The sequence below is a fragment of the Bubalus kerabau genome, chromosome 13, assembly GCF_029407905.1.
Source record: "Bubalus kerabau isolate K-KA32 ecotype Philippines breed swamp buffalo chromosome 13, PCC_UOA_SB_1v2, whole genome shotgun sequence".
NCBI lineage: Eukaryota > Metazoa > Chordata > Mammalia > Artiodactyla > Bovidae > Bubalus > Bubalus kerabau.
The window spans coordinates 58,654,661-58,798,123 of NC_073636.1; the positions used below are offsets into that span (position 1 = coordinate 58,654,661).

Below are 143,463 nucleotides of genomic sequence, written 5' to 3' on the forward strand. Positions count from 1 at the left end.
GCCTCATCAAAGATTGAAGATCCCAAGAGCTGCAACTAAGACCCAGCAAATAAATAATTAATTAATAAAGTATTTAAAAAAAAGACATCTTAGCCCAGTGCCTGGCATAGAGTATTCCATTCAGTGATTATTACTGTTATTATTTTAGCTGTCATCATTACTACTAGGCATTCATGTAAGATTTTCTGTTCCTGTGTTAAGGGTTGCTACTGTGTGGTAGGCGGGATTGTTCCTGTTTTATAAATGATGAAACAGAATCAGAGAGGTTAAGTGACTTATTCAGTAAGGCATAGGTCATAAATGATAGAACTAGCAAAACTAGCAATCAGACTAGTTTGACTAGTTCTGACTCTTCCTCTTTTTATTCCATCACAGAGATCAATCTCACAAATATTCTTAAGCTAATGGTAGGGCACAGTTTGTTGGTTTGGGTGGGTTCTGCATCTGTTGTCCTCCTTGGACTTTTTTTTGGTCTAAATGACGGGATAGCCATTTCATCTAGGCTCTAAGTCTCCTTGGCCAGGGACACTGGTCATCCTTTTTATAACCTAATGTCCTCCCTCCATGATCTAGGTGTTCAGTTAATGTCGTTACTGGTAACCAAGATGGATTACGAGGCTTGTCTGATTTACTTTGTGATTTCTTGATTAAATTGGCTCACTTCAAAAAGAAGCCATCAGGAAAGGTTGCCGTGTTTTTTTCAAAATCATTCAGTCTCTGGGCCATCAGAGCACAAAAAAAACAATTTTAGTGAATTAGCCTGCTGAAGCAACCTAAATTCCTTCTCTTGAGAGCAAAAAGTGTGTGAGATGGCCAGACACAGTGGTCCTGGTGGTAGATAGCACATGGAAGGTGGAGCTGGATGCATCTCTGCCTCAAGGGCTTATAGGCTTGTCAGCGTCTGGGTTGATTAAAGCATGTGGGGGCTAAAGAGGTGTGACTCCTGGTAAGGCTTGCTTGACCAATTAGAATTTAAATGTGTACTAGTGGTGGGTGGAAAAAAGTGAGGGGACTCTGTTGCAGATATAAAGAGACCTATCAACAAAGTATAATATATGGTCATATTTGGATCCTTAGTTGAACAAATGAGCTATAAAAAGACATTGAGACAGTGGGGAAAATTAAACTTGACCCAGGTATTAGGTTATATGAAGAATTATTATTAGTCTTGTCAGATGTGATAGTGGTGTCACAGTTTTGTTTGAAGGAGAAGGACCTTATTTAACAGAAGCAAATAGGCATTTGTGGGTGAAACAATATGATCTGTGAGGTCTGCTTTTAAAATACTGCAGCAAACAGTAAATAATCAACAGGTTGGAAAGAAAGATGAGTGGGAAAAGTTGGCAGACTATTTATACTTGTTGAAACTGGCTGGTTAAGGGTGTGGGGGTTTATTATAGTATTATATTTTTGCATATGTTTGAAAATTTCCTTAATAAAAAGTTTTAAAAAATGAGATGAAAGTTTCATATATGATCAAACATCTATTTAAAGGGTTTAATGCTGGATTTCAGTTCTGAATTCAGCTGCCATGTTATTGTAAGATATATTTAGCTTCAAAAGACAGACTTGGAAAATGTATTAGTATTTGCGGGACAGTGTATTTCTTTCCAAATGTTCAGGTTTTAAGAGGTAGCTATGAAAGAAGTTGGAAGAAGGTTTACTCCTATTGATGAAGAAAACTAGGTGCCATCAAATGATGTGTGTTTCTTTGTTAGAAATAGGATTAGCTAAGTTTAAGGACTACAGATAGACTCTTGGAATAGAAGGAGTGGAGTATGTTCAAGCTTGAATAAAAGACACCCTCCAGAGCAGGAAGCATTCTGTTTCACCTGCCCACTTTGGTCAGGTTTGTAACAATGTTCTGCTCAAGGACCACAACCAGGCGGAGAAACTATATTAATTTGATCCCCAAACCAAACCACTGAACTTTTTCTCTGAACTATTACATAAACTTGAATCAAAGATTGTCAAAAAAATTTTTAAGTAAAAACCTCCCTGTTGAGTGAACTAGTTTGAACAGGAACTTGAGTGTATTAACAGTTGGGAAATAGAATGAAATCCAGCCATTAGATTGTTCTCTAAATCAGAGATGGGCAATTTTTTTTTTCCCCATAAAGGATCAGACAGCAAACATTTTAGACTTTGCTGGCCCGAAGTCCTAATGCAAGCACTCAAGTCTGCCATTGTAGTCTAGTAGCACCCGCTGCTGCTGCTGCTGCTAAGTTGCTTCAGTCGTGTCTGACTCTGTGGGACCCCATAGATGGCAGCCCACCAGGCTCCTCTGTCCCTGGGATTCTCCGGGCAAGAATACGGGAGTGGGTTGGCATTTCCTTCTCCAATGCATGCATGCATGCTAAGTCGTTTCAGACGTGTCTGACTCTGTGCGACCCCATAGATGGCAGCCCACCAGGCTCCTCTGTCCACGGAATTCTCTAGGCAAGAATACTGGAGTGGGTTGCCATTTCCTTCTCCAAGTAGCACTCACAGATATACATAAATGAATGGACATAGTTGTTTGCTAATAAAGTTTTATTTACAAACACAGGCAGCAGGCTGGATTTGGCCTTCTGTTCTAAATCAAACTTGATTCTATTTTTACCCCCCTTTTTTGAGGGGGTGGTTTAATTGAAGTGTAATTTACAACATTGTGTTAGGTTCAGGTGTACAGCAAAGTGATTCAGTTATATATGTATTATGTATGTATATAAATCTTTTAAATTATATATTTATTTTATATATATTCTTTTTCAGATTCTTTCCCATTATAGGCTATTGCAAGATATTGAGTATAGTTCTCTGTGCTATACAATAGATCCTTGTTGGTTGGTTACCTATTTTGTATATAGTAGTGTGTATGTGTTAATCCCAAGCTCCTAATTTATCTTTCCCCACTTCCCCTTTGATAACCATAAGTTTGTTTTCTAGTCTGTGAGTCTGTTTTATAAATAAGTTCGTTTGTGTCATTTTTTAAAGATTCCATCTGTAAGCTATATCATATGATATTTGTCTTTCTCTGAAACTTGATTTTGTCCCATCAGAGCCCCAAAGTCCATCAATTAGCTGAGCCAGCCCAGAGTCTGCCTTTCCCATGGGGCTCAGTCCGAAGAGCTGACTTCTGCTGGCACAAGCCCTGCCCTGTTGGGTAGCCCTCGAAAAGCCGCTCAGACTTCACGTCTCACTTTTCCTGTTGGTGTTTGGGGATTAGAAGCATGTACCTATCTCCTTCCAACAGGATGACGGTGGCAAGGAACAGAAGAGTCAGTGTGGTGGGAGCCGAGTCAGCCTTGCTTCCTGTCTGATAATCGTAATGCGTTTTACTCTAGTTATTCTGTATTTTCCATTTCCTGTGAAATAAACAGATGAACACCAGAGATTCCCTGGAATCGTCTCTGTTTAAAAAAAGAGTTTTATATGGCTTTCTACACCACAAATTAAGATTTTTTTTTTAAGCAGAAATTTCTGCAACAAAGTCTAGCTAATGAAAGAGGAAGCAATTCTGAGCTTCAGAACATCACTTAGCCTTAACCTGATTGGAGAAAAAAAAATTAGAGATGAGAGCAGGTGCTCACTTTCCCTGTGTGGAAAATCATCTGAGTAGTAGATGTTCTTCTGGTGCCTCCCAGGCACCAGCCTATGGGAGGTGCTGGGGGAAGAAGAATGAAGAATCCCTGGGCTCCATCCCAGAGCTGCTCCCACCTAGAGGACAGGCGAGAGTAGCGATGGCACAGATGGGAAGTGCTGGTTGATGGAAGCCCAGGAGGGCCATGGGCGAATGACCTCAGTGAGAACTTCTCCTATGAAGCCAAGGAGCAGAAGCCAGGCCAGAATGAGTTGGGAAGGCTGCAAGGGTTGAGGCAGTGTTGCCTGCAGTCCTGTAGCTCAGTGGTCATGCATTGAGCACCCACTGTATTCCAGATGCTGGCTGGCCTTTGGGCATTTTAAGGAATGGTCACTGCTTTGGGGCGGAGAAGGCAATGGCACCCCACTCCAGTACTCTTGCCTGGGAAATCCCATGGTTGGAGGAGCCTGGTAGGCTACAGTCCATGGGGCCGCTAAGAGTCGGACACGACTGAGCGACTTCACTTTCACTTCTCACATTCAAGCATTGGAGAAGGAAATGGCAACCCACTCCAGAGTTCTTGCCTGGAGAATCCCGGAGACAGAGGAGCCTGATGGGCTTCTGTCTATGGGATCTCATAGAGTTGGACACGACTGACTGGACTTAGCAGCACTGCTTTGGGGAGCTCCCAGTCTAGCAGGGAAAACAGACCCTTTCCAGAAGAAGCAGCTTATAAGGTTGGAGGGGTTGAAATCACTTGCTTTTCTTCTTAGATAGAAGAGCCCAGAACAGCTTTGCGTTATTTGTATCTACTTTGAGAACCTTAAAAAAAAAAAAAAAAAAAGATGGACTCAACAGTTCCATGCCTGGTTATTTGCCCAACAAAATGTGAACACATGTTTTCAAAAAGTCATGGTCAGAACTTCCCTGATGGTCCAATGGCTAAGACTCCGCTCTCCCGATGCAGGGGGTCCCTGTTCAATCCCTAATCAGGGAACTAGATCCCACATGCCACAACTAAGAGTTCACATGCTGAAGCAAGATTCTACGTGCCAGAATGACCCAGCACAGCCAACAAAGGAAAGAAGACAGGGTCATAGTTGAAAACTATGTTCTTAATAGTTCTTAACTATTCCTAATAATTGAAAACTAGAACCCACGCACATGTCCTCATTGAGTACAATGGATTATAAAGTGTAGTTATGTTTACACGATGGAAAACAATGCAGTTCTAAGAGTGAGTGATCTCCAGCTCCACTCAGTAATACAGATGAACATCACATAGTGGTCAGTGAAGGAAGCCATATACAAAAGGTAGAGACTGCGTGACTATTTACACAGAGCGCAGAAATGGCATGGCAATCTCCGTGATCTGATGAAGAAGGCAGGAGAGTGTGCCCCGACCCCCCCCCCAACACATGTAAGGCAGAAAGTGGGAGGGAGAATGGGATGGGGGGGCGGGTTTGGAGAAGCTGGAAAGATTCTTTCTTGAGCTGAGTATATTCAGTTTAAAAGTTTGTCATGTGGATCACTTACTATCCTATACACTTTTCTGAAAAGCATTGCTTTTTAAGATGGAGGCACAAGGGAGAGCATAGCCATGGGTTGGGGGGACGGGGTCAGTGCAAGAGGAAGATGGTGGAGAGCAAGCGGGGCAGGTGAGGGCAGGGTGGGACGTGTGAGCCGGGCATGGAACTCATGCATCCAAACGCGTGTCCAAACTAGCACATCCTCAGAGGAGTGTGCTGCTTTCCACAAGGAGAAAGGTGACCCTCCTGGCAACTTGGCCAAGGTGATTGTTAGAAAAGTGGTGTAACGTCGGCCTGCATTGCTTGATTGCCTCAAGTATGTTGAGCAGCAAGAAAATAGAGCCAAGACTCCGCCTGCCAGTGCAGGAGACATAAGAGACTTGGATTGGATCCCTGGATCAGAAAAATCCCCTGGGGGAGGGCGTGGTGACCCGCTCTGGTATTCTTCCCTAGAGAATCCCATGGACAGAGGAGCCTGGTGGGCTGCAGTTCAGAGTCACAAATATTTGGACACAACTGAAGTGACTCGGCACACACATGCACCCACACATAACGCTCACCCCAGCGGCTCTTGGTTTTCTTTTCCAACCTTTTTTCCTTTTCGAATCTGCCTCATGTCTGGGGGGGGAAATCACTGCATTTTCTAGCAGAACTCTTGTACTCATTAACGCTGTGTAGACTCTGGCCCCCTCACCCCCGCCTCCTCCAGTTCTATCCCCAGCCAGGTGGGTCGGCAGGAAAATTGAGATGTGTAATATCACCGTGGAGCCCATGGCAGCTGGGAGCTAAAGAGGGCTTGCCTGTCAGGTAACCCGAGTCAGTGTGCCCCCTTGACCGTCAGTATAAAAGTCAGACTCATAAATAATGACCAAGTTTTGGAAGCTGTGATTAAAGCCACAAATCAAAGAGGAATTTACATGTATGCAAGGTGTAGAAAGGCCAGAGTCTTGTAAGTTGAGTCGGTCTGTTCAGCCAACCCATAGTGCTAGTAGTAACAACCATCAGTAGCCCCCAAGATTTGTGATAGAGAATATTATGCATCAGACGGATCCGCTCATACAGGAGCTAATAAATCTGTGTGGGTCTTGTTAGAGAATGGCATTTATACAGAGAAGGTTTGCCTGAGCAACTTGCTATTGAAATTTAGTTAAGTCAACAAGGACCTGCAGCGTTCAGGGGTCGGTCCTTCTCCCCTCTCCCCCAAAGCCAGTGAAGAATCAAGAATGCTCTTTCTTTTTCAGATGGGTTGGGTTTGTCTGGTCTAGCTTTTAGAAATAGTCCCAATTTAAGAATTCGCATTAGTATTTATAAGCCTGTTAGCAAGAAGGATGAAGCCACTTTAAATAATACATTAATGGATGGTTTACTCTCATCTCCCCCCAAATCATTTAAGGCCTTGCAGAGACTTAGTTATTGTTCATTGAAGAGTGGCTAATGAGAAGCGCAAGAATTATCAATTATGTAAGTTCTACATTAATACAGTTTTCTCACTCTCTCCCCCTTTTTTTTTAAGTGCACATTTTGCAAATAAGGCTAGACTCCTTGTCGGCTGTCATCAACCAGTCTTCTCACATTTTGAAACGGACACAGATGGGTGCCCATCTGTCATCTTCTCTCAACCAGCGTCCCTGAGTGCTGTGTTAAAGAGTGGAAAATTGAGATTGGGTGGCTAATTGGGCTGGCCCAGGGTGGCCTGTCTTACTGAGTAATAGTGACAAGATGGCACTTGGAGAACCCTAAATTCCGGGCATGTCTGGAGAAGGAACGCTTAATGAAAACACTTACTGGGGTAGTCATGCTCTAATATCCTGCCTCCATTTCTACCCCTGTTCATGTCTGGGCCAATAAACGTATCTCTCTGGGCATGTTTTACTGTGTTTATTTTTTCTCACCTTTCTGCTTCCAACCAGTTCTGGGGTGGATGCTCAGCCAGGGCTTGGTGGCTTCGTGGGAAGTCTCTGGCTTCCCGAGCCACTCCGAGGCAGCAACAGCCTTTCTTTTTCCCCTGCTGTGCTCTTCCCTTCATCCAGAATGGTCTCTTTCCCTTTCCCAGATCCCCTCTCTCTTCCTCTGTAGTGGACTCCTACTCAATCTTCAAAGTCCAACTCAAATACCCTTCTGTCCTAGGGAAACACCTCCTTTCACCTCCTTCTGTAAGCAGAACCAGTCTCCTCCCTGCTTTGTTTATACCTGAACTCCATGGCTCTTGTCACAGGGGGATTGTGTGTTGTTATGTGTGGGAAGGTCTTTGTTCCCTGGGGGGCCTCGAGTCTGGGGACCATGCCTTTGTCATCTCTGAATCTCCAGTACTCTGTTGAATTATGGTTTACTGTCATCTTCTGAAGTCAACCACGGTGGATAGAACAGAGGGTGGTTGCAATGAGTGTGCTGTGAACACACCTGTTTTTTTGTACTAGATCCTCTAATCCTTTTCTTGATGGAAAATGATGTGTAACATTTCTTTTCTTTCCCTCTTTTTGTTAGCTTGTATCTAACGTACTTTGAACCTATACATCACATCCACCTAACATTATATTTGACGTGTTAGTTCATACTCAGCCTGTTTTAAGACAGATTGGTGTCTTATGAGAATCCCTGACGTGCACGCAGATGTCCACTGTGTGTTTTGGCCAGAGCAGCCTCATCCAGTGTATTCTTTGCCCCAGCCTGTTTTAAAAGATGAGTATACTGACAGGGTGCATTATTTTTGGTAGTAACCCTTGAGTAACCAGTTAGTATAGAAGAGGCTATAAACCCCTTTTCCCACCCCACCCCCCAGGTTTATAACTTCCAGAAATATAGTTAATGAGAATAGAGTTTGTTTGTTATTTCTACTTAGTCACCTAGCATCAGGGTCAAAGGGTAATAGTGCTATTATAATTTGTAAACTGACCAGGACCTCACTGAAGAGGAGCCAACCTCATCTTTGGTTGTGTGAGCTTAAGACTACTGCTTCATAACCACTTTGGCTTTGGTTGCATGAGCATTATATCTCTTGGTTGGTCAGCTGGGTTTTTAAACTTGGACCATTCCACTGGAGGGCAGGTAGCCACCACCGCTACTGGCTGATATGCACCAGAGTCATGGGAACATGGACCCTATAGTTCAGGAACTATGTGGACATGGAGATGTGCAGTGGTGGACAGGGTGCTGAGCAGAAGGTGTGGTGGGAGGGGGCCCTCACCCCTACAAGGCAAAGAGCACTTCTTAGCTCTTCAGCCTTTGTCATTATTCGTCATTTTTGGTAAGAAATCAGTGAAGGTGTTAGCCGCTCAGTCGTGTCCAACTCCGTGTAACCCCCCCATGGAGTGTAGCCCACCAGGCTCCTCTGTCCATGGGATTCTGCAGTCAGGAATACTGGAGTGGGTTGCCATTCCCTCCAGAGGATCTTCCTGACCCAGGGATTGAACCTGCGTCTCCTGCACTGCAGGCAGACTCTTTTCCGTCTGAGCCACCAGGAATCAGAGCCCAAGGAGTCAATGTGGTCCTGTGTAGACTTGCCAATGAATCTAACCCGTGGCACAAACTTAGCAGCTGCTGCTTGAAAGTCATTGCATAGATTGCAAATGAAGCCAGTCATGATCAGTATTGTTTTTTAAATGTTTTACATGGGACCAAGAAGCCCTGAAGGTATTAGAGACTATTTTCTTAAGAAGTCTTTGCTTTTCCATACTATTTTAAGCTTTCATGAATGGGGTAGGTAACTTTTTTTTTTTTTTCAAATGTGAGAAAGTATAATGAAAAAATTTGAACAAATTCATACCCGACTTCATATTTCATTTCTAGCTTGAATGCTTGAGATTCCCGATGTTTCTGGGTGACCTGGACTTGTGGGGCTTCAGAATAATCAGCTGCTCCTGGTGTCACCGTGTCCATTAGACCTTTACTCCTTATTCCTGTGAACAGTTGCCAGACAGTTTGCTCCATGGGCAGTGGCTAGAAATGTACATCCTAGAAAATTCTTTCTGAGAGCAGGAGCCATTTTGTGTGTTACTGGCACTGTCAGGAAGGCACAGCAGGCTAGCTCGACAGTTCTTTACCATGTATGCATTCGTTCATTCAGCAGCTTCTACTGATTGCCAGCTGTGTGCCAGGCATATGGAAGAGTCAGTGACAGATTTTTGCCCTGGGTGCAGCGATGGGGGTGCGGGGGTGGACCCACCATAAGCAGTAGATGCAGGAGGGGAATGTTCTCCGTGTCAGAAGGTGATCCAGTCCCTGAAAAAAGAGAGAAGTGGATCAGGGTAGGGTGGAGCATAGGCGGGAGGCATGCCGTTTCAAAATCAGGTGGTCAGGGTGGACCTCAGTGAGAAGATAAGGAAGCAGAGATTTAACTGAGAAGAAGGACGTTATCAAAGAGGATACCTTGGGAAGCAGACCTCTGGGCAGAGGGAAGCCCCGGGTCGTGTAATGACCGCCCCACACCAGGGAAGTGACCAGAGTCCTGGGGGAACAGTGAGGAGCTGCGTGGTTGGAGGACAGGGTGGGTGGGGGGTGGGGGCAGGAGTAGTGGGAGGTGAGGTCTGAGAGGCCAAGGAGGGCCAAGGGGGCATTCCTGCTGACCTGAGGCCCCTTCCCTTATGGGACCATCCACTCAACCAGGGGCTGCCCAGGTAACGACACCTGCCACGTCTTTCTTTTTCACAGTGGTTCTCGACTAGGGACCCGTGGCAATGTCTGGAGACGTTCTTATTTTCAGAGTGGGGACAGGGTGCTCCTGGCCACCTGTGAGTTGAGGCCAGGAAAGCTGCGAGGTGTCCTGTGACATACGGATCAGCCCCACAACCAAGACTGACCACGCCACTCCTGCCGGGGCTAAGAAACCCTGCTGTTATTACATAGTTCATCAGCTGTTGATTGATTTTGTTTGTCTTTGAAGACTTAATTAAAAAAAAAAATTAAAATGTCATAGTGACTTGGGTCGCAAAGAGTCGCACACGACTGAGTGACCTCACTTTCACTTTTCACTTTTATGCATTGGAGAAGGAAATGGCAACCCACTCCAGTGTTCTTGCCTGGAGAATCCCAGGGGCGGGGGAGCCTGGTGGGCTGCTGTCTATGGGGTCGCACAGAGTAGGACATGACTGGGGTGACTTAGCAGCAGCAGCAGCACTGTAGCCCACCAGGCTCCTCTGTCCATGGAATTCCCCAGGCCAGAATACCGGAGTGGGTAGCCATTCCCTTCTCCAGGGCATCTTCCCAACCCAGGGATCAAACCCAGGTTTCCTGCATTGTAGGCAGATTCTTTACCCTCTGAGCCACCAGGGAAGCCCTAAAATGTCATAGGAAGAAGTTATTAATCCCAGTGTCTGGTCAGAATGCCATCAGAGTTGACCCTGAACCTGCTGGCTATTTTCATTCCCTTTATGGGAAGTTGTTCCACATCGGCCTTGCATGTTCTTTTCAGTAAACTCTGCTGCTTTTATGGAGTAGTTAAACAATTGTAATACATTATTTACAAGTAAATAGTAATACTCTCATTGATCTGGTTTCAAGTAGGATTTTGGAAAGGGCCAGGACGTTGATCCAGACAAAGGAAAATGTTCACCTACATTTGGAATTTGGAATAAAAGACACTATTGTTTGCATATGAATGTGATCCTATTAGTGGGAATATTTTCCCTGGATTACACAAATCCAGTAATTTTCAGGAGTCGGTCATTTATGTACCACTTTTCTTATTTCTGCTTTATCTGTATACCACCTGTAATTGTCTTTATATCAACTAATTTCTTTTGTTTAAAAACATATTGAGAAACTTGTGTGAGTCCTACACTTTGTGACCCCATGGACTGTAGCCTGCCAGTCCTCTGTCCATGGGATTTTCCAGGCAAGAATACTGGAGTGGGTTGCTTTTTCCTTCTCCAGGGGATCTTTCCTACCCAGAGATCAACCCTGCATCTCCTGCACTGTGGGTAGATTCTATACCAACTGAACCATCAGGGAATAAGACAGAAGTAAAATGACATGATAAAATTCTAGATAGACACAGTTGTCTGGTAAAGATCTGAGTGTGAGATCTGGTCTGTATTCGAAAGGAAGATGAGCCAGTTCAAGACATACCAGTGTGAAAGGAAGCTTTCTTTCTTTCTTTTTTTTTTTTAAATTGGTTTTTGCCATATCGTGGGACATGTGGGATCCTAGTTTCCTGACCAGGGATTGAACCTGCACCCCCTGCATTAAGGCACAGTCTTTTTTTTTTTTTTTGGCCTGATAATCTCTTTATTTCTCTTTCTTTTTTTAAAAAAAGCTTTTTGTTTTATATTGGAGTATAGCCGACTAACAGTGTTGTGATAGTTTCAACTGGACAGCAAAGGGACTCCGCCATACATATGCATATATCCATTCTCTCGCAAACTCCTCTCCCATCCAGGCTGCCATATAACATTAAGCAGAGTTCCCTGTGCTGTACAATAGGGCCTTCTTGGTTATCCATTTAAAAGATAGCATTGTGTAAATTGTAAATTCTATGATACCAAGTTATAATGTTTGGTTTGTATTGCTTTTAAACCATCATGTATATTTTGAAGAAATTAGGCAGAAGAATAGTTTTTAAAACTTCTACCCATATATATACCATTTCCAGCGCTCTAGATTCCTTCTGAAGGTAAAGTTTCCAGGTGATCCCGTTCTTTTTCAGCCTACAGAACTTCATCAAGTGTTTCTTGTAGTCTGCGTTAGCTGGCAATGTTTAAGAGGATGTATTAAATAAATTCTTAGTGTGTGTGCTTTTTTCTGTTTCTTGTCTGATGGTGTCTTTGTTTCATCTTCCTCCCTGAAGGATGTGTCACTGGATGTTGAATTCTGGATTGATGTTTTCTCTTTTGGTGCCTCAACGGTTTACTTCCATGGTCTTCTCCCTCCACTGTTTCTGGTTGAGGAGTCAGGAGACACCCCGACCATTACTCCTTGTATGCCATTTTTTGTTTTTTCTTGGCTGCTTTCTAGATTCTCTTTGGTTATCAGCATTTTGACTGTGATGTGTCTAGTTGTAGTTTTCTGAGTACAATTGACCCTCGAAGAACTTGGATTGGAACTATGCAGGTGCACTTATAGGTAGGTTTTTCTCAGTAGTAAATACTTCAGGGCTCCGTGGTCTGTGGCTGGTTGAATCTGTGGATGCAGAGGAACCTCCCATTTGGAGGACAGACTCTTACGTTCTATTCGGATTAACCCCGACGTGTTCAGGGGCCAAGTGTATTTATCTTCTTGATGTTGCTGAGATCCTTGAATTTATGTCCTTATTTATTTCATTGAATTTGGGGAATTCTTGGACGTTATTTAGTCATCTTTATCCTGTTAGGTCTGCTCAGTAAATTTTTGAATTTGAGATACTGTTTCAATTTTAGACTTTTATTTGGTGTCTTTTTATAGTAGACATTTCTTTGCTGAGATTTATTGCTTTTTCAGTCATTATGGGCATATTTTCTTCTCATTTTTTAAAAAATTGTGTTTATTTGGCTGCTTCAGGTGTTAGTGGTTGGACGAGGGCTCATTCTTTAGTTGTGGCATGTGAAATCTAGCTCCCTGACCAGGGATTGAACCTGGTTCTGCTGCATTGGAAGCCCGAATCTTGACCACTGGACCACCAGTTACATCCTTAAAGGCATATTTTCTTTTACATCCATAAGCATTTTATAATAGTTGTTTTAAAATCTTTGTCTGTAATTCCAACATTTGGATCCTTTCAATCTGCTTTGACTTTTTTCTCTTTTAGCTAGTTTATGTTTTCTTTGTTTATCGAGTAACTTTGGATTGTACCCTGGGTATAGTGAATAGCCTATACTGTGAAAAAGTCCCTGGATTCTGCTGTATGCCTCCAAAGAGTGTTGATTTCTTTGTTTTGTTTTATTTCATTAGGCATTCAGATCGACGGGTCCACCTGTTCCCATTGTCTCTCCAGTAATGGAGAGTACCCCCAATCTCAGTGTGATTCCCTTAGTCTTAGCTGTGCTGAAGCTTTCCACACAAATGCATGGTTTAGGGGCCAAGCCAGAGTTTAATGCGAGGGCTTCCCCTTTACGATGTTTTCCTTTCTGGTTCTCCCCACCCCCAACTCCCACCACACACACATACTTTCTGGTGGCTGTGGTTGCCCTAAACTGTAGAGGTAGAAGCATAAACAATATCAGTAATATAGTGTGTGCAGTAATTTAGTAATAATAGTAGCAGCTGACATTTTCAAAGTGTGTGTGTGTGTCGTATGCTCTGTAACTGGGGCTCTCCACTACCGTCTTTTAATCTGCACTGCAACAGTCATCGCTGGTAGGCATCCATTTTATTAGAGTGAGAAACTGTGCATCAGACAGGGGAGCTGTTTGTTTGGAGTATGGACCTTCTAAGAGGCAGAGCTGGGTTTCAGATCAGGTATTTTGACTCATTCTCCTATTGAGCATACGTTATGCCTCTGATGTCTATTAAGTGAGAGGCCCAGGATTTAATCTTTAATTTTTTCCTCTGTTTTCTTTGGATGGCTTTCTTGGCCATTGGTGTTCTACATGGCTTCTAAGTAAGGATTTGTTATTAATCATTCAGTTCAGGATCTATAGTTCTTCTAATTGAATATTCCCTTTACCCACCCTCCCCGACCCCCTCCCCCCCCCCAATTCTGGAATGTTGTTAGCCATTATCTCTTTGACTGTTCCTCTCCCTGTTTTCACTAATCCTTCCTGGAATTCCTCTTGGGCTTATCTCAGACCTGAGCATTCCATTCTTCATGTGCCCTAATTGCTGTCCCAGATTTCCAAGTCTTTAGTTCTCTGTGCAGAGTTCTGGGTGATTTGTCAGCTCAATCTTCCAGCTCACTAACTCTCTCTTGAGCTGTGTCTAAACTGCTATTTAAGCCAGCTACTGAATTTTTAATTAAATTGTCTCTATTTTTCATCTCCACTTGGTTCTTTTTCAAACGTGCCTGCTCCTCCCACCCCTCGCTCTCCTCTTTTTTCATTATGATATCTACTTTAAAATCCTGTTCATTCTATGCATAATTATTTTGATAGTCTATTTCAGATTTTTTTTTCCTCATATTTCTCATCTTGGGGTGCAAGTTCTCATTCGTTGTATCTGCTCTCTCTTCCTCTGGGTGGTAGTTTGAAGATTTTTTTTTTTTTATTGCATATTTACCTTCAGCAAGAATCGTGTGATGAAGGCACATGCTTACTGGATTGTGAAAGTCTCTTTAGAACAGCTTGGGTGCTTCTGCAGACATGCTTGGAGTTGGAATAATTCTGGACAGTGAGCCTCCCAATTGCTCAGTGAGAGAGGCTCCTATGCTCTTTAGGCCAGGTCGGTCTGGTCTCTGCTCCCATGGGTCATGCGAGGCTGTGGTTTTGATTTCTCAGGAGTGACTGTCCTTTACCTTGCTCCCACCTTAACTGTATCCTCTTTCCACAGCTGTCTTCAGGGGGCTTGGCTTCAAATTCACCACCCATCTCTTTTATCCCCAGAAGTCTACTGCCTTAGACCTACCTATGTGTAGGTCTTAAATGTTGACTGTAGGGTGTCAGCTTCTGCTGAGCAGTTGTTTCCTAGCAACGCACAAATAGTTATCGTCCAGGGGGCCTCTGCGGCTTCCTCCCTTCCCCTGCCTCCTCGCACTTCCTGCTGGGTGGCTGGGAACCCTCTAAGCGGTCAGCCGCTGCCCCCCTGGGCACAAACAAGGAGAGAGAGATCTTCTCTGAGGTATCCTGGAACTGGGCTGCTTGTTGTCCAGCACCTGAAAATTTTGCTTTCATTGATTCCCCCCACCCCCTGCTTTCTGCTCATGTTAACCTGGCAGGTCTTTTTACCTTCCTGCTGGAAGCAGTCTTTTCTTTCCTTGCTTCAGTCGCCTCAGAAGCCGTGACCCTTCTCTTTGGCTTTGTTGTTCTGTCAGCCTTCATCTCTGTAGGTTTTTCTGCTCATCTCTTGAAATAACACTGGGCTGGAATGCAAAACATTTAGGTTCTAAGAATCCCAGTTTTTGCTGCTGGCAATGGGGGCCCTGAATCTTAAATGAGGGAATTTATCAAGGCATGTTCTAAGGTCCCTTCGTGCTTCTTTATGATTCCATATTATAACGTTCTTTTTTCTTTTTTTTAATATTTGTTTTCATTCAAGTTTCTTTTGGTGTTTCTTCATGTCAGTACTTTTTATTCAGCGCCTGTTAGTTGTCAGGTCCCACACTGGGTGCTGGGGTGACAGCCCCTTCATGGAGCGGGCGGAGCACCTGGAGGATGAACACACGCAGTCACAGAACCTGGTGCCAGCAGCTTTCTTGGGATGAGGGGTCAGAACAGGAGAGCTGCAGCTCCAGGAGGGGCTGCTGCAGGAGATTGGCCTTCCCCTAGAGGCTGAGGTACCCTTGCTTGGAAAATCCCATGGACGGAGGAGCCTGGTAGGCTGCAGTCCATGGGGTCGCTGAGGGTCGGACACGACTGAGCGACTTCACTTTCACTTTTTAGTTTCATGCATTGGAGAAGGAAATGGCAACCCACTCCAGTGTTCTTGCCTGGAGAATCCCAGGGACGGGGAAGCCCGGTGGGCTGCCGTCTACGGGGTCGCACAGAGTCGGACACGACTGAAGCGACTTAGCAGCAGCAGCAGCAGCAGCCCAGTCTTGGGTAGGGTGTAGGGATTAAGAAGCAATAGTTCCTCAGGCGGTGGGACAAAATCATTGAGATGAAGCCTTTGGTGCATTTGAAGAACTAAGGGAAGGCCTCAGTGGCTGAATCCCAAATAGGGAGGAGGGGGGGGTCTTCTTTGAAAATTAAAATTAAAATTTTGGTTTCCTCTCTGGTAGTACAACACAGTGCAGTGTCTAGGGTCTGACTGAGTTCAAATTCTGACTCTGTCACTCTCTACCTGTGTGACCTTTGGCAACTTTTTTAGCCTTGCCGAGCTTCAGTTCCCTTAACAAAACTAATATAGTATTGTCAGTGTTCAGTGAACTCCTGCTGTACAGAAAGCTCTTAGCACAGTTCCTGGCTTACAGGAAGTAACCAATAAAATTTAGTTATTATCTGATATTTTGTGGCTTATGGCTTTTACTGCTGCATATAATTTGTGTAGTTTTATATAGTTAGTATAGTAGAATCATTAATATTCTCTAATAACTATTCTTTTGTGGAACTAATTGCTAGGTTCTCTAGTTCTCTGATAAATAGAGTTTTCTGAAGAAAGCCTAGATATTGTCTGTTACTTTTAAAACAGGAGTTCTTAACCCATTAAGTACACAATTTGGCCTTAGAGAATCTTTTGAAACCTAATCCTTATGAAAAGTTGTGTTTGAAAAGAGTGAGTGTGTCTGTGAACATCATCCGATCCCAAAGCTTTCTGCTTTAAACTCAGTGTCTTGAATCCCACAGCAGGCCGAGTCCGCAGTGCTCTGTAAACGCCTGTGGGACACAGGCTGGCATGTTTCTCCTGGTCCCTGAAATGCACTGAAAAAAGCTCATGCAAAGCACCTGTGTTTGGGGGGCTGGTCCTCCCCATCAGGGATCCTGCAGAGAAATGACATAGTTGGTGGTGTCACACACATTATTTCTGCAAACCTGTAATTCTTTAATAGAGTGCTCAGGGTCACTGTTACACAGTGTGAATTTTTAATAGGCTCTAACTACTAGCCTTGGAGAAGGCAATGGCACCCCACTCCAGTACTCTTGCCTAGAAAATCCCACGGACGAAGGAGCCTGGAAGGCTGCAGTCCATGGGGTCGCTGAGGGTCGGACATGTCTGAGCGACTTCACTTTCACTTTTCAGTTTCATGCATTGGAGAAGGAAATGGCAACCCACTCCAGTGTTCTTGCCTGGAGAATCCCGGGGATGGGGGAGCCTGATGGGCTGCCGTCTATGGGGTTGCACAGAGTCAGACACGACTGAAGTGACTTAGCAACTACTAGCCTAAAAGATTTAGTTCAGAAAAAAATGTGATTAATGTTTCAAAGAGGGACTTCCCTGGTGGTCCAGTGGTTAGCACTTGGCCTGCCTATGCAGGTTGTGTGAGTTTGGTTCCCGGTCAAGGGAGCTAAGATCCCCTGTACCTCCCCGTCAAAAAAGATCAGATCAGATCAGATAAGATCAGTTGCTCAGTTGTGTCCGACTCTTTGTGACCCCATAAATCGCAGCATGCCAGGCCTCCCTGTCTATCACCAACTCCCGGAGTTCACTGAGACTCACGTCCATCGAGTCAGTGATGCCATCCAGCCATCTCACCCTCTGTCGTCACCTTCTCCTCTTGCCCCCAATCCCTCCCAGCATCAGAGTCTTTTCCAATGAGTCAACTCTTCACATGAGGTGGCCAAAGTACTGGAGTTTCAGCTTTAGCATCATTCCTTCCAAAGAAATCCCAGGGCTGATCTCCTTCAGAATGGACTGGTTGGATCTCCTTGCAGTCCAAGGGGCTCTCAAGAGTCTTCTCCAACACCACAGTTCAAAAGCATCAATTCTTCGGCGCTCAGCCTTCTTCACAGTCCAACTCTCACATCCATACATGACCACAGGAAAAACCATAGCCTTGACTAGACGGACCTTTGTTGGCAAAGTAATGTCTCTGCTTTTTAATATGCTATCTAGGTTGGTCATAACTTTCCTTCCAAGGAGTAAGCGTCTTTTAATTTCATGGCTGCAGTCACCATCTGCAGTGATTTTGGAGCCCCCAAAAATAAAGTCTGACACTGTTTCCACTGTTTCCCTGTCTATTTCCCATGAAGTGATGGGACCAGATGCCATGATCTTCATTTTCTGAATGTTGAGCTTTAAGCCAACTTTTTCACTCTCCACTTTCACTTTCATCAAGAGGCTTTTGAGTTCCTCTTCACTTTCTGCCATAAGGGTGTGTCATCTGCATATCTGAGGTTATTGATATTTCTCCCGGCAATCTTGATTCCAGCTTGTGTTTCTTCCAGTCCAGCATTTCTCATGATGTACTCTGCATATAAGTTAAATAAACAGGGTGACAATATACAGCCTTGACGTACTCCTTTTCCTATTTGGAACCAGTCTGTTGTTCCATGTCCAGTTCTAACTGTTGCTTCCTGACCTGCATACAAATTTCTCAAGAGGCAGATCAGGTGGTCTGGTATTCCCATCTCTTTCAGAATTTTCCACAGTTGATTGTGATCCACACAGTCAAAGGCTTTGGCATAGTCAATAAAGCAGAAATAGATGTTTTTCTGGAACTCTCTTGCTTTTTCAATGATCCAGCTGATGTTGGCAATTTGATCTCTGTTTCCTCTGCCTTTTCTAAAACCGGCTTGAACATCAGGAAGTTCACGGGTCACATATTGCTGAAGCCTGGCTTGGAGAATATTGAGCATTACTTTACTAGCGTGTGAGATGAGTGCAATTGTGCGGTAGTTTGAGCATTCTTTGGCATTGCCTTTCTTTGGGATTGGAATGAGAACTGACCTTTTCCAGTCCTGCGGCCACTGCTGTGTTTTCCAAATTTGCTGGCATATTGAGTGCAGCACTTGCACAGCATCATCTTTCAGGATTTGAAATAGCTCAACTGGAATTCCATCACCTCCACTAGCTTTGTTCGTAATGATGCTTTCTAAGGCCCACTTGACTTCACATTCCAGGATGTCTGGCTCTAGGTCAGTGATCACACCATCGTGATTATCTGGGTCATGAAGATCTTTTTTGTACAGTTCTTCTGTGTATTCTTGCCATCTCTTCTTAATATCTTCTGCTTCTGTTAGGTCCATACCATTTCTGTCCTTTATTGAGCCCATCTTTGCATGAAATGTTCCTTTGGTATCTCTGATTTTCTTGAAGAGATCCTAGTCTTTCCCATTCTGTTGTTTTCCTCTATTTCTTTGCATTGATTGCTGAAGAAGGCTTTCTTTTCTCTTCTTGTTATTCTTTGGAACTCTGCATTCAGATGTTTATATCTTTCCTTTTCTCCTTTGCTTTTCAATTCTCTTCTTTTCACAGCTATTTGTAAGGCCTCCCCAGACAGCCATTTTGCTTTTTTGCATTTCTTTTCTATGGGGATGGTGTTGATCCCTGTCTCCTGTACAATGTCACGAACCTCATTCCATAGTTCATCAGGCACTCTATCAGATCTAGTCCCTTAAATCTATTTCTCACTTCCACTGTATAATCATAAGGGATTTGATTTAGGTCATACCTTAATGGTCTAGTGGTTTTCCCTACTTTCTTTAATTTCAGTCTGAATTTGGCAATAAGGAGTTCATGGTGTGAGCCACAGTCAGCTCCTGGTCTTGTTTTTGCTGACTGTATAGAGCTTCTCCATCTTTGGCTGCAAAGAATATAATCAATCTGATTTTGATGTTGACCATCTGGTGATGTCCATGTATAGAGTCTTCTCTTGTGTTGTTGGAAGAGGGTGTTTGTTATGACCAGTGCATTTTCTTGGCAACACTCTATTAGTCTTTGCCCTGCTTCATTCTGTATTCCAAGGCTAAATTTGCCTGTTACTCCAGGTGTTTCTTGACTTCCTACTTTTGCATTCCAGTCCCCTATAATGAAACGGACATCTTTTTTGGGTGTTAGTTCTAAAAGGTCTTATAGGTCTTCATAGAACCGTTCAACTTCAGCTTCTTCAGCGTTACTGGTTGGGGCATAGACTTGGATTACTGTGATATTGAATGGTTTGCCTTGGAAATGAACAGAGATCATTCTGTCGTTTTTGAGATTGCATCCAAGTACTGCATTTCGGACTCTTTTGTTGACCATGATGGCCACTCCATTTCTTCTGAGGGATTCCTGCCCACAGTAGTAGATATAATGGTCATCTGAGTTAAATTCACCCATTCCAGTGCATTTTAGTTCGCTGATTCCTAGAATGTCGACTTTCACTCTTGCCATCTCTTGTTTGACCACTTCCAATTTGCCTTGATTCATGGACCTGACATTCCAGGTTCCTATGCAATATTGCTCTTTACAACATCAGACCTTGCTTCTATCACCAGTCACATCTACCGCTGGGTATTCTATTTGCTTTGGCTCCATCCCTTCATTCTTTCTGGAGTTATTTCTCCACTGATCTCCAGTAGCATATTGGGCACCTACTGACCTGGGGAGTTTCTCTTTCAGTATACTATCATTTTGCCTTTTCATACTGTTCATGGGATTCTCAAGGCAAGAATCCTGAAGTGGTTTGCCATTCCCTTCTCCAGTGGACCACATTCTGTCAGATCTCTCCACCATGACCGGCCCATCTTGGGTTGCCCCACAGGCATGGCTTAGTTTCATTGAGTTAGACAAGGCTGTGGTCCTAGTGTGATTAGATTGACTACAGAAATAGTATTATAACAAATTAAAGACTTTGGAAATGGTCCACATATAAAAATCTTTAAGAAAAAAAAAATATTTCAAAGAACAGTAAGCACCTAGGCACAAACTTGTCATCTCTTGTTCACAAGTCTGATCAGTTATTGCCTAAATTAACCATGGTTTCTCTGTCTTCTGGGTAGGAACCCCCTACTTTTCTGCTCCAATCATGCTTCTTACTCAGCTGCTGCTGTGCTGGGGAAGGAAAGGAAGCCTTTCCACCCTGGAAGCGTGGGTTTGTAGAGGTTGGTGGCCAGGCTCAACGCTGGACCCTGAGGGACCAGGTCTCACCGTCTTGACACACATGAACTCACTTGTTCCAGCATCCGGACAGGGCCAGGGTAGGGTGTAACACCCACCCTGCATAGTAGAACATGGCAATGTAGACAGGCTGTCACTCTGGTCACACTGCCGATGCATAGTAGTTGGTGGATTCGTTCTGTTCCAGGGACGTTTGGTTCAAGAGCACCTGGGCTCAGCCACCCCGCTGCATTGGAGGGAAGGGGTACCTGCCCTCAGCTGGGGGGACAAGGGGGAGTAGGCTTGAAGAGGAAAAGTCAGCGTGACAGTGGGCTTCTCCTGGAGGAGGGCATGGCAACCCACTTCAGTATTCTTGCCTGGAGAATCCCCATGGACAGAGGAACCTGTCAGGCTACAGTCTATGGGGTCGCAAAGAGTCAGACACAACTGAGTGACTGAGCATGCATGCATAGGCTCCTTTTTGACCAGGGTGAGCTGGAGGCACCGTTGACATCCATGTAAAGGGGGTTGGTTGGGGGCTGCCAGGCCAGGGCTTGCTTGATGGGGATCGATGTCACGGGGTGGGAGAAGCTGCGTGGTGGGACATTCAGACCGAGAGAAGATATGGTGCTGTGGACTTGCTGTCAGATTCTTGCTTAGGTGTCAGACTTCTTTCTCCTTTGACTGTTTTAAACCATCATGTTTGTGTAGAGCTCCATGGCCAGTTTTCACAGGGGCGAGTACTTTGTGAATGAACATCCTCTGCATCCCAGATGGCAGGGAGGGTCCCCTCCACGGTGGTGACAGGCGACTTGACATCAGACCCGCAGCCCAGAGGGTGGCGTCCAGCCCTGTGCCAGGGCTCTGGTCTCACCACCTTCTTCTGGGTTAGACACCTGCCCATGTCATCCCCCACGAATTGTCAGTGGCTTCAGCTGGAAAGACCCGCGAGAGCAGAAGGCATGCGAGTGGCCACGTCTTACCCAGGTGCGACCCGTCCAGTCATGCGAACTTACAGTGCAGTCCCCTTCTCCTCCTCCAGATGGATTTGAGGACTATGGCCCTCAAAAACTGCAATGACATGAGGGTGACAGCCTTCTTGGACATTCCAGGCCAGGACAACCTGCCTCCCCTCGCTCGTCTGCAAAAGTATGCTTTTTCAGCAGTCACATCTTCAACTGGTAAGCTGTGCCCAGCCTCCGCATGGTTAGGTGGCCACAGGCGGCACGTGTCTGTGACAGCCTCACGGGAGCATGTGGAGGAAGAGGGCTATAGGCTGTTTCCTGGATGCTGGGACTCTTGTTATTAGGCTTTCCCATTATTCTTGTCTCTGTCTCACTGACCACCTGGTAAGCCAGGAAAGGAGATAGTGATGAAATGTAATGGGATTTAAACAACCAGGAAGGGGGAAGCATCGGTGGGCATGCTGCTCACCTGCCTCGTGTCCTGACGGCACCAGGCTTCTGGGACCCTTGTGCTGCTTGTCCTGCACGCTCCACTGTCCCTCCTCACGGTGCTGGCAGGACCCTCCCCCGGGCTCAGCCCATGCCTCTTCCCTTCAGCAGCTGACCCTGACTGTTGTATCAGAAAGCTGAGACATGGCTTGTCAGTTCACCGTCCGCCCAAACCTGCATCTGCCAGCACTGCCCCCACCTCAGAGAGGAGGGTGTGCTCAGGTTCCTGGCATCAGCTCTGTCCCCCGGCTCCTGTGTCCTCCTTCTCACCCTCCTACCAGCCCTTTCCTTCCACTTCTCTCACTCGGAACAGTCCTCTGGGTCCACCTGGGCCTCCTGTATCTTCCCTGAAGGACAGGTTCTGTCAAGACTGGTTCCTACTTAGTTCACTGAGTGTCTTTTCTTACTTCCGCTACTCTTTAAAAAATTATATTCTCTGCTTTTACATCTATTAAATGATAGAAGGCTCGCAGCAATTGCCACAATTATTATCCCAATTTTACAGATGAGAAAATGAGGGTAGTCTGAGCTGTGTCTTTGATGAGCCGCTCTTCACTGAAATGTGGTCCATGATTCAACAGCTTTTTCTTTTAGCGTTGCTGCTCTTCACATCCCGTGTAAGGCACTAGCGTATTTTCTCACCCTGTCTTCCTGAAATTTTATCGTTTCCCTTTCACCACCGGATCCACTGTCCACCTTTAGTTGCTCTTCTTGTTCCTGTCTGATGTGAGGAGGGAGCCAAGTTTCATTTCCCTCTAGAGTCTCCGGTTAATCCACTGCCCTTTATTGAAAGTGCTTTGCTCACTGAGCCCTGCTGCTTGCCCCCTTTGCCTTCCGTCAGGTGTCCCTTTCTGGACTCCCTCGTCAGTTGCATTGGGCCGTTTATCTGTGCTCACACCAGGAGCACGCTGTCTTCATCACTGCAGCTTTGTCATCCCAGCCTTGGTATCAGGTAGAGGAAGTCCTTCATGGAAGGACAAGATTGTCCTGACTGCTCTGGGCCCTTTGCATTTCCAAATGTATCTTAGTACCAGTTTGTCAATTTTAGAAAACAAAACAAAAAATGTGCTGCAATTTTCATCTCATGGCATTGCATCTGTAAATCAATATGTAGAGAATTAACATCTTTACCATACTTAGTTTTCTATTTCTTCCATTTTTTAAGATTTTCTTTAATTTCTCTTTGTGTATATACATACATGTATATACACATATGTATAATACATACACATAAGTAACTATAAAACTATAATATATAGTTTTCTGTTGTAGAGATCTTTCATATCTTGTTCAATTCAGTTCTAGGTGTTTGATCTTTTATGCTAATGTAAATTGTATCATTTCTTAGAAGTTATAGTTCTTGCTGACCTATGAAAATGGAGTTGATTTTTATATTTTGATTTTGTCTCCACTGATTATGCTAAGTTCACTTATTAACTTTGAGAACTTCCCTGTGGATTCTCTGGGTTTTTTACATATTACAGTGATGTTTGTGAAAAATGATGGTTTTATTTCTTCCTTTCCTATCTTGTTTTATTTCTTTATTAGCTGCCTTTCATCAGCATAAGAAAATTTGTATTTCTGATTTGTGTCTCTTTATATTCCTGTTTTGCCAGGAGATTATTTTTAAAGTTTTAAAGATAACCTCACACTTTTAGGAAAGTTTCACGAACAGTAGAAAGAATTCTTGTGTAACTTTTACCCAGATTTGTCATCTGTTAACACTTGGCCACATTTGATTCATATCTCTGTCTTTCCTTTCTGTCTCTCAGCTGTGTAAGAATAAGTTGTACACTTTGTGTTGCTTCTCCTTTAAATCCTTCAGTCTGCATTTTTCCAACAAGGACATTCATCACTCACTTACATAATCCCAGTACAGTTATCAAAATTAGAAAATTTAAGTTTGATATAGTACTGTCGTCTAGTGAGTGGACAAAGGAGTTTTTCGTGTGTTCTGGATTTCAGCCCTCTCTCAGTCGTGTACGGCAGACATCCTCTCGCATACTGTGACTTCCATTATGGTGTTCTTTTGGTGACCAGAAGTTATTCCTTTTAATGTAGTTAAATTTATTGTTTTCTTTTATCCTTAATGCACTTTGACGTGTCCTTAAAATGTCTTCCTTTACCCGAAGATCATAAGCATGTTCTTTCATATTGCTTAAAAGTCTCTAGTTTTTTTTTTTTTTTTCCTTTCACATTTAGGTCTAAAAATGTGAAAGAGTCTCATTTTCCTAATTGTCACAATTTATTGTTGTTCAGTCGCTGAGTTGTGTCTGACTCTTTTTTGACCCCATGGACTATAGCTCTCCAGGCTTCCCTGTCCTTCACTGTCTCCCAGAGTTTGCTCAAACTCATGTGCTTTGAGTTGGTGATGCCATACAACCATCTCAGCCTCTGTCGTCCCCTTCTTGTAAATCTTTCCCAGCATCAGGGTCTTTTCCAATGAGTTGGCTCTTTGCATCAGGTGGCCAAAGTATCGGAGCTTCAGCTTCAGCATCAGTCCTTCCAGTGAATACTCAGGGTTGATTTCCTTTAGGATTGATTGATTTGATTTCCTTGCAGTCCAAGGGACCCTCAAGAGTCTTCTCCAGCACCAGAATTTGAAAGCAACAATTGTTCTGTGACTTCTTTTCAGTCCACCTCTCATATCTGTACATGACTACTGGAAAAACCATAGCTTTGACTATACACTTTTGTCAGCAAAGTGATATCTCTGCTTTTTAATACACTTTTAAGGTTTGTTATAGCTTTCCTTCCAATGAGTAGCATCTTTTAATTTTATGGCAGCAGTCACCGTCTGTGGTGATTCTGGAGCCCGAGAAAATAAAGTCTGTCACTGTTTATACTTTTCCCCCTTCTGTTTGCCATGAAGTGATGGCACCAGATGCCATGATCTTTAGTTTTTGAAAGTTGAGTATTAAGCCAGCTTTTTCACTCTCCTCAAGAAGCTCTTTGGTTCGTCTTAACTTGTCACAGTACCACTTTATACTTCCTGTCCCCGCTGCCACCTGTTATTTTCCAGTGTCTGTTCATGACTGTCTGACTGTCTCCTTTCCCAGTGGTCCATTTGTCTCCCCTGCGACCAGAACCACACCGTCTTGACTACCATAGATTTGTAGTAAGTCTTTATATTTGATAGAAAAAGAATTCTCACCTTGTCTTTCTTCTTTGACATAACTTGTTAATCTTGGTCCTTTGCATTTCCATATAAATTCCAAAATCAGCTCATCGGTTTCTAATAGAGCAAAACAAAAATAACACCTATTAGACTTTTGATTGGGTTCACATTGAATCTTTATGTCGATTTGGGGAGAATTGCCCTCAATACAGTACAATATTTAGACTTCCAATCCATAAACATGTTATAGCTTTCCATTTACTTAGGTTTCCTGTAAAAATTTGATCATTTTTGTGTAGAACTTTTATGTTCTTTTGCTAGTGGTTTAGTCACTATGCAGTGTCTGACTCTTGGGATTCCATGTATGGTGGCCCACCAGGCTCCTGTGTCCTTGGAATTTTTCAGTGTATTTTAAAGCAAATCTAAGATATTATATAATTTTATCCAATTAAAGACATAAATTTAACTTCAATATCATTATCGCAGTCCACAAAATTAACAATAATGCATCCCAATTTCCCCTGACTGTCTCAAAACGCCTTTTAATGGTTGGTTGATTTGAATCCTGATCCAAATAAAGTCCACACATTTCATTACATAGATGTTGTCTCTCCAGTCTTTTTTTTTTAGTTTTTTTTTCTTTTGATATTAAATCTCTTTTACCCTCTCATTGATTCTCCCTCTCATCTTCCCCCTACATCACTTATTTGTTGAAGGGATTATTAGTCTTGCAGAATTTTTCACATTCTGGATTTGTGATCATTATTCTCATGGTGTAATTTAACGTGTTCCTTTGTTTTCTGTATTTTCTGTAAACTGAAAATTAAACCTGGAGACTTGATTAGATTCTGCTTCAATTTTTTTTTTTTTTAAAAAAAACAATACTTCGTATGTTTTTTTGTGTACTTCTTATTAGAAAACATCTTGAGACGGGGTCCCACTCTCAGAGCTGTTAATATTGAGCAGTGGGCGCAGGTGTCTGATTCTTTCATTACAAAATTCCCTACCAACCTTTCTTCTAATGATTTTAGTGGTCACAAATAATCATTGCTTAGATCTGTTATTTCATTGTCTGTTGGAAATTGGTAATTTTCTTTCTATTGTCTACGAAATCTGTAGTATAGCCCCATTTTCCATCCTGTTGTTGGCTCTTGTTGCCTTTTCTCTTTGCTTCTCCCAGATAATTCTTTCCAGAGGATTATCCATTTTATTAGTTGTTTTTAAGAATCAACTTTTGCCTTTGAATTTCTCTGTTGTATGTTTATTTTCTAGTTTTCTAATTTTTGCTCTAATCTGTATTATTTTCTTCCTTGGAGTTTGTTTGTTTTTTTTGATGGGGATTTAATTGCCATTCTTTTTCTTACTTCGTCTGAGGGATGCTTAACATTTTGCTTTTATGGTCTTTCTTTTATAGCATTTGCATTTTACATTAGGTACTGTATTAAGTATTATGAATACTTAAGTATTGTATTAATTGTGTCCTCAAGTTCTTATAATATTTTCATTTCCTTTCAGTATAAAGTATTTTTAACATCCATAATGATTTCTCCTTTGACCAATGAATTATTTAGAAGTATGTTGATTAATTTTGAAATATTTGAGAATTTTTCAGGCATCTCTCTGTTACTTGATTCTGAGTGTAAGTCTTTTGTGGTCAGAGAACAAACTTTGTGTGATTTCTCTTCTTTAAAACTGTTGAGACTTGTTTTATGGTTCAGTGCCTACTCTTACTTGTTGAATCCTTCACATGTGCTTGAAAAGAATGTGCAGTATTTTGAGGTAGAGTTATCCTATCAACGTCGACTGGGAAAGTTTGTTGAAAAGATTATTCAGGTCTTATATATCCTTATCCATTTGTGTTTTCTTGTCCTGTCAGTTACTGAGAGGGATCTTGGGATCTGTGACTTCCTGAGGTTTCCTAAATGAGCGTATGTGTATGTGAGTGTTTTTGTGTACATGTGTTGTAGTCTGGTGAATCCCATGGACAGAGGAGCCTGGTAGGCTACATTCCATGGGATCACAAAGAGCTGGACAAGACTGAGGGACTAACACACACACACACACACACACACACATTGCACATTGATGTATAAACATTTTTTTGTTAATAAATGGGTTCATACTATATGTTATGAAAATAATATAGTTCATACTATATTATTTTTCTTGTTTTTTCTTTTTATATATCATGGGCAGCTTTCTAACTCAGTGCATTTCTATAGGTACCTTTAATAATGATTGTATAGTATGCCAGTGTATAGCCACATCCTAATTTATTTTAGCTTCCCTCTTCTGATAGGCACTTTGATTGCAATTCTTTGCTATATAATACTGATTGATGGCTGACTTGCTAGAGGGCTCAGCGAAAGCCAAATGCCAGACTGAACTTCATGGACACAGTCTCAAGATTTCATTTAAGCTTCCTCACACTTTTCTGAGGCACACAATTGTCCTGTGTTCTTTCAGGTCATCAGCACAACAAGCAGTGAGAAGTCTTGAGGTTTATGCTCATCCACTGTGACCTTGCTAGGTCATTCCAATATCAAGCAGCCAGGTTCTCCAAAGTGCTGATGCCAGAGCACCAGTCTGTTTGTGTCTTTACTCACTCACATTCTGTATTCACCGCAAGGTCTGTGTCTCTGCTCCAGGGCCCTCTCTTACTGCTTTCCTGGCTCCCCTTAAGAGGGCAGGGCCCCTGGGACCACTTGAGGCTGGAGGCACTGCTGTATATCCATTCGGTGGCCCTACAAGCAGATTGGCGATCTTAGCTGCTTAATTTCCCAGGGGAGGCTGCCATCAATGTGGTCCAGTGGAATGTAATCAGGGGCTTGACTGTTTCGGCTTCCCCAAAAGCCCCAGCTGCCAGATCTTGGCCTTGCATCCTGGGGGCGGGGGATTGTGGGGGTGTTGTACACCTCTCCCTGGACAGGCCTATTCAGGTGAAATTTCCTCCCGGACTGCCTCTTTGCATTCCACATTTCCATCATCTTTTTCTGAATATTCTGGTGGGTTTTTGACTTCCACTGTTCTCCAGTGCATGGCTGGAAATGAAGCAGAGACAAGTATTATTTATAGGCTGTCAGGGACCCAGAGAAGCAGGCAGAGACTCCTTTCCATTTGCTCAAAGACACCTCACAGGGAGTCCAGGCCCTCCTCTCAGGCATCCCATGGCCTCTGGGCCACCGTTAGCCACTGCTGATTGCATTGACGTCTCTCATCAGTGTCTTTGTTTAAAATGCCTTTATGAAGGCATACTTTTCATGCAATAGAACCCACTCACTTAAAGCGTCCCCTGCAGTGAGTTTGGGGTAAATGTGTGCACTCACGTCGTGTGCACCCATGGTCAAGGGTGAATGTTTCCATCCTCCCTGTGTCCTTGTTTGTTCCCGCTATCCATCTCCCCTCTCTCACTACCGCTGACCCAAGCAACCACTGATCTGATTTTTGATGCTAAGGTTTTGCCAGATTTTGCCTTTTTAAGAATTTCCTGTAAATGGAATCACGTGGTATGTAGTCTTCTCTGTCTGGCTTCTTTCACTTAGCAGAATGCATTTGAGATTCTTTCTTGTTGTCCCCAGTAGCTCTCTCCTTTTTTTTGCTGAGTTGTGTTCCAGCGAATGGATACTCTGTGTTTTGACGAACATGGAGATTTTTTCATTCTGTGACTATTGTGAATGCTGCTAATGTGAACATTGGCATACAAGTCTTTGTGTGGACATATGTTTTCATTTCATTTGGGTAAATACCTAAGAGGGAATCTCTGTGTTGAATGATAAGTGTGTATTTAACTTTTTGAGAAACTGCCAGATTGTTTTCTGAATAACCTGTGCTATTTTGTATTCCCACAAAATCTGTTTCTATGGTCCCTATCTTTGCCCAGCACTAGGTATTATTATTATAATTTTAGTTCTTCTCGAGGGAGTATTGTTACCTCATTGCGGCTTTTTTGGTCTTTGTGTTTTGTCTTTAAACCTTCTTATGAAGTAAGTTTAGATTCATAGGATTGTTGTCAACGTCATAGAGAGCCAGCATCCTTTAACACGGTGGTTCTCAAACCAGGGTGGGATTTTGCCCCCGATAGGCATTTGACAATATCTAGATGCTGATGCTGGGAAAGATTGAGGGCAGGAGGGAGAAGGGGACAGCAGAGGATGAGATGGTTGGATGGCATCACCAAGTCAATGGGCATGAGTTTGAGCAAACTCTGGGAGAAGGTGAAGGACAGGGGGGCCTCATGTGCTGCAGTTCATGGGGTTGCAGAGTCAGACATGACTGAGAGAGTGAACAACAGCAACAATAGCCATTTTTGATTGTCACATCCTGGGGAGGGGCAGCCAGGGGGCAGTACTGATACTCGGGGGAGGCCATTTGAGATTGAGGTGGCCATTAGATGTCCCTTTGGACCTTTTCCTTCTGCATGTGCTGGTCACCTAATTCCCTCCCACTGTCATGGGACCTCTTTTCCAAGTCTATCTAGGCCTGAAGAATCTGTCGGAGAAGGAGAAAAAGGTTTTCTTTTGTGCACGTGGACAGTTTTGACCTCCAGAGACTGCCAGCCGGGAGGATATGGGTCCCCTTGCTAGAGGATGTGGACCCATACTGAATGACCGCCTTCAGACATCCCTTGATGGGGTTTTCTCCCTCTGGATGTAGGTGCACCCTGATTGCATTACCTGCTCGGAGCACATGCCAGAGTGAGCACATGTAACTGTGTGGACCCTTTCTCATCTCCACTGTCAGGTTATGGCCCAAGGGCTCCTTGATATCTTCATGGACTTCAGTAACAATGAAGAAGACTTCCTAACAGTAATGGGGATCATGGTCAGATTGTCAGAAGACACAGGTTTGTACAGGGACTGGAGACGTCTACTTTTACCATGTGCTTTTCCAAGAAATTGTGTATGAGCTTTGGCAGCTAATTTAAAGTAAAACCTGTTTATTAATTGGAAAACTATACACAATGTCTAACCATGAATAGATTTTTGTCACAAAGAATGGCCTCTTAGTTGGCATCAGATTATCCTTATTTTTAGAAAATTAGAATGACTAAGGACATGGAACAACAGACTGGTTCCAAATCAGGAAAGGAGTATGTCAAGGCTGTATATTGTCACCCTGCTTATTTAACTTATATGCCGAGTACATCACGCAAAATGCCAGGCTGGATGAAGCACAAGCTGGAATAAAGATTGCTGGGAGAAATATCAGTAACCTCAGACTTGCAGATGACACCACCCTTATGGTAGAAAGCAAAGAAGAACTTAAGAGCCTCTTGATGAAAGTGAAAGATGAGAGTGAAAAAGTTGGCTTAAAACTCAACATTCAGAAAACTAAGATCATGGCATCCAGTCCCATCACTTCATGGTAAATAGATGGAGAAACAATGGAAAGAGTGGCAGACTTTATTTTTGGGGGCTCCAAAATCACTGCAGATGGTGACTGCAGCCATGAAATTAAAAGACGCTTGCTCCTTGGAAAAAAAGCTATGACCAACCTAGACAGCATATTAAAAAGCAGAGACATTAGTTTGCCAACAAAGGTCTGTCTAGTCAAAGATATGGTTTTTCCAGTGGTCGTGTATGGATGTGAGAGTTGGACTATAAAGAAAGCTGAGCACTGAAGAATTGATGCTTTTGAACTATGGTGTTGGAGAAGACTCTTGAGAGTCCCTTGGACTGCAAGGAGATCCAACCAGTCCATCCTAAAGGAGATCAGTCCTGAATATTCATTGGAAGGACTGATGCTGAAGCTGAAACTCCAGTACTTTGGCCGCCTGATGGGAAGAACTAGCTCATTTGAAAAGACTCCGACACTGGGAAAGATTGAAGGCAGGAGAAGAAGGGGACGACAGAGGATGAGATGGTTGGATGGCATCACTGACTCAATGGACATGAGTTTGAGCAAGCTCTGGGAGTTGGTGATGGACAGGGAAGCCTGGGGTGTTGCAGTCCATGGGGTCGCAAAGAGTCGGACACGACTGAGCGACTGAACTGAACTGAAGGACTCTGAATGCTGTTGATCTTGGCAGTTAGGACTTTTTGTATTTTGCGAGTTTTGCCAGACTACCGGTTGCTAAGAAATACCAAGTCAAAAGAAGTCCTTTGGATTAGAACAATCCCAATCATTAGTTTCCCTCACGAACTTTGTAGGCTAATCCTAATTTTTCTTTCTCTTTGTACCTCTCCATAATTGCTATCTTGGAAGAAAAGCACACTGCTTCATGGTAGATACTAAGACGTTGTCCATCTACCCCGCCCCGCACCCCAGCGCCTCAAACACACAGAGTTGCGATTAGTAAGATGAGGGACTAGCGGAGTAGCAGTCGCTCATCTTCCTGCCAGTACTGACGGCTGTTCTGTACCCCCACTTGTCCTCTGAATGGATAATGACCGGTGAACAGCTTCAGAAAGTTTCCAAAATCTTAGGCTTGCTCTGGATTTTGATCCTTTTACTAGAAAATAGAAAAATAAGCCTTTCATATAGCTCTCGTATTAGTTTAAAATATTCATATATTTTAATGTGATACAATGCTTTTAAAAAGGCCCAAGTGGATGTTTCGAGTCCTTAAATGGATTCTCTTTGTAAATGAGTCACCATTTACAGTGCTGAAGCAATTACACATTTGTGTTAAATTTAATGTGTTATATTGGAGCTAGAGCCGCTCTTTTGTTTAATGCTGTGCCTCCGAAGTAATTGGGATGCGTGGATTGTGGGGGAGCACATTTATGAAAGGATTGTTTATAATGTATACATTCTGGCTAGAATTTAAATAAAGCACAACCCATAGGTCTGGCATATATGCCATTAGTTGTAATGGGTTTTGGACGCTGGCCCAGCACGCAGACCTCCTGTTCCCGCCTCGATTTATATACGGCTTGTTATAATAGAGTTGTCATTCTCTCTTTTTTTATGTTTTTATATCGCCCTATAGCTTATTAGCTTTTTAAGCTTGTCTGTAGCATAAGCACTCTAAATGGAAAGTGATTTTTAAACTGCATTTGTCTAATTTCCTTGATGAAGTATTTTAGTAAGAAAAGCTTAGAAACTATCAGTATATACTGTATAAGATGCTTGGCTTATTCTTATATAATTCTTTTGCTCATTTTTTTTTTTTTATTGCTGCAGAGCCCACAGTGCGGACTGAGCTGATGGAGCAGATTCCTCCTCTTGCTATTTTTCTATAAGAAAACAGATCAGATTCTCCAGTGGTGCTCTCTGAATGCCTCATACCCATCATGGTGCGGTACCTCACAGATCCAGACAATCAGGTGTGAAAAATTACAACCTGAAGGTCTCTGCAGCAAATTCTCTTTCGTCTTACTTTACCTGATATTCATAATTCAGAAAACAGCTACTTAGGATTTAGTGACTCCAGAACAAAGGGTCTGTTTTTGCTCAGTTTCTTTAATCACATAGGAAAATAGAAGGCATGCATTCTTATTATCATGAGCTATTTCTCTTTAAAAAAAAAAAAAAAACTTTTTATTATGGAAAATTTCAAACACATCCAGTAGTCCGAGAGATATTAAAATGAATGTCCACGTACTCTCCACCCAGCTCCAAATGTCATTAACATTTGACCAATCTTTCTTCATTTTTCTTACCCAGATAAAAGCAGTCCCCAGACATTTCAACTATACATGCATTAGTATTGCTCCCTAAGAAATACAGACACTTAAAAAACTTCCATAATGACAGCACCATTATCACAAGTACCAAAATTTTCAGTGGTTCCTTAATAATATCATCTAATATCTAGTCCTGTTCAGATTTTCCCAGTTTTCTCCTACAGCTGCTTTTTGCAGATATTCTGTTCAAATCGGAATGCTCCAAAGTTTCATATGCTGCTGTTGTGTCTTTCAAATCTCCTTTAATCTGTAGTGGTTCTTCCTCCCCTGCTGTTTATTTGTTTAGGATACTAGGTTATCAGTCCTATAGGGTTTCCTGCATTTGGCATCTGGCTGATTGCATTTCCAGTGCCATTTGAGAAGTTCCTATATTCCCAGCGTTCCCTCCAAATTGGTGAAGTCTAGAGGCTCAGTCAGACTCAGATTTTTGTGTAGTGTAGTGAGAACACTTTTTAGATGTTGCTGTGTTTTCTTGCTGCATCAAATCAGGAAGCACAAAAGCCATGTGGTCACTGGATTAGGTTCTGTCAGCCTTAGCTGTTTATTATAAAGTTCCTCATCAGCCTCTAAGCAGCCACTAGTGAGCCTTGCCCAGATCTAGGATTCTGTTAGAGGTTGCAAAATTGCGATGCTCTAATTCCATCATTCCTTCTTTAATTTTTATTGAAGTCCAGTTGATTTACAATGTTGTGTTAGTTTCAGGTGTACAGCCAAGTGATTCAGTTATACATGCATGCATATATATATATATATATGCACTATATATTCTTTTTCAGATTCTTTTCCCCTATAGGTTATTGCAGAATGTTGTGTGCAGTTCCCTGTGCTATACAGTAGGTCCTTGTTGGTTATCTATTTTATATATAGTACTGTGTATCTGTTACTATCATTCCTTCTTAATTTAATAGCTGGAATACTTCTATAACGAACTTCCCCCACAGCTATTTGGTAACCCTGAAAAACTGTCTAGGGGAGACAAGTTAAATGCATCACTCTCCCCCTTTATCTTCCAGTTTTTAGAAGAATTAGTTGGTGTTCTTATAACCTTCAAGGTTACCAATTAGGTTTTGAAAATTTATTTTGAGCATTATTATGAACTCCTGTATCTTAACATATTGCTGCTGCTAAGTTGCTTCAGTCATGTCCGACTCTGTGTGACCCCATAGATGGCAGCCCACCAGGCTCCCCCGTCCCTGGGATTCTCCAGGCAAGAACACTGGAGTGGGTTGCCATTTCCTTCTCCAATGCATGAAAGTGAAAAGTGAAAATGAAGTCGCTCAGTCGTGTCTGACTCTGAGCGACCCCATGGACTGCAGCCTACCAGGCTTCTCTGTCCATGGGATTTTTCCAGGCAAGAGTACTGGAGTGGGGTGCCATTGCCTTCTCCATCTTAACATATTAGGTATGTCTTAATCCACCGTAATTGTTATTCTTTTTGATAATCAAATTGTCTTAGTTTGACCAGTGGTGGAACCCTTCAAGGTGGCTCCTGAATCTTCTTAATGTGACCCAGTAGACTTTGCTACTAGCTCACTTCTACCTGGAATCAGCCATTTCTCCAAGGAACACTGGTTCCTTTATGAGGGAAATGATAATACGAAGCCAGAACGTGGATACCAGAGGTACTCGCTATTACAAGATATGTCATGGCTTTTAGTGACAGAGCGATTTATATTCTTAAAAAATAAAAATTCCTCATGAGTTTATATTGATATTTCCTACTCAAATTTAGGATTATAGAGCTTTTGTACATGTGTGCTAAGTTGCTTCAGTCATGTCCGACTCTTTGTGACCCCACAGACTGTAGCCTTCCAGGCTCCTCTGTCCGTGGGGTTCTCCAGGCAAGAATGCTGGAGTGGGGTGCTATGCCCTCCTCCAGGGGATCTTCTCGACCCAGGTATCGAACCTGGGTTTCCTCCATCTCCTGCATTGCAGTCAGATTCTTTACCACTAAGCCACCGAGGAAGCCCTATAAGGGCTTTTACTTACTTAATTTTATATTTGTATCTTTTTATTTGATTGTTTTTTTTTATACAATATAAATCTGCCTTCTTAATGGTATTTATGTGTGTATGGTGTATGTGTATCTAAAATAAAAATAGCAGCATTATTACTAACAGCCTGGTAGAATTACCGAGTGTAGTTTACGATTTCTTTGCAGTTCTTGTTGCTTTCAGGCTCTTTCCTGCTGGAGATGCACAGGCATATTACTACCAGCATGCTTTAAGTCACTTGCAGTAACACTTCTTTTTGTGGTTAAGCTGCCGTCTTGATACACAGTTAGGCTCATTTGTTTTCATTTATGTTTCATTTTTAGGGATTGCTTTGGCTTTTACATGTTGATTTAATTTAGATGTGTAATTATTTAAAATGTTTTTACATGATTCTAAAGTCAAAACTGTGAAAGAAAGTACATTTAGAGAAATCTGATTTCCACTCCTGCCTCCCTCACCATCCCCTCTCTCTCTCCCCGCCATGGACGGCCATTTTTATTAGGTTTTGGTTTATCCTCGCCTTTAAAAATTACCCCCACACACAGCTCGCAGCAAACGCGCGTGCGTCCATGTGCCCTGTGCCCGCCTTGCTCCTTTCTTAGGCGTGAGCAGGGTACATGCCTGGCACTCTGCCCATGGCCTTCCCCACTGTCGTGGGGTCCTGAGGTTAGCCCGGGGTCGGTTGGGGAAGGCGTCCCGACGCTTTCTTGTCATCACAGTGCTCCACTGTGCTTTACCCTAGACCTGCCGCTGTGCCTGCCCTTTGACATGTTAAAATTGTTGCAGCAAGTAACTTTGTGTCATTTCTATTTCTGTCAGTTTATTTGGGGGATGGATTTCCACAAAGGCTAAATGTATTTGCAGTTTTTTACATGCCAAGTTTTTTTTTTTTTTGGTTACTGTCATCGCCAAGAAATTATGCATTAAAAAAAATTGGTTTTATTTATTTTATTCTGGCTGCGCTGGGTATTCATTGCGGCCCTTGGGCTTCTCCAGCTGTAAGGGTAGTGCTTAGTTGCCCTGAGGCATGTGGAATCTTAGTTCCCCGACCAGGGATCAAACCATGTCCCCTGCACTGTGGATTCTTAACCACTGGACCACCATCAAAGTCCCAAGAAATTCTGCAGTTTTGATTTGTATTTCTTCCTTTGATCCAAGCATTTTTAAAGAGCAAATAGTCCCCTCTATTAGACAATGTGCTAGGATTAGGCATAGTTTTTAAATAAGTAAAGAAGTCATCCTGCCTGCACTCTCCTAACATCAGTATTTTGATTATTTTTGCATTTTCTCCTCCAAGGGCTTACTTTTTTTTTTTGTATCCTCCTGCATGGGTCTAATCATAATGGGATGCAGTTTCCTCCATCCGTTCATTTGTTCAGACAGCTTCTGAGTGCCTATTATGCGCCAAGCCTGGCGCTGCGTGCTGGGGATGAAGAGATGAGCAGGACAGGTTTTCTACCCGAGGAAGCTCGTCTGCGTGTCACAGACATTATATGTCTTCATCATCTCCATATTTTTAATTTTGTTTTGAATGCTTAGCTTTCTTTCAGCTTTTTTCTTGTCCTGTAGATGCAGTGAGCCTCATAAAGGGTGCAGTTTCATTTTTCTCTTGTTTTCCCTTTGGATGCATTCTTAAAAATGAGGTTCTGCTGCGTTGGGGGGAATTTGACAGTCTCGTTGGCCTTTGTTCCATGTCATGGTCACATATTTGACTCCAGAGCAGGGAGTCAGGGACTGTGTTTCGGTGGTTTTTTTTTTTTTTTAAGATATTTATTTATTTTTGGCTGTGCTGGGCCTTCTCCAGTGCGGGCAAGCGGGGGCTGCTTTCTAGTTGCGGTGTATAGGCTTTTTGCGGAGTGCCTTTTCTCTTGTTGCAGAACATGGACTCTAGAGCGCAGGATCAGTAGCACAGGCTTATTCACCCCATGGCATGTGGGATCTTCCCGGACCAGGGATCGAACCAGTGTTCCCTGCATTGGCAGGTGGGTTCTTAACCACTGGACCACCAGGGAAGCCCAGGGACTGTGGTTTTGATCCTAGGCTCGAGTGTGGTTCCTGACACTCAGCCTGTGTCTCCTGAGGAGTCATGTCCATGGCCAAGAGTGAGTACTACTTGCTGTCAGCCTGTGCTGCTCACACACCCCGACTGCCCTGGGTCACTGCCCCCGCCCCGCCCCGGGGGCCCCACGACTGCCTTCTCGAATGGAGATGCCATCCACTCTCTCACCGTGACTTCCCACCACCCTGAGCTTGCCCACCCTGGAGACCTCTGTCTCCCGACTCCCTCCAACCCTGCCTTTACGTCCTGTTGTTCCTCAGCTGCTCCCTTTCTCAGCCCACCCGCCCTTTCGACCTGTCTCCACCATCACTCTCCATTTTTTCCCTGTGGGCTCTGCTCCCATGCTCGCAGCTCTGCCCGCCCCTCCCCAGCCCGTTGCTTCTTCCATCCCGGTTGCCGATGGTGCGTTGATTGGTGCCATTGCAAATGTATGGGCTCCAGTTGGCGCTGGAATTGCGGTGCTGCCCAGCAGCCCTGCTTGTCCCTCCTCAGCTGCTTTCCACATCACTGTGGCAGCTCTTTGAGACCTTCACCACTTCCATCAAGCCTCTTCCACTCGCCCTGCCTCACCCCTGGCCCCTGACCTTGCCGTCCCCTTCCCAGAGAAGGCAGCGGCCTGCGGTCTTCAAATGCTCTCGTGAGGAAGGAAACCACTGTCCACTTTATTCAGTCCCCCAGAACCACACCTGGGGACCGTCCACATCTTTCCTCCTCTCTCCTCCCAGGTCTAGTCGGATCCAAGTCTCCTTTGTTTCTGTGACAAATACAAAACCCTGTGAGGACACCCCTCTGCTCCCGCCTGTCATCTTTAAACACAGAAATGAGATGCAGTCACAACTTACTGAATAGTCTTCAGTCTCCTTACAGCCCTGAGGCACAACCCCACCTCCTCCATGGGCCGTCCATCCCCAGCACACTGTAGACACTGCAGGCAGCCAGTCCCCCACTTCTGCTTATGCTGACCTCCCTGCTCCTTCCACACCCCTCTCTGCTCCCCACAGCAGATACTACTCCCTGCCCCATGCCAGCCACCCCGTGGGCAGGCCCGCAGGTCCCTGAGGAGGCAGAGACGCAGGTTTTGCTGCATGCGGCAGGGGGCATGCCAGCTCCCATCCGGCCTCTGCATTTTGGGCCTGCCTACGGTTCTGTGTTCCTCATCAGGTACTTTTCATGGCCACTGAACATGCAGTGACTCCTGTGAGGTATGAAATTCACAAAATTGGGCATGATAGCAGTATTATCACCATGACTGCTGTGATTGCCAAGAGCTTCAATTTCTTGAGCTCTCACCGTGTGATGTACACGGTCTGGTTTCCCCTTCCTACCCACCCCAGGGAGAATGGGCCTGCTGGGAGTTCATCCTCGCTTTAGAAGTGAGCAGGCCAGGGTGCCGAAGTATGCGCTCATGTTGGGAGTCTGGGCTCCTGAGGCCCATCTGGTGGAGGACGACTCTGGGATCTTCCATGGTATTGGATATCCTAACCAGTAGTTTCTCTCCCCGGAGAAGGCAATGGCACCCCACTCCGGTACTCTTGCCTGGAAAATCCCATGGACAGAGGAGCCTGGTAGGCTGCAGCCCATGGGGTCGCTAAGAGTCGGACACGACTGAGCGACTTCACTTTCACTTTTCACTTTCATGCATTGGAGAAGGAGATGGCAACCCACTCCAGTGTTCTTGCCTGGAGAATCCCAGGGATGGGGAGCCTGGTGGGCTACTGTCTATGGGGTTGCACAGAGTTGGACACAACTGAAGCGACTTAGCAGCAGCAGTAGCAGCAGTTTCTTTCCCATCCTAGGCTCTGAGCCTCTGATACCAGCATCTGGATCATCTTTATCTCTGTGACTGGGCACAGAGCCTGGTAGCTGGTGGGTTTTCAGAACTGTGTTGGCTGCGAACTCTCCCTTTGGTGATGTAGCTGTCCTGGGCTACTTGTCTTTGCTCGGGGTAAGAGACGTCCCACCGCCCTTTCCGGTCTGATGTCTTCCTTCCCCTCTTTGGTTCCGTCTCTTGTTCATAGCTTTTCAGTCTCTCCCGTTGACTTTTCTCTTCTGCTTATAATCATACTTAAGGCTCCCTCCTTTTTGTGGTCTTGACTCCCGAGTGGGTGCACCATCACTCCTTTTCCAAGCATCTGTGCTGCAGCTGGGACCCCCAAGGGGGCTCCTGTTTAAGGCTCTGCTCTGCGGCTGGTGGTGCCGAAGCCAGTGAGAGGTCTCTTCCCACGGACTCAACGAATCTCATTCTGAAATCTAAGGTTTTTACTTTTTTTCAAAAACAGTTTTAACTTTTTTTTAATGTTATAAAATATTTTAATCATGTGGGAGGATTATGTCATAAACACCCATATACTCACTGCTCATATTCAGCAAATGTTAACATTTTGGAGTTTTGCTTCAGACCTTTTTGTTTTTGTTATAGGTCACAGATATGGTGAGAACCACAGTGGGCCCTCCTTCACCCCGGTCTCCCTCTAATGTAGGAGACACTGCCCTGGCTTGGGGTGTCCCTCCCACGCAGGGCGTTATGGTCGCACCACACGTGTCAGAATCCCTGAATAAGAGAGTGCATGTGGACACCTGGACGCTGCTTATCAGCAGGTCCCTGACCTTGCCCTTCCCAAGCTCAGTGACTGGCTTTCCCTAGACGTGCCCCACACAACGTGGAACTCAAATGCTCCAGCGCCCAAACCTGTTCTCTTCACCTTCAGTCTTATCTCTCCTGTTTTCTCCATCTTGGGCAGAGAACCTGAGTCCTCTTTGGGTTTCTGGGACCACGTGCATGCAGGGGCACCTTCTCCTCTCTGTCCACCACCCCTGAGTCCAGGCCTAGTCAGAGTTAGAAGCGTCACTGCCCAGGAGCCCCTCACCTGCTCTTAGCATCTAGAACCCTTGGGGTTTCTGCACTTTCACCCTCACTGAGTCTGAGAGGATCTTGTCACACCTCTGCTTTTCCTCCCTGGACTCCCTGCTACACCTGAGTGACCACCACAAATATCAGTGGGACCCTGGAAACCTTACCCATCTGATTTCCCTGGCCCTTCAGCCTTCGCTTTGCCATCCGGCCGCTGCCCCCGTGCTGTTCTCCGGGACTTCTCTGCAGGGCTCATTTCTGCACATGAGCGTGCTGTCCTCTCCCCTCTTCTTGCTTGATGGGGCTACCTGTGTTGCAGACTGGGTGGCTTAGAACAACAGAAGTTTATCCTCTCACAGTCCTGGAGGCCAGAGACCAAGATCCTGGAGTGGTCCAGGTCATGCCTGCTCCGGAGGCTCCAGGGGCTCCATCTCTACCTCTTCCAGCCCCCTGGCAGCTGCTGGCTTTCTTGGCTTGTGGCCGTGTCACTCCAGGCTTGGCCTCCATCTTCACACAGCCTCTCTCCTCTTGCGTCTCTCTCCTCCCATCTTTCTCTTCTGGAAACACCTGTGGTACAGGTGATGACATGCCCACCCTGATGACCTTGGGTGACAGCGGGATCATCAGCTTAGTCACATCAACAAAGAGCCTTTCCCCAAAGGTCACCTTCAGAGATTCCAAGGTTTGATAGGGACAGAACCTTGGGGGGCGTCACCCTTTGCCCTGCCACCCTGGCAGGCTTCTCAGTGCCTTTGACATCTGGCTCCGCCCTTGCTTGGGGCCTCCTCCTGCCACCCCGGCTGCTGCCTCTGGCCTCTCCGCTGCCATGTGGGACTGTGGCGGGTCGGGTACTTCTGCCTTGTGGTCTCTCCTGTCCCCACTTTTGGCAGGTGCTAGACACTCAGTAACTGTGTGACACCTCAGAGTGATTGACGGCTTTCCCTGCCTGTAGTCAGATACTGAGTACTGTCACGGGTGCTGAGAAATACTGCTGGGGGTTCCCTCCCCGCCCCCACCCGCTCCCCCTGGCTTGTTGCAGTGGTCACCTTGCTGACCTTCCCGCCCCAGCCTTTCATCGCCGCCACTGCTGGAATGATGTTTCTAAAACACTGTTTTCATCCTGTCACCTACTCAGGAACTCGGATGTTGCAGCCTTCGGGGCTTCAGTCTCTCAGGCTCGCCCCCAACCCCCACCTTATAATCACCTGCGACTCTGCCTGGCACATTTCTGGGTCCCGTTGCTGTTTTCCTGCTCTCTATCACAGCAATGAGCTGCCTGTTTCATTACTTGCTTCACAAATTGGAGCTTCCTGTGCTTTCACGTCTCCAAAAAATTCTGTCTCCAGCTCCTTAGGAACCCTCTGAGCTCTGGTGTCTGCTCACCTGGTGCAGAGGACAAGGGGCAGGTAGCCCCCCGCACCCCCAGCTTTCCCTTCTCTGGCCTGAGGAGCCTTTATGCTTGTGTCCTGCCCCAAGGGGCAGATCCTCCTGGCCCTTGCTTTATAGAGTGTCTGGGGACGGTGCTGCCTTTCCACCCTCTTGCCTGCATGGTACCCACCCCCAACCCACCCCCTGCCGGTTCACTCTCTGTAGTGGGAAGACAGGCAGCAACATGTCATCATACAGGGAAAATGCGTGTGTGCGTGCATGTAGAACTCTTGTGTAGGAGATGTGAAGGCGGAGTGGGGCCTGGTTAGGCCATTAGAGTACAGCTGGGGAACCTGCCCCACACAGGGAGGTGACGTGTGACCTGAGCGCTGAGGAGCAGCAGGTGCCATTGGCAGCCTAATTAATCTAAGGCCTCAGGGAGGAAGGGGGACCGAAGGAGACCTGCGAGCTGCAGGGGAGCAAGAAGGGGCCGGCTCGGCACTCGGTTTAGGGAGTCTGGTCTTGATCCTGGAAGCGCTTGGGCTCACACTGTGCTGCTCCTTTTCATCTCTTCCAGGTTAGAAAGTCAAGGCAGGAGGTGCTGTTGATGCTGCTGGAGCAAGGGCTCGTCTTTCACGACATTGAAAGCTAAGTGTGCCCAGTGCTGCTGGTGCTGTTGGCCCCCAGCGGTGACAATGAGTACAAAGCAGAAGGCATGAACATTAGTCTGTGTGGGAACAGCAGCCCCATGTCTCTGCTGACTGTCCCAGAACTTGGCGTGAGTGCGACTTAGGGTGTCCTGTGCATACAGTGGTGACCAGCACTGTTCCCATAAACAAGGAAGCTGGCAATGTGGACTTGGTCAGAGAAAGTTCACAGTTCAGATCCAAGTGATTATCCTTATACCCAGTTGTTTCACGAAGGCAAAATTTGGGACTCAGCGTGATTCTGGCACAGGTGAGGCAGCTGGCGAGGTGCTCAGGTTTCTAGGTAAATTCTTAAGCCACCTGGGATCATGGGCCCCTTTTCCCAAAGTGAGGACCCGAGGTGGTATGGGAGATGCTTTTAGGTGCTACTTGGACAATTTTTAAAAATGGAATAGACGTGGATATCTGTTTTATAAAGTAAGATGAGATTGAACTGGGCATGTCAGCAAATAAGAAAGAGTCTGGAGAACGCAGGGTCCTGTTCATCGCAGTTTGGGAAACACCGTGATATCTGTGCTTTTACCAGTAAAGGTATACAATGAAAGGATGAGTATAAGCACTGACTGTCTTCTGCTTTTAGTAGCAAAGTTTGTGGTATCCTTGGGTTTGTAGGATTCTACACCCATTATGAAGTGATTATATAAGCAAGGACGTTCTCCTTGCTTCCAGAGCCTTTATTCACAAATGAGCTGCGGAGGAGGCAGTGCTGGCCTTCATTGGCCACCCTTGGACTAAGAGCCCAGCCTGTCCCTGCGCTTATCCTTCACGGCTCAGGGGAAGGTCAGCCAAGGCCACCGTGTGTTCTGTAGCTGCTGCTCCCTCCCCAGGGACTCTGGTAGGTGGTGCTGCACAGTCCACCCCTTTCTGTTGGCATCACAGAACTAAGGGTGGTGCTAGAGATAAAGAACCCACCTGCCAGTGCAGGAGAATCAAGAGATGTGGGTTCAGTCCCTGTGTTGGGAAGATCGCCTGGAGGAAAGCATGGCAACCCACTCCAATACTCTTGCCTGGAGCCCGGCGGGCTACAGTCCATAGGGTTGCAAAGAGTGGGACACAACTGAAGTGACTTAGCATATACACACAGCACAGAAGTAAATAGCTCCAGGATTATTCCAGCATTTTGAGGGAAATGCACAAGGATTTTAAAAAATCTTAAGCCTTAATTATGAGTACAATAAGATACAGTTGTTTCCTTGGTGGCAAAAGAATGATGTTCAAGAAAGGAATTCTAGTGTGGAGACATTACACATCATGGAGCTAAAAATTTGTAATACAGCATCAGAACATTCGATCATTATTCTTCATTTATGTAAAAGTTGTTCTCAACCATGAGTTAAAGGTCCGGCTTTTTAAACTAATTTAATTTTTTGCATAATCCATATGTTTATAAGATGAATCAGGCTGAAGAATAATTGATTATTAAAATTCAAATTCTCCAGGGTTCTTTTATAAATTTCAAGTTTCCCTGTAAGAAATTAAATTTATTTTGCAAAGTGAACCTAGATAATATCATTTAGTTGGGATATCTGGCAGCTGAGTGTTGAACTTTGCCAATTAGATCTTCTTTTTCGTTTGAAAGTTGGCTAGGCGAGTTTCCAAGGCTACAACTGACAACCAAATACCTTATCCCTAAAGACTGATAATAGCATGACAAATAATTCTAAAGGCATTTTTGCATGATTTTTATTTTGTTTTGTTTCCAGCCACTCCATTCTTGTCAGCAGTATTCTTCTATTTTTTTTTTATTTTTGGCGAAAATATTTGGAAAATATAATGTCTTCAAGAAGCTCTCTTCACATGTCACTTGCACAACAAATTAGTTCACATAAATTGTATTTTTCATTCAAAGTGGGTTGCCGATTTCATAACTTGAAATGTGCAGGCTTTTAAACGTGGCTGCAAAAAGCAAAAATGATCTTGACCTGTGCCCAGGTGGAGGCATATCTGCATTTTAGAGGACTTCTGGAAGGCTACCCCTTCTCTTCCCTTGGAGCCCCAAGGGGAACAGGACTTGGGGTGCCTTGCCTGGCCTGTGTATACTCGGGTCGGACTCAGAAGCTCCCTCCCTTGTTCCTTGGAGGCCAAGAGTCTAGGAGCAGTCTCACTCCTTGGGACCCCGGAGCCCTGGAGCACAGAGATGCTGTTCTCTCTTTAGCGAGGAAATAACAGTAGGATAGGAGTGGATTTCATTCTTCAAGGAACAGAGACCACGTGTGTGATTGGCAGAGCTCCCTCGGGAAGACAGGTTCTCATTTAGCCAGTCTGAGTGACACCTTGAACACCGTGGCTATCTATGTGTATTTGTGAGGAGGTGATAGGAGAGAAAAGAAGCAAATTGCAGTGCTCTGATGTTCTTGTGTTTTGGGCTTTCTTTGCAGCCACATGGTGTGAATATTGCTACATCCGCGTGTTCACAAACACATGCACTCTTGGAACAGTGCTGTCTTGAAAAGATTGCTTCTGCTCCGAGGCACCTGCACGCCTCCATAGACAAAGGCGTGTGTCTATTCATTAGACTTTACATTCTCTCTGGAAGTTACAATCAGTTGATTCTGATGCCAGCAACCGTAGTGTACACATGACTGGGGGTATCAGAGCTCGCCAATGGGACGCGCCCTGGGCATTTTAAACTGAGTTATGCAGTGCAGATTATGTGTACTGTGTGGTGGTTTCCTATGTCCTGGTTTCTCACATAAACGTGGTTTGTTTCGTGAAGTCTGTCTAATACGCCAAGTGACATTAGCCACTCCCTCCTTCATACAGTCAGAAGACTGGGTTCCTATCTGTCTTGTGTCATTTAGCAATCGAATCGCAAACGTCATTTGTTTGTTTATTTCTCCTTCGAAGTGGTGCACTTCTTAAACACAGGTGGCCTTCTATCACTGGCACCCAGCACAGTGCCAGGCCCAGAGTAAGCACTAAATAAATGTTAGTTGTTGAATGAATGAATTGGTAAAACCTGGAAGCGCTGTATCCTGTAATTATATCTCGACAGCATAAACAGGCCACCGGAGACCAATTACAATTCCTCTTGTTTGCAGGAAGGCCATTAGCATTCTGAGATTATAACTAATTGTCAGAAGCCTATTTTTCTCTCCCAACACGTTTTTGCATTAAGGCTTCCTCATTTTTTGTTGTCATGTCTATTTTTAAGCTCATTTTTATTTGTGCATTCATTTAAAAGGAACGTTGCAGTTCCCTACTGTAAAGAATAGCTGGGTCCCAGCAAAAACGTGAAGGTGGTCATTCCACACACATGGTTCCCAGGGCCAAGGGAATGTCATGGCTCGTCACGCGGTGTGCTGACTTTCTAATGATTGTGAATTTGTTTTGTATGGGCAGTAATAAGGTCCTGTGGGTGTGGCCAATGGAGAGAGTGGATGGAGATGCCGGCCTGTTGCCCGTTACCCTGGATACGGAGCCTCGTGTCTCATTTCTGTGGCTGTCACTCCGTGCAGCTCTGTCGAGCACCAGATCAGCAATACGTGTCTCCTCAGTCCTGAAGACACAGCCTTCTCCTTATTTGAGTTGTGGGGCGAGTTCCCTCTCCCCGCCCCCCTCCACCCCATTTGCTTCTCTTTTCCCTCTTGTCTGCTGGGTGCAGATTCCAAATAGAATAGCTGGTGAACTGCTAACCAGGAGCTTGCTTGGCTGTAAAATACATAAATAAATAAAGGCAGTGCTGTGCAGTGGGCAGAGCAAACGAGCGATGGGAAGCCCTTCCTTCTTTCTTCTTCCCCCTTTCTTTTCTTTTTTTATTTTGAGGAGGATGGGGGAGTTCTTTAAACATTTTTTGGAATAATTTTTCATTCTGTCTTAATTTCAAACTTGTAGAAGAGTTGCAGGAATGAACTGCTGTATACCCTTTGTCCCACTTCACCCGTGGTTTATATTTATCTCTGTTTGTTTAATCACACCCTCTTTCTTTACACATGTGCACACATACACACATCTCTCTCTCTATATATATATATAGATATATATATATACATACATATATATACATGCACATATTTGTGTATATTTTTCTGAGCCACTTGAGAGTAAATTGGAGACACTGTTGCCCCTTTACTCCTAAATACTTAAGTGGATGTTTCCTAAAAACAAGGAAATTTTCTCTTAAACATCCACAGTACATCGCTCAAAATCAGGCAGTTTAACCCTGATGCAATACTAATACGTCATCCACGGTTCACGTTCCAGTGTTGCCGTTTGTCCAGGATCACCCCTGGTACTGAATGGCTGCACGTCCTTTGTCTCCTTGGGCCTGGGATGGATGTGGAGTCTTTCTCTGAATTTTGTAACATGAACATGTGGGAAAGGGACAGGGCAGTGGTTCCAGTGAAAGAAGAAAAAGTGAAAGTGTTAGTCACTCAGTCATGTCTGACTCTTTGCAACCCTATGGACTGTAGCCCACTGGGCTCCTTTGTTCACGGGATTTTCCAGGCAAGAATACTGGAGTGGGTAGCCATTTGCTTCTCCAGGGAATCTGCCTGACCCAGGGATCGAATCTGCATCACTCACGTTGCAGGCAGATTCTTTACCATCTGAGCCACCAGTCTCCCAATTTAGGCTCGTCTGACGTTTCCTGGTGACTGTAGAGTCCAGCTCGGCGTTTCTGGTGGGAAATGTAGGGTTGTGCTCTTGTGTGTCACATCAGGGGGCCCAGGACTTCGGTTTGACCTGATATTGGCGGTGTGAACTCTGGTGACTTAGACGGAGGGGGTGTCTGCCCAGCTCCTCTGTGCTTCTTTTCCCCTCTGAATATAATAAGGGGAGTTACTTTGCAGCCACACGAGTTTGTTGTTCATCAAACTTTCACCCACTCCTGTTAGCGCCCATCGATGATTCCAGCTGACATTGCTGTGAAGTGTCCCGTCTCCATTATTTGCTAACATTTTGTTGAGATTTTCACTTCTATATTCAAGAAGACTATTGTAGGCAATTTTCTTTTCCTATTATGTTTTTGTCAGGTTTTAGAATCAGGGTTATTCCAGCTTCAAAAAAATGAGTTGGGAAGTATTCCCTGCTCTTCTATTTTCTGAAAGATTTTGTTTAAGATTGGTGTTATTTTTCCCTTAAATATTTGTTAGAATCTCCCCAGTAAAACTTCTGGCTCTAGGGTTTTCTGAGATGGTTTTTGATGACAGATTCAACACAGATATGGCCTGTTCACATCTGTTATTTCATCTGTGACACTGGGTAAGTTGTATATTTTTAGGAACTTATTAATTTCATCTGAGTTGTTAATTTATTGGGATAAAGTTGCTTACAATATTCCCTTATTCCTTTACTCCCTGGGAAGATCTGCAGAATTATCCCTTCCATTTATGATAGTGGTAATTTCTGCTGTTTATTATTTCCTTCCTTCTACTTACCTGAGTTCAGTTTGCTTGTAGTTTTCCGGTTTCTTAAGGATAAAGCTTAATTTTTCTCAATCTAGCTTCTTTTCTACTTTAAGGGTTTAAACCTACACATTTAACATTAGTGTCTTTGTCATGTATTGGCTCTTACTAAAAGGTGACTTTCTCTATCACTGGCAGTAATCTGTATCTTGCCGTCCACTGAGATAGTACGATTAATAAATATAACCCCTCCAGCATTCTCGTGCTTACTGCCCATCACAGTATATCAGTTTACATCTGTTTACTCATATGTCTATATATGTCTTTACATTGAAAATGTTCTTCCTTTCGTTGGCACAGAGTTTGGTCTTGCTTTTATATCCAATCTGATAGTTTCTGCCTTTTAATTGGCGTGTTTATTGCACTTATGTGTAATGGAATTATTGATATATTTGAATTTAATTCTGCCACTTTTTTTGTTTTCTATTGGTCTCGTTTGTTCTTCTGTTAATTTTTTCCTGCCTTCCTTGGGCTAATTGACTATTTTTGTAGTATTGCATTTTAATTTCTCTATTGAGAATTTTCAAAAAATATAGTACCTTGCTGCAACGCAGTTCCCTCAGCCCCCTCCTCTGTGCTGCTGTTCTCACATACATGATGACATGTACATTACATGACAATCCCGGTAATATGACATTACAATTTTTGATTTGAACAATTCTAAGTTTTAGAGCAAGTAAAAAAAGAGAAAAAAAATTAATCGCCTTTTATACCCACATTTTTACCATTTTTGATGCTTTTGTTTCCTTTCCTTGGTCTGAGTGTCCATCTGATGTCATTTCCCTTCAGCCTAAAGAACTTACTTTAGTACTGTTTTTAGTTTGGTTGGCTGCTGACGAAAGCTCTGTTTTCATCTGAAAATGTCTTTTTTTTTTTTTTGCCTTCAATTTTGAATGATGCTTTACTGGATATAGAATTGAGGTTTGTTCTTGTTTTTCCTTGCAGCACTTTAAAGATACCATCCTGCTGTCTTCTGGAGAGGTCAGCTGTCATTCATATCGTAGCACTGTGTAGAATATCCTCTTTCCTCTGTCAGCTCTTGAGATTGTTCTCTGTGTCTTTGTAGAGTGGGTGTTTTTCCTGCTTTCCGTTTCTTAAACTCCTTGGATTTGTGTGTTGATGCCCTTCAGTTAATTTGGGCAGTTTTTGGCTGTTGTTCCTTTAAGTGCTTTTTAAAATCTCTTTTTTCTTTCAGTCCAGGACTTGGATTACATAAAATTGGAACCCTTGATATTGTCCCGTTAGGTGTTTGGGTTTCTGTTTTTGTTTATTTTTTTAAAGTAATTTTTCTGATGCTCAGATTTGGTGATTTTAATTGCTTTTTTTTAAGTTCAGTGACTCTTTTTGTCACCTCCAATCTGCTGTTAGGCCTCTCCATTACATTTTTTTTTTACCATAGTTATTTTGGTTTTTAGTGCTGGAGCTTCCATTTTTTACCTTTTTTGTAGTTGACATATGTCTATGATGTAGAGATTCCCTGTATGTTCTTTATGCTTGTATTTTATTTTAATCCTTGAATATATTTATAAAAGCTTCCTGAAAGTCCTTGTCTGGCGCTTGCAACATTTGGATCATCTTGGTGTTAATTTTTGTTGACTGTTTTTTTCTTTACTATGGGTCACTTTTTCCTGTTAACACATAATTAGTTAGTTTTAATTGAATGTTGTTGTTTTTGTCTGACCAAGCTACTGTGTCTTGGTCAAAAGTCTTGATTCTTCTGACCAAGCTACTGTGTCTTGGTCAGAAGTCTTGATTCTTTTTTATAGTTTCCATTTCTTTGATGAGATTTCCTATCTGTTCATGTGTTATGAGTATTTTCCTTTTAGTTAACAGCTCTTTAAAGTCCTTTTAAAGTTCACTACTTCTAACATCTGGATCTTCTGTGGATTTGTTTCTACTGACTGAGGTTTTCCTTGAATGTAAGTCACATTTCCCCATTTGTTCTCATGTCTATAAATTTTTATTATCTAATATGTCTTCTTGACGAAACAGTGCAGAAACTCTGGACTCTGTGTTTTTCCTCTGAAGAGTGTTGACTTTGTTCTAGAGTCTGCTCTCTCTTCAGCCCTCAGCAGCTGAAACCACACAGCTCCTTCTGCCTTCCAGCTATTGCTTCACTCTGAACCTTACCCCCTTCCCAGTGCCCACATGGTGCCGAGATCAGCTGAGAGTTAGAGTAAGGTTTAATCTCAGGCAGGTGGGGGCTTTCCCTTGTCTAGCTCTCTTCCAGGATTTCTTCCTCACTTTCCAGCTGCTCTGGTCACCTCTGTCTCTGTCCTCTGACTTATCAAGCCAGTAAAACAGTAGCTTTTACTTTAAGTTCAGCTACCCTGCATGCTGGTGCAGAATGAGGGGTGCCCTGGGCAGAAAGACAGCAGCAGGGCATGTTGTATCCAAGGTCTGCTCCCTTTTAGTCTTGCCAGTGTTTGGTGAGTCTTTGGTGATGGCCTGCAAGCCAGCTATTCCTATATATCCCACTTCACCAATATTTGGTTTGGGTAACAGGAGTTCCCCTCTTTGAGTGTTAGTTTCCTCATCTGGAAAAATGAAGATGAATGATACTTATGTCGTAGGTTTTGAGGAACGTGAAAGAGGGGATGTTCATAAGTGGTTCATGCATGTGTCGGGCACACAGTAGGCATCTGGTAAGTGGTAACTCTCAGGCTTTAGACCTTCTGATCATGTCTGTGCTCAGTCGTATCTGACTCTTTGCAACCCTGTGGACTGTAGCCCACCAGGCTCCTCCGTCCATGGGATTCTCCAGGCAAGAATACTGGAGTGGGTTGCCATTTCCTTCTCCAGGGGATCTTCCCAACCCAGGGATCAAACCCAGGTCTCCCGCATTGCAGGCAGACGCTTTAACCTCTCAGCCACCAGGGAAGCCCTTCTGAGTAAGAGGAAAACTGTTGGCCTTCTATTGATATAACTTGACAAAATGCAAAAGAAAGTGTTCTCTGTTTTGACTCCTGGGGTGTTCTGGCAATATTTTGAATATTAGCTTTCAGAATCTAGTTAGTGATCCATGTGAGATCTGTGCTGTGGTATCTCAAGTGACCCGGGTTTTTCTTGTTATTTGTAATCTGCAAGCTGTCATCAGTGCTGAGCAAGAGCACAGTTGAACGCCTGCTGTTCCCTCGATTCTGTGAACTGTGTGGCTACGGGAAGCTCTTTCAAGTTCGGAAGGTGGGATCATGTGGTTTCAAAACTCAGAAAGTTAAAACCTTCAAGATCGATTCCTTTAAAGTGCCTGGACTTCCTCAGTAGACACAGTCTGGATGAAAACGTGGCCAGAGTAAACTGTGTAAGACACAGTGAATACCACTGCCCTTTCTCCCTGCCACTCGGCCCGTGGAGATTCGGGGAGGCACAGGAGGGAGGGACCTGCTGAGACCTGTCGGCTTGTGCTTAGACACCGGGCCAGGCGTGCAGGGCCTCTCACTGTATGGGCTGAGGGGCTCTAGGACCCTCTTAGCTTTGCCGTCCGTTCTGACTGCACTCCCTGCACTGCCCTCCCCTTTTATGGCTGGTCACTTGGTTGTCAGAGTCTTCTTTCTGAAGGCCATTGCCTCCCCACCCCTCTCCCCATCCCCAGCAGCCTCCCCCTCCATCTTGCTGTGCAACTGCTTATCTTCTCTATGGCCTCTCCTCATGACACGATGTGGAGCCAAGTAGACAGGGCTCATTTACCATGCAGAGAATATTAAGGGTCTCTTTTGCTCTATTGCTAACCAAATGCATTATGTATTGAGACAATTAGGAGCCAGAACGTCCTAGCATGTGGTGCTCAGCTGTAAATCTTCTGTTTCCAATGCAGCAAAGGCACCTGGGTGGTGCCGAGTGGGCGCCGGGCTCAGTAAGTGCTTGTTAGCTGCCTGACCAGCAGAGTAATTGCTCTCAAGCTTCCTGCTTGTTGGTTTTCACAATTTGTTAAGACAAAAAGAAATCTGAGAATAATGAGCATGCGTTTTGCCTCTTTAAGGTGTGTGCTACAAATTTTGGTGATATTTGTCACGCTGTCAGACAAGAAGGCCCTGAACAATTTTTGGTACGTGACATTTTGCAAATTGTAATTGCCGACGTACATCTTAGGGCACTTTTTAAATTAGTGGTAAAGTTTTGTCTTTTTGAGCCTGTTACTTTGGAATGGCAGCTCAATTTTGCATTCATCAGTTTCAGGTTTCTTGACTCCAGGAGCTGAGGTTTCTCTTAAGCACCGGGTGGCTGGTTGCGGGGTTGAGCAGGAGCAGCCCCCGCCTCTTTCCTGGGGGCTCCTGCTGTAGCTTCCTCCCTGGTCACTTCCCCCAGTCTCTTCTTGTTGTCTAAGCCACCCGCTCTGTTCCTTCATGACTGCTCTTTCTGTAACACTGTTCTACCACCTCACTGCTGGGCTTCAGTACCTGTGGGACTTTTCTTGGTTTACAGATTAAAATCCAGACTCCCATTTCCTCCTCCTCTGCCCAGGTCCCTTCACAGGTGCCTTTCCTGTCTCACCTCCACCACCTCCCTCAGGTCTGATTGCTGCTCTAACCATTGGTCATGCATGTGAATCATGGGGAAGGCGAAAGAGGGTATTTTTGATAAAGTCCCTGGTGATTCTTGGCACAGCAGGGTGGAGAACCATGTCACCCTTTGGCTGGGGGGCTTTTCAGGGCCTCAAGGCTTTCTGCTCTTGCATACCGCTTCTCTCCCCGACTTCCCTACTCATTACTACCCACCTCCTTCCAGAGGCTTCCCGGCCTGGGGGGACCCTGCTCACAGTTCACACCCAGCTTGCAGGTGCGTTTGCTTTCTCCCTGTCTTTGACTCACCTGCTGCTGTGTCAGAGTTAGTTTCTCCCTTCTTGGCATTCTGTAGCATTCTGTTCAGGGTGTGTCCCTCACACACCTCTTTACAGTGTCACTGATGGGGGACCTTCACCTAGTCATGTTGGTCTGCTTCTCCACTGCCCACTGAGCACCAGGTCCCCAGAGAACTGTGCTGAGTAAGCACTTGCCACTTTTATGTGACAGGGCGAAATATCTGTATGGTTTGAATTAACCTCAAAAAGTATCATTTTTAAGTTGATTTTTAAATTTAAGTTTAGAAGCTCATTTTGTTCTATTTAAACTGTAGCCATTCAACATAATTCTGAAATAATTTTTAGTGGGCTGTTGCCATGAACACACAACGTTATCTCCTATAGCAGACAGGAGAAGAGCAGTGACCAACATACTAATCCTTCTGTAAGTGGAAATTTCCACGATCATATGTTTCTATTTGTGAAGCATTTTGGCTAATTATTTTACCTAAGGATATTAAAAACAAAGCCTTATTTTTAAAGGGTAAATTTAAAAAGAGGTCATAATCATGACCGCCATACAGATATAAGATGAACACAGGTCAGAGCGTTTATTGAATGCATCGATTAGTGAAGGAACCAGTAAGATCCAACAACTAGCTTAACTGAAGTGCCATATATTCACAGTCACACTGAGGAGGACTGACGTGAGCTTGTAAATTGACTCACCACCATCCATATCCAGGGTGATGATAACCCATTGCATTCCATCGCTCCCAGCTTGCCTTCTATGAACAGGAACAGTTTGCATTACTATCAGGTTTTAACAATCTGCCCTCTATGACTAAAAGGGAGACTGTGGCTCAGACATAAAAAAAAAAATAAACAAAAAAAAAAAACAAACCTGCCTGCAATGCAGGTAAACCCGGGTTTGATCCTTGGGTGGGGAAGATCCCCCAGAGAAGGGAATGGCAACCCACTCCAGTATTCTTGCCTGTAAAATTCCATGGACAGAGGAGCCTGGTGGGCTATAGTCCATGGGGGTTGCAAGGAGTCGGACATGACTGAGCGACTAACACTTTCACTTATGACTAAAACATCCCCAAAGACCATCTTACCTTGGTGGGTGTGCTGCTTGGGGAATCCAGAACTTCAGAGTCATCCACAATTCTTCTCTACAATTCACATAACAGATACCAGTCATTCAGCCTTTGGGAGGTTTTCTGTATTTAACCAGGTCATTTGCTAGGATTAAGGGGTAAAGGAAGTTACTTCTCATTATTTCTGTTTGTTTCAGATGCTTCATTTTGGACTCATATCTGGTTCCCTTTTCTGCACCCTTAACTTACAGCTCTGCCTCCATGGCATCACTGAGTCAGGCCCACCCTTGCTCAGGGTGGCTGAGTCAGAGCAGCACGGTTCTGTTGGCTTTGGTAGCTCCTGAAGTTTTTTGAGCTCTGCACGGACAGCATGTGGGGGATGCGCAAAACCTATGCTGAGTGCTTCCTGGCCGTGGCCCACAACACGTCCCCTGAGGTCTGCAGGGCCAGACTCTGGCCCCTTTTCATCACACTGATCAGTGACCCCTGCCGATGGGTGAGTGTGGCCACTCTGAGGCCTCAGCATGGCCTCTGGACTTGTCACTGTGTCCTGTGTCTTTTCAGTAATGGACCAGCTTATTTAGACTTTGTGAGGATTTTTAGGGCACCTGAAATCTCAGAAGGCTGGAGTGTTGGTAGCAAACAAATATTCCAGAAATGAAAATGAGGAGAAAACTGTAACTGCCAAGTTACCTTTTCTGTTACAGTCATAAACATGCCCACAGTGATTAATAAGCGCTGTTCACATGCTTTACAAAGTCTGGAATTATTTGATATGGAATTAATATTCTGGAAGCATACAAACTACATGATGGTACTACAGTTTTCCTGATTTTCTATTGAAAAATAGTTTATTTGGAACTGAGGGACTGCTTTTAGAAAGCAATACACCTGCTGAGACATGATTTGGTGGATATCGAGTTGTCTGGTGGTTAGCCATCTGTCCCACCTGGAATCAAGTGAATCAGACCCCGTACCCACTGAGCCCTCTCTGACTGCAGGTGCTCAAGGCTGCCTTCCAGTCCCTGGGCCCCTTCATCTCCACCTTTGCCAACCAGCCCTCCAGGGCTGGCCTCTATATTCAGGAAGATAGTACCTTGAACATCTGACCACTAGCTCCGGGTTTGGACTCAGACATCAGCCCGGGCTACTGGGTGCAGGCAGCTGTGGGGACACAGCCTCCGCCTGGTGAGTTTCAGCCGGATAATTATCAGGGTCCCCGCTTTACCTCAAGCGTCCACCTAAAATTCTAGCAATTATCTCGTCTGGAGTTTTAGTAACAGTGACCTTCTGGGCAAGATGGAATATTAGAGCTTTAATTATGTAAAGAAGCAAAAAGTAATTGCAATAATGATTTTGAAACATGACTACTGGGTTATAAATAATGAAGCTACTGTCTCCTAAATTTAGATAAAATATTCATTGAGAGTAGTGATTAAATAACCTATAAAGAAAATTTTCTTTTACCATTTGATTAATGAAGTTCTTTGGACAATTCACACAGGGAAAATGTGAAGTCTCCCAAATAGACTTTTGTGCCATAGGATTTTACATGCACATGAAGGGGACATTCCTGACCCTCTGTTCGTCGGCCCTACACTGTATTTCTTGTATGTTCTAGTGATTGATCTTGGGTTTGTTTTTTTTTTTTGTCTTCCCTCTGAAGATGATGGATACACTCTAAGCAGACCATTCAAGATGGTTCACAAGCATCTGTCCAGTGTTAATGTTCCTCAGCAGTGAGAGAGGAGGTAACTCACATCTCAGGTGGTATGGATGCTCTGTAGGGGTGGTGGATCCTTCCCTCCACCTTTCTTCACCAAGATTCACTGAGTTCTTGCTGAAGGTCAGGCCTGGGGCGCCATGTCTTCCTCATCAAGACTTTCCAACTGGCTCTCGAGTAGCCAGGTCTTACCAGCTCCCACACCTTTTATTTTCTAACGCCTGCCCCCTGGTGGAGGGACTGATGAGCAGTAAGTGCAAGAAGTCTTGCCATGCCAAGGGGTGCCAGCGCACTGAAGCCAGGGCTCATGCACCACTTGGGCACGGTGGAGGGGTTGGCTGCACCTTCCTGTGCCTTTTTCAGTGCACAAAGTACCCCTCAGTGGATCCGAGGGTACTGACTGGGCCCCTTGTCCTCTGTGAGGTTAGTATCTTCTGGCCCCAGGAGACCTGAGAGGTTGGGTCTCCAGGTAGATGGGAGGACTGGCTTGCGAGGACGTGGGCCTCACCTTTTCCCAATTTCCTTCTAGTCTGTTGTTGTTTGTTGTTCAGTTGCTCAGTTGTATCCAATTCGCGATCCCATGGACTGCAGCGCACCAGGCTTCCCTGTCCCTCACTATCTCCCGGAGCTTGCTTAAACTCATGTCCATTAAGTCGATGATGCCATCCAACCATCTCATCCTCTGTCACCCCCTCCTCCTCATGCCCTCAATCTCCAGTCTGTTGTACGGCGCTAAAAACTTGCTTCCCTCAATTTAACGTACTTCAGCACAGTCAGGCCAGACAGAGCCAGCTCTGCTCAGAGAACTCTGTCTTTGCCCGTCCACAGACACCAGCACCTTCCCACGTGTCAGTAGCTCCTCTGGTGGCCTGGTGGAGAACTCTGTCTTGGCTGGAGCCGAGCTGACCAGTCTTCCCCCAGAGGCCACGAAGCTCCCCAGTGTTAACGACCTCCCCATCCATGGCCATCCTCAACCGGATTCCTGGGCCTACCCAGAGTGTCCTGAAGATGCTTTCAATAATTTCCTTTTATTGGCAAACTCCTCTCCCTGACACAAGCAAGGACTTAGAGCTGCTGCTGAGTGAGGCTGGCCACGGGAGGAAGGCGGGATTTCACCCGGGGCCATGCACAGGGGCTATGTGGCCAGGAGCGGAATCCAGAGAGTTCTGGGTAGCTTGCAAGAGCACATGATGAATGATCCAGGCATTCAAGATAACTGTTGTCCATCCTGATGAGAGAAAACTGCATCTTTCTCTGTATGTGTGCTCCCTTTTGTCCCCCCCGGGGAGGGTAGTGTAGGGGGAGCCTGGCTCAGTCTTTCTTCACTGCCGTCACCCGGGGGATCCCACTGTGCAGGTCCCAGCAGGGGTTTCACCTCCTTGCTTTTCAGCCATGCCTGCAAAACTGGAGCCGGCTTTCAGGTAAAAGCAGGCAGTTCTCAGGCACGTCCTAAGCAGTGGAAATTTCATTAGCTCCTTGGACCCGGTTCTGTCACTTCCTGTGTGACAATGCCCTTTCTAGTTATGAACAGCTAAGGACAGTGCCCCTTTCAGAGCCTGTTAATTCAGCCCTCACCTAAAGCTGAAGATGTTTGCCTTTGTGCAGCCAGGAAAAGTACAACTTCTTCTCTGGGGTATTTTTCATGCCGTGACTAGTGTTCCCACAGAGTGTCTGATCTGGGAGCCAGGCCCTGCGGTCCATATCCATCATCACGCCTCTTCTTTCTCTAAACACGGCTAGATTTGTATTCTTCCCTGAGTTGGGGAAACTGGAAAAAAAAAACAACACTTGCTGCTGTTGCCAGGCAAAGATTTGTGAAGCCTTTCGGGAAAGGAAATGTGAAAATCCAGTTAGCTCTGTGATTATTCTGTGTCTTTAAATTCATAAAGGAAATTAACTCAGCGTTTGCTGAAGGATCAAGCACATGTAACATATCGCTCCTAATAGTTATAGACAAAGGTCTGTTCTTGGAAAATGCATTTCTAAAGCTGAGTTATTCAGTGCCTGGACCTGGACTGGGTGCTGAGGCTGTGATGACAGACACACGAGGCCCTTATGGCCTGGTTGAGGGGATTGTGGACACAATCCCCTGCATAGGGCGTGTCAGGCCAGGGCAGGGGCGGGTGCACAGGCCAGGAAGCCATCCCTCCTGGGGGCAGAGGAAGGGTCTAGGAGAAGACCTGGCAGAGCAGCTGACATGTGAGGCGGGCTTTAGGCAATGGCCAGGAGTCTATCATCTCGAAAAGTCAGGGATGAGTTCAGAGGTTTCCTCCAGTTTCCCCAAAGCATTTGTGAAATCCTGCATGCAGATGCGGACTTAATCTCTTTGTGACAAAGGACCCACAACTTTCATCAGTGCTCAAAGGGATCTGGGACCCCAAAGATTCAGAAAGAAACCCCACATTGCGGATTCATGCCCTAGCCATGGCGGGGTGTGGTCTTTGCAAGCTCCAAATATTTCAGTGACTCTCTGGGATTTGACTGGTGGAAAACAGGATGCAGGGAGTGCTATGTGTGTGGAGCCGGGGCCTTGGAAACACGAGTTGGTTTTTATAGAAAGGCACGTGAAATATATCATCTTCACTGTTAGGATAGCCTCAGGTTGTCAAGTCGAGGATAGAAAGATCGAGTAGCCCTGGGGGCTCAGGAGCGAGGTCTTCAGTCATCCATGAAGATCGCCTCAGCTCATGCATGTGCATGCGTGTGTGGCAGGGCCAGCAGCTGTCCACTTTATAAATGGGGGACCCCCGCCCACTGTGCTTCTGGGCCTCCCGGACAGCGGTGTTCAGGACACTGTGTTGTCTTTCTGTGAAAGATGATGAAGTTAAACTCTGATTTTCCCAATTGAGGCTTTTCAACTTCAGGTTTGATGCTCTGTGCATGGCTGGTGTTTAGCTGGAATAAAGTTAATGTCTGTAAACCTCAGCATCTCGGCGAGAGGGGGGCCGGGGGGCGGGGTAGGGGTGCTGTGCTTGTGCAGCACGTTTGCATCCAGCCTGTCTTGTTGTAAAGCCAAATCCAGTTATTAAAATTCTCGAAACTTCTCTTCCCACAGCTCAAGTTCAGGGATTATCAGCTGCACGGAGAGCTGCCCAGCTTGACTCTGTGAACAAGGCCTAGCACCAGCCAAGAGAAGGGCCAAGTGAAGTGTCCATGACAGGTCCCATCCCTGCCCCTGACAGCCAGGGGCCCCAGCTGACCTCACCACCGTGGGGCGAGCTTTCCGCAGCCAGGATATTAGCAAGCACGGTAAGTCTCTGCCCTGTCCCTCTGTCACTGAGGATGTGACAGAAATCACAAAGCCGCATTTTCTTTTATTAATATATCCTGGCAGAGATGATAAATGGCAAATTTAATTTTATTCTTAAGGTCATGTGTTGGATAACTAGACAACCAATCAATGGGGTGATTGATAACACTGACTCTCCTCCACGAAACAGAGGTGGGAGACCAAAAAGCGCCTTCCCCCCTCCCCAGAGATGACGAGACCTGCTTATTTGGGGGGAATTAAATGTCTAAAGGCTCCATCTCACCGCTGACCGACATTCACATCTTTCAGTGATGAGAGGAAGTGAGTTCATGCAGCTCCTGGAATGTAAAGTTGACAGTGGCCTTCAAGCTGTGTATCACCTCCAGCCTGTCCTGCGGGCCTCCTCTCACACCTGGCTGCTCAGGATGGGAGGTGGATGCTGTTTCTTGGGGGAGAGATTTTGAAAAGCCAGTAGCTCATCACTTTTTCTCCTCTAGTCTGAAGCCAGCCCAGGTGAGACCTGGACTCCACGTCTAGGGCAAGGAGGAAGCCCAGCACTTCTTTCTTTTTTTAAAAAAAAAAATTTATTGGCTTGGTAGCTCAGGTGGTAAAGAATCTGCCTGCAATGCAGGAGACCCAGGTTCGATTCCTGGGTTGTGAAGATCCCCTGGAGAAGGCAACCTACTCCAGTATTCTTGCCTAGAGAATTCCATGGACAGAGGAGTCTGGTGGGCTACAGTCCATGAGGGTCACGAAGAGTAGGAAATGAATGAGCAGCTAACATAGTTGATGTGCAGTGTGTTAGTTTCAGATGTACAGCAAAGTGAATCGGTTTCACATATACACATATCCACTAGTTTTTAGATTCTTTTCCCATGTAGACCATTAGAGAGTATTGAGTCGAGCTCCCTGTGTTACACAGCGGATCATCATTAGTTACCTATAGTAGTGTGTCTGTATCAACCCTAGTCTCCCAGTTTACCCCTCCCCCTGCCTTGTCTCCTGGCCATCATATGTTTGTTTTCTACATCCATGACTCTACTTCTGTTTTGTAAAGAGGTTCATTTGTACCTTTTTGTTTAAATTCTACACATAAGCGATATCATATGATTTGGCGTTTATTTCTCACCTTAAGTTTCTCCAGCTTTCCAGCGTGCTTATGGTTCGAGGCTCTGATGCCTTCCTAATTCCTACTAAGCTTGCACACGGACCCCCTTGAGCTGGGGTCCTTCCCAGGTAATGGTAAGCCTATCGAATTAAAATCAGCGAGGAATCTGTGCTCATAAAGTCATGGTGTGTTGGCACTCTTTCATTTTTATGGGCTGTGATGGGCAGTCTTCAAAATTGTGGTCTCCAGGGCCAGAGTACCAATTGTTTGTCCATTCTCACAGTTTATATTTTGGTTTTCATGATTAAACTAACTTATCACCTCCCTTTACCCCCACTGGTTCACTCCAGTAAAGCAAAACAAAAGATGAATGAAAACGGTCCAAATACTAAATGTTTAAGAGTTCGTTAAGGTTGCCTTTGACTAGTAAGGGATGAGATGATATCCTGTTTTGCTGATTGGTTTCAAAAAATAGGCAAGAAAGCTCATATTGTTACCCTTGTTGCCTGGAGTATAAAAACCATCTGTGTTAAGTGGAAAGGTGTGGTCATGTATACCTTGGTGGGAGACGTGGTACTCTTTGGGCTTCTTTGTCATACATGGACACAAAAACAGAAACAAAAGAACAGATACTTCCAAGCTGGTGTTCTTAAGTGATGGATCTTGAAGGGTCTGCATAGCTGGGCTCTTGGTTTATCTTGAGGTATGTCAGGCAGCTTGAACTTGACCCTTAGTTTCCTAAGGGGTCAGTCAGGATGCTTTTAGTTGCAAAAGAAGAAAAAACAAACAAACAAAAAAACCTCAAAGAGCTTAAGCAATGAGGCAGAAGAGGAGGTGAAGCTGGGAGACTGGTCCCCTCAGCCCTTGTGTTGACCCTGGTCCAGCTCCCACTCTACCATCTTTATGCGCTGACTCAATCCAGAGCTATCCGGGGAAAGAGGGTCTTGTTCTTCCCACTTGTCTCTTTTGACTGCCTGGTGATTTTCTGGGGAAATGACCTCCTAGCTCCTTCTGGGGTTGCTTTGACTTGGGGTGGTTTACTTAAACCTTAACTTGGCTCCAGGAGTAAGTTCTGTATGTAATGATGGCACTGAAGACTTGGGAATAAAATTAATTCCTGGAGGAAGAGAAATGATCTATTATTTATTAATCTCTGTGAATTTATTAACTTGGAGAAATTGAGGTCTTAGGTTATCACATCAAAATATTTCTGTTTTATCATGTCCCTCTATTAAAATGAGTGGTACATTTCAGTGAAAACCTTGGGAATTGAAGGTTCTGGTAGCATGCCTCAGAGCAAGCGAAGCATCAATCGGTGTATTAATCGACTTTCCCGGATCATATATTGAGCTGATTTGTCAGAATCCATTAAGCTAGTCGACAGTATGACATTTCAAGTGCAAGTAGGAAAATCCATGTTATGGTTGAAGGAGAAGGTCAGGTCCATCTCAGTTAATCAATGATCAGAGACCAATATGTCACCGCCGGACGGTCCTGCTCATTTTAATTGTTAACCTAATGTAAAGGTTCATCAGCAAACATTAGAGGTGTTTGTACATGTGAAAATTGAGAACAGTTTCCTAAGTAAATACTCTTTTATCAGCAGTGTCTTTTCACTCAGATTAAATGGGTCCTCCCCTTCACTGTCCACCCTCTCTCTCTGGAGTCCAGCCGGGAGGCACTCTCCTATTCCTGAGAAACGCTGAGGGTACTGATCACCATTTCCTACAAACCTTGCTCTGCCTTCTGGAGTGGTCTATGCTTTAAACATGTGACTGTTGATCAGTTAACCATACCGGGGATCCTGGGGCTTAAAGAAGGGTAAATGCAGACTCAGGTTGTTGGTACCCAGCAACGGGAGCCTGTCTTTTGTAAGAGCCTCAAGCAGCCTTGAATGTAAGATGCACCTTCAGTGAGTGACCTGTGCGATATCAAATATAAGCTTGCAAATGTATTTTTTTGCATCTAGAGAAATGCCACTGACTTCAGGGGGAGCTCTGGCCTTGGTTTGCAGAAGTCATTTCTGGCCTTGAAAGAGGGTTCTTTGAAGGGGGAGCAGTAGGGCGGCTTCCTCCTTTGGACTGTGTTGCTAACCTGCCCACTCTCTCTGCAGGGTCCAGGTGGACCTGGCAGTGGTGTGAGGGGCCCCAGTCCCTTCGAAGAGAATAAATCTAAATTACAGGTTTCTTCCTTGACAAGAAAAGCAACTCAAAATTTTACATTATCTGGAAGTTAAATTTAAGAATGGCTGTTGGAGCCAAATGTTTTTCTTCCATCAATATTAATGACATATCTTAGTTCATAATCTCTGTTGCTAATATTTCCTCTCCAACTGAAAAAAAAGTAAATTCTCAAGTAGTGTTTAAAGTATTCCAAACAATCTAGAATGGTATCTTAATAAAACAAAATGAAGTATGAGAAAAGAATTTGACACGTATACATTAATGTTTAATGTCTATTTATGCAAACCATTTAAGTCCTTTTTTTTTTGGTCCGAAAACTTTTTGACAACTTCCTTTGTTGAACCACGTTTGGTTTTGTTCTACCTCGTGGCTAGTTTCTTGTGCTATGGAAGTTCTCTTAAAGGTTTGTAATCACTGAATCCCATTGTCCTCATAGAGAAAAGGTGAGTGGGTAATGTCTTAAGAAGGCAGCATTCCGTCCATTGGAAAAAGGTAGTAGTGAGCAGAGTGAGGGCCTCGAGCCATAGAGGCTGGGGCAGTTATAGGAGAAGAGGAGAGGGTTTGCATTTTCCAGAGCTGCCTGGACCAGTCTAACAAGACGTGGATGTTCTCGACTGTGCTCTGTGACATGGTGCTGGACCAGTTTGGAAACGACCCTGCTTTAACTTGCGTCCAGGTTGAAAACTCACCCCCCTGCAAAACCAGAAGTCGGTCCAGGCCTCTCGTCCCTCTTACGTCTCTGCTTGGCTGTTTTCACATTTAAGTTCCAACCACCTTGTCTTTCGTGAGTATTCTCCCTCTCTCCTGCAAGCATGATGGTTTCCTTTCTCTCCCATTTCCCAGGACATAAAACCTCAGCCCCTGCTAGATCAGTGTGTGTCCATGACCGACCCAGCAGCGCAGACCGTCAACACCAACATAGCCAAACACTGCGCCTGCAGCCTGCCTGGGGGTGGCGCTCACCCTGGGCCGGCAGAACTGGCACTGCCTGAAAGGCACGTACAAGACGCTGGCCTCCGACGTGCGGGTAAAAGAAGCCTTTGCAGAGGCTGGCTCAGAACAGCTAATTAGGAGACGGGGAAGCTGCGGCCAGGCCCACTGACCTGTGCTTTTTGTGGCTGACGTTGGCGTGTTTACTGGCCTCTGATGAAATAGAGCTTTAAGTGGTCAGCACCTGGCAGTATCAGTTTTGCTCCAGAAATGCCACCTACGCTCTTGATAATGCTGAGTTCTGCTTGCCTTCTGAGGTCCACCCCGTGGAAAGTCCAGCGCACCCTGGCCTTCTCTTTCCACGAGCTTGCTGTGATCTTTGGGGATCAGTTAACAGCAGCCCACCTGCTACCCGTCTTCAATGGATTTCTAAAGGACCTGGATAAAGTATGAATAGGAGTCCTCAAACACCTGTATGATTTTCTAAAGGTAGGGAGAAGGGTTAAAACAATAAACAAACCTCCCCTCTTCAATACAATTTTTTAAAACCCTGGGTAGGTATAGATTCAGTTAAAAAAAAAAAAAAAGCAGCTGTCTGGGTTTCTTCAGTTGAAACGTATCATCCACAGTCTTAAAGTGGGCATTCTTTCAGTGATGGGTAAATATTTTTCTGTCTTTCCTCCTAATCCCCCTGTCCCTTAGAGTTCTAATGCCATGGAGAATTACACTCCGGGAAAGGAGAAGCTGGGTTGCCGGGCAGCGTGTGCCTTGCCCGGGGTCATCTAAGAGAAGTGCCCGGCTGAAATCCAGTCTCAGTTCTGCATGAAGAGCTTTTTCTTGCAAGATGGTGCTGATTGCCTCCTTGCCTTTTTTTTTCCTCCCCTCCTAAAGGAATGATGAGTATAAAACTGAGAGTTTAAAAATGACCTCAAGAAACTAATTAGTTGCATCCAGACGACCGGGAGCTGCCCTTGACAGAGCTGGGCGCCTGCTGCTTGGCTGGTGTGGGCACAGAGCGCGCGAGCAGCGCCTCCTCCCTGGGAAGCAGCGTGGCATTATCTCCCGAGCACACACAGGCCTGGGTTTTTTGTGTTTTTTTTTCAGGCAGGAAATTGTGAAAGATGGAAGAGTGGAGGGCGTGTAGAAACACACAAGCATATACACGAAACAGGGGGGAAAGGTTGGAAGCAGTCAGGGAGGCACTGTCTGTGTGTTTACAGCAAAGCTAATTCACAGCCACTCTGGGTAATGGAGACTCAGGCGTCAGGGAGACATACAGCTATGGCCAGGGACAGATGTATAACCTGAAGTTTATAAGAAAACAGAGTATTGGGGGGCATTCTGGAGGATTATATATTCTTATTTATATGTAAATTTTTAAAAACTAGTTGCTTCATGAAGACAAGAGGAGAGAATATCTTTATCAGCTTCAAGAATTTGTAGTGACCGATAACAGCAGCAATTGGAGGTTTCGATATGAACTAGCAGAGTAAGTAAAACCTGTTCGGGGATATGAGAAGGCAAATTAGATGGAATAATTCTTAATTTCCCTACCTTATAATTGATTTCTAAAGTAGCAGTAAGAGTCTTCTTCTGGATAAAGAGATTATGTTTTTATTAAGGGATAAACTGAATTCCAAAGCTCTAAGTTACAAATACCACAGTCTCCGGGGAGACATTCATTTTCAGAGGCAGACAGGGCGAGAGTCACTTTGAAATTAGAGTGTTCTGCTGTTCTATAAGGCAATTTATTCGAACCAAATAAAAGATGAATCACCCGCTCTTCAATATTCTCCTATTAATCGGAGCAGTTTTTGCCAAAGCTTTCTTGAACATTCTGAGTGTAACCCTCTGTTTAAGGACACAGCGTGGTTTATACACTTCAGCTCCTAAAGAAAATTATGCTACAGTGAGAGAGATGAGAAAGTCTAACCCAGATGAGGTGATTATTGAATAAAAACGTCCCCCAAGGTGGCTCATTTTGTGTGTGAAGGAGTTATTTAACTCCATTGTGTGCCGGCAAGAAGAATGTTCAAGGTCTTAGTGATTGCAGAAGAGTGAAATCGTCCCCTTAAATAATTCTCCTTCCTGGGGTGTAGAATGTGCTTTCCGCAGTATTGAGTAGATTTGTTTGTGGTGGTGTTGTTTGGGTGTTAGTTTTCACCTCCTCAAGATTTATTTCTGTAATCTCTTGTTTTCATTTTTCTTGCCCTCAACTAGAAATCTCTCAAATAATTGTCTTCCCTGTAGAAATCCATCAGGATTTTGCAGCTCTTCGGGATAAGATTTGGCCGATGCCAGGGGCAAACGAAAAGATTTTCTCTTTGCTGTGATCCTTAATCATTATGCTTAATTTGAGAGACTGAGGTTTCAGTCATTATGCCTTGTCCCCGGCGCATATTCTGAGAAAAACAGGCCCACGTTTTTTTCCGTGAAGGCATCGCGCCCTCTAGTGGCCGATGCGGGAACTCGGCGCGGCCCGCCTCGGGCTGGGCTGAACCGTCTACCCCGGGTTGGGGGCTCCGATGGGGATGCGAGGACCGAGACCCCGGGTGGGGTTGGGGCCGGAGGCCGGCAGGAACCGGGAACGGGGGGCCGGAGACCAAGGATGGAGTCGGGACGAGGGACCGGCTGATCCACCTCCCAGGGCCGGCGACCGAGGGAGGGCACGGTGTGGACCCGGTGCTGGTGCCGGTGCTGGCTGCGAGGACCCGTTTCCCGGGCCGGGCCGAGCCGACTAGCCTCGCCGGACGGCGTTATCGCCGACATCTGTGCGGTGGTTATTGAAGCCGAAGCCCACCGATATAAATTGTGTGTTCCGTGCCCACGATACTGGTATCATTTTTCTGAAAACAGTGCCTTTTTTTTTTTTTTTTTGATATGAAAGTATTCATCGGCACCCCTGGCTTCTGTTTCTAACTTCCACGCAATCACTCTTTCATTACCTTTCCTTTGCCAGGGTGGAAATCATGCCGTTTGTTTCTGTTCCCCTCTCCCCTTCCCCACTTGGAGAGAGCTCTCTGGCGGTGGCTTGTTCCCACCGGCGGGTGATGGATTTTCCCCGGAGCGCGGAGCCCGGCTCGGTTCTCCCCAAGCGGACCTCGTGCGAGCGCGCGAGCCGAGAGCTCAGGCAGAGCAGTTAGTCTGCAGCGTCGGGGCTGCGGCGACCGGGAAACCTCGTTTGTTTTCCCCTTGATCTGCTGATCTTTGGGAACTTCAGCGTCCTGGCTATTTTTATGTTATCTGATTTTTTAAAGTTTTATGTGTTTTCGAACTGATAACCTAAAGTTGAAAGATTAAAGCCCTTATTCATAAATTTCTCAACCTCTGTTTTACAAAGTCTAACTTATTTTCTTTTGGTTTGATTTGTGTGCGTGAGAGAGATGAAGAATTAAGATTTCTTTGTTTTTCTTCACTTTTCTTTGCGTAGCCATTTTCCCTCAGCTTCCGTTGATCTCACAGCCCGGCTATTTTTGTCTGTAAGATGAAATGAGAGTAAAGAGATAAATAATGTTTTTCACATTTCATAATTTATTTTCTTTTTAATTTCGGACAGTTGATACTGATTTTGGAACTCCATAATCCCAATGATGTTTATGATCATTTAATGCACATTGCCTTAAAGTTGTGTGCAGATAAAGAGTCTGAGGTTCAGTGAATCTCCTTCAAATTAGTCAGGAATCATGGCCTTTTCTGTTTATGATTTTTAGAAAAAGGAATATTTATGTTTCTTCCATTTTAACTCCTGTATTTTATCTGGGCTTAATTTGTCCATTTACTCATGAAAGCAGCTTTTATTTTAAAATTAGAAACTGTATTATAGTTTTATTAATATAAAGTTAGCTCTTTGGTTTAACTATGTGCCTGAGCATGAAAATTGTAGGTAAATTACTTTATATATCACACCCTTTAAACAGTGGCTTAGTGTTTTCTTCTAAACATAGATTGGGTTGATTCTCTAGCACGGTTTTATAAAAAAAAAGTAGTTAGTAAGCAGACTCCAGCGAAGAAAAGATGATCCTGTTTTATGTGAGCTTATACCAGCTGAACACTGAGAAAAAAAAAAAAACTCACTTGAAAATATCGATTTACTAAGGTACTCTGATGGTGTTAAAATGTTATAAAAATGACATGTTCTGAAAGGTAATGATTTAGTTAGCAAGGGGACATTTTCTCAGATTTGGAATCTTAAGATTAATAATGTATTTTTCTAATGCCATTCCCTTTTTAAAATTCTGTTTTTTATGAAGGGTTTTATGTGTGTGTGTATGTAATGCCATATATTTAAACATCTTTTTTCCTCTGTGTTCTAATGATCACTGTGACAAAAATTACTTTCTCCCGTGCTTATAAATTCATTTTAAAAGTGGAAGGGTGCATAAAAACGTCTCGTTTCCGTGTAGAGTAGTATTCATAATTCAAGTAGATGGCAGCATTTTAAATTTGCTCTTCTAATATTTTTCACAGGTTGTGGCAATTCTGCAGAAGTTCTGTTTCAACAGTGGAAGTGCACTGGGGTTCAGTTTCATCATGAACTCATCCCATGGTTCCGGCACTGTTCTAAGTGGGTCGGAAGGCAAGCATTTGCTTTCCTTTGTCAGGTTGGCAGGGGCCCCAGGGGAGCATCCAGCACGAGCATACGTTTCCTGTGTGACGTCAACACACAGCACCAGGCGAAGGATCCCAGCCCTGGAGGACTGGCCAGAAGCTTGGGGATCAGTGGACCGGGCCCCCTCACGCCACAGCCTGGTCAGGCAAAGAACCTGCCCAGGGTTCCCCAGCCACTCTGTGCCGTCCTCTGTGGATAGCAGCCAGGCACCTGCTGTGTGCTGGGCGTGCTGATGGCGTAGCAGGGCGGGAACCACCTCTTGCTCTCCCAGCACCTGCTGCCCAGTGCGTGGGGGCTAGGCCCAGACTCTCCTCCGGTCATGCCCGGTCCTGCTTCTGGGGAAGTGGGGGGTGGGGGCAGTGAGAAACAGAGTAGTGGGGCAGAGACAACTTCATCTCTTTAAGGTGAAGTTCAGGTCCCCAGGGAGCCCTCTCTAATTGTTGCTCAGTCGTGTCATATTCTTTGCGACCCCATGGACTGTAGCCCACCAGGCTCCTCTGTCCATGGGATGCTCCAGGCAAGAATACTGGAGTGGGTTCCCATTTCCTCCTCCAGAGGATCTTCCCGACCCAGGGATGGAGCCCTCATCTCTGCCATCTCCTGCATTGGCAGGCAGGTTCTTTACCACTGCGCCATGTGGGAAGCCCACCCTCTCTACCCAGCATCTCAGAAACGAGGGCGTGATTTGTGTTTGGCTGGGGACGATGGCTGCCACTTTTGATCGCCTGTGTGTGTCAGGCCTCTCATCCCACATCTAATGCCAACGCTTCTGATGGCTGACAGGAAGGTCCCCCGGTGTGGAGCTTGGTGTGCCCATATACTTCCAGTTTGTTTTTAGTTGGAGGAATTGAAGCCCAAAGAGGTTAAGTAACTTGCTCAGGATCACATAGGAAGTATAAAACCATGATTTGGTTTGTTTGTTGGTTGTTTGTTTTCTGCTAAAGTGCTATTTTAACAGTTTTAACTTTTCCTCAGGCACATACCCTGTGGCACACAGAGGGAGCGGGAGGAGCATAGTGAACTCCCATGTGCCCGTCACCCAGCTTTGCCAACAGTGTAGTAAAAGCTGGGATTGGCTTCCACCTGACCCTAGCCCCAGATCCCCCTTTCTGTCTCTGGGAACCAGCCCCGCCTTCCCCACTGAAGAACTCATGAGGGGCTGCCGCAGGCCCGCAGGGGTTATCACAGGGGAACCATGGCCATTTACTTGTAGAAGGGCAAACTTGGGGCAGAGTTAGTGCCAAATTCACCAACCACAGGCCTGGCACCGCAGGCTTTTATCAAGAAGATAAGATAAAAAGATAAAATCCTATTTTGTGGAGAAAGGGTAAATGAGAGACATTTGCTTTTATTTTAAAATTCCTTTTTTTTTTCCTGAGATTCAGACAGTCCACAATGAAATAAAGGGAAAAGGGACCAACTAATTTTGTCTAAGAAAAATCAATTTTCTTGTGTGTGCTTTCATTAAAGATTTAGAAAACCCTACAGTAACACATACAGAAGGACAGGGGACTCAGCCAAGAGAACCTCCCAAGAGTCATGTGGATTATCATTTAAAGGTGGGGAGGGAGCATAACCTGGAGGTTAGCGGGGCCACCTTTGGAGTCAAAACCGGTTAGTCTGAAGCCTGAGTCTCCTGTCTCCCTGCCGAGTGGTCTTGGGCAAAGCCCCCTCTCTGCGTCTGCGCTGCCTCTCTGCCTTCTGTGAGACGGGGCTCCGGTGGCAGGGGTCTGCCTCCTGGCATGGTCCTGAGGCTTCGATGAGCATATGCACCCGCGTTACCCAGCAGAGCTCCAGGCACCTGGAAGGCACTCGTAGATGTCAGCTGCTATTGCTCCCCTGTAGGGGGAGGAACTTCAGGATTTAGAACCCATTTTCCTGGTTTAGGACCCCCACCTCGCTCCTGCTTACGGATCAGGAAACTTTGGGTGTCACCGTCACAGTGGACTCACCTGTAAAACTAGGCTCGCTCTGATTTCCACCACTGGCTATGAGAACGAGTTGGGAGCATACACGTGAGACTCTTTGTAAGCAGAGCAGCGGTGAATGCTGGTGGTTATCACGGAAGCTGCATTTGTTACCTATGCACAGATGGCCGGGCGCTGGATTGGGGTCTGGGGTTTGATTGTCATGTGACAGGCGTGGCCCCTGTCCTCAGAGCCTGAGGCCTGATGAATGCCAGGCATGAAGGTTCCTCACCCTTACTTTGGCGCCATGCTAGACTCCTCAAGGATGTCTGCATTCTCGTTGCTGCTCCATTGTACAGATGAGGAAACTGAGGCCCAGAAAGGTAAAACCACTTACTCATGGCCACGAAGCCAGTAAGTGATCAGATTGGGTTTTGAACCTGGACCTATCTGACTCCAAAGCCTTTGCCTTCTCCACCAGATGTTACGGGCAGTTGGACCCCAGTGCTTGGCAATGAATTATAAAGTGGTAATAACCAAATTCAGTGGTTGAGATTTTGAAATTCACACACATACTTCTCAGACCAAACGATCCTGAAATTACTTCTTTGGAATCACAGAAGTGTATGTTTTTAGAAAAAGCATGCTGACCCCTATTGAAAAATGTCCACTTTTTGGCTGTGACTTTCTTTTCATCAGAGGCAGTAGTGAGCAAGGAGTGTATCCCCATGGACCAGTCTGTCGAACACATACTGCCCAGCCTTTTAAGCCTCATATCAGATCCTGTGCCAAATGAGAGGGTTTTGCTTGCCAAAGCTCTGAGGCAGATACTATTGGAAAAGGGTACTTGGGCCAGTTTTCTGAGCTTACAGATTTTAAATTTCATCAGACAGCAGCTGGTTTTCCTCTTTCAGGAACTGTGGCAAATTGTGTGATATGGCACACTTCAGGTTTATTATACAAATTGTTATATTTTATACATGTGTATGTGTCATAGCCCACTCTTTGCAACCCCACGGACTGTAGCCTGCCAGGTTCCTCCGTCCATGGGGTTCACCAGGTGAGAATTCTATAGTGGGTGGCCATTTCCCACTCCAGGGAATCTTCCTGACCCAGGGATCAAACCCAAATTTTCTGCGTCTCCTGCATTGCAGGCAGATTCTTTACCTGCTGAGCCATCAGGGAAGCCCTACTTTATGCATAAAATGTTACTTATAAAATGGCTAGTAAAATTCGATCGCTATTTTATATTTAATAAACATACGCTAAAACGCAAAACATTACATAGTCTTCTAGAAACGAGAGAAACTTTTATGAGTTTTAAGCTCTGACATAGAGATGATGAAAGGAAGTCAATTTAAGCATTAACTATGATTGGGTTTTAATGGTATTAATTTTGTCGTCAGTCAGAAATAGTTTATATCCCAACCTAGTCAATTATTTTAAGCCTGAACAGGGCCTAACATAAGATAGTTCAATTCTGCACCAGGGGTACAGGCAAATGTCTTAAATCCTGCCCTGCATATACCCATCTTGCCTCTTCTCTCCCATCCTGTACCCTAGCTTGCCAGCAACCTGACCCCCACTTCCTGTGTTCTAAGTTGCCGATTCTTTTGTATTGGAGGGAAGAAAAGATAATATTAAAAGATTTTTAGTCATAGTTTTAAAAATACACCTACCTATTCTAAAAAGTTTGTGTTTACAAGTTAGGAGATACTCTTTCATTAATGCAATTTTATTACTTTAAAGGACATTATGAAACATGGTGTATATTGTCCTGAGATGTGGTTTTAAAAAAGAAAAAACCCAGCCTAAACCAGCGTATGTTTTAGAACACAGTTCACAGCACCTGTGATTCAGTTTCGTGTTTTGTTTTTTTTAGCGTATTTTAGAAATGCCGGTAACCCTCATCTTGGAGTTTTTGAAGAGACTGTCCTGGCTTTGCAGTCCGACCAGAACCAAGATCTTACCTTTTTTGCTGCCCTAGAACCAAAGCGGGGGAATGTTACAGATCCTTGGCATGCTGCAAGAACAGAACTAACCCATCTGTGATCACTCAAGCTGGTCACTTTGAGCTTGGCACGTGCTGCTTACCGTAACTTGAAGGGGAGCTGACGGTGTCATAACTGCCTGGGGAGGAAAAGTTTCTGAGACTTTGATATTGTGTCCTCCAGGGACCCCTTTCCCATCTGCGGTCACAGGGACTGCTCCTGGGACAGGCACTGGCAGGCACTGAGTTGCTTCTGTGCCCCTACATGCCAGATCAGGAAGTCTGTGCAAAGGTTGTAGAACCAGGTGGCTCCCTGAGTGTGGGAGCCTCCATGACATCAGACTGTCTGGTAGCAGTTTGTTTTGTCTATTACTGATGATATTATTTGACCCCCAGTTACCCCCTCTCCAAAAATAAAGTACTTTACTAGAAGCTTTTACGTCTTCAATAGATTTGTGTATTTGGCTTCCGTCATGCTTTCCCATAAAATATAGTTTATGGTTTTATATTTTATTTTTAACTGAAATATTGTGCATATGTAAATAACTCTTGACGGGAAGAAAATATATTAATGTAAGATTAGTCTCCTATCAGTGAACAGAACAAATACATCATTTAAATTTATGTTCTACTTGGAGTTGCTGCAAATATAGCCCCATTTTTTTTTTACTTGTGAGAGATGTGATAGTTAAATCTACTAAAGCATGATTTATGGCACTCTTTCTAATATTGTACTTTTGTTATAAATTGTACTCTGAACTTTTTCTCAGGCACTCATGCCTCCTCTTCTTGCAGGAACCGTTTCCATAAAGAGATATATTGGCCTTTGATAGAGACATAAAGCAGAAAGATTTTCATTCTTTTTTTTTTTTTTTAAATTTTCATTCTTATATGGCTATATTATCATTTGTTTAAGAGATGGGAGGGAAATTGATCACTGAGATGCATGGATTTAAACTTTATATCTGATGCTTTAGAATCTTAGAAATAGGAAAGCACAGTTCTGATCAATCTATATAGTTGGCCACAAACACCAGTGATGTAGGGGCTTAAGTTATGATACACTTCAAATCTAAGTACACAAGACTTAAGAGTTTGTGCTTTTAAAATCTAGACCAAGAGAAGGATGCTCTAGAATTTAAAAGGTTTTTGATTAATTAATAACTCAAGGTTCTAGAAACATCTGATTAAATTTTGCATGCATGTATGCTGATGTTATTTTTCTTTTTTCTATTTTTATCTTCTCAAAGGCCAACAGACAGGGAGGAAGGAGCAGCCTGTTTGGGGTCCGAGAGCGGGCTGCAAAGGGCACATGAGTTATTTCCATTCTTCCCTGGGATCTTTTTCTTATCTTTCTTTTCTTTTTTTTTAAATAAAATTTCTTGAGCTAATATTGAGTTTCTGATGCTTTCCCCTCCCCCAAATTCCACTGGGCTGACTCTAAAAAGTAAGGAAGGAATCCATACTGTGCCAAAGAAAATAAGGCACATGTATGAGAATTTCAAATTGTATTGATAACCCAGGAGAGAGCATTTTGGCAACTTCAGGAAAGAGTTATTTAATACATTGGAGACTACATATTAAGAGAAAAAAAATTATCTCATATTCAGTGCTTGCTTAAAGTAAATAGATGGAGCTATTGTTTTGCTTCGGTAACAAGCAAATTTTAATTTTTTTATTGCTTAGAAATTGAGATTGTTGTGTTGTTGAAATCTGTTGATCCAGCAACAATGTAGAATTATTCAGCTGGAATCTTGTATTCTGTGCAGAGCTTCACTTTCCATTAAAGAAAACAAATTCAGTTTGTGTTGTGATGGGTAGGATTTGCCTGCCGAATCATCTATGCTTGTAGAGACTGGTCAAGACTCTTTGATGAATAACCTAACCTTTAAATTTTCAGTTTTTTCAATTAACACTTATAAAGTGTTAAAATTTTCTATAGTTTTATATGAATGCCTTTCCAGTGCAAAGTTTTTTTTTTTTTTTTTAATGACTGTCACTTCTCTGCAAAAAGTTATGTTTAAAGCTCACATTTTATTCTTCTTTTGTAACAACTGAGATTTTTTTCTAAGATGGTTCATGTTGCCCTTGCTGTTCTCTCCTGTAGGTTTCTCATCAGTTTAGGTCTTTACATGTTATTAGTTCATAGATGCAGCGTTGAGTGTCTGTGATCTGACTTGCACTCGGCCTCCTCTGGCAATATAATGGAAAAGCACAAGCTGGTTTCTCACCAATAGGGCTGCTTTGAAAGGCATCTCAGCAACAGAACCGTTTCAGACCGTCCCTAAGTGGACGTGTCCTTCACTGTCCTTCTCATAGTGTTTTCTTTGGCACTTTCTCACTCCAAGAATCCCAGAACGTTTTCAGCACTGATGGATTTCAGTGCAGATTTGCAAATTTTGGGGAAGGTCCATCTCCCACTTCCGGGGTAGCCCAGAATCTCCCCTCCCCCTTCCCCCCTCACTGTCAGGTTGGATCCAGATCTGCTTGAAAGGAGTCGTATTTCTGCAATGTTGCCTTTTTCATTTATGCTTGAAATACGATTTTAAAGCATGACTAAAGACTGCACTTTACAACTCTCCATAGAGGATGCATGCAGAGATGATTTAGAGCGTTATTCAGGCATAATTCCTACAGGTAGTTGGCCCCGAATTGTGCAATGACTGTATTTTAAACAGACAAGAAGAGGCCACAGTTTTCCTGCTTAAAGGACCTGACGTTCAGCTGGGAAGGGGAGTTGGGGGTGTGGTGCGGGGGCGCACGCCTCGTGGTGATGCCTCTGTATTGATCTCAGTAAATCTCCCCACTGTTTTCGAAGCGCCCGTGCCCATTCCCCTTATTCAAGAAGCTGCACCAGGTCCACGTGAAGCCCGCTTTGGTTAACTGCGGCCCATCGGCCCACCGCGGGTAGGCGGGGAGGGGGTCACCTGTTCGGAGGAGGGGCGGGGGCGCCGGTGACGCGCGACCACTTAGTGGAGCGGGGATGACGCGCGCAAGACGGGTCAAGCGGCTGGGATGATGCGCGCAAGACGGGGTCAAGCGGCTGGGGCCGGGCGGCGGGCCATGAGGAGGAGGGCGGCGGAGGCAGCGACGCCGCCGGGGGGCACCATTCGCCGCGACCCCGCTGCGGCCTGGCCGCCCACGCGGGGGACGGACCCTGCCGGCCCGCGGCCCCACTCCCCACAGCTCTGGTCCCGCACCCGCGGCCGGAACCACGTCGGGGACCCGCAGGCCGTGAACCAGGCGACTGACGTGGTCCCGGATGTTTTCGCCATGCGAGTGCTGCTGGAAGATTCTGGGGAGATGTTCCGCGTAACAAACTGCCGCAGCAACATGACGGTGCGGGAGCTCAAAGAGGAGCTGGACCTGACAGCCGGCATTCCCTTCAACCTGCAGCGGCTGCAGTACCTGGACCAAGGTGGCCCCTGCCCGACCCCTTTCCTGGCCACGTGTACTCCTCTCCACCCCGCTGCCAAGTCCCCTCTGAACCTACAATGGGGCAAGGGAAGCCCGCCCAGACCAGGACCCCCAAATGGGTCAAAACAAATCCCACACCATGAAACTCCAGGTGGAAAAGCCAATCCTGGCCACCTAGGGACTTCCCAATTCCAGAAAAGCTGGGTTCCTGTTAGACCTCAGATCTCCAGGCAAACCCTGTCCACAGCAAGACCCTGATTTGTAGCAAATCCTCCAATCTCAAAGCCAGCTGTCTAGTCCATCCTGTCAACCCAGTCCAGGTCAGAGCCCCCAATCCCAAACCAGACACTGCCCACCCCCCTAGGACCCTCAGGCACCCAGGCTCTCAGACTCCCATGTCTGTCTTCATCAGGGACCCAAGTCCCAAAGCCAGCAGGGCCACACAAGACCTCAAGCCTGAACCATTTGTCCTCAACAGACCCCACAAACCTGCTCATGTCAGGCCCCCAAATGGAGGCAAACTTCTAGTGTCTGTGCTACGCTGTGGGACACCAGGACCCCCAATCCGCCATCCAGTTGTATCCATGCAAGGACCCCAAGCCCAGAACAAGCCTGCCTAAACCCCAAATCTCCAAGGTTACCGTGACTACTTCAGAACCCTGGATTCTTTGGCAAAGTGTCCACACACGGACACTAGAGCTTGGAACAAGCCCTGCTCATTTCAGGGCCCTCAAGCCAAGAACCAATCTGCCCAAGACTGAACCCCCTAATCCCCAGACTAAACCAAGTGACCATGAGAACCCTGAATCCTCCAGCAACCATGTAGACTCCAGGACACTAGAGCCTTAAACAAACTCTGTGAGCCTCAGAACCCACATCTCTCCACAAACCATACTCATGTTTGAACCTCAAATACAATCCGCAAGTGACCCCCTGCTCACAACAGAAACCTGAATCCCAGAGCAGATGGGCTCAATTCTGAGTCCCTCATCTCTGCCTAACCAATCACTCATCTGAACCCCATTCCATCAGCCGTCTCTGTCTACATAAGGATGTCAGACCCCAAAATGAACTCTGCCCACATCTGACAGCTCAACTGTGACCACACCAGAAGCCCAGGCCAAGAGTCTTTAGAAGAGCTCTAAGGCATGAGACAGAGTCTGCCCACAATAGGACCCCAAAACTCAAGTCCAGTGTACTCATATCTGAACCCCAAACCTCCATGGAAATCATGTTTGCCCTCCGAGGTTTAAGCCAGCCATATGTGTGTAAGGAAGCCAAAGCTCAAAACAAGCCTTGCCTACATGAGGACCCCCCCAGACTCAAAGCAAGCTCTACTTGTGTTTGAAACCCAAATCCCACATCAGCCTCAGTCACATTTAAACCCTAAGTTCAAGACCAAACCCTGCCTATATCAGGACTCTGAATCTCATAGCAGAACCTGTTGCCACTGAATCCCAGGGCAGACCTATCTGATTCCTCATCCCTATGCTATCCAGGACCCCCAAATGCCAAAACAAATCCTTCCCACAGAAGGACTCTACATCCCAGAACAGATCCTTCCCACACCAGGAACCCCAGGCAGAGTGCAAACCTTGCCTCCATCAGAATCCCAAATCTCAAAACAAACCCTGTCCACATTTGAACCCCAAATACTGGACACTGACCCAGTCCATATCAGGACCTCAAATCTCAAGCTGCCTCCTTGTCCATGTCAGGAGCTCAAAGCTAGCCCAACCAGCATCAGAACCCAGCACCCAAAGCTCCCTGTGACTGACTCAGGACCCCAAGGTCCCCTGTCCAGATAAACCCCACATAGGAGACATCCAGTGGACCCAGAGCACATCCTCTCCCCCTAGGGTCTCCTTCCTTCAGCCCGTGGGTCTGGCTGTCCCCATCCCATCCCTATGATATTCAGAATATGAGAACAGGATCAAAGCCCCCCAGCCTCTACCATCTCCCCACCTGCTTGAAATCAGCGCAAAAACAAGAAAACAAAAAAAAAATAACTCTCTGGGCTGCTGCACAGAGAAAGTGAACAGCCGGTGGCGCAGAGAGACTGCAGTTATACTGCAGGGGCCGTGAAGCGACAGAGATGAAGACTTGAAGCAGCCTGTCTCCCCGAGCTCCAAGCTCCCAGACATTGCCCTTCTGGGGCTCAGTATCCTGATTTGTAAACCACAGCCCCATTAGCTCCGGAATCCTCAGTGCCGTTTCCTCCTTTAGGCAGAAACAATTCCAGAAACACAGAATGCATACTGAAGAGCAAAGTCCTTTCCTTTGCCCTCTTGGAAATTGGTTAAGCATTTTTCATGATGTATTTGCTTTGCTAGAGCAGTATTTGGAAGAATACTTAAGAGCATTTTCGAGATTTTATGTGGAAAGAAATGTACCTGGATTTAATGTGTTAAAAGTGAAGTGAGCTAGGGAAGTGCTTAGAGTTCCAAAGCAAGTAATTCAAGAATTATGTGTCTTGAACTGCAGATGTCTGACACCCCTCCTGTTAATTTATTTTCACCCATGAGCTATGCCGAGCGATAGATTCAAGAAAGCTAAGAGGGAGAGAAAGAGACGAAGTGGCTGAACACTGATGTCACAATCCTGTTAGTCAGCAAGCACTTAGCAACTGTTAGAAGCTTGACCTCTCTTGCGGTTGCCATCCTTACTGTTGACGGCAAACAAGAAAAAAGGTATACCACGATGATGGAAGAAATTTGGGCTTCTTCCAATAAATAATCAGTCTGAAGCCTCTTTACCCACCTCAAAGGTTGCCAGGGAGGATCAAATGAGATAATGTGTGTGAAAACCCTGAAAGACTTAACTCTAAAAGGGGGTGAAGCGTTCTCCTGGAGACGGGTGGCCTTCCCACGTCTGTTGTCAACTCTAATAATTTATTTAGGTGGTGATAATTAGTATTTATCCAAGCCGAAGGCAGTTGCTGCCTGCCTGTAAAAGGAGAATGTGTTCTGATTTTCTCTAAGAGCTGTTTGCTGCTGCTGCTGCTGCTGAGTCGCTTCAGTCGTGTACGACTCTGTGCGACCCCATAGACGGCAGCCCACCAAGGCTCCCTCGTCCCTGATATTCTCCAGGCAAGAACACTGGAGTGGGTTGCCATTTCCTTCTCCTCTAAGAGCTGTTTAGCTGGCGTGAATCGTGCTCTTGTCTTTCTCGGAGAAACACCACCTTGCTCCAGTTTTTTCAAAGTTGTTAGGAAGTCATCGAGTTGTCTTATTTAGACTAATTACTGATTATCCTCAGTGTGAGAACCACAAATAAGACCCTAATTAACAGATTGGCTAATCACTGTTCCATGTTTCCATCCACCAACTGGAGTTGCTGGGAACCAAAGGGTGCCAACAAAGTCTAGAGTGAGTGGCACAGGGCATTGAGGAGAGGCAGGGCTGGTTGGAGTCCTGGTGTTGCTGTTCACTGGCCATGTGAGCCTCCGTCTGCTTATGCGGCAAATGGACCGGCCAAACCTGGCTTGTCGTGAGGATTAAAGAATGTGGGTGCTGAGTACTGGCACTTAGTAATCACTCAATCATGAAACCAAAAATGCTCACAAATTCTACTCGGAATAAATGATAATCCAACCTGGGCAGAGTTGAGACATTCCATTCCTAGGTCTGCTTATTGGAAAAGGCAGATTAATTCTTCAGCTAGATTACAGGTGGCCAGGTAGGAAAATGTGTGTGTGTATTTCCAAAGGTAAACTGAAATCAACTTCATTTTCTTAAAATGTTCTACAGTCCTCTTCTACTAATTCTGACCATCTTCCTCCAAGGGTATGAGTAAGGGGCAGTTTTGGGTGATGACACATAGGCAGGATGTTCTTCCATTCCAAGTCCAAATTATGGTGGGGTCGACATGGAGATGCTCATATTACTGTAGGGTCTCCACTGGGGCAGTTTTGTCCCCCTGGAGGCCATCTGGCAAAGTCTAGAGACATTTCAGTGGTCACACCTAGCTGAGCGGGCTGCTGCCACCTTGGGGGAAGAGGCCAGGAATTCTGTAAAGACCCTGCAATGTCCAGGAAGACCACACAGCAGATAGTCATTCGGCCCCAAGGGTCACGAGTGCAGAGGTTGAGAAATGCTGCCATAGACTATAATTTGAAAGATCCAACATTTTTTTCTCATTATTACCTCTTTAAGCTAACTGATGACAACATTAACCAGAATCAGTATTTTAGTTTAGGGGTATATAACTTGTATAACCACTTGTATTACCTGTCTGTAATTTACAGTCACTTCAAGTAGTTCTACTTAGAGTTGGCCTCCTGAAATGACTTTTGTTCACTTCATGTATTTTTTTTTTTTGTATGATGGGTCAAGTTATAATTGGGGCTTCCCAGGTGGCACTAGTGGTAAAGAACCTGCCTGTCAATGCAAGAGACATAAGAGGTGTGGTTTGATCCCTGGGTTGGCAAGATCCCCTTGCAGAAGGGCATGGCAATCCACTCCAGCATTCTTGTCTGGAGAATCCCATGGACAGAGGAGCCTGGCAGGCTACAGTCCATAGGGTGGCAAGAAGTTGGACATTACTGAAGCGACTTAGCATGCACACACGCAAGTTATACTTACAGAATTTTATGATTTATTGCTTTTTTTTTTTTTGGTGGGGAAAGGTTTGGCTTCTCTTTGAGTTAAGCCAAATTATTTTTCTAAAAAATATCAGCTACTACAAACAGACATACGTGGTTTTATCAAATGAGACTAGTGCTCAAGTGTCTCAAAGTATTTTTGTGATACCCAAATATCACAAATAAGATAATCTCTTAACTAAACCAGGGTAAAAATTTATCTTTAATGCCTGATTTTTCTTTTTAAAGATAAAAATTGTTCCCCATAGGAATTTTGATGGATGATGCTACGCTGAAGTTCCACGACGTTATTCCTGGTGGAATTATTTCATTATGTATCTGGCACTATGATGGATGGACGGAACTGGTTTTGGCGGCTGTGGAAGGGGATTCCAGTAAGGTGTTTTCATGCTTCTTTAAATGGATATTATACTTTATGAAGCAACTGTAGATTGTGTGTGTGTATGTGTGTAGGGGGAAGTTGCTTGTTCTTTAATGTGAATATTTAATGAAAGTTGCAGAGTAGAGAGAATAACAATGACTTGTCATCATGATCAAATCGTGTGTTTCCATTTGCTGTTTGGCTTTGCGGTTTCTCCCTGTCCACGGACTTGTGATTTGTAACCCAGTCACTCCACCCCGAAAGGAACCAGGGCAGCCCTTTTTCTATTCATGTGTATATTTGCATGCATTCTAAGTCTATTCAGTCGTGTCCGACTCTTTGCCACCCCATGGACTGTAGCCCACCAGGCTCCTCTGTCCATGGGATTCTCCAGGCAAGAATACTGGAGTGGGTTGCCTTTCTTTTCTCCAGGGGAGCTTCCCGACACAGGGACCGAACCTGGGTCTCCTGCATTGCAAGCAAATTCTTTACCACTAGCAACCACAAGTATATTTGGTAAAGTTGAAAACCTGATTTAACAGCCGAGGACGCCAGATAAGTTGGAACTGTGCGGTCCAGAGCTTTCGTCGCTGCAAAAAAAAAAAAAGTCCCAGGGGTCTGCCCCCACCTGACAGGGAGAGGCTTGGAAACACAGAAGCCCTGACCCTTGGCCAGGCCTTGAGCAGGGCTCTGGTGTGGGGCAGGGGTGGGGGCAGGCGGGGGCAGGAGTGAGACTGGAGGAGGAAATGTCTACCCAACAGTGAAGGTGAATCGCTCAGACACAGAGGGCGAGTGCAAGTTCTTTGTGGAAAGTAAATTCGGATGAGAAGCGAGGAACTTGTGGAGGAGACAGTTCACTTCTGGCTGGGATGCGGGTCATGGGGAGGGGGGTGGTTGGGATGGGGTTCTGGGGAGCGGCGGTGGTTCTAGGACGTCAGGGCAGGGACCCAGCAACCCTGCTGCCCTGGAGCAAGAGCTCTTAGAGCCCATCCCCCCAATATTTGCACAACTCTCTGGTTCCTTCTCTGCGTTTCTCCCCCTCCTCTGCCTTCCCTGGATTCCTCTCGGGCTGTGTCCATTCTGGGTTCTCTGACTCTTGCTCTGAATGTGGGGTGAGTCTCCCCCAACTTGTCTTGGGCCAGAACTGTCATCACCCCCCTGCATCAGGGACTGGGTTCCTCTCCATTGGAGCTGTAGCCTTCCTCCAGGGCTCAGAACTTTAATTCTCCACGAGAAGATTCTGTCCCAGGGCTGTTATTCACCTGACAGCAGGGTTCAGAGTGTCCCAAACCTTAACGGAGACAATGGGCCTAAGAATAGACCGGAAGGCCAAGGTTCATCAACTCTCCTTAGGAGTGCGTGCTCCCTTGGAGGTGGGGGGGTGTTCGGTGTTGGCGGGGGTCTTCCTTCAGGGCTGCAGCCCCCTTCCTCTGGACACCCAGAAAAGCTATTTTTCTCTCTTCAAAACATGGACAGGAAGAATTTCCTGCCTCCCAAGCCTGTCTGGTGGTAAATTTGTGTTTCCTGGACGTGCAGAGAGAGATACCCCTGGCTGGTTTCCAGCTTCTCCCTTCCCTAGGGGCTGCTACCACTACCCCCCAACCCGGCCTGTCCCATCCACCTCCTGCACGTGGCGTCCGAGCTGACTTCCCCCCCAGGGTGTCCCGGGACCACCAGCCAGGTGCCTCTGTGTTCCCGAAGTCACTGAGACTCACGCGTGTAACTGTGTGTCTCATCCAGCTGGCTTGCCTCGGCGTTGCCGAAGACACTTTCTACCGAACTGCAAATTCGGGGCGTTTTGACGACAGGCAGTGGAAGAAGTGGATTTCCCAGAGAGCGTTCGTGGCCTTGTATGTTGCCTCACACAGGGGTCACTCAGAGGCTGTGCAGTACCTTCTAGAACACGGTAAATCTCATAGCGGCTGGGTATGTTCACGTGGCTGGTGTTTAGTTACCAAGTCATGTCTGACTCTTTGCAACCTCATGGACTGCAGCATGCCAGGCTTCCCTGTCCTTCACCATCTCCCAGAGTCAGCTCAAACTCATGTCCATTGAGGGGCTTTCCTGGTGGCTCAGACGGTAAAGCGTCTGTTTGCAATGCAGGAGACCTGGGTTCAATCCCTGAGTCGGGAAGATCCCCTGGAGAAGGAAATGGCAACCCACTCCATTATTCTAGCCTGGAAAATCCCATGGATGGAGGAGCCTGGTAGGCAACAGTCTATGGGGTCACAAAGAATCAGACACGAATGAGCGGATCAGCTTCTTCTTCATGTCCACTGAGTATGTTCAAGAGTAGGGGTCTTTTTCAGGTAAGGGGGTCACAGTGGCTTGTCCTCCTGGTTCACTCAGTAGTGGTTTCCTGGACCTAAGTTTGTCAACCACCAATTAAGGTCCCCACTGGGCCACTCGTTCACCGTCTGAGGGGGCTGAGGACGTGCTAACTGAGACCAACAGAGGCTGTATTGCCTCTCTTGGCCAGGGCTCAGGAAGAAAAAATTTTTCAGGACACCACGTCACAGGGCTTCCTGGTTCATAGTGTCTAACCAGACCCCTCTGGGGATATTCCCAAACCATCCTGTTATTTCCTCCCCACCTGGGGTCCCTTTTCTGCCCAAGGAGTCTAGCCCCATGCTGACATCCCTCCCTTGGTGGCTGGCAAGCTGGCCAGTCTCCTTTCTCCAAGCCTTTGAATTATTTGTCCCACACCCTTGTTTTCATCTCTCCTCCACCAAAGGGCAATTACTCTCTCTGTCCACAGACACAGAAGCCTTAGCCTGGCTCGTCTCCCAATTAAAGGGCTTTGCCTGAGGTTCTTTGAGAGTACGTTTTATCTTTCCTGGATGTAGAGTGTTTTGGGGAAAAGAGGCCTGGGACTGAGGTGCAGACCATTCAAAAACATGAGAAAACCATGTCAGACATCCCAGGCCACCAGCTTCCTCTAGAAAAAGCACAGAGTATTTGATCACTGGTTTCCCAGGTGGTTCAATGATAAAAGAACCTGCCTGCCAATGCAGGAGGTGCCTGTTTGATCCTTGGGTCAGGAAGACCCCCTGGAGAAGGGAATGGCAACCCACTCCAGTATTCTTGTCTGGAGACTCCCAAGGACAGAGGAGCCTGGTGGATTACAATCCATGGGGTTGCAAAGAGTCAGACATGACTGAGCATGCACACACTCTTGGGGCTCAGGAGGGGGCTTCATCTGAGGATCTCCCACATCAACTTGGCTCCAGATTAGACTCCCTCTTCCCAGCCTTTGGCCTTGATCCCAGGCTCTCTGTGCTATTTCCCCCACTTTCACCAACCAAGCTGGGAAAACATCTCTGATGCTTGGGCAGGATGACAGGCCGTGTGTCTGTGATGGGTAGGGGTTTTTGTGACGGTCCTCCCCTCTTTCTGCACTTCTCCTGTTGTAGGAGGAAATATGGGCTTTTCACGGCCCAGCAGTCCTTTAAGCTCATAAAAAGTCATTTTCACACTGATGGAACTGTGATGTATTTGAAAGCACCAGTTAAAAAATTACAGCCGGCTTGGCAAAGTTTTCTGTCCTTTGCAGACAGCAGCTGTAAAGAGGTGCCGGGGCCAAGGCAGGGTGTTGTGAGAACCCATTTAAAACTTTACCTCACTGACCAGTCATTGCTCATAAAAACTGGCTACCAAAATGTCAGCTGCGTGTAATTGAATTGCCTTGTTCTCTCTGTCATGGTATTTGTTACCCAGAATTTGATTCAATTCAACAAGTCTATATTGGACACCTGTCATTAGCCCACCCATCTGTGGGAGGCAGTGAGGGATTCAATCCAAATGAAGTCCGTCCATGAGTCAGGCTGCTCAGCCTCTGACATCTTCCAGGGGCCTGTCTTCTCCAGGCATCGCCCAGGCTATGTGCCGGGGATGAGAACAGCAATGATCAAAACAAGCATGTTTTCTGCCCGTGTGGAGTTTATGAAGGGAAGTCAGCAAATTATTACAAATGATTAATTCCATGGTCAGTCATGCACGGAATGTTCTGGAGACGCAGAAGATCTATTGAACAAAATGCAGGGGCTCCCCAGATGGCTCAGTGGTAAAGAACCCTCTTACCAACACAGGTAGATGTGAGAGATGTGGGTTCGATCGTTGGGTTGGGAAGATCCCCTGGAGGAGGGCGTGGCAACCCACTCCAGTATTCTTGCCTGGAGAATCCCATGGACAGTGGAGCCTGGCAGGGTGCAGTCTGTGGGGTCACAAAGAGTCAGACGTGACTAAATTGCACAGGGGGATTCTTGGGGAGGAGGACTAAGGAGCGTTTTCCTGAGGAAGTGAATGAAACCTCAAGAAACATAAGGTTATCCCAAGGCAGGGGAGGGGAAGGATGAGAGTGTTTTTAGCAAAGGAAACAGCATGTGCAAAGATCCTGAGGCAAGGTAAGGAAGCAAGTGTGTTGAAAGGATAAAGCTAGAAGGCTGGTATAAGTGAAGCATGGTGTGGTGGGGGAGGAAGATCGCTGAGTCAGGGGGTGGGTAATGCCGGAGTGATAAGGCGAGGTGGGTAGGACAGAGCAGTGAAGACTTAGAACATCGCCCCAAGGACTTGAGTGAGGATTGTAGAAAGGTCTTTGTCTGCCACAAGAGGAGCCTGAGGGTGAAGCAGGGCTGGATGCTGGGTGGGGGGGATACAGGAGTGACTCCTTCGTGGCACTGGTACCAGGGTGGGGAGCAGTTATTCATTCTCCAAAGCATTCCTTTCCAAACCTCGGCCCCTCCCTGTGAGTTTCTTCTTGAACAGGTTTCTGAAGGTTGGCTCTGGCCAGCAGGGTGGCCCTCCCTGAGCCCACTCTTTTATTTCCCAGGTGCCAACTGTCAGGGAAGATCCCCCGTGGGCAGGACGCCCCTGCATGTGGCTGCAGCCATGAGCCGGCTGGACTGTATCAGCCTCCTGCTCAACTATGGGGCCTCCATCAACGACAAGGATGCCAAGGGGGAGACGCCTATGTCCGTCGCCCGCCGTCTGAACCGTACCCAGAGCGAGCGACGGATGTTCCTCTTCTACTGGCTGGTGAAGATGGGGACTAAGGACCCGCTGGACCCTGTGGTGAACAAGGCTTTTCAGAGAGTCAAGTCCGGGTTCGGCACCAAGGACAGCAAAGCGTAGGACGTTTGCATGTTGACACCAACTTGGGGTAACTTTCCTGAGTTCAGGTCCACGGTGAACAGTGGCCGTGGTGAGCAGAAATTCAGGGAAACATGACAATTAATCTGAATCAGACACGAAATGATCTGTCCTGTTTGCAAATGATGTGGGGAGAATATTGATAGAAGTGGGTGACTTTGTGTTCATTTCCTAACCCATTATGGATCTAACAGACTCCCACGCCAGCCTTTAATTTCGAGCTATTTGTTCATTGTACCCAGGAACGCTGCTTGGGGTGATGGGGACCAATTACCTCCTCTCCCGTCTGGACACCATCTAATGCATCCGCATAACAGGGGTAATGGACACAATGAGAGTAGCTCTTGTTGTTATGGTACAAAACCAGGGCGGGCAGTTGTCGCCGGCTGGTGGGCAGTGTCACCTGTGAATTCCAGCTCGTTAAATTCATGGAACAAGATGCTCCCTGAGCTCGCAATGTTCCAGAAGTTTTCCTGAGCCTTCCTGGAGGTGTCTGCTGTCTGAGTCAGAGGTAGGGTTGGGGTGGGAAGCTAGGCTGGCCAGAAGACATCCAAGCTTGGTTGCCCACAAGGGGCACCTGGTTACTCTTGGTGAAAGGGGGTGAGTTGACATTGGATTTAAAGGAGACCAGTGCAAAAGATGACGATAGCTCGTAAAGAAGAGAGTTTGAACTGGCAGCTTCTTATTGTCCTCTTGTCCCATCCCCAAAGGTCCAAGCACCCTCCTCCCCCACACTAGCTTTCTCCTGTCCTTCTAGAACTGGGGGAGCTCCAGCATCCTTACTAGGGGGCAGCGTCTGTGCTGGGCTCTGGGCTCAACAGTCCATGAAAGCTGCCATGTGAGTGATGAGCTGAGTGTAGGAGACCAGACGGAGGGGTGAGGACTGGAGCAGACTGGCGTGTACCCCGCCCACACCTTGCCTGAAGAAGATGCTGCCACTCAGCAGTAAGTAAGCCAAAGGCAGCTAGAGCTTTCCAGAGCCAGGAACCTGGCTTTTTAATCTAAATCTTGATTTTTAAGTGTTGGCTTGAATTATCCCCTGGAGAAGGGAAAGGCTACCCACTCCAGTATCCTGGCCTAGAGAGTTCCATGGACTGTATAATCCATGGGGTTGCAAAGAGTCGGACACGACTGAGCGACTTTCACTTTCTTTTCTTTTGAATTATTTTAAGACCAGCATATGGTACAAAAGGAGACGATTTGGGGCACACGGATGGGCCTGCAAAACATCATCAAACTAACTTGTTTCACCTGGGAGATGGTGGACACACTCTAGGACTCCTCGGACTGCTCCCTGGCTCCGAAACCTCAGGGTGGGAATGGCCGTGGTTGTTCCCGGGCGATGCTGTCCAACCTCGCCCCCACAGCCACACGTGTTTCTCTGAAGCCCTGAATCCTGACACGGCTTCCAGGGCCAGTCTGTGTGGCAGTGGTCTCTCTACTGGTGCAGATTCTTTTTTTCTTTTTTTTTGGTCTCAGACCTGAACTTAGTCATTTTCCAAGGAACCCTGGTTCTGAAGTTTTGATTTTTAAGGAGCTGGAAAATGGCACTGCATCCCAGCTGCCCTTCTCTCCAACTTACATCCCAAGAACTGGAACTGGATTCAGCTTTTACATCAACGGGCCACATTTCCTGCTGTCTTTGCAAGGAAGATCCGTGTTGATGATGTGGCTTTACGCTTGGTGGATGTGGCTGGACCCAGCTCAGCAATCTGTTTGACAAATAATAGTCGGGGAAAAAGAAAATACAGCTCGGCATCAACTATGTCAAAACAGAGATCTTGTTTTTGGCAGATGTTCCCCAAAGTCAATAGGCAGATATTAAATAGCCTCGCCCAGTGGGGTCAGTTCATTTAGCTGATGAGGTGTGTTGGCAGGGGGACCTGGGCACCCTTTTAACTTAACAAGTGGTGTGACTCACAGTCATGGGTTTTCCGGGAGTTCTGCTCTCCTGTCTTTATTGTTAGGAGAGTCACCTGCCTGACACTTGTCCCCAAAACTTTGGAGGGAAGCCCTCTGTCTTCATCACCCCCAGTTCAGCTAAACACTTGGCCAGGAACTGAACAAGTTCCAAACTGTGATGACATTTTGCTTGGTCTGTGGCAGGGTCATTAAAACCCTCCTGTAGGTCCTGGGGACTCTTCCTTTCAGACAATCTTAACATCTGAGCTGTTCTAGTCAAATAACCTTGCATTGCCTTGTCAATAAAATTTGTCCACAGCCTCAGAAGAGTTGATTTGCAATTGGTTGCAATCATGTTATACTTTGCAGATAATTTTATTCAACATTTGAAGTTTTGTGGGGTCATACCTTGGAGCCAACAGAATTTTTTTTTTTTTTAAAGGGGTTGATCTCAAACATTTGTATAGGATCCTGAAATCCTTTTAGGCCCAAGGTATTGAGGGTGGTCTTTAGTGGTGGTCTGCTTTTGCCCAGGTGGGCCTCACCTCTGTGTGGAGAGTGACTGGCTTCCTCGGAGTTACGGTCAATAGTCTGGGTATAATATCCATCTCCCTGCTCTGTATTTCGTATCTCCTGTGAGGCTGAACTCGATTGCGAGTGGGACTGCTACCAGGGTAGTGTGGACGTAAGGGCTGGGTCAGAGTGGACCCCAGGTTGCGTCTTGGTGGCTCTGCCCTATGGCCTTGGGATACAGGAGGATGGAGGGTGGTTATGGTGTCTGGTCCCCCAGGTTGTTGGGAGGCGGCACTCAGTACATGCCGGCTTTTGTCAGCTGAGAGCTTGGTGCAGACTGGCTAAAGTGAGCTCCATTATTGATGATCGAGGAGGGGGAAGAGAGGAGAAACATTTAAGACCATTTAGAACCCTTTCTTGGGCTCTTAAGTTCTGATCAGCAAGAGACAGATGATCTCTGAGCTCAGGAGTCCACAGAAGAGCTGTCCAATGTCCTTGGATCCCTCAGCGCCTCCTGGCCATCGGGGGCCCTGCTCACCAGGGTGCCTTATGTCAGCCAGGAAAACAGCCGTTGGAACCAGGGGAGCCTCTCTGGAGAGGTGGACGGCTCACGCTAAGCACAGCTCGTGCCCCCACCACATGGCCACTCGCCTTGGCCACCCCTCTGGACCACTGGCCGCCGGGTCACTGCTCAGGTCTTGGGCATGTGGCCATCTCTCTCCAAAGACTCGGCTGAGAGGCTGCATGCTTGAGTTCTGCCCATCGGGTCCTCCCTCCATCTCTGGTCTGAACGCTCCCTTCTCTGCAGCATAGACACTGACCAGACCTTCCCAGAGAAGAGGAAGGGCACCCACTGGTGGCGCCTCAGGGGACTTTAGGTGGCCCTGGTGCTGCAGTGAGTGCCATCAAAACACAGGGTGAGAAAGTTATTCCCTTTTCAAATTGCTCTCAATCCTTTAAATTCTGACAAGAGGAAAGTCTCCCCTTGGTGTTAGAGGGTCAGGTCCCCCCGCCGACCCCCCAAATACCCTTTTGATAAGATACACAAATAGGGCCACCTTCTGCAGGTAGCACTAGGATTTAATGACATCGTCTGTTTCCAGTGTATCTGTGAGCCGGGATTCTATTTTTATTTCCACTCCTAACTAGTGCATGACCTCAGGGCAGACTGTCAACTCTCCAGGGACCCTCATCATCTCCATCCCAACCTAGTCGTGATGACCAATGTGGGTGGTCCTTAGAAAGGGCCTGGGCCTGCGGGCTACCCTGCAGGTCCCACTTAGGATTTCCCTCTGCCATCGGATGGGTGGCCTTGGGCCAGGCAACTGCGTGTCTCAGAGCCTCTGCTGCTTCTTCCATAGCGTTTGGGAAATAAAACCTGCCCCCGCCATCATGGGAGGGGTGCAATGCCTGACACAGAGCAGATGCTTGAAAAATAGTATCCATTATTATTAATATTGCTACCACCATTTAATTTGCTTAAAATGTTTACTCACTGGGGAATCAATACACTCCCTATGTGCAGAAAGCCTCATAAATTTTCAGCAAACCTTATACCATGAGAGTCTCCATCCAGAACTAATCATTCCCAGGGTGGGAGAGATCATTTCTCTCCAACTTTGCTGATTTTAGTACTAAGTACAAGGCTTCCGCAGCAACTTCTAGAAAATCTTTCTGAACTTAAAACTTCAGGGCCAGTTCTGCAGGAGAGAGAGAGAGGAAAAAAAAAAAAAAAAAAAAGAAAGCTCTAGCGCGAGAGGAAAATTCCAGCCTCTCAGCTCAGCCTCCGCAGTGCGTCCTGACTACGTCAGCACCCAGCAGAGGGCACAGAAGCCCATTAACATTTAGAAAAACGTGGCTGTTTGTGCTCATCGGAAATGTCAGAGCTGCGGCAGCCTGTGCCCCACTGGAAACTCGAGAGTGGGGCTCAGCCACGGGGACTCTCAGACGGCTTCTCAGCCTGAACCCCTGAAATTGTCCATCAAACACACATTTTCTGAGGAGAACATTCATTGTGTCCAGCGAGGGTCCGTGGATCCCCCAAACCTGGGCGCGTAACAAGGGAGGCCAGCCGCCCCAGTGGTCGAGTCAAATCAGTACCTCCGTGCAACATCCTTTCTACCCCTTGGGTGGGTGCGCACTGCCAATTTGCAATTTGGAAAAAATTATAAAACACTGCTCCCATCTGGTGGTGCCGTGTGCGTGTGCCCGCGCGTACGCCAGTGGTTGGGTCACAGCTCCCTCTAGTGTTGCAGAGGGGAACTTGCAGCGTCCCACAGCCCTGCCAGTTTGCAAGGTAGGTATTCAGAAGGCCCGTCTACCCCACTGGGTAAATCTCCCCTACAGAGACGAGAAGACCCTGATGGTGGGCAAGATTGAGGGCAGGAGGAGAAGGGGGCAATAGAGAACGAGATGGCTGGATGGCATCACCGACTTGATGGAGATGAGTTTGAGCAAACTCTGGGAGATGGTGAAGGACAGGGAAGCCTGGTGTGTTGCAGTCCACGGGGTCGCAAAGAGTTGGACACGACTGAGCAACTGAATACCAACATAGACGAAGCCGCACCCCCCAACTCCGTCCATGATGAGATGCGTGTGTCAATGTTCATGGCAGCTGTTTCTGGTGGCGAGTGCCTGGAAACCCTCCAGGTGCCCACCACGGGGGAAGGATGGTGCCACATTTTGCAGCTATTAGAAAAAAACAACAACAAATGATTTGATGTCCAGGCCAAGGCGTGGCCATGAGGGTTGTCTGTGACGTGTCATTACGTGAAAAGCAGCAAGTTGCCCAGGAGATGTGTATGAGCTCATGGACTTAGAATCCTAAAAAGGAGGTGAATCCAATAAATGACATAAGTTTATTTGAGCAAAAAGGATGATGTCAAAGGTCCTTAAACTCTTAGCATTGCTTACTTTGGGGTCGCAGGGTTGCTCTGCACAGCTCTGAAGGATCACAGCAGGCCTGTCTTGTCTTCTTTTATGGTGGTAAAAGACACATAATATAAAACTTGCCATTAATGATTAGTGCATTCACTGTGTTGTGTAACCGTCACTCCTATCCAGTTCCAGAACATTTTCATCAACCCTAAAAAAAAAACAACAAAACCCAGACCCAGTAACAGTCCCCACCCCTCGACAAACACTAATCCATTTTCTGGCTCTGTGGATCTGCCCATTTTTGGATAGTGCACACAAACAGAATCCTACAATGTGTGATGTTAGGTGGTCACTTCTCTGAAATGTTTTCAGGGTTCATCCGTGTTGCAGCATGGACCAGTGGTCTCTTCCTTTTTGTGGCTGAATAATATCCTATCATGAATCCATTAGTCAGTTGATGAACATTTGGGTTATTTCCATCTTTTGACCATTGTGAATAATGCTGCTATGAACATGGGTGTATAAGATTTGTTTGAATACCTGTTTCTTTTGAGTATATACCCGGGAGGGGAAATCTCTGGGTCATAAGGTAATTCTATGTTTAACAGAATATGTTACATCTGTAACTAAAAAAATATGAAAAAGGAAAAGAAGAGAACCCCCTTCCACCTGAATGCTCCAAATTTTGAGGATCACAATAATCATTTATTGAGCAATTATCCTGGGCCAGACATTCCACATGGCTTCCCTGGTGGCTCCAACGGTAAAGAATCTGACTTCAATGCAGGAGACCCGAGTTCGATTCCTGGGTGGGGAAGATCCCCCGGTGAAGGAAATGGCTACTCACTCCAGTATCCTTGCCAGGAGAATTCCATGAACAGAGGAGCCTGGCAGGCTACAGTCCACGGGGTTGCAAAGAGTCAGACATGATTGAGTGACCAACAGACATTCTGAATACTTTGTCTCATTTAGCGGTTTCAGAGATGCTGAGAGTCACAGGTTCTCAACCCTGAGTGCAAATTGGTCCCAGGAAGGGCTGTTAAGACACAGATCGCTGGGCTTCCCTTCCTGAGATCTGGATTCAGTACGTCAGGAGCAGAGCCTGAGATTTCTAACAGATTCCCAGGGATGCTGGTGCTGAGCAGCACTGAGCATGATCTAGTCCATCCAGCCTGGTTTTCATTGAGGAAACTGAAGCTCAGAGAAGTCAGCAAGTTGCCCAGAGTCACACAGCACGTAAATGGCAGAGTGAGGATGTCTGACTCTAAACCATGGTTCTAGCAAGCACGGGACAGTACTGAACTGTGCCTGATCACAGACCATGATCCTTCTCCAGGAGTGAACCAGCCGGTCTGGGAGGACTTCCCGGCTGAGACCTCGGTCACCTCTCTAAGGGCCTCTTTCCCTGCTTGTGAAACGCAAAAAATACTAGCATCTCTCAAAGGGGTGCCTACCCAGAGCCTTCTTGCCAGGACAGAGCCCTGGGCTGGGCACCACCAGGCAGTGCAGAACACAGGATGGAGAGCAGGTAATCACATCCCACTGACACCTTCTTGTATCAGAGCCAGAGTAGGACAGGCCCCCGGGGCTCCTGAGCATTTTCTTCCACTCTCAGCCTTGAATTCAGGAAAAAGACCCTTTCCAAGTCTCCCGGGGTCAACTAGAGATTGCCCGCCAGGTGGCGCTGCTGAGCGCTGCTGCCGCTGGTGGGTGGATGCAGCGGCCACCAGGTGGCGCAGCGAGACCGCAGATGGGCTAGCGGTACCCAAAATGTCCCTCCAGACGTCTGGAACCAGCTGTACAGGCTGTAGACCCTGTTGCGTTTAATTTCTTCCTCTCTCTTCATTTATTCATTTTATTTTAAAAATTTACTTTAAATTGGCGGATAATTGATTTACAGTTTCTGCCAGACATCAACATGAATGTGTATGTCCCCTCTCTCTTGAACCTTCCTCCCACCTCCCACCCCGACCCACCCCTCTAGGTTGCCCCACAGCACTAGGTTGAGCCCCCTGCGTTGTTCAGCGAGTTCCCACTGGCTGTCTCACATATGATGATGTATATTTTTCAGTGTACTCTCTCAATTTGCCTCACTCTCTCCTTCCCCACTCTGTGTCCACAAGTCTGTTCCCTATGTCTGTGTCTCCATCGCTGCCCTCTCCTCTCCCTTCAGACGTTATACCCCCAAGGACTTTCCATTCTATTATTTCATGCTGTTTTGATCTTTGCATAGCATAGGGGCTTCCCTGGTGGCTCAGACGGTAAAGAATCTGCCTACAATGTAAGAGACCCAGGTTCCATCCATTGGTCAGGAGGAGGGAATTGCATAGTATAGAATATCTTTTAAACTATATAACTTTATGCGGATCTTTTCACATAAAATTAATGGGACAAGACTTGTAAAAAGAAATATGGCCTTCCAAAGATTCTTCCTCCAGGGGATCACCAATGGTCTTAGGGTGAGGAATAAAAGCCAGCCAGCTTTAGAAATAAACTTTATTTAAACCCCCCACCCCAAAGGGAAGAAAAGTCTAGGACCTTCCTTGCAACTCTCATGAATGTTTAAATTAATGTCTTATCACCCGGGAGGGTCTGCAACAAAAAAAGCAAAGAATTTTGCTAAATTAGGTAGATTCTACATATTTTTCCCAAGCAAAGTATTGATATAGCACATGGAGAAGGGCTGAGATTAAAAATGAGCACACATCAAAATTGCTATTTTTTTTTTAACCAAATTACACCTTCAAAGAACTTCATGATTTATCTCCACCTTTCAGCAGACTGAAGTACATTTCATACCTGGTTCTTCTCATGCATGGTTTAGGAATTCTATTTAAATGATGAAAAAAAATGTATATGATCTGCGTTTGCCAGCGTTGTCAAGTATCTTATTTGCATCTTGTAAAGACCCCATGATGTCTTATTCCTGGCTCATAGTGGCAGAAGCTTGGGGAGCAAAGCCACTTCCTTTGAAAAGAAATGAATGGGCCCCCTGAAGCTCAGAGCCCTGGACTTTTAGATGGACGGACATACTGACGATGAGCTGAGGCGTCAGAGCTGCTACCCACCCTGCGTCCCACGGATGCTGGGACTGAGCCTCACAGGTGACAGAGCTCTGCCAGGCTCCCGGCTCCTCGGACTGGGGGCTCTTGGGAACCGTCTCATGGATGGTCCACAGTCGCCCTGCACGCCCACCCTTTTGGCCTCCTCTTCCTGCCTCAGGGAGTTACTAGATTCTTCAGCTGTCTTTTGCAAATCTTAAGAAGTCCAGCCTGGCCCCAGTAGAAATGCCATCTCCTCCACTGTCGCTCCCCTAGCTCAGGGCTGGCCCAGGCTGGCTGGTGGTCCTGTGGCTCCAGCCCCCACGTTCTGCCACCCATGGCTTGCACTGGCCCAGCTGTTCCTGTGTCTCCGGGGTGGGCCCTGGATGCTGGGGGAGTGAGAAAGGCTGCATGGCCCCCTGGCCCCCAAAGACCCTCCATAGGGTGGAGCCAGGCACTTGTGTGTTTGGGGGACCCCCATGTGACCTCTTGGAGTGGCGAAACTGCCCCCTGGCCTCTGTGCTCTTGGGGACGAGGAGACTGTACCTGCACCCCACCCCTGCCCGCCTCCCGGCCTGCCTTCCGTGTGTCCACTTGGCCTGCAGGAAGAGGGTCCTTGCCCTTGTCCTGTGGGGGCAGGAATGGGACCATCCGATCACTGGAGGCCTGGCTGGTGGCCGGAGCCCACGCTGACGGCCAGGAGGGTGGCGTGGATGTGAGATGCGGGGATGGGAGAAGGGGTGTGGAGACCCTTTCCCCAAGAAAGGTCACGTTCACAGGCCCCACCCAGGTGGACATGTCTTTTCGCGGGCACCGTTTCACCTCTCCAGTGGTTTTGTTCGAGGTGTCCACACACCTGAGTGGGATGGGTTCACAGGAGTGGGACTCACCCGACACACGGTGAGTTTGGCAGTTGTCAGCGAGCGGGTGGAATCAGAGGGTGCCAGGACGGGGAGGGGAGGGTGGAACAGAGGAGGCGGCCGGGACTGAGCCCTGAGGCTCACCTGTATTTAGAGTTCAGGTCAAGGGGGTCTGGCAGATCAGGAGAGAAGGGGCGCGGGGGTGGGGGGCGGAGGGAAACGCTGAGGTGGTGGAGGGCGTGGCTATGAGAACTGGAAGCTGCTGAGCAGCCAGCCGGCTATGGATGGAGAGACCAGTTTCAGTGGTCTCTTTTCACTTGTCTCCTGCCCCTGCCTTCCTGTGAACTGTGACCTCCAGAGGGGTCAGCTTCAGGCTGGTCCCACCATCAGGAGAAGAGACTCAAGCCTGGGTTGAGGTCCTGCTGGCTACCCCTCACTGGAAAGTTAGTTCTGTTTCCTCCTTTGGACTAGCAAGTAATTTTGAGATGACCCTTCTCACCCTGTGAACACCTGGTCCCTGGCTACCTTTTTTGTTTGTTTTTTTATGGTAAAGCAAGCAAAACATGGAAGTTACCATTTGGACTGTTTTCAAGTGTATAGTTCAGTGGAATTAAGCACATTCACACTGTAACCATCAGCCTCATCCAACTCCATAACTTTTTCATCTTCCCAGACTGGAACTCTGTCCCCAAGAAACTCCCATTTTCTCCTCCCCTAGCTCCTAGCAACCACCATTCCTTTTTCTGTTGCTATGAACTTGACTCCTCTAAGTCTGTCAGGTGAGTAGAATCATCCCAAATTTGTCCTCCCATCTGCCTTTGCAAAAAGCAGCTTTACTGAGATTGAGTTTTAATTCACAACCTGTACACTTCACCCGTGTAAAGGAAGGATGCAATTCAACGGTCTTCAGTATCAGTATTCAGTATATAACCACCTTTTCTGTGTAGTTCCAAAGCATCACCATCACTCCCAAGGGAGACCCCGTGTCCATGAAATACTCACTTCCCATCCCCGGTCACCCCAGGCCCTGACAACCGCTAATCTTTCTGTTGCTACGGATTTATCTGTTCTGGACATTTCATATTCATGGAATCAATACATGGCTTTTTGTGTCTGGCTTCTTAGCGTGACCTCAGTTGTCAAGGTTCATTCATGTAGCTCCCTGTGCTGTACACTGGGACCTTATTCTTAATCCATCCGGTATATAATAGTTTGCACCTGCTAATCCCAAACTCCTAATCCATCCCCCTTGGCAACTGATCTCTACGTCGGTAAGTCTGTTTCTGTCTTCTAAGTAGGTTCATTTATGTCATCTTTTAGATTCCACGTGTAAGTGGTATCATATGGTATTTGTCTTTCTCTTTCTGACTTATTTCACTTAGTCTGGGTCCATCCATGTTGCTACAAATAGCATTATTTCATTCGTTTTTAATGGCCGGCGACTCACATTTTAACATGGCGATTTTTGTGCGTTTTCAGTTACCTTCAATTCCAAGGTGTGCAATTCTGGTGAATGTATGGGGAGCGCCCGTGAGTTGGCCTTGACTCTCTGACCAGCACTCAGGCCTGTGGGCAAATCCCTGTGATTTGGCCAGTGGATTCTGGGTCTTTAGCACCTTCTAGGAAGTACTTTGGTTCTTTTTTCTTTTTTGTTGTTTTGGCTATCCTACCTGGCATGTATGATCTCAGTTCCTGGACCAGGGATTAAACTGGTGCCCCAGAAATGGAAGCACGGAGTCTTAACCACTGGACCACCAGGGAGGTCCCCTTTAGCACCATCTAGAACTTTCCTATTCTATTTGATAGCACAGTCCCTGGACAAGCCTCTCTGGCCTCGCCTTGGAGTTTGTTAGGAATGCAGAACTCAGTCTCCACTCCACATGTATGGGATCAGCATGTGCATTTTAACAAGGTCCCGGGGAGTTTGCAGGGTGTTCTTCCTGAGGTCTCCAAGGTAGCCCCACCCTCAGAAAGCCTCAGCACAGAAGGGTGGGTGTCTGGTCCAAGCCCTCCAGCTCCCTGAGACAGAGAAGTAACTTTCTTTTGCATGTCTTCCCTGGGGCATTTGTGGTGTGCCTGAGCATCAGGGCTGGGCGTCTGGCCTCCGCTGGGACGTTTGGTCCTGCCTGACCCTCAGACTCTGGTCTGTGCAGTGTCTGCCCAATCCTTCCTTGTGATGTCTGCAGAGGCGTGCCTGTCCCTGCTCTCCCTTAGCCACTTTCTTCTGTTCCCAGGGACAGAGGGTGCAGGGAGCTGCTCTCACAGCACTGGGGGTGACTTGGGGGCCCACCCTGCTACTCCCCTGACATCCTGGGGTTCCAGCTCCCCTCTGCTGTCCCTTCTTCTGCCCCAGCAGCATGTCCTCTCTACCCGGGTACCCTAGGCAGCCGTAGCTTCAGGGGGAGCTTGTCCCCTCCAAGGGGGCTCTTCCTGGAAAGATTCCCCCCTCTCACATACCACCTTGGAGAGAGACTCCGCCTGTCTCAGGGACGGATGAGGTGGGAGGGCACGTTTTCTAAGAAGCTTCTCTCTCCTTTGTCCTGCTCCCAGCTTCACTCTCCCCGAGTTCTCGCCCTGCTTTATGGATGAGACTTTTGAAATAAAAGCAGAGTTTTTGTTTGGTTTTCCTCTGTTTCCTGGAGCATCCTTCTTGTTCAAAGGAAGTGGCACCAAATGCTTGGTTCCCACACTGGGAAAAGGGTCATGAGAGAGCAAGAAGAGGGACAAATATGATTTTATGCAAATTTAATTGGGACCCAGGGCTTTGTCCCTTTGGGGCTGGTGGTAAATTGAGCTTTGGTCAGTTTTACGGGTTCTGCCACTCTGGGGGGGTGGGACTGTAGTCATTGATCCTAGGACGCTTGATCCTTCCATGGCCTAATGGTGAAGGATGTATATACCTATTTGTGGGGCAAGGCCAAGAACCCTAGTGTCTGCAGCTTCTATTCCCAGGCAGTGACCGATGGGCTTGGTGTGGCAGCTGCCACCTTCCTGACTTTACCCGGTGCCTATCACTCCCTACTGCCTCTGTCACCCAGCAGTGCCACCCATTTACACGATTGCCAGGCCCCCAAAGGCATTTAGTCTAAATGAACGATTCTCCCTGATTACAGCCGTTTCTTTCCCAGTCAGCTTAAACAGAGGGGAAGTGAAAAATGTGAGCATGTCAAATAACTTCATATTTCAATAAGTACAGCTGTCGTGACCTGCCAGTGATTTATTCTGAGAAAGGCTATAGGTTGAGCGAGCCCTCCTGCTGCCCCCCTCCAGGAAGTTTAGAATTAGAACCAGAGGATATGATTCTATTGAACTTTTGCCAGAGCAAGTTCAAGAGGGGAGAACTTGACCTCATATATTTGGTTTCAGACCCCATGACCCTCCTTTCGGAAGGGAAAAAGTCCTTCTGGCATCTTTTTCCATTTTTTTTGAGCAAAAGTTTTGCTAAATCCTTGGGAACTAGAAACCCCAACATCCTGTTGTTATATGTCCAGAGCGAAAGATAAGGATCTAATTTAAACCCTGATCCTATCTCAATAAGACCCAATTCATGCAGAGCACGTATGCTCTCCCATTCCCAGAGTCTGTTTCTGCTCAGATTAATGCAAAACCTTCGTAGTTTGTGAAACACTTCCCCCCAAGGGAGTCCTGAGGTCAGGGCCCGCCTAGGGCAGTTAGGGAGCAGGACTGCAGGGCCCTTTGGGCAGGGAGAGGGTGTCTATGGCATCTGGGGGTCTAATGGATCTCACGTTGGTTGTCTGGATGCTCGTGCTGGTTTGCCATGTGGTGGGGCAGGCCCACCCATTTGGGGTTTGGGGGGCACCGTGGTGTAGGAGCAGGAGGGCTGCATGCGTATACCAAACACCCCTGAGGGCTGATCCCCACCTGTATTGATTGAATCAAGCCCTGATAATACATTTGGGTAGAAGATCATTTGGGAATTAAAGCAGGCACAAGATGTGCTGGTTACAGAAAACATGGAGCTTTGACACATGGGCCAAGAGCAGAGCATCATTTCACAGTGGTGCCCGTTTGCTGAGGACGTGAAATGGCCAGGTGGCTGCTGCCTGGAGGAGTGGGCTGGTTGCATTTTCAATTACCTGGCAGTGCAGAGGGGCTGGTGAGCAGCCTATGAACGTTTATTGCCAAGCTGTGTTAGATAGTGAGGTTGGGGCCTGAAAGTCACTGGCTGCTTTGGCCAAGAATTATGTGGGATAGTGATCCAATGGTGCCCAGCCCTGGATGCCCCACCGGTTGCTGCAGCTCCACCTGCCCCAACTCAGGATGGAGCCCCAGGCACCCCTTCCTCTCTCCCACCCCTGTGTCCAGCCTGCCTCTGAGGTCTGTGGCAAATCATCTCCCTCTTCCACCGCAGAGCCTCACCTATCCCTGCCTTCAGAACCAACTTGCAAATCAAAAGTGTGGTGACGTCTCTCCTCTGCTTGGAACTTTCAATGGCTCCCCATTGCCTTTCAGATAAAGTTAAAGCCCCTGACCAGAGGTTTCAAGGCTCCCCACTCCTTATGACTTCATGTGGATCTCATTGTAGGCCTTATTCCTTCCTGTGGGTCTCCAGGCACGTGCCTTTCTATTATTTCCTTCCTGGAACAGGGCATTTGCACATGCTAAGTCACTTCAGTCGTGTCTGACTCTTTGTGACCCCATGAACTGTAGCCCACCAAGCTCCTCTGTCCATAACATTCTCCAGGCAAGAATACTGGAGTGGGTTGCCATGCCCTCCTCCAGGGGATCTTCCTGACTCAGGGATCTAACCTGCATCTCCTGTGTCTCCTGCATTGGCAGGAGGGTTCTTCACCACTAGCACCACCTGGGCCCGGGGTGCTTTTCTGGTCTCTGCTCGTCCGGCTACTCCCACCCACCCTGCTGTCTGGCAGCCTCATTGCTATGTCCCTGGCCTGTTCCTGCTTACTGACCTGGAGCTCACAGTCCTTGGGGCACCTCTGAGCTCTCCTTATCAACATGGTAATGAATGATCTGGGCCATCGTTACTGTTTTGATCTGCCTCCCTCATAGAGGGGAGCTACCTGAGGACAGACACCAGAGCTTATCTGGCTTAACACCATGTCCTTGTGGGCAGTCTGAAAGGCAGAGCCTCAAAAACATGTTGCTGAGTGAAACATGGTCCCCAAGGGCCACGTCCTGTAGGAGTCCACTGACACGAAATGTCCAGCCTAGACCAGTCTACAGAAGACAGAGTCCTGGAGGCTTAGGGCCATGACCAATGAAGACTGACTACAGATGGAGTTTCCTTTTGGGGTGATGAAAATATTCTAGGATGAGATGATGGTTGCGACGGGTAATTCTGTAAAAAGACTCAAAATTATTGAACTGTGTACTTTCTATGGGTGATCTTCATGATATATGAATTTATCTCAATGAAGCCGTAAACTTTTTAAAAATGTTTTTTTTGGAGTGTGGTTGCTTTACAGTGCTGTTGGTTTCTGCTGAATGAAGCTGTATATTTTCAAGGCACCCAGCAGATATTTAACAGGTGAAAGTTTGTGAAGTTCAAGAGAAGCAGAGTCTCTTCTGCAGAAAAGCAGTTGACTTAATCTGTGAGCGTCTAGGACAACGAACTGACGGGCTGGAGAGGGGTCCAGGCCTGGCTGTGTCCTCACTCATCTGCTGACCTGGCAGGAGGGAGAAGGAGGCGAGAGGAGGACGCTGGTGATGGGTGAACGGGTGCTGATGATGCGATGGGCATGTCGGGCATGGTGGGTGGGCAGCAGTGGGCGGCGTGGGAGGGTGAGGGGCCGAGCACCCTGTGGATCTGCTGAGTCTCAGGACAGGGGGACATGGGGGAGGTAGCACCCATGTGGGGTCTCCGAGGCCTGAGGATTTGGGGACCTCAGGAAATCCTGAAGGGAACCTGGAGGGTGAGGAGGAAAGGGCCAAGGAGAGACTTGAAGAAGCAGGCTGGGGAAGGAGGCGGAGAGAAGAGCTGGGGGTAGGGTGTTGAAGCCTTTCCCCACGGCGTGGCAAGGGTCACTCTTCCCGGCTGTGGAGCGCTCTTGCTTGCGGGGCATTGAATTCTACTGTCAACCCTTCAGGCATCTTCCTGGGAAAGCCCCTGTGCCCTCCACCTCCGCGTTTCCGGGGGACTCCAGGTTGATACCCAAGTACTCCTGAGCTGGTCTGTCTGTGGGTCATCACTGCCCTCTGCTGGTGTCCCTGGGCGCTGCCACGGCGCCAGCAGTTCTGGGCTGCAGGGGAGGGACAAGACCCTGACCCCTGCGTGGCTGTTGGGCCAGGGCCGGGGATGGGGGTCCCCATCGGTGCCGATGGGCCCCACGTCTCCCCATTTCTGCTGTGACTGTACAGCTCCCTGGCTCCTTTCTCTGACTCAGACATGGTGTTCCTTTCTCACTATTCCAGCAACTTGGGATCCCTCCTCGATCCTGGCCACGTGCTGTGCTATGACTGTTTAGTTCAACACTTCACGCAGGGCTCATGCCCCCTCCCCGACAAGGGCGGCAATGCCATCTCCACTGGGTACAGGGAAGCTCGGGAGCTAGGGGAGGAGCTGGGGTCTGGACCCTGTAGGTCTAGCACACCCAGAGTGGCTGAAGCCTGGTCCCTTCCACACAGGGCCCCAGTCCCCTCACACACTTGCTGGGCCGAGGGGACCCTCAGACACTCTCTTCACCTCCGGCCTGCTTTCTCCTCACACCTCCTCATCCTCCGCACCCCTCTGCTGTGTGTCTGTGTGTGAATGTATGTGCAGGCATGTGTCTCAGGGGGTGTGTGTGTGTATCTGTGAGTCCGTGTGTGTGCACATGTCCACACGTGCATGTCTATGATTGCACATGTGTCTGTGCATGCCTGCGTCTGTATGTTTCTGTGAATGTACTGTGTGTGCGCACCTGTGTGCTTGTGTGTGTGTGTGTGTGTGTGTATTTGTGTCTCCATGTGTGTGCATGTCGGTATGTGCATGTGTGTTTTCCTGTGGTGGTGTGTGTGTCTGCTTGTGGGCACATGTCTGTATTTGTTACCTCTGGTGAGACTGCAGTGGGGCTGGCACCCTCCCAGGAAGGTTTTCTGTGTGTGACCCTGCATAATGTGGTCCTGGGCCTCCGGTCTGCACGCCTCCCATGCATCCTCCTGGGAGACGCTGAGCAGTCAGGCCTTGAGGGGTGGGGTGTGGTGAGGAGAACGTGGCTCCCTCCACACATTGTTTCAGGGGCTTGTTTGCACCCACTCCACCCTGGCCTCTGTGCAGCGAGGAAAGTGTTTATCTCTGCACAGGAGGAAGCAGAGGCTTCCCTCCAGAGACGTGAGTGACAATGTTTATTTCCCCCAGAGGAGCTGGTATCCGTGATGACTTTAGAACTCAAAAAAGAAAGCCTCTGAAACAATAGCAGGAGCTGTGGTCATTTCTGGGTCATTTCTGGGGGAGGGTACCCAAGTTCCCCACTGGGGGGGCCCTCCTTGGCACATGCCCTGAAAACCCCAGTTTCTCCTTGGTGGCCCTCATCACCCTGTCAGGGACCAACTCTCTGGGCCAGTCTGTATAATGGCTGCTGTCTCTGCTCAACTCTCAAGATTGGGACAGTGTCTTTTGTGTTTGGTCGAGTGAGTGAATGAATGGCTGAATGGCAGAAATTCTCTGTATCACTCAGGACATTTTTGGGTGTAAAGGATAGAAAATCAACCCAAACTGCATACCCTAAATTGGACATTGTTGGGCTCATGAAACCCAGTGGGCTCAACCACTGGGTCGAGGGGCTCCAGGGATCAAATGATCCCACCAGGTTCTCTCTCTTCCTCTCACATCTCCACTAAGCTCTGCTTTTTTTCCTCACATGTCCCTCTCTTTTCTTGCAGTTGGGTCCCTCCGTGCATCAGGGGACAATGGTGCCAGGAATCTCCAGCTTATGTGGTCTTCACGGCTTGAGAAAGAATTTCCTCCCTTAGCATCAAGTCCCAGGGAAGACCCTGATTGGTCTGTTTGGGTCACATGCTCATTAGAATGGCGCCTTCTTATTGGTCAGCCTGATTCACGGCTCAGTACATCTGTTGGGGGTCGGGTACCATGACTGACACTTGATTGTGGAGTCACAGATCGCAGGAGTGTGAGATGCAGTTTGCGGAAACAAAGAATGTTGAGCAGAAAGAATACATTTTTCTATTCAATACATTCTTTGATAATTAAACAAAGGCAACATCCTCTTTTTTCCCTAGATTGACCTAGTTTGGAAACCAAACTTCGTGTGTGGATTTTATGTACCTTTGAGAACTTTCAGAGCTCTTGTGATACATGGAACTTAAAACTAAAGCAAAAAAAAAAAAAAAAAAAAGTAGAGTTTGATAGTAATCTTCTAGCTGCTGCATTTTTGCTTTTAGCTGTCCATCCACTAAATGAATATATATCATTAACTCAAAATGTGGCCCCCAAATGGGTTCTCCCTACCATTATGGTCTAAGATCTAGGTTCAGGACACATTACCCCAGATCTCACTGGGGACAGTGAATGAGCAAGATCCATTCCCCTATGGGCTGGTGAGTAGAAATGCATGGCTGGTTATTAGAAGCATTCGTTCAGGATATTTTTTTTTCCATTAACATGACTGAAATTGTACTGAAAGCCAAGGCATTATGTTTGGGAGGGGAGGGAGTGTCAGGCAGGAATTGGGGAAGAGTCATCAGTTTAGCATGCAAAGTGGAAAATCTGTGGGAGGCAGGTAGGGGGATCTTGGCCTCGTTGCCTGTGACCACCTAGGATCCCAGTGGAGTCACTGGGGACCAGTGTGAGCCAGGCCTGGCCAGGGGGAGGGCTGGGAGCTTCCCTGTTGTGCAAGGAGGGTCTGGGTGGCAGGAGCTCTGAGCTGAGATGGGGAAGGGGGACTAGACAGGGGGATCTGAGTCCTACCCCCTCTCTCTTCCCCTCTCCTCCCCCATCCTAGGCCCCTCCCCCTCCCCATTTAGGGTCCAGCTTGATAATCCAGGATCATTTCCCCATTTTAAGATTCTTAATTTAATCACACCCACAAAATCCCTTTTGTCCACTAAGGGTACAGAGACACAGGTTCTGGGACTAGGAGCTTCACTCTTTGGGGGCTATCCTGCAGCCCCAGAGCTGCCCACAACTCCTCCTGCCCACCCCTTCCGTGCACATACCCCTCCTCCCAGCCACGGTGGGGTGCTTACCCGCCCTTGAACCGGGGCTGGCCCTGGTCTGCTCTGATTGGCAGAATGCGATGGCCGTGACACTGCCTCAGTCTGGGGCCTGGCTGTGACAGGTTACACCCTCTTAGGTTCTTTGAGCGGGTGTGTCAAGAAACACTTCCATGAGACGTGTTTATACCCGATGCCAGCTCAGGGGCACCTGGCCTGCCGTGTGAGTTGTCATTCTCCAGGTCCTTGTCTCAGTCAGGGTTCAACCAGGGAGTGAACCAGCTGCAAATGAATGTCAGGGAGGGGAGTTGGCTTAGGTGCCCGTGGGGTTGGCTGGGCTGGCCTGGAATCATGGGACGTGTCTTCAGGAAGGGCTGGAACTCCCAGGCACCGACTCAGGCTGCTGTTCACGGGCAGGATTTCCTCTTCCCCAGGGAACCCTGGTCCTGCTCTTAAGACCTTTCAACTGATGGGACCAGGCCCACCCAGGTCATCTGGGACAATCCCCTTGCTTCAAGACAACTAACTATGGGCTAAGACCACATCTGCAAAGTACCTTATCAGCAACACATAAATCACTGCTTGACTGAATCACTGGGGACAGTAGCCTAGCCAAGCTGACACAGCAAACTGCCTGCCCTTGACAGTCTTTCTTTGAAAATGTGCTCTTAATTCTGGGAGATGGAAAGTGGTGTGAAAAAAATATAAATATGTGTATCTATATATGTGTACACACATACATATATGTATTTATGTGAGCATGTATGTATATATAAATGTGTGTCTGTGTCTGTATAATTTAGATATATAAAATCTATATATTAGATGGGCCCACTGACTCTCTTTTCTTTGGAAATCAGCCCTGCACAAATGATTTAGATATAATTTATATGCTCCCCTAAGTGACAAGAGTTTGCTCATATAATTAGCAATAATGATAAATAAAAATAAAATGTGGGCTTATATATGGCCAATTATACATCATAAAGCTGTCATTCCATCTGTAGGGATCATAAACCACCAAGAGCATGTGAGGTTGGTTCCTGTTGCTAGGAGTTATATGAAATGACAGCTGACCATGGGAAAAATAGTGGGATGAATCTCACGTTTCAATGATGCGGTGGTGCTTGGTGGTGCAGGGAGTGGTGGGGGAACTGAGCTACCAAGGAGGAGAGAGGCCTGGACTCAGTTCTCCCACCAGTTCCCCTAGGGTCATTCTCCTCCTGCGAGCAGTCGGGGTGGCAGGACAGCCCCTCTATGGGCCAGGCAGAGAGTGCAGCTTCCTATGTGCATCATGTCACTTAATCTCACCAATGAACATGTCATGTGGTCATAGTCATCACTCCATTTCACAGACCAGGTAACTGAGGCTGGGAGATGTGAGGTCATGTGTCCAAGGGCACAGGTCTGCCCTGACCCATGCTGTCTTCCAGCACTGTCAGTTACAATTCTTCTACTGAAGGTAATATTAGTTAGTATATATTGTGGTGCCAAGGACTCTTCAAACGCTTGTTCCTGGGGCCTTAGGGGACATGACCAGCATTCCCATTGGACAAAGGAGGTAACAGAGGGTCCAAGAGTGAATGTCATTGTCCCAGGTGTCGCAGTGAGGGAGGGTGGAGCCGGGGGTGGTCTTTGGACTCTTGCCTCCCTGAGGCCAGGTACTGGGGGATTTGGAAGGGACAGGTGTTCAGAAAGGATGCATGGTTAGTGACTTGTTGGGAAAGGCAGCAGTGTTTTGCCCAGGGCTTTGCTTCTCCGTAAGCATCCTTGGTAAGAGGAATGTTAGTCCTTCTGCTACTAGGCTGCACATATACATCCCTCTAAATCACCGCTGGGTTCTGAATCATGTACTGTAGAAACAAAGGCTGTCACAGGCCTTTGTGAAAATGCTGGCTCAAGGTTCACTGCTGCACGCCTGAGAGTAGCTCACTGAATCCTCCCAACAACCCGTGTTGCAGCAACAACTGTGATCTCTGTAGCAGATGAGGAAGCTGAGGATCAGAGAGGTTGAGCCGTTTACCCCAAGTGGCCCAGATGATGAGAAGCCACATGGGACTCCACCAGGTCTGCCTGCCTGCAGGGCCCGAGGACAGGGGCCACAGGGCCCAGGAGATGCTGGAGAGCCATGCACGGCCGGGAATAGGGTGAGCCAAGTGCCGCATGCACCTCTGGGGCAAAATTCAAGGAGATGCCAGAAACAGTAAACGAGATATATGGTATTTTCACGCAATTTGCAAAAAATCAAAATTAATACAAAAATCCATGATGAACAAAATATCAAAGCTTTAAAGAGGAAGAAGTAGCAGGGTTGTTCTGAGCCACATTGGTGCCTGAAGCAAAGGGAAAAATCAGAAATAATGATTCTGTTTTCACTTTAAAATTTCCATTTTTTTTATCATGGAAATTTTGAATTTTTAAAATAGTAATTATCTTGAACACTGTGTTTTGGGGATGTCTCATTAAAATTTGCACCCCATTTGCCCCACTCGTGGCCTTGGGGGAGCAGCTCCCAGAGGCCAGTTACCATGAAAGGATGGAGGTTGCCATTTCTGGGGACCCATTGGATTGGCCTGTTCAACCCAGGTACCACCTATACTGTATAAGGGATTTGATTTAGGTCAGACTTGAATGGTCTAGTGGTTTTCCCTACTTTCTTCAATTTAAGTCTGAATTTGGCAATAAGGAGTTCATGATCTGAGCCACAGTCAGCTCCCGGTTTTGTTTTTGCTGACTGTATAGAGCTTCTCCATCTTTGGCTACAAAGAATATAATCAATCTGATTTTGGTGTTGACCATCTGGTGATGTCCATGTGTAGAGTCTTCTCTTGTGTTGTTGGAAGAGGGTGTTTGCTATGACCAGTGCTTTCTCTTGGCAAAATTCTATTAGCCTTTGCCCTGCTTCATTCCATATTCCAAGGCCAAATTTGCCTGTTACTCCAGGTGTTTCTTGACTTCCTACTTTTGCATTCCAGTCCCCTATAATGAATATACAGTGGAAGTGAGAAATAGATTTAAGGGACTAGATCTTAGATCTGATATATAGAGTGCCTGATGAACCATAAACGGAGGTTTGTGACATTGTACAGGAGACAGGAATCAAGACCATCCCCATGGAAAAGAAATGCAAAAAAAGCAAAATGGCTGTCTGAGGAGGCCTTACAAATAGCTGTGAAAAGAAGGGAAGCAAAAAACAAAGGAGAAGAGGAAAGATATAAGCATCTGAATGCAGAGTTCCCAAGAATAGCAAGGAGAGATAGGAAAGCCTTCCTCAGTGATCAATGCAAAGAAATAGAGGAAAACAACAGAATGGGAAAGACTAGAGATCTCTTCAAGAAAATTAGAGATACCAAGGGAACATTTCATGCAAAGATGGGCTCGATAAAGGACAGAAATGGTATGGACCTAACAGAAGCAGAAGATATTAAGAAGAGGTGGCAAGAATACACAGAAGAACTGTACAAAAAAGATCTTCATGACCCAGATAACCATGATGGTGTGATCACTCACCTAGAGCCAGACATCCTGGAATGTGAAGTCAAGTGGGCCTTAGGAAGCATCACTACGAACAAAGCTAGTGGAGGTGAGGGAATTCCAGTTGAGCTATTTCAAATCCTGAAAGATGATGCTGTGAAAGTGCTGCACTCAATATGTCAGCAAATTTGGAAAACTCAGAAGTGGCCACAGGACTGGAAAAGGTCAGTTTTCATTCCAATCCCAAAGAAAGGCAATGCCAAAGAATGCTCAAACTACTCACAATTAATTGCACTCATCTCACATGCTAGTAAAGTAATGCTCAAAATTCTCCAAGCCAGACTTCAGCAGTACGTGAACCGTGAACTTCCAGATGTTCAAGCTGGCTTTAGAAAAGGCAGAGGAACCTGAGATCAAATTGCCAACATCCGCTGGATCATCAAAAAAGCAAGAGAGTTCCAGAAAAACATCTATTTCTGCTTTATTGACTATGCCAAAGCCTTTGACTGTGTGGATCACAATAAACTGTGGAAAATTCTGAAAGAGATGGGAATACCAGACCACCTGACCTGCTTCTTGAGAAATTTGTATGCAGGTCAGGAAGCAACAGTTAGAACTGGACATGGAACAACAGACTGGTTCCAAATAGGAAAAGGAGTATGTCAAGGCTGTATATCATAACCCTACTTATTTAACTTCTATGCAGAGTACATCATGAGAAACGCTGGGCTGGAAGAAGCACAAACTGGAATCAAGATTGCCGGGAGAAATATCAATAACCTCAGATATGCAGATGACACCACTCTTATGGCAGAAAGTGAAGAGGAACTAAAAAGCCTCTTGATGAAAGTGAAAGAGGAGAGTGAAAAAGTTGGCTTAAAGCTCAACATTCAGAAAACTAAGATCATGGCATCCAGTCCCATCACTTTGTGGGAAATAGTTGGGGAAACAGTGGAAACAGTATCAGACTTTATTTCTTTGGGCTCCAAAATCACTGCGGATGGTGATTGCAGCCATGAAATTAAGACACTTTCTCCTTGGAAGGAAACTTATGACCAACCTAGATAGCATATTAAAAAGCAGAGACATTACTTTGCCAACAAAGGTCCGTCTAGTCAAGGCTATGGTTTTTCTAGTGGTCATGTATGGATGTGAGAGTTGGACTGTGAAGAAAGCTAAGCACCAACGAATTGATGCTTTTGAACTGTGGTGTTGGAGAAGACTCTTGAGAGTCCCTTGGACTGCAAGGAGATCCAACCAGTCCATTCTGAAGGAGACCAGTCCTGGGTGTTCTTTGGAAGGACTGATGCTAAAGCTGAAGTTCCAGTACTTTGGCCACCTCATGTGAAGAGTTGACTCATTGGAAAAGACTGATGCTGGGAGGGATTGGGGGCACGAGGAGAAGGGGATGACAGAGGATAAGATGGCTGGATGGCATCCCCGACTCGATGGACGTGAGTTTGAGTGAATTCCGCGAGTTGGTGATGGACAGGGAGGCCTGGCATGCTGCAATTCATGGGGTCGCAGAGTCGGACACGACTGAGCGACTGAACTGAACTGACCACCTGTATTCATTTCTGACTTGGGGCGATCCTTTGCTAGGATCCCTTCCCTCAGCGCTCCCCAGCCAGTCAGCCCCTCCCTCTATTCTTTAAAGCATTAGTTGCCCCTAAAGAGAACCCAGAGCTCCGCAGGGTAGGCGCTTGGGACTCCAGCTCTGCAGCTTCATTCCTCAGGGATCCCAGGAGCCTTCAGCCTTGAGCTGTCTGCTCTTGCAACTCCACATCTGCCCAGAAGGGGGCGGCATGGGCACGTGCATTCCCAGCCTGAGATCTGGGGGCGGATTTTTTTTTTTTTCTTCCCACTTTTGCGGCTTTTCCTTCTTGGTGCAAACAGTCCCCAGTGACAGCACCCGAAAAGGCTGCTCTTTAATCCCTTGCTGATAGTCCCTCTCCCAGGTAAGGATGGTGAAAGGGAGGAACTTCTTTTGAGTTCTGTTTTGGTGAACAGCGTTTTCCCCCTTGGATTTGAACTGAAAAGAAATCTACACGTTCAGACAGACAAAATAAGTATGAATGCTGACTATGTGCCAGACTCTTCTCTCCCTGACTGCACAGCAGCCCCAAGAGGTGGTCACTACGGTAATTCCCTCTTCAGAGATGTGCAGGCTACCGGGTCTTAGTGGGGTCAGGTGTCCTGGGAGACCTCCCTGTGGCTCCAGCTGGGTGTCCTGTCCGCTCCCTCTCAGCACTCACCAAGTGCCGAGGAGCTCATGGTCCCCCAGAGCAGCCCCCAGCCAAGGCGGTGGGAGCGGAGGATGAACACCCAGCTCTCTGTCTGCAGGTAAGACGAGCAGTGGATGCTGGGTGCCCCTCCCCTAGTTTTTAGTGGGCTCGAGTTGGGACCCCCTGGTGGTTGTTGGCCTTGATAACACCACCCCTGTCCATCATATGGCCACCAGCAATAACATTATTGGTGTTGTTAATTGAGCACTTAATGTATGCCAGGAGCTGTGTCGAGGGCTCTTGCAGAGTTTGACTTATTTGTTCCTTCAGCAGCCCCATTTTATGGATGAGGAAAGGTCCCAGGTCCCAGGGTCACAGGATTCAGACCCAGGTGTGATGGCCTTAGCTAGCCGCATGAACCAGAGAGTGAAGCAATGGCAGGTGGAGTTTTTCCGGGTGTGAAGAATGAATGGCTGCTCCCAGGACAGTCACTTTGGATGGCTCTAGGAAGCCTGATGTCTCGGGCGTTGGTGTGTCTGCAGGAAGCTGGGACTCATCCCAGGCTCTGAGAGTCACACCTGGAGCGGGAGGATTCCACCCCAACTCCATGCCAACTGTGGTGGAGGGACTTTTGTTCATCTTTCTGCATTTTTTCTGCATTTACTTACTTTTTTTTTTTTTAACCATAGGTGAGTAGGCATTGCTTCTCATAATTTGAAAAGAAAATCATAAAAAATCAAGACTTTCAGATGAGAGCACATTTAGAGATATATTAACTGAGAAAATGTAGCTAAAATGAGCTCTTAGCAGGATGCTTGGTCAAAAGTGGTTTCTGAGATGAAGACAAGTGGATGGCTGAGGGGTTGGATCTGGTTGATCAGTGCCTGCCCACTGTCCCCTCCAAAGAGCAGAGTGCATTGCTCCCCTCTGAAAAGTCACCCCCTCAAGGACCCAATAGTTACTGACATACTGTGCTGATCATGTTATTAATCCTTTTACTTCCCACAGTAACCCCATAAGGTAGGTATTACTATTACTATTATTCCCATTTCTCATCAAGATGGAGGCCCAGAGGAGTTAAGTAATTTGCCAAAGGTCACACAGCACAAAGGAGTGGATCAGGATTCTAGCACTGGAATTTGGCCCCAGAGGCAGCTCCCGACCCCTTGGGGAAGGTGCCCCCTCTGGCTGCCTGACACCCGCCTCGATTGGTTCTCCAGCATGATCAGCACAAAAAGCAGACATTTCCAGAGTTGGTAAATTCCCTGTGGGCCAATCAGAGACTTTGAGATCCACAGAGAGAGCATGATGTCCTCTGAAGCAAGGGTTCAGGGTTAGCAGACCTGGGTGTGTGAGACACTGCCGCTCTACCCCCGCCTCTTCAGCCTCAGACAGGAAAACTGGGGCACAGAGGTGCCAAGCTCTTGCCTAGAGCCAGCTGCCAAGGACCAGGCCTCCTACACCTGCTGGATGTGGACTCTGGGCCTGCAGGTGAGTGCTCCATGGCCAGCCTCTGAGTTGTGGGAACAGGAGCTGGCAGGGGTGCTGGCAGGGGTGGTGTGCAAGCCCCCGTCTCTCTGGAGCACCCAAGCCCCACTTCCACCCCCTCCCTCTGCCCCAGTCTCTCTCTCCTGGCCAAACTCCCAGCATCACTGTGACCTTCTCAGGTGCTCAGAGCCCTGGTCCCAACTGGCTGGTTCTCCCTCTGGAGCCATGGCTGTTGGGGTGACATCTTCACGAGACGATCAACCCCAAGGGGCTAGGATGCCTGGCCTGGCTCAGTGCAGCCCTGACACAGAGCAAGTGCTCAGCCAAGTACGTGCTGATGAATGAAGAAAGAAAGAACAAATGAATGTGGTGAGCACTCGGCCTGGAGGTATCACAGGGTGGCTGAGGGGTAGGGAGGCAGAGTCGTCAGCTGCAGCCAGGATTTGGTTCCATTTTCTCATAGAAGGCGGAGAAGGCAATGGCACCCCACTCCAGTACTCTTGCCTGGAAAATCCAATGGATGGAGGAGCCTGGTAGGCTGCAGTCCATGGGGTCGCTAGGAGTCGGACATGACTGAGCGACTTCACTCACTCACTTCACTTCTCATAGAAGGAAAACAAAAAATGCGTGCTGATCAGGGAAGAGGCCTTTGGATTTCTCTCCCCAGGAAAAGCGGCTGATTCTTTATATTCAGCTGTCCTGGCCCACAGGTCTGTCTGGGAGAAGAACTTTCCTCCCCCTGGTGGGTGTGGGGCTGGCTGTGACGCCTTGTCTTGGACAACCTCTGTCCCTCCCTCTCCCTGAAGCACTGGGGAGGGGTTGGTGGTGGTTTAGTTGCTAAGTTGTGTCTGACTCTCATGACCCCATGGACTGTAGCCTGCCAGGCTCCTGTGGCCATGCGATTCTTCTTGCAGGCAGATTTGTTACTGACTGAGCCACCAGGGAAGCCGGATGGGGGAATGGTGGGGGTTGCAATCCAGCCTCCCAGCCCTGGGCCCCGCACTTTGAACAGTGTGGCCAAGTGGCTGAGGCTCACAGACTGCCTGAATGGAGCTGGGCTTGTGACAACTTCTGTCCGTTTCTGTGGCGAAGGGAGGAAGTAGCGGGATCTGCGGTTGCTGTGCTTTCATGAACAACTTCCTCCTCAGGGCGTGGGGCCATCACCTGGCTCAGGGGCCCCAGCATCTCCAGGTGAAGGGAAAGAGCCTCGTAGGGAAGCCCACCCGTCTGACCCCAGGGGCTTCCTGGTCCTCAGGAGAGGGCACAAGCGTCTTTTGCTGCTGCCTCCAGAGGCTGTTGCGGGGAAGGGCAGAAGTTGAGAGGGTGATGATCCTGGCAGGTGGGGGCCCTGGCTGGTGCCCTCCCGCCTGTGCCAGGCTCTACAAGCTAGACAGGTGGGGGAGGAGACAGAGGTGGAGAAAGACGATGGGTGGCAGGGGGTCCCCAGATGGGTGGCAGGGGAGGCTGGCTTTTCTATGCGTGTCTGGCTGGTGACCTTTCTGAGGAGTGGATTCAGAAGCGACTGCTGTTTGTCGAGGCCCAGTTCAGAGACATCCTCAGTGTTAAATGTCAGGCCCCCACTGTCACCAGGAAGCAGGAGGTGCCTCTTAGTAGGAGGCAGACTGGCTGACACCAACAGGGTGAACGGACGCCCCCCGCTCTGCCAGCCCAGGGTTGGGGATTTGAGGTGCTCCTTGGGGATTGGAGAAGAGCGTGGGTTGTGAGCATCTGGAGTGTCTAGGAATCGGCAGGCTCCCCGCCCTGCTCTGCGGGAGGCTGCCCACCTGGTGTGTGTGTGTGCGCGCGTGTGGATGCGCGTGGTGCCTCCCAGGGTAACCTGGTAATTGCCTCTCCCCCAACCCTGAGGGCACCCACTCTGCATGTCACCCCTCATGCTGACAGGGCCTGGGCTGAAGTGGTAAGATCTCTTCACAGGGTCAGGCGTGCTGGGCCTCGCTTGGGGTTGACTGGGGACATCTGAAAGGCCATTTTGAGGGGCCAGTCACTGGCCTTTTGTGGGCTCCCTCTTAGGTGCCTGCAAGCCTAAGGAGGGGAGGTGGGGGGCAGCAGCTTCTCCAAGGACTTAGTAACAGTCCTATGCATTTGGATTCTTTCCGAAGAAATTAGAGAAGTGTTCGCCCTCTGTGAGTCCACGTTTATTTTCCTAACTCTAAGCCCAGTAACAGTTTGGTCTGGGCTGGTAATGTCCCAGTCCCCCACTTCATATCTCACATCTCAGGGTCCGTGAGAGTGGCTTTGGACCCTCTGCTCCCTGTTCTGGGTAGGACTGAAGTGATTAATTGCAGGCACTTAGCTCTTGATCTCCAGAGGGGACCCTGAGCTTCTTGGCCTTCTGGCTAAGATCAAGTGCAGAGAGGACCCTGAGCAGGGGATAAGACACACTCCTGTTTGCACAAGAGAGGAGTTGTAATAAGCATTTTCCATCCACCTCCTGAGCGTTGATTTCCTTAAATGGCATCTGAACAGCATCGCAGGGCCTGGAGGACTGGAGCCACAAACCTGCCCGTCTTGGGGCTTGCCACCTGAAGCCAAGCCCCTGGCCAGTGTTTCAAAAGTTTGGCAGGAAATTAAATGTATCTCCTAAATGAGTCTCCTAACTATATCCAATGGATTTATGCATTTATTATTTACTTTTAAACTTTTTAATACTGAAGTCTATCGTAATACATTCTTCCCTGGTGGGTCAGATGGTAGAGAATCTGCCTGCAGTGTGGGAGACCTGGGTTTGATCCCTGGGTTGGGAAGATCCCCTGGTGAAAGGAATGGATACCCACTCCAGTATTCTTGCCTGGAGAATCCCACGGACAGAGGAGTCTGACGGGAATACGCGTGCATCATAAGTGCTCAGCCCAATGTGTTTTCACCAACAGAGCGTGCCTGTGTCACTGGCATCCAGACTGAGACCCGGAATGTGACCACCCCCTCCCGTTGCCTGTCCCAGCCCCGAAAAGATGCTACCATGCTGACTTCTCTCAGCATCCATCCGGTTTGTCTGTTTTTGCACTTTATATAAATGGAATCATACAACACGTTCTCTTCTGTATCTGGCTTCTCTGGCCCAGCATCCTGCAGATTTATTTTTATCTCTGATCCCACCAGAACTGTTTTCCTGAGGCTGGGAAAGATCCCACTAAACAGGTCCATGGGGCGGAGATGGCCAACAGAGGCAGTGACCACATGGCCTCCATGAATGACTAAGATCTGACGTGGCAGACTGGTGGCTTGAGGGCTGGTTGTACTCAGCTTGCCCTCTGCAGTGGGAAATATATGTCTCTGTGTTATCTATGTTGGGTATATAAAAATATATATATAAAAGAGTAATTTCATGCATGTTACCCAGAATTGACAACTTAATATAACTTTCAGTCATTTTAAGAAAAATTGAGCTGAACTCACATTACGTAAAAAGAACCATTTTAGAGAGTATAGCTCAGTGTGTTTCATGGATTCACCGTGTTGTACAATCATTGCCTCTGTCTAGTCCCAAAGCTTCTTTATTGCCCCAAAAGGAAACCCTGTACCCATTAGCTGGTGATCCTCAAGCCCCCTTCCTCCAGACCCCGGTAGCCACAGATCTACTTTCTGTCCCTGTTTATTTGCCTAATCTGGACGTTTTGTGCAAATGGGAGCATATAATGGGCAATCTATGTTTGGCTTTTTTCACTTGCATCACATTTCTGAAGTTCTTCCATGTTGTAGTACGTTTTAGTAACTTCTTCCTTTTTATGCCACTTTTGCTCCAACTCACTTTTTTCTGTACTTTTAATTGAAGGATAATTGTGTTGGTTTCTGCCATACACAAACATGACGGAGTCATTTTTTTTTAAAGCAGAGGAAACAGCTTTTATTGATGAGTTATTTCCAAAAACCACACAAATGGTGTTAGCTGCTGCTGTGTAACAAATTACCCTCAAACTGAGTGGCTTAAAACACCATTTGTGACCTCCCAGCTTCTGGGGGCCAGGAGCCTGGGTGCAGCCTGTCTGGGTCCTCTGGGTTGGGGTCTCTCGCAGGCTGTGGCCATTGCAAAGCTCCATAGGGAAGGATTGGGTTCAGGCTTGTTCATGGGATCACTGGCAGGACTCAGTTCCTCGTGGGCCATAGGGTCAAGGCCGTATGAGCTGTTGGACAGTAGTTTCCCTCAGTTTCTTGTCATGTGAGCATCTCCACCAGGCATCTCATGACATGGCAGCCAGCCTCATCATGGGGAGAGAGAGAGAGAGAGAGAGAGAGAGAGAGAGAAACAGGAGGGAGACGGAGAGGAGAACACAGCTGGGCCTGGAGTCATAGCCTGTTGTAACCTCATCTGGGAAGTGGTGACAATATTTTATGTCCAAGACAGATGACTTACCAATTCCAAACTCCAGAACACTTCCAGGTCCAGAAATACTCATTTGACAGCAAAGTTCATTTGGTAGCAAAATCTGAACCAAGAATCCTTAGAGTCTTGATTCCTTTCAGTGTGAGCATTCATACATTTTACAACAAAAATACGAATGGATTTCATTTGGTGGGGCTGCCCTAGATCGTACCAGAAAGTGAAAGTGAAAGAGTCGCTCAGTCGTGTCTGACTCTTTGTGAACCCATGGACTATAGCCCACCAGGCTCCTCAGTCCATGGTATTCTCCAGGCAAGAATACTGGAGTGGGCTGTCATTTCCTTCTCCAGGGGATCTTCCCAACCCAGGGATCAAACCTGGGTCTCCCACTTTGCAGATGGATTCTTTACTGTCTGAGCCATCAGGGAAGCCCCAGACCTTAGCAGAACGGTTATGTAATACATAATATACGCACTACCTAAAATCTACAAAGCTCTAAATTCTCAGACACCTCTGGTCCCATGCTGTGGATGCTGAAAGCCCAGGGTCCACTGGGTGGGTACTCGGGTGTGTTTGAACACGTAAGAGCAAGAGATGTGTTTTCCACTAGCTTTACTTCCTTCGACCATGTCATTTTCTTGAAACTCAAGCATCAGAGTTTCTAATTTGTCTTGGATGAGCTGTGCTTGTGACAGCATCCATTCCGAGTCCTTGGCCCGATTATGTTTTGCTTCATTTCCGAGGTCTCTCATTTAGACTGAGGCCGTCTGGATGGTCATTGCTGTGATGTATTTCAACATCTTGTATCCAGGTTCGCCAGCCTCATCTTGACCTTGGAAATGTGGTGACATTTATGAGGTCATTTGGACACCCACAAGGAGGTTGATTTCCATAGATTAAATGTCAAGTTTGAGATGGTCCAAGGTGATGGACTCCTCGATGCTGTCCACTCCCATTCTCAAATGTCCTTTGACTGGACATTTCTGCTCCATTACAAGCCCACAAGTGCCAACCAAATTACTCAAGTCGTCTGAATCCAGGGGATTGGGGTGGGGAGGCTCCAGGCAGTGTCAAGTGAGACGGGCAGAAATGTTGTCTCATTTTTATTTTTCAAATAAAACGTATATGTGGTTAGTTGGTGAATATATTACTGGAGGCAGGAAAAAAAATCCTACCAACTGAGGTTTCTGAGATGTTAGTTAGTTTATAAAACCTAACTACCTGTGTATTGACCAGCACCAAAGGGTAAAAAAGAATCTCTGTACATCAATGTTTTAAGTAGAAGTAGTTTTATGGGGTGTTAAACACATGGACATAAACTTGGAGTAAGCATTATCTAAATTAAGTAGCAAAAAGCATTAAATAGTCTGGAAATTTAAATGTGTTTGTGTTCTCATTATCTGGAGGATGTGTGTCTTCAGATTTTGATTTGAGTCTCTCCTTCTCTTTAAAGAAATCTTAGAGTTTATGGTCACCATGCTGAACGTTGCATACATTGTGCATGCTGTACGATTCATCTACCTTATAACTGGAAGTTTGTACGTTTGACCTCCTTCACCCATTTTCACCACCCCCCACGTCTGACAACCATCAGTCTGTGCTCTGTCTCTAAGAGACTGCATTTTTTTTTAAGATTCCACATAGAAGTGAAATCATACAGCATTTGTCTTTCTCTTCTGAGTTAGCATCATGTTCTCTGTCTATCTGTGTTGTTGCAAAAGCAGGGTTTCCTTCCTTTTGATGGTGAATGGCATTTCTTTGTATACACACACACACACCACATTTTCTTATGTTCATCCATCGATGGGCACTTAGCTTGTTTCCAAACCTAGACCCTGCGCAAAATGCTACAGTGAACACGGAGGTGCAGATATCTCTTCCAAATAGAGATTTCATATCCTTCAGATAAATGCCCAAACGTGGAACTGCTGGATCATATGACAGCTCTATTTTAAACTTTTAGAGGAATCTTCATGACTGTTTCCTATAGCAGCATGTCAATTTACATTCCCACCAACAGCACACAGGGTTGATCTGAATCTCTTGAATTTTTATTCCCTCAAGGAACTGAAGTCCACCAGATCTAAGTATGGATGTGCCCATTTCCTCTGCTGGTACACGGTGGCCACCAGGGCCAGGAGAGCCCTGAAAACCTTTAGAACCCAGACTTCTGGTCTTTCTGAAGGTTCAGCTGTTCAGCCATGGCATGGTCTGCTCTACTCCTCCAGATCATTTCCTCTGACAGTACTAACCAGTCTCCCTACAGCCTGGCTACTGATTAACACAGACCAATGAATTAAAGTGAGAATTAAAGTTTTAGAAGAAGGATGTCCCTGGTGATACAGAGGATAAGAATCTGTCTGCTAATACAGGGGGCACAGGTTCAATCCCTGGTCTGGGAGGATCTCACATGCTGCAGGGCAGCTAAGCCCATATGCCGCGACTACTGAAGCCCATGTGCCTTAGAGCCTGTGCTCTGAAATAAGAGAAGCCACTGCGATGAGAACCCCACAGACTGCAGTGAAAAGCAGCCCCTGCTCGCCACAACTAGAAAGGAGTGAAGGAGTGAAAGGTGCTCAGTCGTGTCCAACTCTGTGACCTTATGGACTGTTGCCTGCTAGGCTCCTCTATGCATGGAATTCTCCAGGCAAGAATACAGGAGTGGGTAGCCATTCCCTTCTCCAGGGGATCCTTCCAATCAGGGATCAAACCCAGGTCTCCCACACTGTGGGTAGATGCTTTACTGTCTGAGCCACCAGGGAAGCCCACAACTAGAGAAGCCTGTGTAAAGCAACAAAGACGAAAAAAAAAGTTTCAGAAGAGTCAAACCAGATATATCGAATTGGGGTCCAGACAAAAGGGAGCCCATCCATTTTGCTAGACATTTTTGTTGACAAGCTGTCATGGAGGATGGCTCTCAGATTCATTTTATGATCAGAAATTAGAACAAAAAGAAAAATCAGAATCACATTTGGGCCGCAGGGATGTGCTGCGTCACACACAGCAGTCAGACGGGAATGTGGTCCTGGTGGGGTCGAGACGAAGCTGGCAGACAGAAGAGTCTGGCTGCTCCGCTCGACTGCGGCGGCATCTGATCACAACAAGGGACATGGGTTTCTTCAAGGGTAGATGCCTTGCCTGCAGCAATGACCGAGATGCCAAAACATAAGGGTTTAAGTGGGGAGGACTTGGCCGAGCATCCTGGTGTTTAGTCTACATCGGGCTCAACATCTGGGTGATTGGAGACATCTTTGGAGGTGAATGAGCCACACGACCTGGTCTCATGTGAACACAGCCTGGATCAAGAGCAGTGAAAGACAAATGCTCAGAAGACAGTATTTTCTGAGCAGGGAGAGGAGGCAGTGAAATCTACTCCAGACTCTGCCTGGCTCCTGCACAGCTGTAACCAAGGACCACAAGCCAGGTGACTTAAGCAACAGGAGTTGGTCCTCTCCCAGGGCAATCCAGGTGTCGGTGGGGCCATGGTCCCTGTGCAGCCTGTAGGGTGGAATCCTGCCTTGTCTATTCCCAGCTTCGGGTGATTTGCTGGTGATTCTTAGCATCCTTGGCTTATAGATTGCTGCTGTTTAATCACTCAGTCGTGTCTGACTCTTTGCGACCCCACAAACTCTAACCCATCAGGTTCCTCTGTCCATGGGATTATCCAGGCCAGAATACTGGAGTGGGTTGCCATTTCCTCCTCCAGGGAATCTTCCTGACCTAGGGATTGAACCTACGTCTCCTGCATTGGCAAGCAGATTCTTTATCATCAAGCCACCAGGGAAGCTTGTGGATACATCACTCCAATTTCTGCCTCATCACATGGCTTTTTCCCCATGTGTCTGTGTCTCCACCTGGCCATCTCCTCCCTGTGTCTCTGCTCTTCTTTCAAGGACACCAGTCATATTGGATTAAGTCTCCCCGCCCCAACTCCAGTATGACTTCATCCTAATTTAACTAATTCCCTCTGCAATGACCCTGTTTCTAAATCAGGCCACATTCACAAGTGCTGGAGGTTAGAACTACGACAGATCTTTCTTGGGGGGTACACAGTTCACGTAATACCTTGGTCGTCTTTTTCTCAGGACCTGAAGAGCTGTGACATCTCTCCTTTATATGTGTGGTCCTTGGGATATCAGCATGATGACTGAGGGATTTCCTGGTGGCCGTGGTCCATGTGATCCACGTGGCAGGCGATAAGGGCAGGCACCATGCTCAGAGGGAATGACCAGGCGTCTTGAAGGGCTGATTCTCTTGTGTTCTGGCTCTTCCAGGCCAGGTAGCCCGTGAGAGCCCGAGTTCCCTTCTCTGGTTTGGAGGCAAGCCTTGGGGGGCAGAGAACCATCGAGAAGGCTGGGAGGAGGCTCTGTGCTGTGCCTCTGTTCTCAGTGCCTGATCAGCTGGCTCTGCAGCTGTCTGCAGCCAGGCCCCACCCCCACCCCTGGGGTAGTAGGGAGACCGATCCCTCAGGGAACATCCTGCAGACTTTATAGAGAATCATTCCCTGAACAAGAGCAATTCTCCCCCAGGGCCTGTGGGGTTCCGACACTGAGCCCAGAACTTGGAGGGGATGGTGGCCCAGATTCAGCAGAAATCCTCTCCCCCTAGCACTGGGTGCCCCAGAGTCACAGAGCCCCTTTAGAAGTGTGCTAGTTGAGGCCTAGCACGCTAGGGTCAGGGGAAGGTTCTAGATGAGGGAATTTTGGGCTGGTAAAGCATACCCACCACACCTGGACAGGAAGGTGAGCAGGAGGGGTGTGGATGGGCGGGCCTCGCAGGTGGGTTCCACCAGGTACAAGTGCCTGCAGCCCACCTCGGTCAAGCAAACACAGGGAGGAACCCACCCCATGAACAGTGACACTGGGACCACCAAAAGGAGGAAGGAGCGTGACGTCATGGAGGGCAGGTAACTGACGTTGCTGCCCCCGCCCTGCCCACCCCGGGGCTGAAGGAGACACCATCCTCTGCTACTCAGAAACGAAACACAGGCCTCCACAGGCCACGTGCAAACTCTCCCTTCTCCGGCCCCCTGGGGTCCAGCTGGCAGGGTCCAAGGGCCTGTTGGTTGCTCCTCTTGCTCCTCCTGCACCAACTGGATGCCCCACTCCCCACGTCCACCCCCATTTGTAGGAACTGGAGCCAAGCCTCAGAGACAGCAGTGAACTCAAATGCTGACCACAGGGTGGATGTCAAAGGCCCCCAGGGGAAGGACACTGGCCAGCTCAACTGCTGTCTTTGCTGTAGTGGGTGAGAGGGTGGTTGGGTGGGGGGCGGACCAGGTCAGGATAAGGTTTCTAGGGAGCACTGGGAAACCCATCCTTCCTGGAAATCTGTGCTCACTGCTAATTTTGTGCTTGTTTCTGCTTTAAAGCTGTTGACATATTGCTGATATCCTGGGGAATGACTGTGGAGGGGTCCTCAGAGCACGTTATTCCTCCTGAAAAGCAGGCCCAGGGGTGCTGGGGTACAGAAACACCTGGCCAACCACTTTATCTTTACAAGGATGGTGAGAAAGGGGACAGAAGGCGACAATAAAGGTTTAGACAAATATTTTAAAATGAGATCACATTGTGTCTTTTAAAGCTACCCCTAAAATTTCTCAAGGTATGTAAAAATATTCAGGGAGTCTATTTTGCTTTATTCATTGCATTAGCCAAGAATGAATGCATTACAAGAATGTTCCAGAAGGGAAGAACTGATGAAAATGTCTAAGGACTGTTTTGTGTTCTTTGCAACAGCATCCCATGAACACGTGTCGGGGTGAACTCTGACCTCGGGGGGAGGCCTGGAGCTTGTCCTTTCCTGGGCACGGGCACTGGGGCTGGCGGTCTGCCCTTCCTTGCCCCAGGGGCCGGGGTCTCCATCTGGACTCAGTGTATGCCTTGTTTCGGCCAGTTTAGCTCCTTGGCATATGCCCCTTTGCAGCTTCTGATCTCATAGTCTTGCTCCAGACACTTGTTCAGGCCTGGCACCCCGGACCGCCAGCCGATGAAGCCCTGCATGGTCTTCGGGACTGGGGGGGAGGGAAGCACCTGCAATAGAAGGACAGAGGATGAGTTGCCTTGGGCCACAGCCACAGGAGATGTGTCTCCAGACGCATCAGGATCGGCGTGTGAGACCTGGTGTGGAGAAGACAGAAAGAACACTGGTACAGGCCACCAACAGACACATGGGTCAATGGAATTGAACAGAGAGCCCAGAAATGAACTTGCACTTCTATGGGCCCTTAATCCACCTGAAAGGAGGCAGGATATATAATGGGGAAAAGACATCCTCTGGGAAACATGATGTTGGGAAAACTGGACAGCTACCCAATGGCTCAATGAGTAAAGAATCTGCCTGCAATGGAGAAGACACGGGATACACAGGTTTGATCCTTGGGTGGGGAAGATCCCCTGGAGGAAGAAGTGGCAACCCACACTTCAGTATTCTTGCCTGGATAATCCCACGGACAGAGAAGCCAGGTGGGCTACAGTCTATGGGGTCACAAGAGTCAGACATGACTTGGTGGCGAAACAACAACATGGGAAAGAAGCAAACTGGTCCACTTCTCACATCGTGCACAGAAATGAACTCAAATGGATTAAAGACTTAAAGCTAAAATCTGAAATAATAAAACTTCCAGAAGAAAACATCGGCAGCACACTTTTTGATGTTGGTCTTAGCAATAATTTTTTGGATATGTCTCCTAAGGCAAACGTAAACAAGTGGGTACATCAAACTAAATGGAACAGGACAAAAGGACAAACAGGACAAAAAAGGCCGCCTACTGAACGGGGGAAGATATTTGCAAATGTATCTGATTAAGGGTTAACATCCAAAATGTACAAAGAACTCGTATAACTCAGCATCACAGAAACAAACAACTTGATTGAAAGGTAGGCAGAGCACCCGAGTAGACATTTTCCCAAGGAAGATATGCAGGCAGTTAATAGTCACACGAAAATGTTCAGTGTCACCAAACATCACACCTGTCAGAGTGGCCATCATAAAAAGACAACAAGTAATGTGTTGGCAATGATGTGGAGGAAAGGGAACCCTCATGCACTGTTGGTGGGATGTAAACTGGTGCAGTCACTGTGGAAAACAGTTTGTTAGAAAAGTAAAAATAGAACTATCGTAGGATCTAACAATTCCACTCCTGGATATTTATCTAAAGTAAATGAAAGCACTAATTCAAAAAGATATATGCAATTCTATGTTAATTGAACATGTTAAAGAAAGCTGAGCGCCAAAGTGTTGATGCTGTTGAACTGTGGTGTTAGAGAAGACTCTTGAGAGTCCCTTGGACTGCAAGGAGGTCAAATCAGTCAATCCTAAAGGAAATCAACCCTGAATATTCATTGGAAGGACTGATGCTGAAGCTGAAGCTCCAATCCTTTGGCCACCTGATGCGAAGAGCTGATTCATTGGAAAAGACCCTGAAGCTAGGAAAGATTGAGGGCAGGAGGAGAAGGGGATGACAGAGGATGAGATGGTTGGATGGCATCACCGACTCAATGGACATGAGTTTGAGTAAACTGTGGGATATAGTGGAGGACAGAGGAGCCTGGTGTGCTGCAGTTCATGGGGTCACAAAGAGTTGGACATGACTTAATGACTAAATGACAATAAATGTTAACTGAACCATTATTTGCAATAGCCAAGATAAGGAAGCAATCTAAATGCCCATCAATAGGTGAATGAATAAAGATGTGGTCTGTACACACAACGGGATATTACTCAGCAATAAAACTAACGAAATCTTCCCACTGGTGACAACATAGGTGGGCCTAGAAGAATTCTTGGCAGTGAAATAAGTCAGACAGAGAAAGACAAATACTGCATGATTTCACTTACATATGGATTCTTAAAAAACAAATGAACAACAGAAACAGAGTCACAGAAACAGAGAGCACACAGGTAGTTGCCAGAGGGGAGGTGGAGGAGGAGAGAAATAGGTGGAGATTAAGAGGTACAGACTTCCAGCTACAAAATAAATGAGTCACGGTATGAAACGTACAGTGTGGGGAATATAGTCAGTAATTATGTAATATCTTTGTATGGTGACAGATCATAACTAGACTTGTGATCATTTTGAAATGTTTAGAAACACTGAATCACTATGCTGTATAACAGAAACTAACAGCATTGTAGGTCAATTATACTTCTAAAACAAACTCATAGGAAAAGAGATCAGTTTTGAGGTTACCAGAGGAAAGGCTGGAGAGGAGGGGGATAGGATGAAGGTGGTCAAAAGGTACAAGCTTCGAGTTATAAGATAAAAAATACTAGGGATGTAATGTACAACATGATAAATATAATGAATGCTGCTCTATGTTATATACAAAAACAGTTACGATTAAGAGAATAAATCCTAAGAATTCTCATCACAAGGAGGAATGTTTCTCTAGTTCTTAAATTTTGTATCTGTATGAGATGATATGCTAAGTCGCACCCCACTCCAGTACTTTTGCCTGGAAAACCCCATGGATGGAGAAGCCTGGTAGGCTGCAGTCCATGGGGTCGCTACGAGTCGGACACGACTGAGCGACTTCGCTTTCACTTTTCACTTTCATGCATTGGAGAAGGAAATGGCAACCCACTCCGGTGTTCTTGCCTGGAGAATCCCAGGGACGGGGGGAGCCTGGTAGGCTGCTGTCTATGGGGTCGCACAGAGTCGGACACGACTAAAGTGACTGATGGATCTTCACTAGTCCTAGCGTGATAATCATTTCATGATGTACGTAAGTCAACTTCTGATGCTGTGTATTTTATACTTACTCAGTAATGTATGTCAATTATAGGTCAATAAAGTGAAGAAAAAAGTCAGAAAAGACAGAAAGAAGAGCCAGTGTCCCTAAGTAAGTTTCACTGAATGTAAGTACGCACCAACCCGCTGGACTCAGAGATCACATGTTCCCTGAAAATAATGATCGATCATCAAACATGTCTTTTTATCTCATAACGTTTAACATATTTAACTCATGACCTCCAGCAAAATAACTTTCATTTGGTAAAAGAGCAAAAAAGAGAAACAAAAGCAAGGTGCAGATATATAGACTATTATAGTTCATAGTTGTTCAGTTGCTAAGTCGTGTCTGACTCTTTGAGACCCCATGGACTGTAACCCTCCAGGCTCCTCTGTCCGTGGGATTCTCCAGGCAAGAATACTCGAGTGGGTTGCCATTTCCTTTGCCAGGGGAGATTCCTGACCCAGGGATCAAACCTGTATCTCCTGCGTCTCCTGCATTGGCAGGCAGGTTCACCACCACTGAGGCATCAGGGAAGCCACGGTTTATAGTGCCCTTTATAAAATATATGGCAATATTGTCAGATGGTAGCCTGGCAGTTATAGACCTTCCAGGTTTGATTAGAAGGCTTTATGATAGGTGTGTAAACACACACACACACACACACACACACACACACCAAACCATAGATACCACAGGAGTGAAAGAAATTGATTTTAATTAAAAACCAAAAAGGAAATGGGATTCTATCTGAAATGAAAAAACACAATTTCATTTGTCAATTCCTTGAAATTTGAAAAATTTTTGGAAAATGAGGGTGAATGCTTATGCAGGGTTTGCCTTTCTATTTGAAATAACCTTCTGTTCTGCTCTTATGGGGGGATTTGAACCAAGACAGCAGTGAGGAATATTCATTCAAGCAGAAGAACTGAGATGAAGAGGTTTAATATGTTTGGGGTTATGAGTTCACGCTTAGCTCAAAAGATCTTTGAATGAGGTGGTGGCGAGAGGGGACAGTCCTGGTGGGCCAGCTGCCACTGGTGGATGAAGCCCCTTAACATATGTTCTTGATGAACTATTAACATTAATCTCCTGAGAGGCCCCACACAGGGAGGGTCATGAACAGATGCTGGCGGGGCCAGTTTCCTCCAGCCTGCAAGTTCTCCACAATGCTGGTCCAGACTGGCTGTCAGGCACACAGACTAGCTTTCAAGTCCAGCTTGTAAGAGAAATGCAGTCAGAATCCACCCCGGGAGCTCACACTTCACCCATCAGATTGGCAAAGAGATGAAGACACCACCGTCAACAAAGGTCTAGAGGGAAAATCTGTGAAGGGCAACATTACCGCCATCTATGAAAAAGGAAAAGGCAAACATGCTTTAACCTGACAATCCACCCCTCAGCATTTATCCTAAGACATCCTAATACCTGCACGTGCATGTACCAAGATAATTGTGGGAGACTGACTGCAGCCCTGCATGTCACAGCAGATGCCTGGACACAGCCCACATGTCCATCCCCTGAAGACCCATTCAGTCACAGCCCCTCCACACCACGGAAAACTATACAGCAATGTAAAAGATGGAGGCAGCTGTGTGTTCTGAGATGGGATGACTTGGAAGATAAACTGCTAAGAGAAAAACAATGTATAAAATGTGTAAAATATGGTATAAATTGTGTATATTAGCTGCTCAGTTGTGTCCGACTCTTTGTGACCCCTTGAACTAGAGCCACCAGGCTCTTCTGTCAATGGGATTTCCCAGGCAAGACTACTGGATTGGACAGCCATTCCCTTCTCCAGGGGATCTTCCTGACCCAGGGATGGAAACTGGGTCTCCTGCATTGCAGGCAGATTCGTTACCAGCTGAGCCACCAGGGAAGCCTGTCCAGGGTTAAGGGAAGGGTTATATAAATTATGGTCAGTTCGTACAATTAAGAAAAATGCAGTCATTAACATATACTGCATGGAAAGATAAATAGGCTATATTGTTGAAAGAAAAAAGATTACAAAGCAGTCTGTGGAATTTTATTTTTAAATATGTATATATGCATGTATGAGTTTGTGCGTGTGTGTGTGTTGAAGGAGTAGCTGAGGATAGCACTTAAGAGCAGGGCTCTGAAATCAGACACACTTGACCTTGGAAAAGTTGTTCAGTCTTTGTTAGCTTCGGTTTCCTCATCTGCAAAATGGGTTTGATGGCAATTATATCCATTCTCCAGGGATGTTGTGGAAATAAGATAACCATGTAAAGCACTCAGTATGGGGAGCAACTAAAGGGTAATTATAAGAGAATATGAGCCAGCATTTATTGGTGGTACATGAGGCGTAGAAGGCATCTGGAAGAGCTCCCCAAAATGTTAACCATGGGTCAGTGTATATATATGGATATTTTAATTTATGATTTATATTTTGTTGCATTTCTAGAAAAATCAGCAAGTCTCTCTTGCTGTATAATCAGCAGAGGAACCCTCTCAATATCTCAGTGGAATGCATTCTTTCATTCATTCAGCTAATAGGTCGTACCCACTGAGTGCCTAACTCAAACAAGCTGGCCATCCCATCCCATCTGACCCTGAGGGTGTCAGAGAAAGAAAACCCAGAATCGAACTCACCCATCCCTGGCCTCCTTCATCCTGAGTTTTCGTCCCCCCTCCCCACATTGGGACACGGAAGTGCCTGCTCCATAGCTGGATGGAGAGCAGAACCCAGGATTAAAGTGACAGAGAAGGCATGAGAAGGGCTTTCCTGGTGGCTCAGACCATAAAGAATCTTCCTGCAAGGCAGGAGACCTGGGTTCGATCCCTGGGTTCGGAAGATCTCCTGAAGGAGGAAATGGGTACCCACTCCAGTATTCTTGACTGGAGAATCTTATGGACAGAGGAGCTTGGTGGGCTACAGTTCATGGGGTTGCAGAGTCAGACACGATTAAGCCACTAACACTTTCACTTTTCCCATGAGAGAAGACTAGGGATATACAGAGCTCAGCAACTTCTAGAGGCATCTACCCCACGTCCACATCTGATTGGTCTTTGGTGGGAATACCATCTATGTCTTCTCCCCTCTGGATGACCTGGTCACTCACTCAGCAGCAAGAGTGACATTTTAAGAAGGCAATTCTCAATATTCCGCGGCCCTGCTTCCCTCTGCAAATCAGGCTCAGATCCCAGTTCCTTCCTCTGGACTCCAAGGTCCTGCACATATAGGGACCAATAACCTGCTGTGTCTCCCATGTGTGGGCTTAGGAAGGACTGGAAACCCATGTCCCTGTGGCTTGGGCACTGCTGTGTCCTTACCTGTGCCCAAGGCTTGGCCCACCTGCAGCAACACCGTTTCCGGTGGGGTGGAGATTTCTTACTTAGGAAAACAAGTACTTAAAAAGACTTTGCGAACCTTGATGTATTTCTCCACTGGGCTCACCGGCCGGATGCGGAACCGCTCAGGAAGCTCGATTTTGGGCTTTGGGGTGGCTGGTTCTTCTTCACACTTGATCAGCTGAAACACAATCCCCAGAGGCAGGGCCCCACTGGTTGAGCCCTCAGGAGCTTCCTTTCACAGTCCCCCCAGAACAAGACTCTTCACAGGTGACAAAGGCGGGACTCAGGTCAATGTTAGAAAGGGGCAGAGTGGGGACCTGCAGGCAGCCCAGCTCAGGCCCAGGCATCTCGCAGACTGCCCATTTACTGCCCCGCCCATGATGTGAGAACATGTTATAGCTTATGGACTCAAACTAAAAACCTGCCAGCAAGGTTCAGGACCAGCCTCTAAACTAGCAGGACAGCCTCCAACCCCCCAACTTTTAATTTTTAAAGCAATTTTGAACTTTTCAAAATCCTGATTTAATTACACATGGAGACTATTAATACAGATTCCTTTATGCATATCATATTAATAAGGACTCATTTTATGCATAAAATTTCAAATTGTGTAACTCTCCAAGTATTAAGAAAGCTCATTAAGAATGGCATAATTTCAGAGCCAGTGGGACAGGGTGAATTACAAAGGGGGTTTATACGGTCTAGAATCAAGTACGTTTTGAATTATGCGGCCCTTGAGTGATTCTGCCTCCCTCTAGAGAAACGTGGTTTCCTCATGTTGTGTCCTAGGGATCTCATGGAAGGTTGCAAACCGCTGGCCACCATGCTGGTGAAGCCCACACAAGCCCACATATATGTGGGTCTTTATATGGTGTTTTATAAATGGAGCCACTATTCTAGACTCAGACATTTTCATTAAAGCATCTGAATTTCCAGACTCTCTCGAACAATCAGAAAATGCAGCTGAGTCTGTCTTGCCTGTGAGCCCTCAGCAAGGCTGATCTTGGTGCCTCTGGCTGGGGTCAGAGGTCTCTGCTGATGTCCCCAATACTCCCTATTTATTATCTCTGGTCCCTTCCCTCATTTCTGGTGTAGGAAATACCAAGAGTTATTTTCCTAATAATCTTGCAGATATTCACTTGGCCTCTCTTTTCTTTCCCTCTGTACCTCACAGTCACTCAACGAGGCAGTGAGGACTATCACCCCATTTTACAGATGGCAAGTCAAAGGCTGAGTAGCCCTGGAATCAACCAGACAAGCATCTCCCTTTGGTGCCTTTCTTAGCTGTGTGACTTTGTACTTTTTTGAGCTCAAATTCCTCATTTGTAAAATGGGCCTCAAATAGCATCCTTCTCTGCACAGGGGTTGTCTTATGGATTCAACAAGCTGGTTTGGATGAAGCACCTAGAATGTGCCTGGCATGTAGTAAAAGCTCAATAAATTTGTAAATCAAAGGAACTTTCAGGTGTCAGCCATCTTCAACATGCTCTATAAATTTATTCCTTTGAATTAAACACTTCATAACCACTTATTCTTGGAAATGATTGGGTCTATAACCTCCAGGGTCATCAACTTTACATTTACCTCCTCGAAGGGTGTTGATAAAAAACCCCAGTTCTGGGCCCAGTTTTGCCGTGCTTCGTTTTCAGCCTTCAGGCGATATTTCCTGGGGGGGAAAGAGTTCTTAAGTGATGTACAACATTTGAAAAGGGTTGACATAGCAAACCCTAAAAGGTGCCCTGGGGAGAATTTGACCTTCACTGATGCACCTGGACTGAGTGATGATTCCCAAACAGGGAGAGAGTGGGAGGCCCTGTCGCTGGGGGATTGTCACTCATGAAAGGGAGACACGTGTCTTAGAACCAGAGATGCTGGTTGGATGGTACATCAAGGACCAGACAAGACTAGGGCTGCCTCTGCCCTAGGGGTCATCTCGATACTGGATCCCTTATTTTAGGGGCCCTTGGACCTACAGTAATGGGGGAGTGTTAAATCATGATGGAGGTACAAGTAAAGTTCCTTTGTTTTCAGAGCAAGGACCGGGGAAGAGTGAGGTACTAGGGTGCAAAATTTAAGGAGGCACCCATTCCCAGTTCCTGCATGGGCAGAGCCAGAACCTGCATGACCGTGACATGGAGCCCTCTTTAAACACTGCACCCCAGGCCCCTCGTTTGTTCCACCCTAATCCTGGCCCTGCTTTCACTGCACACATAATATAGTTTATACATAACTACCCACGAGCTGAGGTGAGTTTCAGTTGAAGTGCAGGTATGTCTTTTACAAAAAAACTGATTTAAAAAAACTGATTAAACATTTATTCATTTTGATTTTCAAGTTTCCTTTCCTATTTTGGAACCAGTGTCTGCACCCCAAGCCCCCTCTAATGTCTCAATAGTTTCTGAGGCCCAAGCTATTTCCCCGGGGGCTGAGCACCTAAATCAGTTAAACCACTCAGTCATGTCCAATTCTTTGCGACCCCATGGACTGCATCACGCCAGGCTTCCCTGTCCATCACCAACACCTGGAGTTTGCTCAAACTCATGTCCATCGAGTTAGTGATGCCGTCCAACCATCTCATCCTCTGTCGTCCCCTTTTTCTCCCACCTTCAATCTTTCCCAGCATCAGGGTCTTTCCCAATGAGTCAGTTCTTCCCATCAGTGGCCAAAGTATTGGAGTTTCAGCCTCAGCATCAGTCCTTCCAAGGAATATTCAGGACTGATTTCCTTTAGGATTGACTGGTTTGATCTCCTTGCAGTCCAAGGGACTCTCAAGAATCTTCTCTAACACCACAGTTCAAAAGCATCATTTCTTCAGTGCTCAGCTTTCTCTATGGTCCAACTCTCACAATCATACAAGACCATAGCTTTGACTAGATGGACCTTTGTTGGCAAAGTAATGTCTCTGTGATTCAATATGCTGTCTAGGTTGGCCATAGCTTTTCTTCCAACAAGCAAGCGTCTTTTAATTTCATGGCTGCAGTCACCATCTGCAGTGATTTTGGAGCCCAGAAAAATAAAGTCTGATCTCACTGTTTCCATTGTTTCTCCATCTATTTGCCATGAAGTGATGGGACTGGATGTCATGATCTTAGTTTTCTGAATGTTGAGTTTTAAGCCAACTTTTTCACTCTTCTCTTTCATTTTCATCAAGAAAGTGATGAAGGCTCTTTAGTTCTTCTTTACTTTCCGCCATAAGGGTGGTGTCATCTGTATATCTGAGGTTATTGATATTTCTCCCAGTGATCTTGATTCCAGCTTGTGCTTCATCCAGCCCAGCAGTTCGCATGATGTACTCTGCATATAAGTTAAATAAGCAGGGTGACAATATACAGCCTTGGCATACTCCTTTCCCAATTTGGAACCAGTCTGTCATTCCATGTTGAGTTCTAATTGTTGCTTCTTGACCTGCATACAGATTTCTCAGGAAGCAGGTCAGGTGGTCTGGTATTCCCATAAATTCTGGCATCTCTTTCAGAATTTTCCACAGTTTGTTGTGATCCACCCAGTCAAAGGCTTTGGCATAGTCAATAAAACAGAAGTAGATGTTTTTCAGGAACTCTCTCACTTTTTCAATGATCCAACGGATGTTGGCAATTTGACCTCTGGCTCCTCTGCCTTTTCTAAATCCAGCTTGAAAATCTGAAAGTTCACGGTTCATGTACTGTTTAAGCCTGGCTTGGAGAATTTTGAGCATTACTTTGCTAACATATGAGATGAGTGCAATTGTTCAGTAGTTTGAACATTCTTTGGCACTGTCTTTCTTTGGGATTGGAATGTAAACTGACCTTTTTCGGTCCTGTGGCCACTGCTGAGTATTCCAAATTTGCTGGCATATTGAGTGCAGCACTTTCACAGCATCATCTTTCAGGATTTGAAATAGCTCAACTGGAATTCTATCCCCTCCACTAGCTTTGTTCGTAGTGATGCTTCCTAAGGCCCACTTGACTTTGCATTCCAGGATGTCTGGCTCTAGGTGAGTGATCACACCATCATGGTTATCTGGGTCATGAAGATCTTTTTGTATAGTTCTTCTGTGTGTTCTTGCCACCTCTTCTTTATATCTTCTGCTTCTGTTAGGTCCATACCATTTCTGTCCTTTATTGTGCCCATCTTTGTGTGAAATGTTCCCTTGGTATCTCTAATTTTCTTCAAGAGATCTCTAGTTTTTCACATTCTATTGTTTTTCTTTATTTCTTTGTATCGATCACTGAGGAAGGTTTTCTTATCTCTCCTGCTGTTCTTTGGAACTCTGCATTCAAATGGGTTTATCTTTCCTTTTCTCCTTTGCCTTTCACTTCTTTTCTTTTCTCACCTGTTTGTAAGGCCTCCTCAGATAACCATTTTGTCTTTCTGCATTTCTTTTTCTTGGAGATGGTCTTGATTACTGCCTCCTGTACAATGTCACGAACCTCTGTCCACAGTTCTTCAGGTACTTGGTCTATCAGATACAACCCCTTGAATCTATTTGTCACTTCCACTGTATAATTGTAAGGGATTTGATTTAGATCATGGTAAAGCATCTGTCTACAATGCAGGAGACCTGGGTTCAATCCCTGGGTCAGGAAGATTCCCTGGAGAAGGAAATGGCAACCCAATTCAGTACTCTTGCCTAGAAAATCCCATGGATGGAGGAGCCTGGTGTCCATGGGGTCACAAAGAGTCAGACATGACTAAGAGACTTCACTTTCACTTTCTTTTCATACCTGAATGGTCTAGTGGTTTTCCCTACTTTCTTCAATTTAAGCTGGAATTTGGCAATAAGGAGTTCATGATCTGAGCCACAGTCAGCTCCGGGTCTTGTTTTTGCTGACTGTATAGAGCTTCTCCTTTGGCTGCAAAGAATATAATCTATCTGATTTTGGTATTGACCATCTGGTGATGTCCATGTGTAGAGTTTTCTCTTATGTTGTTGTAAGAGGGTGTTTGCTATGACCAGTGCATTCTCTTAGCAAAAACTCTGTTAGCCTTTCCCCTGCTTCATTTTGAACTCCAAGGCCAAATTTGCCTGTTACTCCAGGTATCTCTTGATTTCCTATTTTTGCATTTCATTCCCCTATAATGAAAAGGACATTTTTTTTGGATGAGCATGGCCCTGCCCATCAGAACAAGACCCAGTTTTCCCTACAGTCAGTCTCTCCCAACAGGAAACTTCCATAAGCCTCTTATCCTTATCCCTCAGAGGGAAGACAGAATGAAAACCACAATCACAGAAAACTAACCAAACTGATCACATGGACTACAGCCTTGTCTAACTCAATAAAACTATGAGCCATGCCATGTAGAGACATCCAAGATGGATGGGTCATGGTGGAGAGTTCTGACAAAATGTGGTCCACTGGAGAAGGGATTGGCAAACCACTTCAGTATTCTTGAGAACGCCATGAACATTATGAAAAGGCAAAAAGATAGGACACTGAAAGATGAACTCCCCAGGTCAGTAGGTGCCCAATATGCTACTGGAGAAGAGTGGAGAAATAACTCCAGAAAGAATGAAGAGACAGAGCCAAAACAAAAACAACGCCCAGTTATGGATGTGACTGGTGATGGAAGTAAAGCCCAATGCTGTAAAGAACAATATTGCTTAGGAACCTGGAATGTTAGGTCCACGAATCAAGGTAAATCAGAAGTGGTCAAACAGGAGATGGCAAGAGTGAACATCGACATTTTAGGAATCATTGAGCACCTAAAGCTGAGTCTATTTCCAAAGAAAGTGTAACATGAGACAGAAAGATGAGCCATATATGTACTTAAAATATTCTAGAGCCACATTTTTTAAAAAGTGAAAATAAACAGGTAAATTTAATTCTGGTGTCACTTTTTAGGGGCATGAAGTTTCTGAAATCCAGTGTTTTATATTTATGCTGCTGCAACTGCTAAGTCGCTTCAGTAGTGTCCGACTCTGTGTGACTCCATAGACGGCAGCCCACCAGGCTTCCCCGTCCCTGGGAGTCTCCAGGAAAGAACACTGGAGTGGGTTGCCATTTCCTTCTCCAATGCATGAAAGTGAAAAGTGAAAGTGAAGTCGCTCAGTTGTGTCTGACTCCAGCGACCCCATGGACTGCAGCCTACCAGGCTCCTTCGTCCATGGGATTCTCCAGGCAAAAGTACTGGAGTGGGGTGCCATTATGGCTCATTCCAATTTGGAATAGTTACCTATCCAGTGCTCAACAGCCACTGTGACATGGGGCAGAACAGTCTAAGGGCTTAACTGGCTCTGTTCACCAAGGAGGGGCCCTCTGATTTGGGTCTTGAAGGATAAGTAGGAGTTTGTTTGGTGGGGGAAGAGAGAAAAAGGCATTCTAAGCAGAGGAAACAGACCCTGCTATGGTAGTATAATATTTCCTAATGTGAGTACTTGGATAAAAATAAATATTAAGAAAAATAATAATAGCATGTATTTATTGCAAATAATACTGGCCTTCCATTTTCAAGAGTGATATAAAGTTTTCAATAAAAAGAAGTTCATTAGGTCAAACAAAGCTAATTTAAAGAAAAATATGAAGTGACTATTACAGGATTTTCAAGGAAATGGTATAAGTCGTAAGAGATGAAAATAGGATAACTGAAGTTTAAGAGGTTAGCAATGATGGTTTGTTGTTGCTAAATATCCCCTGGTGAAGGGAAATGACTACCCAGTCAAGTAATCTTGCCTGGAGAATTCCGTGGACAGAGGAGCCTGGCAGATTACAGTCCACGGGGTTGCAAAGAGTTGGACACTACTGAGTGACTAACACTGCATTTACTTATTTGTATCTAAATTAGTAACTTTCCATATTGGTTAAAACTTCAAAGAGATGGGATATTACCTAGCAATGGGACAGAAAGGCAAATAGAAACATCCATTATAGATGTTTACTGAATACGAATCTTTTAGAAAATGGATTTAATTCTTTAAAACTTCTTGTTGAAAAACCAGGATAAGCAAGAGTAAATGTAAAGTGCTCTCTTTTGAACTAAACAAATACCCAGTTCAGTTCAGTTGCTCAGTTGTGTCTGACTCTTTGCGACCCTATGAATCACAGCATGCCAGGCCTCCCTGTCCATCACCAACTCCTGGATTTCACCCAAACTCATGTGCAATGAGTCAGTGATGCCATTCAGACATCTCATCCTCTGTCATCCCCTTCTCCTCTTGCCCCCAATCCCTCCCAGCATCAGGGTCTTTTCCAATGAGTCAACTCTTCGCATCAGGTGGCCAAAGTATTGGAGTTTCAGCCTCAGCATCAGTCTTTCCAATGAACACCCAGGACTGGTCTCCTTTAGGATGGACTGGTTGGATCTCCTTGCAGTCCAAGGGACTCTCAAGAGTCTTCTCCAACACCACAGTTCAAAAGCATCAATTCTTCAGTGCTCAGCTTTCTTTATAGTTCAACTCTCACATCCATACATGACCACTGGAAAAACCATAGCCTTGACTAGATGGACCTTTGTTGGGAAAGTAATGTCTCTGCTTTTGAATACGCTGTCTAGGTTGGCCATAACTTTCCTTCCAAGGAGTAAGCATCTTTTAATTTCATGGCTGCAATAGCCATCTGCAGTGATTTTGGAGCCCAGAAAAATAAAGTCAGCCACTCTTTCCCCATCTATCTGCCATGAAGTGATGGGTTTGGATGCCATGATGTTAGTTATCTGAATGTTGAGCTTTAAGCCAAATTTTTCACTCTCCTCTTTCACTGTCATCAAGAGGCTCTTTAGTTCTTCACTTTCTGCCATAAAGGTGGTGTCATCTGCATATCTGAGGTTATTGATATTTCTCCCGGCAATCTTGATTCCAGCTTGTGCTTCTTCCAGCCCAGCGTTTCTCATGATGTACTCTGCATAGAAGTTAAATAAGCAGGGTGACAATATACAGCCTTGATGTACTCCTTCTCCTATTTGGAACCAGTCTGTTGTTCCATGTCCAGTTCTAACTGTTGCTTCCTGACCTGCATATAGGTTTCTCAAGAGGCAGGTCAGGTGGTCTGGTATTCCCATCTCTTTCAGAATTTTCCACAGTTTATTGTGATCCACACAGTCAAAGGCTTTAGCATAGTCAATAAAGCAGAAATAGATGTTTTTCTGGAACTCTCTTGCTTTTTCGATGATCCAGCGGATGTTGGCAATTTGATCTCTGGTTCCTCTGCCTTTTCTAAAACCAGGACAAAGCTAGTGGAGGTGATGGAATTCTAGTTGAGCTATTTCAAATCCTGAAAGATGATGCTGTGAAAGTGCTGCACTCAATATGCCAGCAAATTTGGAAAACTCAGCAGTGGCCACAGGACTGGAAAAGGTCAGTTTTCATTCCAATACCAAAGAAAAGCAATGGCAAAGAATGCTCAAACTACCACACAATTGCACTCATCTCACATGGTAGTAAAGTAATGCTCAAAATTCTCCAAGTCAGGCTTCAGCAGTATGTGAACCACGAACTTCCAGATGTTCAAGCTGGTTTTAGAAAAGGCAGAGGAACCAGAGATCAAATTGCCAACATCCGCTGGATCATGGAAAAAGCAAGAAAGTTCCAGAACAAATATTAAGATTTTTTTTAAAACATTGGGTAAATCTTAAAAATAAGCACTCAACCGTCAGCTCTCAGCAAGCAAAGCTTTGCCGAGGGCTGTAGAGCCAGATGCAAAATGTTTCACGCCTTTGTAGTGCGCCAAAGACAAGAGAAAGAGAAAGGCTCTTTCCGCAAGACACCCCCACCACCTCCAGCACTCTCTCCTAGCGCCCAGAAGTCGACCACTTCCAGGACTTAGTGGGAAAACTGAGGCTGCCAGGTGTGCACACTTTGGGTAGGAATGGCCCAGCCCACTGGGTTACTGAGTCCCCGGCGTTACCAGATCTCATCCTGGGCCACGAGGTTCATGCGCTCGGCCGCAGCCGTGCTGATCGGTTTCTGGGCCATGGGGCCTGGGGTCTTGGCAGGCCCCCGCGCGCTCAGGCCTCTGGCTCAGCGTCTCAAGTCTCCTGGGAGACCGGTTGCTGAGCAACGCGGGACGCGGAGGCGGAGCCGGGGCCGCACCTGGAGAGATTGGGGCAGCCGGGCTCTCCTTTCCAGGCGTCAGGGCGCCTACTGACAACCTCGGTCCACAGTCACGCTCTTTGCGCGCCTCCCTGCCCACCTGCTTTTTCCGGGCTGCCACAGCCCTCCTCCTCTGCGGAAAACCTTGGGGAAACCTCAAGACCTTACACGCCCTCCTCCTTTTAGACCTATCACGCAAGTATACTTGCCAGGTGTACCAAGCCTAAGCGTACCGAGCTTAATGGATTCCGTCATAGAGACTCCTGTAACCACCGCCTGGATTACGAAATAGGTCACCCCAGCCCATCTCTTTTGTCGACTTCTCTTAGCATCCCGGTGTCGTTTTTCTCTGGCTTCCTTGTTCCAGTGTTACGTTTGAGAGGTTCATCCGTATTGCTGCGAATACCCAGGGTGTGGTCACTTCCATGCGGACGGCACTGGGGCCAATCTTTGGGGCCTCCACGAAAGTGCTGCTGTGAATTTCAGCGCACGTGGCTTTTGGCTATACATGCATGTGGCTATACATGCATTTCTTTGGCATCCACTCTTTATAATTATCTCCAAATGCAGCTCAAAGATAATACCGCCTTCCGACCCCACACCCCAACCTCTCTTTCATGCCCATCAACACTAATCCCTCATCACTGGGATGCTCATGGGGTGTTTGTTGACTGACCTACTGACCTCCCTGCCCTAGCTTCCATCCTACCATGTTGTCATTGGCCTGGGACTGAAAATGTGTCTAAAACAACAGAACATGCATCCACTTCCTAGGGCAGGGGAAGGTTCCTCTGCTTGAGCAGCCGCAGGGTACACAGGTGTCCAGAGCCTAGTGGTGCTGAGAGAAGGAGGCAGCAAGCTTCACTGACCGATAGATTGTCTCCAGATGACTGAGAGCCTGTGAGCGCTTTCATCTCCTCACTGGAGATCGGGGATTCTCCCTGGCAGATAAGTCTCCCTCCCTCCCTATCCCTGACCTCCTGGGGTATTCATGGGTTTGAGCGTTTATCACAGTGTTTGGATGATGTATCTTCCCCTCTTGATGATGTTCCCCACAGTCAGCTGTGTGATGCTCTTCTCTGCTGCTGGAAATGCTGGGTCGAGGCCCAGGATTGGGTGGTCCCTACTGCTGCTTCAACTAAAATACTGAGGGGGCCAGGCAGGGGCTGGAATCAGAGCTGTGGGGATTCATCAGCCTGATGGTTAGCACCCCGTGGCCACAGCTGAGCGAGCTGGCCCGACAGGCTGGATTGCTGCAGGTGGACAGGGATGCAGGTGGGCCTGGAGTTTCCTGCCTAGCCTTGTCTCTGAGGTCACCATTCCTACGACGGGAGAGAAGGTGTCCTAGGAAGAACTGTGAATGGTGGATGCTAGGAAGAGAAGAGGATCTGTTGTATAGGGGGCAAAGTCTGCTACTCTACTGGGAAATTTCTAAGAGGATTTTGTTACAATGATTAATTAAGAATAAATTTGTTTGCTGAATGTCTGTATGCCAGACACCAAAGGTTCATTCATTCTCAAATGTTTGCTGAGAGCCTTCATGTGCCTGGGGATCCAGGAAGGAACAAGGCTGACAAAGTCATTGCCCTCCTGGGGCTGACTTGTCTGGAGGGAAGACACACAATGAAGCAAGTGAAGACGGATCAACAAATGTACTGTCACCCCGGGCAGAGATGTGTGTTGCCAAGAAAGTTAAATCAGGGAAGGGGGCTCGAGGTGACAGGTCCAGTGAAGGGCCTATTCTAAGTGGGTGGTCAGGAAAGGCCTGTCCGAGGAAAGGATGACTGAGCACAGAACTGAGGAGGGAGGCCCCCATGCAAAGGGGTCAGAAGACCACTTTGTCCTTTCCATGGAGGACAGAGGTGCAAGACAAAGGTCCTGAGGCAGAACAAGCCCAGGGTGTTTGAAGACCACTGAGGAGGCCAGTGCAGATGGAGGGCTCCCTGGAAAATGTGGCCAGGTGCAGAAATGAGAAAACAAGCACAATGTCTTCCAGTTTTACTAAGTAAGCACACAGATGTGAATGCAGCCACATGAGAATGAAGCCTAATAGATGAAATACCAATAAGAGGAGAGTACCCCAGATGAGGCAGGAAAGTATAGAGGAGGTGATGAGTGAGTGGGGTTTTGAAGGATGAATAAGAGTTTGCCAGTCTTGCCCATTCTCACCAGAGTGTGCCTTCTATTGGTAGGGTTGCATGTGGAAATACACAACACAACATAATTTCATGAAGCACACCTATACGATACTATATACTAAGACATTATGTATTTATTAAATATAGCTGGGCATCCATATCTTATATGACCACCCTACCCTTCGTGAGTTTCTTCACCAGTGTACCTACCACACTCAAACAAATACATGTGCATATATGAAATTCTATTTCTTTTTTACTTCTGGTGGCCTGTGTTTCTTTGTTTTATACACATCCGCCTTCTCTCCTGGTTCAAGGGGTTGAAATCTCCTCCTTAGGATATTTGAAACAAAAGATTCATGGACCTCTGACAGACATAATTTATTCACCTATTGCTTTTATTTTATTGGAAAACGTGTTTTGCAGCACAGATTTTGAAGGGAGAGCTGAGAGATAAAAAGGCCATATTTGTTGATTAGATGTGGGAAATGGAGACAGTGTTTATAGCTTGCAGAGGCTTTGCCATGTTCCTATATATCAATATTTTGGCCCTCTCTCAGCATTTCAGGATGGTTGATTTCTGATTTTTTATTTTTTTCATCTTGCTGTTGCATTATAAAACATCCCAACAACTGGAGCCAACTGCTTCTTTTAGTGTTTTAAGCTTAAACAGTTTTCTTTTTTATTGCATGATTTTTTTTTTTTTAACCAAAGAAGGCTTTGTGCGGGGAGCGGTCCCTGCCAGCCAGTGTGCCGTTTTTCTCAGCATGGCTGATTATTATCTCGACTGTACAACAAAGACGCGGAGGCTTGAACTGAAGGTGCCAATTTGCATGGAATGTACTTGATGGCTTACCGGAGCTTCAGCTTAAGGATCTTGAAAGTTCTCGCCTTCACACACCCATTATGCTCTCTTTAGTCCCAGCAGAAAGAACTCTTGTCTTCCTTCACAAATAGTCTACACTCCACACACCTAAGGTAGCAATTATTGTCATTCTCTGTGCCTTGTGGCGGAAGAAAAAAGCTGAGTTCCCCTTGCCACCCCCGCAGCACCCTAGAAGCCTCCCTCCGGAGCCTGTTCGCCATCCGGCTTAATTATCAATTATTGCTCCAATTAGAGACCCCACAGCAGGCGAGGGTTCCATGTGTCCTGCTCTTTCTCCCCTGCCTCTCTTGTCACAGCTCTTATGATGTGAGAAAAGCCCAAGCCCTGTGTGAAAAGGAAAGTGAATTTGGATGTAAAGACAAGAAACTAACTTTGATTTCCAGGTGTGAATGTGGCTGGAGGATCTGGGTCATTTAGGGTGGTAGGTGCCTGGACCCCCACCTTCTTCTGGTGGCTCTTAGGATTGGAAAGAGAAGGTATCTGTGCATCTGCAATGAAGGGCTTGGCAAGAATACAGCTTGGAGATGCATATGCTCTGAGGACAGGGTGTCACCTCTGCAGGGTTTAGGCATAGCTTCAAGTCACAGAAACTGAACTTGAATGGCACTGTAAGTACAGTAATTGTCTATTATCCCAGAGATGTCTTTTGGAGCTGGACTGGCCACACAGAGGGCTCAGATCCCACAGAGGACCTGCTGCCCTGTGTTCTGTTGACAGAGGGTCAAATGGGGTTTCTTTGTTTGTTTTATTTAACAATTTCATTCTTTTTAAAAAATTGTTATTTGGCTTCACCAGGTCTTAGTTGCAGCATGCAGGATCTAGTTCCCTGGCCAGGGATCGAAGCTGGGGCCCCTGCCTTGGTAGCTTGGAGTCTTAGCCACTAGACCACCAGGGAAGTCCCCAGACAGAGGCTTTTAATGGGAAAATGGATCACTGGGCAAGGAGGTGAGGAGGGAGCTGGTTTCCAGGCTCTATTCCCTAAGATTACAAACATAGGCATTTACCCACCAGGTGGCACCGGCCGAACTTCTCCCCTCCTCCACTGGTTGACGCTTAAGGCCAGATGACTTTGAATGACCACTCATTCATTCAACCAACAAATATCTAGTCATTTCTATGTGCTAGGCTTCCCTGGTGGCTCAGATGGTAAAGAATCTGCCTGCGGTGCAGGAGACCTGGGTTCAATCCCTGGGTTAGGAAGATCCCCTGGAAAAGGGAATGGCTGCCCACTCCAGTATTCTTGCCTGGAGAATCCCATGGACAGAGGAACCTGGCAGGCTACAGTCCATAGGGTCGCAAGGTCGGACATGACTGAGTGACTAACATTTTCACTTTGGGTTTCCCTGGTGGCTCAGACTTGGGGTGGGGAGTTTGGACCTTATTCTGACAAAGGTCCTGAGTGCCTTTGGGTAGCTCTGTCCAGCTAAACACACAGGCCTTCCTGTAGGAATGATGCTCATTGTTATTTTGCAGAAGCAGACACAGAATCAGAGAAGTTAGGTCACTTGTCCATGTCACACAGCTGTGAAGATAGAAAGCCAAGATCTAGGCGCCCTTCATCGTCAGTGTGGCAAATGCAAGAAGAGAGATCACCTGGAACTTCACCTGTTCAGGCCTCTTAGATGGATAATCTTCAGGAACATGTCATTTCCCATGTTATATTCTGGACACTCTTAACACCTATATAGGAAACCAACAGCATTGTGCATTTCTGCATCTGCCCCCCACCACTCCCTACCCCTTGTTGAGTCCTGCCCCAGGCTGCAAGCGCGAGACCTTGCATGAAAGCCATAGAAGTGGAGCTGGAAACCAAGTTCACCTCCGAAGCTGACTGAGCCCCTTTGTAACCTTGCCAAAAGCCCCCTGATAGTCACTAACAAGTTTCCTGACTCCCAGTTAAGCAAAGAGGCCCACTCCAGTGAACACCCTGTAGCGCCCCAACGAACCAGCTAACGCCAACCTTCCAGCAGGAGTTTTTTATGTCTTGAGGCTAAAAATTGGCTTTTAACTCATGAAAACTGTCGGCTTTCCCTGGTCTGTCAGGAGGTGGGCCCACTGTGCTCGCAGTGCCACATTATCTCTGCTCTTTGTACTTAATAAACTCCCTCCCTTCTGAAATGCTTTGTGTCTGGAAATTCTTTTCCAGCCCACACTCAGACTGCCTCAACACCCCTTATCCCTACAACCCAGGCTTGAGTGGAGGCCCTCCCCATGAGCACCTGCAGGGCATTTGTGGAGAACCCAGCACGTGCCAAGCTCCGGGTATGGGTGGTTAGGATTTAAGTCTCATTTCTCCCTCCAGACCCAGCCATTGGCTGGGCCCAGCACACAGTAGGCCCTCAGCAGACTCTTGATTGGTTGCATGAAGTCTGTTCCAGCCATCTGCAGTTAGAAGTCTCACCCAGGGCATGAAACGACAACACGAAAGGCTAAGAAATGTGTCAAGGAGAGGCCTTTCTTGTCATGGACATGGAGGCAGGACCCACTGGGATTTTGCAAATTTGATCTAAAAGGCAAGTTGATTTTGTGCATTGATCTCTCTCTGCATCCTTCACGCTGGTGTCTGGGGAGGCATCTCATGGAGGCGACTATTGTTCATGTTCAGATAACTTCATATAAAGTGGATTTTAAATGAAGGCTTGGGGGCTCTATGAAATCTGGAAGGCTAAGTTGGGAATATCTATCATTTCAGAGATTTGCTACCACTGTGATTCCTGAGGGGCTATGTGCGTGCCAGGTCTTTTAAAGCTGCTTAATAAGAATAGCAGCTTCGGTGGCTCCCAGTTCCTGCCCATCTATCTGATCACTGAAGAGGCTTAAAAGGGAGCATTCGGATGGGGATCCAGGGAGACCACCGTCTACAGTGGCACACAGCTGAGGAAGCCACCGTCTATAGTCAGCCTCACCATCCTTCATTTCTTTTTCTGTGATTGAGGGACAGGGAGAGAGAGAGGACAAAAGAATCGGAGAAGACAAAAGATGGAGTTCATGAAGTTTTTGTGGCCTTCTGATGCTGTACATTGTGGAGGGGAGATCCTAGGCTCTGAAATATGGAAATCTCTCAGATTCACTGGGGAACCTGAGGGTCCCCTTGGATGAGAGAGAGCTTGGAGCTTCCAAGAAAACATAGAAACCCACTTCTGGAGACCCCTAAAGCCCAACTGACAAGTATAAGACACTCACATGCCCTGTAATCATCTTGGACTTTGTCCTAGGTTTTGTCCAGGGAAGAGCACACTGTGCCCGATATTGTTCAGGTTGCTCTGGTCTGGAGAATGGACTGTATAGTAACCTTGGAGGCCAGGGGGCCAGTTGGGAGGTTGATAATGATACCTAGACAAGTGGTGATGAGGCCTGAGCCCTGAGAGTTGGCATTTGGGGTGGGGAGAAAGAGTTAGATATGGTGGGATGGGGGGAAATTAGGAGGATGTATTAGCCAGGACTTTTGCATGAGTAAAAAAGGGGGATTGTTTAGTTTCTGTATTTGAAGAGTTGAGAAGCTTCAGGTAAGGCTGTATCCAGGAGCTAGAGTGATGGCCTCAGGACCTGGTCTCCTCCACCTCTGGGCTCAGCACATCCACCTGCTGGTTCATCTCGGGTAGTCTCTTGTGTCAGTGTTCATCAGACGCTCCAGGCTCCCCGTGGATGGAGGCTGCTTCTTTCCCCGTGGCTCCTGCACCAGACTCAGCATTCTAACTGGGCTGTCACAGGCATTTGCCCATCTCTGACTGGATCACCATGGCCAGCAGACAGAATGAGATAAATAACGGGCTGGAGCTACATGTCTACTTTAGCATCTGGATGGGCAGGGAGGCATGTTGGTTCCTGGAGAAAAGGTCAAGGTACAGGTAGGTAATCCTGGCAATGGTCCCTGCACAGGGCGTGGAGGCCCGGTGGATGCTTGGAGGAAGTGGACGTCATAGCTGACTCTGAGCATCATGCTGACCAGGGGCTGGCGCTGGGTCCCGTGAACTGAGCCCGCTGACAAGGGGGTAGGGGAGTGACAAAGACAACAGTGACCCTGGAGCCAAATTAAAGCAAAATAACCCTCTGGCTCTGGACTTCCCTGGCAGCTCAGTGGTAAAGAACCCACGCACCTGCCAATGCAGGAGACTCGGGTCTGATCCCTGGGTCAGGAAGATCCCCTGGAGAAGGAAATGGCAACCCACTCCAGTATTCTTGCCTGGCAAATCCCATGGATAGAGGAGCCTGGTGGGCTGTGGTTCATGGAGTTGCAAAAGAGTCAGATATGACTTAGTAGCTAAACAAAACAAGCAAGCTGTTAAAAACAACCCTCTGCCTCAACCCAACTAAGGTGTCCCTGATGTATAAATTTGTGACTTTGTTTGCTGGTAACTCAACTGTCATTTTCATTTTATCTCTCAGTTAAGATCTTGTCACCCTACAATATGTTTCCTGTTCTTTGTTCAGGAAAAAAGGATGAACCAGTACAATTTTGCTTTTTATCTCCAAGAACAATCGGTTTATCACAATGATGATAATCAGGATGAGTGTTATAGGAAAAGCATATATTTGGGTCCAATACAAAGAACATTTTGCAAACAGGTCTATTGGGGAGGACTGTTGGAGCCTAGGTTCAGGGGTTTCTTCAGGTGTGTTGGGGGGCTCTAGCTGTGTGGTTAAACTGTTAGGCTCGCTCCCCACCCAGCTTGGGGGGCTCCAACCCGCCTTTGGCCTTTTCCTTAGGCTGCAGGATCTTCTCCCATCCTTGTGCTTCTTGCACAGAACTGTTGCAGAAGGGAGCTCACACAGGTTGCTGAGATTTCAGGCCTCTCTGAGGATCTTCCCTGAAATGTCTGCCTGAAATGTTAATGTTTCCTGTACCTGCCCAGCTGGGTACAGGAAACATCTCAAATTGCTCCTGGCTTTGTTGTGTAATTCATTTGACTTATAATATGGCTACACATTGGGCTTCCCAGGTGGCTGTAGTGGTAAAGAATCTGCCTGCAAATACGGAAGACACAAGAGACTCGGGATCTGTTCTTAGGTCGGGAAGATCCCCTGGAGGAGGAAATGGCAGCCCACTCCAGTATTCCTGCCTGGGAAATCCCATGGACAGTGGAACCTGGCGGGCTACAGTCCATGGGGTCGCAAAGAGTCAGACACGACAGCACCACCACCACCACCATGGCTACATATTAGCCCTCTTCAGAACTTTCCCAGGAAACAGGGATTTCAGGAAAATTTTGGAGAAGGACTGGGGAAAAAAACAAAAAACT

The 143,463-nt window shown here is 46.5% G+C and overlaps 2 protein-coding genes and 1 pseudogene across 2 annotated transcripts; 2 read left to right on the forward strand and 1 right to left on the reverse strand.

Annotated features, from left to right (window-relative positions):
• Positions 1 to 29,922: 29,922 nt before the first annotated feature.
• On the forward strand, positions 29,923 to 73,679 carry LOC129625206 (serine/threonine-protein phosphatase 4 regulatory subunit 1-like; annotated as a pseudogene).
• Positions 73,680 to 73,786: 107 nt separating this feature from the next.
• Positions 73,787 to 84,431, forward strand: ANKRD60 (ankyrin repeat domain 60). The gene is made up of 4 exons (XM_055543324.1): positions 73,787 to 74,186; positions 79,037 to 79,167; positions 80,890 to 81,055; positions 83,978 to 84,431. Exons 1-4 carry the CDS (start codon positions 73,787 to 73,789, stop codon positions 84,277 to 84,279), a joined length of 999 nt encoding a protein of 332 aa, XP_055399299.1. The 3' UTR covers positions 84,280 to 84,431.
• A 35,587-nt stretch (positions 84,432 to 120,018) lies between these two features.
• CIMIP1 (ciliary microtubule inner protein 1) lies at positions 120,019 to 135,082 on the reverse strand. The gene is made up of 4 exons (XM_055543187.1): positions 135,015 to 135,082; positions 127,780 to 127,861; positions 126,272 to 126,373; positions 120,019 to 120,180 (listed from the first exon to the last, which is right to left on the reverse strand). Exons 1-4 carry the CDS (start codon positions 135,080 to 135,082, stop codon positions 120,019 to 120,021), a joined length of 414 nt encoding a protein of 137 aa, XP_055399162.1.
• Positions 135,083 to 143,463: the final 8,381 nt, after the last annotated feature.

Bases quoted from the DNA above. Each gene is read 5' to 3' on its own strand.
- ANKRD60 (XM_055543324.1), top strand. From the start codon at position 73,787: ATGCGCGCAAGACGGGGTCAAGCGGCTGGGGCCGGGCGGCGGGCCATG. The intron at 74,187-79,036 runs GTGGCCCCTGCC...TGTTCCCCATAG, and splicing joins GCTGCAGTACCTGGACCAAG to GAATTTTGATGGATGATGCT. The intron at 81,056-83,977 runs GTAAATCTCATA...TTTATTTCCCAG, and splicing joins GCAGTACCTTCTAGAACACG to GTGCCAACTGTCAGGGAAGA.
- CIMIP1 (XM_055543187.1), bottom strand. From the start codon at position 135,082: ATGGCCCAGAAACCGATCAGCACGGCTGCGGCCGAGCGCATGAACCTC. The intron at 126,374-127,779 runs GTAAATGTAAAG...ATTGTGTTTCAG, and splicing joins TATCAACACCCTTCGAGGAG to CTGATCAAGTGTGAAGAAGA. The intron at 120,181-126,271 runs GTTCGCAAAGTC...CTTCTATTGCAG, and splicing joins CAGTGGAGAAATACATCAAG to GTGCTTCCCTCCCCCCCAGT.